This window comes from Megalops cyprinoides, chromosome 1 (assembly GCF_013368585.1).
Source record: "Megalops cyprinoides isolate fMegCyp1 chromosome 1, fMegCyp1.pri, whole genome shotgun sequence".
Classification (NCBI taxonomy): Eukaryota; Metazoa; Chordata; class Actinopteri; order Elopiformes; family Megalopidae; genus Megalops; species Megalops cyprinoides.
This window is the reverse complement of record NC_050583.1, coordinates 71,419,464-71,563,642: the sequence shown is the minus strand read 5'-3', so window position 1 is coordinate 71,563,642 and position 144,179 is coordinate 71,419,464. Positions and strand designations below refer to the sequence as shown.

Sequence of the window (144,179 nt, the reverse complement as noted above, 5' to 3'; positions counted from 1 at the left end):
CTCAAACCCAGGTCTACGGGGTACCAACCATGCAACTTTGACCGCGACGCCAAAGAGCCAGGCTCGTTGGTATGGCAGTCAGAGTGCATACTCAACCGTAGTGACGACACTCCATCACACAGTCTATATGCAGATGACCTATTACTATATACACAAAATCCTCTAACATCACTTCTTGCTATTTTCAATCTGATTGGGAAATTTTCCACCATCTCAGAATATTCAATCAACTGGTCAAAATCCATTATTCTCACCAGGTAACCAGGACCAGTGGAATGCTGTGTCCCCCAATTTCTCACTTAACATCCCTACAAGTAACATTCGATATCTCGGCATTGATATTTCCTCCAACCTTTCAGAGTTGTTTGAACTGAACTTAATGCAAATTCATGTCAATTCTTAAAACCGATGGAATAACTTGCCACTCTCACTTGCTGGTTGCATAGCTGCAGTGAAAATGGCAGTCCTACCAAGAATCTTTTTTCAATGACTCCCTTCTTTCCAACATCCAGTTGGTTTTCTACTCTAAACTCAATAATCACAAAATTTTACTGGAAAAATAAACAAGAATTAAATTCTCAATACTTCAGGAAAGCAAGCTGCTTGGTGGCTTAAATGCCCCCAAACTTTTTTTCATTCCTGCTTATCTTATCAGTTACAGTACATAATGAAATGGATATATTCAGACATGCTACAAGATCCTTGGCGTGAAATAGAACAGTCAATACGTGAAGAACTCTCCATTCAAGACATACCATTCTTGTCCCAATCAATCAAAAATATGATTGTTATAAGACCATCACCATTTCAACAACTCTGGAAGCTTGGTAGGAAATCAATAAGATCACCAACCACCCACTTAATCCCTGTAAACTCACACCAATTTGGAACAAATTGGATTTCTTAATCAATAAGACCACCTTCATATTTAACTCATGGAAAAGTAAAGGAATCACTCACATACACCACTTATTTGAAAATGATAAATTCTTAACCATCCATGAACTAACACAGAAATATGACATCACCCAAGAAAACTTTTTACAATAAAATACAATTATCCAACAATAATTTGCAACCACAGCCATTAATAGATAACATTGCATCCATTTCAACATCTAAGAAACCTTTACCTAAACTATATAAACTCATATCATCACCAAAAGAAAAAACACTATCCATCCCAATCACGGACTGGGAAAAACATTTAACAATCAAGACTGATCTCAATTTCTGGAAACAAATATGTAGCAACATCTACTCCATGTCTAACAACTCCCGACTACAGCTAATCCAGTATAAGATTATGCACAGAACACACATCACAAATCGCAGAATGCACCTCATGGGCTTCACCGATACAGATATCTGTCCACAATGCACGCTCAACACAATAGATTGTTATCACCACTCTTTTTGGCAATGCACACCAACCCAAAATTTCTGGCAAACTGTAACAGTTGAACTCTTCAAATTTCTGCTGCACAGCATTCCACTGTCCCCATCTCTTTGCATTCTAGGAGATCTCACACCCATCAGTCATTTTCACAAATATCACAAAACCATACTTATCATGTTGACCATAGCCAAAAAAACAATACTCCTTAACTGGAAATACAGGCACAAACTCTCAATGTCGCAAAGGCTTAATATGTTAATAGAATATCTCTCAATGAAACGAATCACAGCAAAAACAATAAACAATCCAAACAATTCAGTGATACCTGGGAACCCATCCTTGTAAGTCTCAACTTGCAGACAAGTTGACCCCCCCAGAATTCCTTTCTTTCCTTCCTTATTTATCTCTATCTGCCCAGTGCCGGCCAGAAGCAGATGGACCCCCCCTCTGAGCCCGGTTCTGCTCAAGGTTTCTTCCTGACAGGGAGTTTTTCCTTGCCACTGTTGCCTTAGGCTTGCTCTCAGGGGGTCTCAGGCCTGGGAACAATGTAAAGCTGCTTTGTGACAACTTGTGTTGTAAAAAGCGCTATACAAATAAAAATAAATTGAACTGAATTGAATTTATTTATTTATTTTTGTTATCCATTACCATTATTCATCTGCTGTCGTTATTATTATTATTATTATTGTTATTGATATTTCTGTTATTATTAGTATTGTTATTACGGTTATCACTTATTCACAATCAGTATTATTATTCTTGATGTTGATAAAAATAACAATGATGATTATTATTATTATTACTCTTACTGTTATTATTGTTATTAGTCATGCTATTATTACTGTCATCACGTATGAACCATTGTAATTGTAGAAAAGGGCCACATGTTTCTGTTTCTGTCTTTGTTTTTGTCCTTGTTTGCGCACCACCCCCACCTCTCACAGGCACTTGTTTACAACTCAGTTGAAACCTGGCGAAACCGGTTCTGCTGCTCCCCTTATCAGCAGGACCCCCACAGGGAACTCGAGGCACAGGCGCACCCCCGAGGACGGCCCCCAGGTCACCATTTGCCCTCGGACCTGCCCGTATCCTTTGGTCACCAATCAGGGCCTCAATAGGGCCAGGGATATGGGACAATATAAAGGTGGTGGTGACCTCCCCCACCTCAGTACTGCAATAATACCTGGGAGGTGAAGAACTGGGGAGACCAAGCCTTTGGGGACCAAACATTGTGCTGTTGTTGTGTGCGTCTGTGCCAAAGTAAGTAGTATGCCTAAATTCAACTGGTTGTAATACAATTGCCTGTAGAGAGAGAGGGGTGTGCATGTTAATTAAGATAGTGTGTCCTTGACGTATAAATGTTTCCATAGCCACTCATGCAGTCAAAGCCTGTATGTCCCATGCCTGTTATCCTGATGCAATGTACTGATTCATTCTCCCTGCTTACTCCTTGCAGGAAACCACACGCACATACAACACAAACCCTCGCATCCATCCATTCAAATCCCCAATAAACAACTGAACCCGGAACCTGACTCCTGTGTCCTAACCGACACCCTACTGTGACAGCAAATTAGCCTGAACCTAGTTACGGGTGAAACTGCCCCCTCAGTTTCAGTAATTATTATTATTATTTATCATTATTATCATGATTTATGATTGACGAGTATTAGACTCAGTGATGTTTTGTGTTGTATGTTACTTGCTTTAGCTCATGAAGGACATTTAGGAATCGTGGGAATCAAGCCACACCCCCAGTCCAAAGTGTGGTGGCCCACATACAAGACACTCTAAGGTATGCCATGATTGCCAGATTATGGCAAGATCCAACGTACCCAAACCACTAACATCTACAATACTACCAGACAGTTCCTGGCAGGATATATCCAGAGATCCCCTGCCGTCCAACCATTCCATACTTGTGGTAGTTGAGAACTGTAGTCCTTACTATGAATATGATGTACTGACATCCACAACCACGTTCAAGGTGACTGACAGTCTTGAATCAGTATTCAGCCATCATGGACTGCCGGTCACTATCATATTAGACAATGGGCCCCAGTTTAGATCTGAGGAGTTACATGAGTGTGAAACAAATTATGAAGTTATGAAACAAATGGCATAAAACATCTATAAACAACTCCAAAATGGGCTCAGAAATGGAGAAGCTGAGTGCCAGAATAGGTCACTGATGGAAATAGTCTGGATTGCTCTGTCAGAAGGACTTAACTGGAAACATGATCTGAGAAAATATGTGACTGTCTACCTATGAACTGACCTACTACCTACTTGAAAGAGTCCTGCAGAATTGTTCTTTTGCTGAATTTGCCTGACATAATTTGTCAGCACTGACCTGGTGGTGTGCAATACTTTAGGAATACACTTTTGTGAAGAAATGCATAAACATAGCAGGTGAGACACCTGCTGAAAAGGAGATACCCAGGGATGCTGAGGACAGCACACCAAACATTCAGACAGAACTATTGCTCAAGCCCCAGAGCAAAGCGTCACCACACCTGCAACAACCATGACTATGAAGCTTCATAGACTGAAAAGAATCCCACAATTTTCCAACTTTCCCAACAATTCAGCTATACCATGTGGTACATGTGTTGTGCTGTGTTGTGGTCAAAAGGTGAAAATGTGGAAAGTATGCCAACATTGGTATTTTGGCATATTTTGGGCTGTTTCATGATTCAAGATATCAGTATTACATTAAGCCAATACTAGTATTAAAACACAAATAAGAGCTAAGTATGAGAAGTGTTTTATTTGAATACATTACTGTTTTAATGAATTCATCGAAAGGAATGTATGAAAAGAGATCTAAAAAACAGTTCACGGTAACACATTTAAATTTTTGAGGATTTGAGTTAATTAAGGATATCTTTTACATTATTCTGCTGTCTCTCTGATGCACCACAGAATATACACCTCTGTGTCCCACTCTCACCAAAAATTGTACACAAATTGCTTCACAAAGTTGATATTTATGGTAGGGTTTGCAATTCTTCTGTGGACTTCTGAGCAGTGGAAGAAAGTAATATGGCATGAGTTGTTTAGTCCAGCGTTTCCTAAACCTCTCCTGGAGGACCCCTTGTCCTGCATGTTTTAGATCTCTCCCTGCTCCAACACAGCTGATTTAAATGGTCAGTTTGTTATTAAGCAGCTTCAGGAGTTCATAACGAGTTGATCATTTGAATAAGCTGTGTTGGAGTGGGGAGATTTAAAACATGGAGGACAAGGGGTCCTCCAGGAGCGGTTTGGGAAACGCTGGTTTAGTCGTATAGATTTTCCTACACCTGGATAAGTAATGTTATTAACAATAACCGTTTTTTTTTTTTTTTTTTTACAAGTAGCTAACATTGAGCGAGTGTTATGTTATGTGGATAACAGAGTCACTAGAATCAACTACGTTGCTGGGGTTTATTACCGTAAGATTTCTTGGGTTCGCAAGACGAGATATTCTATTCTTGCAGTAGCCAAAAATTATTGCTGGGACTGCGGATACTGAAGACACACTTTGTGGTGGGTGGAGTGGATTTTAAAGCTATTATTATTATTTTTTTACCGGGGAGCTCAGTCAGACCCATTGCGTGTTGTCAGTGATATTTGAAAGCAGGAAAGCGCCTCTGCAGTTTGGATGTAATGCATCACGTCTGTAGTCCAAGTCGAAGTCTCTCCCAAAATGTGTTTAAATGAGCTATAAAACAAATGTCGGGTAGCGTTCGTTGCCCTTCCTGTAAGTGCGTAGGGAGCCGGATAAAATCTCATCCACCCAGGACTAAGTGATTTAAAATCCTCCTTGGAGCCTTGGTTTTGCAGAGACGGTTTCCGCATGGATTATGACTGTTTTAGTGTTTGTATGTGTATCGGGTGGGGTCTTGTGTTTAATTTGATGTTACGCGGATCAGCGAACAAGCGCGTTTCGAACCGACGTTCTCACTGCTTACTGCCAACCCCTTACAGCCAGCGTCGTTACCAGTTGAGCTAAAGGCAAATTGCCCTTAGCCTGTCGGTAATAACGCTATTTAACCAGGTCTTGGGGAGTGACGTAACCGCTGCAACCGCTCGGCTACCTGCTACCCGCTACCTAAGGCTTTACGCAGGGCTCACACGGGCTAATCACACAGCTCTGCTACATATGGGCTATTAAAAACGCTGGGACCAACGTCTTTCCGTGCAGCACCTTCGCTACGATGAAACAGAGGACCGTGGAGCGTAGTTTATCTAATCCTCCACCTAATACCCAATACTATTATTCGTCTCCTTAGTAGTAGTAGTAGAAAACCCCTCATCCGATAAAATGCACCCATTTCAGTGCAAGAATGTGTTTTAAAATGGAAAAACTCAACGCTATACGGTGCTAATTTTTATCTTGTAGGTACGCCTTTGTTTTAAAATGGAAAAATTCAACTCTGTATAGTACTATTTTTTCGGGTTGGTACACTTAGAAACGAAACTCTTCATCCAATTTCTGAAGACCGAAAATGAAGAGCCTAACCACTTCAAGATCTCTTATACAAGAGAGTTTCCTGTTGAATGTGAGTCTGGTATTCTGCGCAGGCACACAGATTTTGAGTACTTAGGAAATGACTCACACAAGATGAACTTTACGCGTGGGTGTGGGCGATTTTAAAACAAGGCAGATATTATTCTGGATGACTCATTCAAATGGTAGCGCTGTAAACGTGAGCATAGCCCTGCTTTGTCACAGGCAAACTCGGGAATACTCTTCGGGATTTTACAGGACAAGATGATTTCAAACACCATTTTTCCTGTGCTGTACGGGATTATCCTTGTGACGGGAGGGAAACTCTGTGGAACGAACGCACATGAAAGTAAGAGTTTAGAGGTCTGCGTTTAAGTCTGTTTTTCTATATAATATTGTCAAAATACTGTTTAGAAGACGCAGAGTAAGAATAGCAGATGTCACGAACATTTTTATTTCACTTCTTGTCGTTAAAGTTAAGATGCGACTTTGGTCTGAAAGAGTAAATGGTTACTTTCAGAAATCCGTGATCAGATGCAGTTCTATCAAGCGGTTCCGCATTCCCATTCCTTTATTTCACTATGAAATGCGTTGGTGCAGATGTTGAGGATTTGTGTGCCAGGGCTAGTAGGCGTTATCATCACCATTGTCATTCAGACACCTCGAGTCTTCGTAACCTCTGTGTGAAATGAGCTTCCCAGTCAGAGCAACGTTTCACCACTATATCCCTGGAGGTATACTGTTGTATAGTGTGTTTTGTTAAAAAACTTTCGATTTATTTGGGGTTGACTGGCTTTGAATCCTGGTCTGGGTTTGACATTACCTCTTAGTTAATTTTCATAGTTAACTTTCATAAGTAATTCAATAATGTGGGTGATGCTCGTTGATACCGTTTAATTGTTAATTCGTTGTTAATTACATTACATTCATAAAATATTGACAATTTGTAATGTCATTAGTTTTATTTTATTGTTTTGTAGAGTCACTACTGAAGTATACACTTCTTACTTTTTCCAGCACCCATCTTGTCATTTATAAAATGTGAGTCATGGACAGGCATTGAAATAAGGATTAATAATGTTTAAAATGCCTTTCTCTGAGTGGATAGAGATGTGGAATATGAATATCCTTCAAGTGTTGTGATTCATTTTTTGTATTGTGTTTTTCTTCATTGACCTCCTCATGAACACTTTTGACTATTGACTGTAAGACATCTTAGTCTGAAAATACAGTAACAATACTTTGTAATGATGTGTAATCCTTAAAGATGCATCTTAACAAATATGCTATCACACAACTGGTGACTGCTTGAGAACTCCTCAGCAAAAGTATGTTACAAGAAGTTTAGGAGAAAGGATGGTTTACATGTTTGCTACTCTAATCTTAATAAATATGTCATTTGTTGTTTATGCAACATAAAACTTTGAATAAGTTTGTCCTCATAAAAAAAATCTTTGTTTATATTTATCATTGGAGCCTAATGATATGTGTAGATTTAACAATTAAGTGGGAATTAATCATGCAAAAATCCCTTGCGTGCATGGTGAGAATGTCAAGATTCCTCTCAGGGGAGATTTTGTCATCTTTCAGTTGTTTCAGTTACACTTCCCTGGAAGCTTTGATTCAGTATCCTTCCCCAGGGAGTAGCTAGTGCAAAATAAATTTGATCCTCCTCTTTCCTGTAAACCTCATTGAGTGACGTTGATGTTACGTAGAACTGTTTTTCCCCAGTTTCCTGCACACTCATTTCATAACCTGTCTTTACGTCAAACTGCTCCACAGTGCGACTCACTCATTCTGTACCTGTGACCATATGTCTGACAAAAATGGAACCACTGTCAGAGGTTCTGAAACTGTTCTCAACCCATCTAATAAGCGAATTGTTTTTCTCAAACCTACCAATTATGAAAAGTAAAACATCTTAAAGTCTCTTCAAATATTAACTTAAAAATCACATGCCAAAATAATTCTAGTAATTTTAGTTTCAGCTACCAGAGGCCCTCATAATTCCTGGAGGATGAATATTAAAGACCCCTGCAAATACTATACTGTATAGTATGTGCAACTGTTTTTCATGACAACACAACCACATTTTCAGATTGGAAGGCTGTGTATCATTGATCATAATTTACTGCTACTTTAGTACTGTATATGAGTAGCTCAACCACTAATACCTAGCACATGCCATCTGTCTCACAAAAACACTAACTCTTTCATAATATGTACTCACCTGCACACACTTGTGCTTTTAAACTGTACCACTAGTGGGTTACATGAAATGAACTAGCTTGATTCACACCCTGGGAAGTGCATCAGCACCTAACCCCAATGGAATTTCCCGACTCACTTCTGAAGAACTAGAAACCCACAAAGCCTCCCCAGACGATTACCACTGGGATTAACTTAGCCTGACCTTTGCTCAAGGAAGTCAGACTTGTCATAATTTAAAAATTACACTTTATTAACAAGGTGACATATCCAGTACATTTTCATTAAAATGTCTGTTTAAATTAGAATGTAATGCTTGTGAGAAAAGTCTGTATATTTCCTTGAATGCGAGGCTTCTCTCCAATAATCTATGATCTCTAAAGATGTTAAAGCTTCAGACGTACTGCTGTCCTAATTTTCTTTACTTTCAACCAGATTGTCTTAAACTATGACCCACCAAATGGTTTACACCAGTGAAAAAAACAGTGTTTCTTTGGGGGTCTCCCAGATTTTAAATAACGTGCATGCATACACACAAACACCAGCACATATGTTTCTCTCACAACTATATGGCTACAATTAAATAAATTACCATTTTTTTCTTGACATTTAACAGGTTTGTTAGTCATGCAGATAGGTTTACACATTTGATGCAAACAGCTAGTTCTCTGAACACAATAATAGGTTAATAAGAGACTTGCAGAGCATCACCTACATTACATAATTTGTATAGGAAAAATGCCAGGAGCATTTTACGTTACATAGATAGGTGCCTGGACATCTCTCGCATCACACACAAAAACTGATAACAGTTCATTTCCACTAAGTAATTGAGTCTGACGAATGGTATTACAATACTAGAACATCAGAACTTCTCAGAGTCCTTCAGAGTTTGAGAATGGAGCAATTTATCTGGAATCTATTGAAGTAAAAAGCTTCAGGCTATTATGCAGATGTAGATGTAAAAATTAAGTTGCATGTATGCAAGTTATTATAGAAGACAGATTTTATGCCATTTTAATAAAACCAAAAACATTGTAACTAAAGATTCAAATGACTGAAGTCTGTAACAAGAATCACTGTGGGAGTAATCAATAAAGTAATAATACAGGAGAGGGTGTGAGGTCATGAGGTACGTCAGTGTAATGGGTGTGGGTCAGCGAGCAAGCGAATTTCGAACCAGGATTCTCACTGCTCGCTGCCAACCCCTCACGCCCAGCGTCGTTGCCAGTTGAGCTAAAGGCAAATTTCCCCTAGCCTGTCAGCAACAACGCTATTTAACCAGGTCTCAGGGAGTGATGTAACCGCTGCAACCGTTCGGCTACCTGCTACCCGCTACCTAAGGCTTTTACGCAGGGCTCACATGAGCTACACACTAAAGTTCTGCCACATCAGCATCACCAAGTGCCAATAATCATAATAATGGACACCCTCGAGTATAATATTGGTTTTATAAGACTGATCCACATGCTTTTTCTTCTTCAAATACTTGTAAATAGAGGCAGAATTCACTGTAAGTTTCATAGTATTATACATTACACTTCTTTACACCAATGAAATTATAATGATCAATTACCTTACAACACTACCTAGTTAATTAAAATCCAAGAAAGTACAGTACAAAGGTTAAATTTGTTTCAAGCTGTATCTGTTCTATTGTGAACAATTTTAAAAGACTGGATATGTCAAAATTAGGTTACCAAAGTACACTATATAGCCAAAAATATGTGGACACCCCTCCTAATTATTGAGTTCAGGTGTTTCAGCCACACCGAATGTTAACAGGTGCATGAAATCAAGCACATAGCCATTCAATCTTCATAGACAAACCTTGGAAGTAGAATGGGTGATACTGGAGAGCTCAGTGGCTTTAAATGTGGCACCGTCATAGGATGCCATCTTTGCCACAAGTCACTTCACGAAATTTCTGCCCTGCAAGATCTGCCCCGGTCAACTGTAAGTGTTATTATTGTCAAGTGGAAGCATCTAGGAGCAACCACAGCTCAGCCATGAAGCGGTAAACTTACAGAGCGGGGCTGCCGAGTGCTGAAGCACATAACATGTAAAAACCACCTATCCTCTGTTGATCAAGCATGTAGCACTTAAAAACCACCTATCCTCTGTTGAATCACTCACTACAGAGTTCCAAGCTGTCTCTGGCTGCAACATCTGCACAAGAACTGTGTGTCGGGAGTTTCATGAAATGGATTTCCATATCTGAGCAGCTGCACACAAGCCCAACATTACTATGTGCAATGCCAAGCAATGGCTTGAGTGGTGCAAAGCACACCACCACTGGACTCTGGAGCAGTGGAAACACGTTCTCTGGAGTGATCAATCACGCTTCACTATCTGGTAGACTGATGGACGAATCTGGGTTTGGCAGATGCCAGGACAGGGCTACCTACCGGAATGCACAGTGCCTCCTGTAAAGTTTGTTGGAGGAGGGATAATGGTCTGGGGCTGTTTTTCAAGGTTTGAGTTAGGCCCCTTAGTTCCAGTGAAGGGTAACATTAATGCTACAGCATACAAAGACATTTTAGACAACTGAATGATGGTCCCAGTTTCCCCCAGACACCCATCATTTCAAACATTGGTTTTCACCAAGAACAACACTATATAACAGGCTATATCACTCTATCACTCTGAATTTTGTGAGAAAGCACTTATAAAGGCCTGAAAGTGTTATATTCATTGGCCTTCAGGTCTTCCAGTGTCAGGGTTGTTTTTTTTTTTACCAGATTAGGCAGATAAAATTGACATTCAAATTACATGTACTTTCAACATTTTTTTTTGCCTCTTTCCTCTTCTACTTGTACTGAGGAATGAAATCATGAATACTACTGGATAGTGTACATATTGTGTACATTATTAAGATTATAAAAGTAATTGCAAAAAATGCAAATACCTGTCTAAGTAATCATAGGAAATTTTGTTGGACATAGGCTGTTTTCTACATTTTCAACATAACTGAAAAGCCCCTCCCTGGGAAATCCATGATCTGGAGAGGTTACCATTAATTTGAGAGGGTTTATCATTAAGACATATAGAGGATATCCTCCCTCTAAAAAAAGAAAAGGATAATCAAGACTTTTCCAAATGTTCTTGCCTTTATGCTTCTTGTTTCAAAAAAGGAGGTGATAGAAGCAACACACTGAGGGAAAGGATGTGGTTTTATAATTAAAAGCAAAAACCACATATGAATGCACTTGCTCACTTGCTAGCATAGCATCTAATATTGTTGACTCTGCATATGGCTTTTTGCTTGTGTTGTACTCACTTGTAAGTCACTTGAGATAAAAGCATCTGCCAAATGAACAAATGCAAATGTAAATGCTAGCACATACAGTCATAGTAACATGCACACAATCTCAAAAGATCACTGCAGCATTGTGATGTCAGATGCACATGTTAGAATATTTAGACTATGAATGTTCTATCCATGGTGCATGCTTTGCTCACAACCAAATGCAACAAAAAGAATGTTGCCTTTCATTTTAACAGAACGCTGTGTCAACAACACTCTGGGGACTGGAAAGGATAATACTAATATACAGAGTCTTTTTGGGGGGTTTTGATGATCACGCACAGACAGCTGTTTTCTTGTCATTTCCTAGTCTGCTAATCTGCCATCGGAGATGTTGGCTATTCTTGAAGCTATTCCTCACAACAATGGGAAAATATTCTACAACAGACAATATAGTTAAATTCTAATATTTGAATTAGTGGAAAATCATCCTTTTGGAAGAAGATATTTGACAGTGGTATAGCATTTCTCAACAACATTGTGAATGAAGAAGTATGTTATGACTCATAAACAACTTCATAATCATAAACAACAATCAAAGTGTATGGCAAAATCTGCTCTGGATTCAAATTTAACCAACTGCCTGCTGCCCTGCCACCAAAATGGAAACAAAAATTAATAATACTAAGGTATTAATCTGTCAGCCAAGTATTAAGAACTTAAAGTGTCTGGGAAAGCTTAAGATAAACTAATATATAAATCATGCTTAACATCTAAATCATGAATAAAAACTCCAAGTGGAATCTTGGAAAATGTGTCAGACTGCAGATTGGTAAAGTTTTGAATCTTATAAATCCATGATTGACTCTTCTTTAAAATATTTTAAGATAAGACACAAATTAATGCAAAGTTTTAGCAATACAACAAATGCTTAAAGTCTGGGGTAGTGAACTGTCGATTTACTGCAGAGTCTGTCAAGGAGAAATTGAAACAATTGCTCATTTATTCTGGAATAGTCCATTTGTAGCCCTTTTCTGGGTTCAAGCTCAGAGGCTTGTCACTAGTAGAAATAAGCACTTAACATGAGATTTATTTATATGATTGTCAGGAAATCTCAGGGAAGGTAATAAATCAATAAATAATTTAGTTATTCTGGGAAAATATTTGTCATTAAAGCAACATTAGGACTGTAATTACACTTGAATAGATTTCTTAAACACCAGTTTATTTTAGAAGGTGATTTTGCACTTGGACACCACTTCATTTTATAGGGATATATTGCAAACAACTTGGACAATGGGACACAATCAGTCTAGGACAGGGTTGGGAACTGCTGGAAATATTTACATAAAACCTTCATATGTATGTGTATTATGGGTGCGTGTATGAATCAAAGAAACTATATGACAGTGTACATGTTTGTTTATATGTAACAATGTACATGTTAATGGTAGTTTGAATTGAGTGGCCATAATAATATGAAATTAAGGTGACGAGAATGTCAGTTTATAGTGTTATTACCTTATTACCTGTTAATTAGAGTTGATATCCATTCCTTATTCCTAGAGTATATTAATCTAGTTTTGTTTTGTTTTCTGTTTTGTTTATTTGTTTTGTTTTCCTTGAGTGTTTTCTGTTTGATTCTGTTGTACTTGTAATCTATATCTTTCTTTTTCACAATAATATTAATAATAAAAAAATTACAGTACATCATGACAATGCCCTATGATGTCCATGCAGTGTAACCTAGCACACCAGCAGTACAGTGTTGGCTTGTTCAGTTATTGCTACCGATAAAGTAACAAAGTAGCTCACCAACTCCTGTCAATCAAATTTTCACTGACTATGAAAGAATGGGTTATATGCACAAGCTGGTGGGTGAATGGCCAACATTTGGTTTTCTAGGTAACATTAGCAAGCCATTGATAGATGGTCGAATTGGGAATCCAGTAGTATCAGCAGTCAGAAACCACCTGAGTGTTTCTTGCTAGAGGGATGTCTCTGCTAACATCAGGATTTATCGTAGCAGTGTCAGTTTCCCCTCATAAATATTATGAACAAAATTTACTGTTTGTGCCCCCCCTCCCCCTCCAAGTTCAAGTGACACCTACATCTATGACTGATCTGTGCATTATTTAGATGGTCACAAAGTGGATACAGATACTACACAGAAACATTGAACAAAATTCATTTTGCATAGTTTTGGATAGTTGTGAGTTGGAATAATACAGCTGAGACACATATATATGGAGAGTATGAGATTTGTGATTGTGAGTATCTTGTCAAGTTTGTACACTGAAAGCATTTGTGTTAGATTACATTCATTTAGCAGACACTCTTATGTAGAGCAACGTCCAGCACAAAAGAGTAACAGGTCAGACCAGGCTAACAACACTCCAACTCCTAGCTGGCAACGGGGGTGCTTGCATCAAAATGCAGTTAAAGTCCGTTACAGTGCGCATGGGCATGAACATAACATCAGCTCTGACAGAGGCAGCGGGAATTGATTAAACTAGTAGTATTAGCTAGCCAGCCCATTAACATAATATTGTGTTTTTGTATGATTACCATTGACATAATATATCACAATAAATAAACATTTCAAGCTCTCTTTGGGGCCCTCTGGTGGCCACGGGGGCCCCATGCAGGCGCTTAGTTTGCTTATGCGTCGGGCTGGCCCTGTTGCAAACAAACACATAGCTATCTAGCTACAATGAAAACAACGTAGAAAGCTAGATAGCTTGCTAGCTAATTTGGCTTTCATGCACTTTGCTCAGCTGTCATGTTACTAAGAGCTAGCAAGCTATCAAACTAATAAAGCCTCATCACGTCTCTTCTGACCAAATAGTAAATAACAAAAACAAAAAACATCAGTATCGGCTATCGGCCAAATTGTTATTTTAAACATTGGTATCGGTATCGGCCCAGAATTTCACAATCGGTGCATCCCTAGTATGAAGGGGCTGTCCCATTCATTGTCTTATTGTCAGGACTCAGGCACGGACTCAGACGCGGACCACGAGTGCTCCAATTCCAGGCGTTTATTAGCAGAATCGTCAAACAAGCAGGCAGTCCAAAACAGGCAGGGTCAAAATACCAGGTAGGCAGTCCAAGGGCAAAACAAGGATCAAAACAGAAACAGGCAGGGTCAAACCTTGAAGGCAGGCAGATCAGGCAATCAGGACAGAAGGGCAGGCAAAAAAACGATGTTGAGGAACAGGCAAGGCAAAAACCAGCGAAATCCAAACAGGGAAACAGGCGGGAAACGAGACAGGCAGAAACACTGAAACGATCTGGCAAACAACACAGAGACAAGCAGGGTAGATATAGGGCTGGGCTGATAAGGTGATGGGAAGCAGGTGTGCAGGCAGGCAGGTGGAGACAATCAGGTGGGCGGAGACAGGGCGGAGAGCGGGGCAGGGCTAGAACACAAGGAAAAACAAAAAGCACATGGACAGGGAAAAACAAACAACAGCTAGGGGGCGGGGGCCCTGACACTTATATGCCAGCACTAAGGTTTTGAACTTGATGCCAGCAATAACAGGAAGCCAATGCAGTCAGGTGAGGAGGGGTGTAATGACTACATGTAGGGAGATGGTAGACAAGTCATAGATATTGTCATTCTGGTTTAGTTGTAGGGGTTTGATGGCACAGGCAGGAAGACAAGTAAACAGGAAGTTATAGCAGTCCAGGCGAGAGAGAGGACCAGGGTCTGAACTAGGAGTCTTTGGATGTTGTACAAAAAGAATCTGCATGCCCGACTCACTGCTGCAACTTGAGAGAAGTACAGTTGGCTATGAAGTATTATGACAAGGCTTTTGACAGTGCTATTGGTGAATTGGCTTGCATAATCTAGAGTGAGGGTGACGTCTTGAAACAAGGAGGACTTGGATGGGATGTAAAGCATCTCAGTCTTAGCCAGGTTAAGCTTTAGGTGGTGGTTCACCATCCATCCACCAAATGTCCTTCAGGCAAGCTGAGTTGCGCGTAGAGATCTGTGTGTCAGATGGCGCAAAAGTAAGGAAAAGATGCATGTCATCAGGTTAAGTGGTATGTAAAGCCATGGGAGGAGATGACAGAGCCAAGAGATTGCATGTAAAGAGAGAAGAGGAAGGGGCTAAGTACAGAGCCTTGAGGGGCTCCTGTAGGCAGGCTGTTGGGTTTAGACAACCCACCATTCCAGGACATCCTGAAAGAGCGTCCAGAGAGGTAGGATTGGATCCAAAGAAAGGCGATGTCAGCGATCCCCAAAGTAGCTAGGGTAGACAGAAGAGTGTGGTCCACTGTATCAAAGGCTCCAGAAAGGTCCAGATAAATCAAGGCTGAGGACAGGGAGGATGCTGTAATAGATATTACACACTTGATTAAAAGGTCATAACTTTTTCTGGAAGGGATATGATGGCTAAGGCGTGTTTGTTCAATTTAGTGCTGTGAACACTGAAACCATCTCAATTCAATCAAAAGAAATGGAAATGCATGTTAGTGATATTAACAGTTGTACCTAAGCTAGTGGTGTTTACAGATGTAGCACAAGTGAAACAAGTGTTATTGCTTTTTAATTAATATTTTAATTGTCTAATCTTCAGACACAGTTGCTATATACATGTGTATGTCATGTTGAAGGTATATTTGATCTTATTTCTTTTGTAGCTTTATTTCTTTTTGTATTGGTATTTTGGATGCCCAATGATTTTTCTTCCAATTTGTTATGCCCAATTAGGTCATTATTCTGCTGCCCATTCCTCCAACCACCATTAACAGTCAGGGAAAGTGCAGGCAAACATATGCTCTCTCCTGACATACATGAAATCAGCCACAGCTTCTCTTCACATCACAGTCCAGCAGTTGAGCTAGCACAGACATGAGTCAGAGGAAGACACTTCATGTGCACATTCAGGCAAGCAGACTGTGGCTCCCCAGTGTAATACTACATGTATTAGGTGTATTAGGGTATATAACTGTGAATTAACTTATAACTGTGAATTGACATTTTAAAGTGTTATAATATGTTCTCCCACAGTCTTTGAATAGAAGAGGCCAGTATTTGCCACAAAAAAAGACTGCATTAGTTGCCTGCGAACTGATGTGATTGGTTAGGGGTACTTAAATGCATAAGTGATGCTCATTCTTCGTAGAAGGCATTTTAAGACATCTTTATGCTGTTCGTTAGTCAGCCTTCATAAAGGTTGGTGCTGTATTTCTCTATAATGATTTTAGAATACATTTATTTTTGTTTGCATTGGGGTAGCAGTGGACCGTAGTGGTAAGGAGCAGGGCTCATAACAGAAAGGTTGCTGGTTCGTTCACTGTGACGCTGCTGCTGTACCCTTGGGCAAGGTACTTAACCCAGAATTACCTCAGTAAATATTCAGCTATATGAATGGATGACCTGTAAAACTGTAATCTTTGTATGCTACTCTAGATAAGAGCATCTGCTAAAATTCCAGTAATGTAATGCCATATATGAGGTCTGTCTAAATTTTACATCTGATTTTCTTCCCTCCCTACAGGTCAATGCAACAAAGCTGAGTTTTGGAATTCTGATGTTGACCAGTGTGTGCCCTGCACTACATGCATAAAATACCCCAAAACCCCATCATGTGAAACATGTAAGTATGAATAAATGTTCTATAGAAAATATCCTGAGGTTTGTGGCATCCATGTAGTTGTACCATTCTCTAACTTACATTGCTTGACAGCAGAGCCATTACGGAATTCACGTTATATACTTATTCTCAACCCTAAAACACAGTCCTGGGTTTAAAAAAAGACCCACAACAATTTGATGAAAAATAAATTTACAGATTTATTATAGAATATATATTGTATATAAGAAGAGAATTGCAGTACATTGCAGTGCCCACAGAGCAATGGTGGAAAACATATTGCAAGACTTGTGAAAAGTATAATCATAATCTTACAATATCCTAATACATTGTTCACATACACCCTAATAGATATATTACAATTTAAAAAAGGTTTTGTATATTTTGCTGATAAAGGAAGTGGACAATCAGGCATCTTACATTACATTACATGCATTTATCAGACGCTCTTAACCAGAGTGACTTCCAGCACAATAGAACATGAGTGCATCCATTCAATTTAAATGAGTAACAGTGACAGATCAGGTTCAACAACACTCCCAGACCAGTGAGTGTGAGCATAACACTATTTGAGCCCTACCACAAGTTAGCGGAAGCCAAGTATACTATGATACAACAGTGCCTAAAATAGAATCCAAAATACATTACAATACTACACATAAAATAAGTATCAAATACTAGAGGTATCACGTGTTAGGGGCAGGGACTGAAGTGGAACCCAGATACAGTCTGAAGAGGTGGATCTTCAGTCTGCTTCAGAAGAAGGCCAGTGATTCCACTGTCCTAACCTCCGTGGGGAGTTCATTCCACCACTGTGGGACTAGTACAGGCAGGGATAGTGTCTGAGAAGAGCGACCCTCTCAAGTCAGGGCAGTTAGTTGCCTGTAGATGCAGAGCGCGACGATCTTGAGGGAACATAGAGTCTGGAGAGTGGTCATAGGTATGATAGGGCTTTCCCATTCACTGTCCTGTATGCCAGCACCAAGGTTTTGAACTTGATGCGAGCCGAGCGATAACAGGAAGCCAATGAAGTGAGGTGAGGAGGGGAGTAACTTGTTTATGTTTAGGGAAATTATTCACAAGTCATGCAGCAGCAAATCTGGATTAATGGTAGAGCACAGCAAGGCAGGCAAGCAAAGAGGTAGTTACAGTAGATCAGGCATGAGAGGGCCAGGGCTTGAACTAGGAGCCATGTTGAATACAAAGTGAGATAGGGGCGGATCCTTGGTATGTTGTACAAGAAGAATCTGCAAGCCTGACTCACCCCTGTCATCTGAGAGGAGATGGACAGTTGGCTATCAAGCATTACACTGAAGCATTTGACAGTGCTATTGGTGGTAAGGCTTGTAGAGTCGAGGCTGAGGGAGAGGTCTTGAAACAGGGAGGACATGGATGAGAAGAAAAGCGTCTCAGTTTTAGCCAGGTTAAGCTTTAGGTGGTGGTCCATCATCCACTGTAAAATGTCTTTCAGGCAAGCTCTGAGAGAGTAAGGCAGTCTCTGTGGAATGAACAGCCCTGAAGCCAGACTGAAAAGGGTCAAGAAGGTTGTTCTGGAAGAGAAAGGAGGATAACTGGTTAGCCACAGCTTGTTCCAGTGTTTGAAACAGAAACGGAAGAAGACCGGCCAATAGTTCTGGACAGCAAATGGGTCCGGAGTCCTTTTCTTCTGCAGGGCCTGCACTAGTCATAGTTTGCCACCTCCCCGAGGGGGGTGTCAGGGAATTATTTAATGTTAGTGTATTCGCCCACACTGTGTGATGAGGTGAACTCATTGTATTTAGTTTGCTAACCAGCTAAGCTAACTTGCTAACCTGGCCAGCTAGCTACCTTATAGCTCAGTTCAGGAGTGGTTGATGTTTAAGAAACACATGTATATTGATGAGGTCATTTATAGTCAAACGACATCTCCCACAAGGAAGACCACTGCACCACTGCACATGTAACAAATGCAAAAGGGATCCGCAACTCTGTACGCAGGGTTGGGGAGTAATGGAATGTATGTAACAGCGTTACGTATTTAAAATACAAAATATGAGTAACTGTATACCATAACAGTTACCATTTAAATTGATGGTAATCAAATTAGTTACAATTTAAAAATATTTAGATTACTGAAGGGGTTACATTGGATTTTTTTCATTTGTTTTTTTCATTTAATGTTTATTCAGTTGGAAAATCTATCCAATGATAGGCAACTCCGGGGTGTATCTCCCATATGCCCCTCACGAAAAAAAAAAGAAGAAAAAAGCGTGCAGCCTGCCTTACACACAAGACAGTAGAATGGAGAGTGAGACAGAAAGCATCCAGCGCAACGCGTTTATGTCATGGAAATACCGGGACCATTTTACTTTCAAATTTGGCAAAGGTTGCTACATAACAGTACAATGCAAGCTGTGTTTGTCAGCAACCAAACCGCTATCCGTTTCAAAAGAGTCAACCTCTAACCTGAAGAAGCATCTAGAAGTAAGTTCTCTTTTTCATTATTTAAGCTAATATTGATCGCTAGCTAGCTGATCTTACATAGTTTGGCTGCACTGGATTAGCTATTCAGCTAGCTAGTAGGCTAGTAGGTATAGTATTAAAGCTAACTAGCTAACGAGTAGATACAGTGAAAAAACAAGTGAAATTTCACATTCAAAACTGCGATTACTCCAACAATTTTACACTATGCATGTTATACATTAAATTGTTAAACTACTCCTTTCTCACTCACAATGTATTTAGGGTGGCTCGTGCCTTTTCTAACTCATGTTTTCATGTGATGTACAGTTTTTGAATTAACATTTACAGTTCTGAAGAAACTGCGATGAAATGCCCATAGACTTAACATGGGGTTGCCAAAATGTTAGCCACAATAATGCTAAGTGAACATTCTGAAAATAACCGCTCAGAACCGGATGAACATTTTTTAAAAAACTGTTAAGAAAAGTAATCCAAAGTATTTAGATTACGTTACTTACCTTGAGTAATCTAACAAAATATGTTACAAATTACATTTTAGGGCAAGTATTCTGTAATTTGTTGTGGAATACATATTAAAAGTAACCCTCCCAACCCTGTCTGTAAGTGAGCTCTGAACCCCTGGTCTTGTTACTAAACTCTAATCACCAACATCATTACTAGTTGAGCTGAATTTAGTTTGGCTTTAGCTTCATAGGCAATGACACTAACTAGCCAACTAAGTCTCAAGTCACTGAAAGTGCTCTGCTACTTGCCCCCTTACTGCAAGCCAAGTAAGTCATCTGCAGTGACACAAGTGAAGATTAGCTAGGCTCGGGTGTTGTCAAAGTTGGACTGGGCCCTATTGTACGATGATGGAGGTGATGACAAGGGCAAGCCTTGGGCCCTGGCACTGTAACGGTAACTGCAGCTGGATGGCTGGGGCAGCAGCAACAGCAGTAGCAAGATTAAAGGCTGAACCTGTGGGCAGGTGCTGTGGGTGGCAAGCTGGGCTCTGGGACAGCAGTAGGAAAAGGTCTGGACCCAGAGTCAGGCACTGCTGGAGGTGGCAAGCTGGGACCTGAGAGAGCAGCCAGTTTGGGGGGTGAAGTCATTATGTACAGCAGATGGTGGCAGAAGCATAGGGCTAGCAGCAGGCAGTGGGGCAGACCTCAGGTGAGGACCAAACCTATTGACATAAGACAGCAGAGGAGGACAGGGATGAGATTCCATTCTGCCTAGCTGATCCCTGGTAAGGGGCCAGCTGGTCACAATGCAGGACTACCACTGGTTGTCTGAGCTGGAGCCAGACCTCTTAACACCATGATGTGGTGCAGCACTGTGCAAGGGCACTCCTAGTTGTAGTCCAGCTTTGGAGAGTTGCCCTTCCAACACCAATGGTGAAAGGCCAAAACCTTCTCCCCAGTCTGAAACACACAACCGGACGAGTTCAGAATCAGAATCAGATTTTATACCATTCATATAAAGAATTTGACTGGTTCATGGTTACCCCAGTGTTTGCTAGTGCATCCAGCCCCAGGATGCAGGAGTTGCATTTGCATTTAAGACCAAAAAATGACTATGAGACCAAAGTAGAGACTAGCTTTTAGCTTTGATTTCATGCTATTTATATGCACATGTTTTTATCATTTTATAGAAAGAGCCATTTTAATGTTGAGTCCATTAACAGATGAATTTCAAAACAAATCAAAGTGATAAGGTCTAATATTTGGTTGCATAGCCCTTTGATGCAATGACTGCATCAAGTCCATGACCCATTGACACCAAACATTGGGAATCTTCTTTGGAAATGCTTTTCCAGGCTTTCACTGCAGCTGCTTTCAGTTGATGTTTGTTACGGGGGCTCTCTGTCTTCTATCTCCTTTTCAGCAAGTAAAATGCATTCTCAATTGGATTTAGATCTGGTGACTGACTGATCTGCAGGGTGAAGTGCTGGCCAATGAGATTGGAGGAATTGCTTTGTACATAGCTAGACAACATCCATCTGTACACTTCTGAATTCATCCTGCTCCTGCCATCTGTTACATCATCAATAAATATGAGTGAGCCAGTTCCAGAAGCAGCCATACATGCCCAGACCATGACATTGCCTCCTCCATGTTTCACAGATGAGGTGGAACGGTTTGGATCATGGGCAGTTCCTATCTTTCTCCACACTTTTGGCTTTCCATCACTTTGGTGAAGGTTTATTTTGGTCTCATCTGTCCATAAAACTTTGTTCCAGAACTCTTCTGGCTCGTCTAATCTAATCTATTCTAATCTAACCTTTCCATTCTTGCTGCTGATAAGAGGTTTGTATCTTGCAGTGTACCCTGTATAATTCTGCTGTTGAAGTCTTCTGTGAACAGTGGATTGTGATACTTTCACACCTGCACTTTGTAGACAGGCAGTGATGTCACTGTCCGTTGTTTTAGGGTTTTTCTGTCATCAGCTGCAGTTGTATTCCGTAGGCGACCTCTCTCTCTCTGTTTATTTTGAAGTCCACTAGTGGTTTATTTCAGAACTTTCCAAACTGCTGTACTTGATATAGCCATTTCCTGTGCTATGGTTCTTAATGACTTTTTTTGTTCTCTCTTCTTACAGATTAGCTGTTAGTTTTTCTGCCATTGTTAGTTCTCTGGTTTTCATGCTGGTGTATGCCTTCTTGCTCTAAATGCAATCTCCACAGATGAAAAGATGAAATCAAAGCTGAAATCAAGGCTAGAGAGACGCTGCCCTTTTATGTGTGAACAATCCATGCAAAAGGAAACACCTGAGCAACAAATTACACCTGTCAGTCATCTGTTAACTTAGTCTTGCATACCTGAAAATGGGGACACTCAACACAAAACACCCATTTCTCTAAAATGGTAAAATGTATGTGCATGTGAAGACCATTAAATAAAAGTTGATAGTTTTTACTTTTATTACCAATTCATCTTTTCATTTAAAATCCAAACACCTTAAATTAATGGAAAAAATTACACATTCCATTCTACCATTAACATACTTTTGGAGGGCACTGTAGTTAAATCCCACCTGGAAGCAGTGGCAAAGGATTTTTTATGAAAGACATATTCATATCCAAATTTGCATACACATGAATAACGTTACATAACTCACACGTTTGAACATTTCTTTTATAAACCAATGGTTGTAATTTTGTGCGTACATAAACAACCTTTACAACTACATGGGTAAAAATGCAATGATAAGGACCCTTTCCGACAGTGAGGACAAGGTGCTGTGGACTGAGGTGCATGCAAGATAAAATACATTGTTGAGTAGACTATGTATATGTTATTCTATTGCAATAAAAATAAAATATATGAAAACTCTACCATATCACACTGTCTATCAAACTGTATTGTGCTATCTCTATGGTTTCTATAATTAACTAAGGAGCCACCCGTTTCTCATAGCCCCTGCCTCTAGATGATGACCCACAATACGTGCATATGCAAAACTTGGATAATATGTATGGTGACAGTTTAAGTTTGTGCTGTCAAATAAGCTGAAGGTCACAATTTTGTGGCAGTATAAGCTTGGTGGATCAAACAGGTGATTGTAGTATATATTTGTATTGCTTATGATAGCACGTATTGTGGTAATATTTCCCACAGTGGTGCTACATTACAGTTATGGCAAGTATAATGAATTCAGCATCTGCATGACAGCATGCCTGTCAGTATTGAATACAGTTTTTTGTAGGTTGCTCAAGGTAAGAGCATCTGCCACATGAATACATTTAAATTAGGACCGTCAACATTAATGCATTAACTCTTTCAGAGGGGCCTACAACTTCATGTAAAGGACTCTGCCTAGACTCTACCCTCTATAAGGAGCTCAGCCAAGAACCCTTGTATTTAATGTTTCTGCTTAGAACCCTCTTATCTTCTAAGGATTCAGCTGAAAATCATTTTACATTCTAAAGGTTAGACACAGTACCTTCTTTAATTCCAGTTATTCTGTGTGATGATTATGAAAGTTTTTTTAACTTATTCTATGTTAATACCATGACTGAAAACATGGGACAACTTCTGCAACATGGCGCAGCTGACTGTACTGTCCCAATAAGGTTGTTTCTCTCAAACAAAATCCCTGTCTGTACTGGTCCCTCAGTGGTGGAATGAACTCCCCCCGGGGGTCAGGACAACAGAATCACTGGCCCTCTTCCAACACAGACTGAAGACTCACATCTTCAGACTGCATCTTGGTTCCACCTTAATCCCTGCTCCCTAAAACCTGTTACTTGTAGTACTTGCTGTTTATTTTCCGTGTAGTATTGCTATATCTTTTGGATTCTGTGATCTAGTGACTGATGTATGGTAGTATACTTGGGTTCCCTTGTCTAGTCAGGTTGCACAAGCTGTAGGGCTTGAACAGTGTTATGCTCATACTCCCTGGTCTGGGAGTGTTGTTAGCCCTGTCTGATACTGTTACTTATTCAACTTGAATAGATACACTTATGTTCTACTGTGAAGTCACTAAAGTATGTAATGTAATGTATTGTTACAATGATGATGAAGTGGTTGCTAGGGTGTTGCTACGTGGTAGTTAGGCTGTTGCTAGTTGGTTGCCAGGGTGTTACTAGGTGGTTGCTAGGCTGTTGCTAGGTGGTTGCTAAAGTATATAAGATGGTTGCTAGGGTGTTGCTAGGTGGTTGCTAGGGCGTTGCTAGATGGTTAGTAAGGTATATGAGGTGGTTGCTAGGGCGTTTGTTGGGTGGTTGCCAGAGTGTTGCTAAGTGGTTGCTAGGTGGTTCCTAGGGTGTTGCCAGTGGTTGCTAGGGACAACCTAGCAGCATATCAGGTCCTGTGGCTATTGGTCAAATGGTGACCAACTCAAGTGAATGGGAAGATGGAGGGATGAATAAACGAGTAAAAGATGAGTGCGGGTCAGTATGGCTTTCAGTAAGTGCTGGGTGGCATGACCTGAGCCAGCATATGAGGTACTGTGACCGTAGGCCGAGCAGTAAGACTTGAAGTCAATGGGACAGTCTTGGATGAGTGTTGGGTGATTTGTCCTGAGGCAACATGTGAGGTATGGTGGCTATGGGGTGAAAAGTAACCAAGATAACAATAGTATGATTGCTTTGCAAACACACCATTGTTCGCAATAGTGTGTTTGCAAAGCAATCACACTAATAAAACCCAGATAACACTAATTAATGCTTCTATAGCCAGAATTCATGGAGATATGGCTGTGGAAAAAACTTACTGTTCAAAGCCGGGAGTAAAATATCTTTCACATTCTTTATCAGCAGCTATGCACACCTGTGCCTGATTGGTTGCTTGGAAACATTCCAAAACAAACTGTCATTTGACACCAGTTGTCTCTAACTGGCTCCGTTGCAGCAGTTTAAATATCAAATGTTAATCTGGTCAGAGTGAAAGGATACCAAAGACTGAAAAAAAGCTCATAATTCAAAAACCACTCATCACAGCGCTGAACTGAAGACATTGTGAGAATCTGCACAAGGTACTGCTGTTTTGATGGATAATTCATGCATGTAGAGCCAGAATTCGCAGAGATACAACAGTTCAAAAAGTTTGTAACAGAAGAATGTACTCTAAAATCGTTTATTAATCGGTAAAATTAGAGCGTTTTTTTTAAACATCGTTACAACTATACATTTAAAAACGTCACACCAATGGTGAATGAGCCGATCGATTTGTCCTTGGTTTGGTGTCTGCAGAGTGAACGGTTTAGGCTGCATTAAAGGCAGAAGAAGAATAAATAATAATTATAATTATAATAATAAGCTACATAAGAACCGTAGTCCGAATAAAAACTAGATTTGTGTCCATTTCCTGAAGAAATTGTGATGTGTGGTTGCCTGCTTGCATTATTGACCCGTACCCGCGAATCTGTGTACATTGGAGTTTTTTTTTTTTTTTGTTTTTTTTTTGCATATAACGTAGTTCTTTGTTTCGTGCATTGGAGTTGCCGTCTCCCTGCCCCCTCCCTCTGTGTCCGGCACTGGAGCCTGAGATAGAGCAGTAATTTCACACCAGCTGTCTCTGATTGGCTCCTTTGAAGATATGTAAATGTCAAGCACGAATGTGGACACATGACTTACAGCGGCATCTGAACTCAGCGACAATTTTGGCTCGTAGCTCAAAAACCGGTTTAGGTGCAGTTAGAGCTAGAAGAAGAATAAATAATAATAAGCCACACAAAAACAGTGGTGTGTTTGCCCTTCAGGCAGCCACACTAGTACATAGAATTAATTAAATTGTTTACCTTTACCAAAAAAAAAATCCTTAGCTGGACTCAAGATCTAGTCTAGTCTAATACACATCCAAGAAACATCAACATTTCCAAATCCGCACATGCCTCATTGAGCCTCATCTGAGCCTCTCCTGAATTTGAGAGAAAATATTGGCTTGCTGAAGTATGATGTTATGTTTGATTTAGCTTATCTTGTTTCTCTGTCTCTTCCTCTTATTTTCAATCCAGCCTCTTGTATTAATCCCCTCAAGTGATCACACTCAGTGTTCCAGTTTTTTGTGTTAAGCCTTGACTGCTCCCTTATCCTATTCTCCACCCTCAATGAAGGGCATATGGTGGAAGCTCTCTCCCATCAATTTCATCAAGGGTAGATTATTGTAAAAAAGTGACACAGCAGTAATCACTGTTGATATGCCACACCTGCTAGATGGATGAGGAAGTGTGCTGACTTGAAATTACTCTCAGAAATGCTGTCTGTTGGGGTGTATTGTTAGTGTAGCAGTAAAAACGTGCACCTCCTGACCACCATACTTCCCCTGTGATGGGACTCATTGCTTCAGATCCCACAAAAACTGTATATTCTGATCCCTCTTCTCTGTCACCCTGCTCCCTTTCTGGCACAATACTCTATCCCACATGAAAGAAAAGACTGTTCTCTGTACATGTCTTACATAGGACAGAATGATTTATAAAGGATTGCCTTTTGAACATACAGTTCTAATACAAACTGTGAAACCTATGGTATAGACACAGATTGAATGGCTCATAGTCTGAGTCTTATCGTATAAATTTCCATAGATATTTCAAGGCGTACTTGGTGCAGACAGAGGTGCACTTTGGTATAATGCCAGGCTCAAATCCCAGATGATAGGGTGAAATCATTATGAGAAGCTTTTTTCCCTGATCATATATGAAACATCATTTCACATTGTACTGTGAAATTGTTAGTTTTGTTTAGCATATGTGTTTATGTCTCACAAATCATACAAATGCCCCAATGTTTTTGTTTACCATTTTAGTGTTTAAAAGATTGTGGTAAATGGTATAATAAATGTCTTTTCTCAATAGATCACACAGATTTAGGCTAACACTTTTGCAAAGTAACCTTTTACTCAAGGGTATGGGGAGGTGTGCCACTTTTTACCCAGCTGGGTAATTTGTGGGAAAACATCTGTAGCAATACCCATTGTCAGTTGAGCATATATACAGTTGTGATTAAAATCAGAAAAGGTTCCCTTCCAAGTGTGTTACATTGCTTTGTAACCACAACTGGTAGAGTGGAATGAAGCAGCTTCTGAGGTATTGATGTAGATGTGTGACAGGGAAGAGATCGACAAAGTTGGATCAATGGAAATTTGTGATTCGGAGAAGGGGTACAAAAAATATTTTGCCTCACAAGCAATCTCCTCCAGATAATGAAGTTGCAATAGTCAAATCAAATACTGAAAACCATGGCTGAGTTTGGTAAGAGCATAGTGGTAGCATTACAAAGGTTGGAGGTTCACTACCCCCAGTGATCTCATAAAATGTACATATTGTTAGCGCCGTTGATCGGGACACAAACGCGGACCGCAGGATGTTCCGGTTCCAGGCGATTATTTGAAAGGGACAGGCAGTTCGTAAATCCAGGGACAGGCAGGGTTCGAAACACAGAGAAGCAATCCAGGGGCAAATCCAAAATCGGGAGTCAGGGAGAACAGGGTCAGGAATCAGGCAGGTGAGAGGCAGCGATCAGATCCAAAACGGCAGGCAGGAATCGTGGTCAGGAAACAGGCAGGATCGGCAATGTAGCAGTAAATCACAAAAAACAAAGTGCAGGGACGAGACAGGTGAAACACACTGAAACAAACTAGCAACAAGACAGAGACACACAGGGAAGATATAGGGCTGGGGTAGCGAGGAGATGGGAAGCAGGTGAGCAGGCAGGCAGGTGCAGGCAGTGAGGAAATCAGGTGGGCGGGGACCTGGCGGAGAGCAGGGCGGGGCAGGAACACAAGGAAAACACAAGCACAAGGACAGGGAAAACAAAAACACCGCGCCTTAAGGGGGCGGAGCCCTGACACATATGGACTGTACTTACACCAGATAAAAAGTGTCAACTAAGTGTGATATATTATGAAAAAGTTTACAAATATTTATTATTATGAAAAATGTTACAAAAATTAAGATTTATACAACTAGAAAGGTAGGTTTAAGGACAAACTTGAAGTTAGCTTGAAAATGCCTAGCATGGTAGTAGGTAGTAGCTAGTCAAGCTTTGCTCAAGATGGTGTGTGTCGGTGGCCACTGTAGCATACCTTATTGTGACAACAGCTACACGTGATAGAATGTTCAGATTATAAACTCTCCATTCTTGTTAATCAATGGGACGTTTTTTATGTAAAATCATAAATGTCTCAAAATATGCATTACATTACCTTATATTACACAAATGTATTGACACAAAAGCACAAGCAATGCAATCACAACCTAGCTGAAGGTATAATGTTTTGATGTTGTGTGACCTGCAATGTCTTTTGGGATTGGCTGCTGTTGGGCATTTATTGTATTTAGATTCTGTATGTTTAAATAAGGTTAAATGGCACTGATGTTATTGGCTGTAATGAGTCAGTCCTCAGTTTCATTGTGGTTATTTCTGATCTTTCTATTCCTTTTCCAACTTGGAAGATGATATACCTGCTGTCCAAAAATTGTTTATTTATGCTGGCAAATGCAGAGTACTGGTACGCATCTAGTGTCTATTTGCTAAACTTTCGACAACCTGTCATGACAGAATGCAATTTCATGCAAATGTTCTGCTCTTCTGTGACACTTGTGGCCCATCTGGTTAGTTGGCAGTGTAGTTTGCTACATCAAAACATGAAATAAAGTGTTACAATTTAGCTACTCCTGCCTCAAACAAACAATGAATATGTCAGTACTCCGGCCCCCTAGCTGTTGTGTTTATGTTCTCTCCTGCTGTCATGTTGGTCCATGTGCTTTTGTTTTTCCTTGCACTCCCTCAGCCCTGCCTTGTTCTCCACCCTGTCTCTGCCCACCTGATCATCTCCACCTGCCTGCCTGCACACCTGCTTCCCATCACCTCATCAGCCCAGCCCTATATCAACCCTGCTTGTCTCTGTCTTGTTTGCCAGATAATTACAGTGTTTCTGCCTGTCTTGGTCCTGCCTGTGCTTCCCTGTCACAGTTTGACCCTGCCTGTTCCTGTTTTGATCCTTGTTTTGCCCTTGGACTGCCTGCCTGGTTATTTGACCCTGCCTATTTATGACTGTGTGCTTGTCTGAAAACTCTGTTAATAAACGCCTGGAATCAGAGCACTCGTGGTCTGCATTTGAGTCCGTGCCTGAGCCCTGACAGAATAAATGGCTATAAAGGGAAATAGCTATTGTAATAATTGAGTGTTGTGTGAATGTATAAAAAACCAAACAATCCAAAATGGCATGAGGCAGACCTCCCAAACCAGTAAAGCACAGGTGAACTCACCAAGTCTGAGGATCTCCTCTTCAGCCAGATCTGTTTTCAGGGCTCCCACAGCCGCTGGAGCCACAGTTATGGGTCATTTGACATTTGGTTGATTATACAATGTTGGAGGTAGCAGACCAGCATACTGGTGTCTCCAAAATGCAGTCTTGTGAGCCCCAGCAAAATGAAACAGCATAACTAAATGACCTAGCACTCATAATCATTGTAGGCCCCAAAAAGCACTGTTTACGAGGCATCCAGGAAAAATCAGATATCATTAACCAAATAACTAAAATCGTTGTAAACCCCAAAACCAGACATTGTATACTGGTCTCCCATCCAAATTATATCAGTGCTTTATTCCCCAGTCTTCGTGTGAACTCAAAAGTTTGCCTCCACCCAGTTTCTATATGCACTTCTTCCAGTTAGCAGTTCATCTTTTCATGCTAACGTGGAAGGGAAGTTGCCTCCAGCTGAGTGGAGACATCAGCAAGTGGCACTTCAAAGAAACTGTAAAATTGATAACTGTAGAAATTAGCAATACAATTTATAATTTGTTTATATTTATTTAGTCTAACGGTATAAATTAGATGTCAACATATTCCAATGAATATAAATCAGTACAAGAACATCCCTGTGTGCTGCTTGCAAGAAGGTGAGTTGCTAGTAGCAGCGTGCTTTAAGAGTACTTTAAGGCAGCGTAGCTACTGCTTTGCTGGTGAAAATGCAGCTAAACAGGAGTTTGTCAATCAGAACTACAGAGGAATTCCCACTGATACTAATTTCATGCAGGTAGATGGCTATTTGTTTATTTTGATATTTTGTGGAGGGGTGAAATGATCAAAAATAATTTCCAGTATTTTTTCAGGTGCAGTACAGGAGGAAGCCTCAGATGTCTGGAAACTGGTTGCCATTACTAGTTTCTCTGTGCTGATAGTCCTACTCGTTTCTGGGGTATTAGTAGTAGGGGTACTGGTACACCACTACCGGTCTAGGAGAAGAAGTACCTTGCGTGGTAAGAAGCGCTTGAGTTGTTTGTTTCATCTTTTTCTGTCTGTTTTACAGAATCCAGGTCATCTGTTCTTACTATAACTAATTCACCATGAATTTTTACAACAGTAAAGTTATTGACAACATATGGACCAACATTTCACATTGCCCTCAGCAGGTTGTATCATATGGTACAGTATATCACATTATTTAACTGCAGAAAATGGACAAATGGACCAATTCCAACAGGAATCTCTAAGCAAAAGGACCTTGTGAAACAGACGCACACTGCCACTGTTCAGGCATAATTACATAATTGTAAAGAGAAGCATTATATATTACTCATAGCCAAAGAACAGAATCTATGATTATTGGTATGAAATTTTCATTTTCAGTTTGTTTGATTAATTTAATAACACACATGTTACCTAGTTGGTTACACTTCACATTCTGTGGTAGCTGTCATTTTGATTTTTGTATCAGCAATACAGCTGAGCCAAAATGGCTGTCATGAATGTAGCAATACTTGTAATGAAACAGTTAATGTGGAAAACATTTGACTATTTTACCTCACTTCATAGAGCCTATTGAAGAGACCACAGGACCTCTTTATCAAGTATAAGCATTTCTGCAGGTATGTATGTATCAGTATGTTCTGGTAACACTTTGTATATGTTTATAGCATGCATTTATTCATCAAAATCCATGTAAATGGATTTTCTTTTACACATGGTAGTATGACAAGTAGTTATGTGTACTGTGAGCTAGCAGTTAACATAAGTATGCCATATCCTGAACATAATAGGGCTGAAATAGATAAAGTAAATAATGGAAAGGTGAAATTTTGAAACTTGAGAACAGAAAGTGTTATTATGGGGAAAGTGTACATATTGGAGCATTTTTCCTGCATTTTTCTTATGCTTGATATAATGAAAGGTACTGTTTTTGTAAATATCCAATCAAAAATCCAATATGTACATTTTCCCCTGTACAACATATTTTTCATGAGGTATGAATAAATGTAGAGGGCAATGCTTACTCAGATCATTCTCCTGTAATACAGATGAATTGAAGTCCCATAACTTATTTGTTTGCAAAATAAGTTATTTTATGCAAACCTGGTTTATCATTTGTTTGACCCTTCTCTCCCTTAGAGTCTGAGTTGTCTGGGACTCAAGTAGATGGAAACCGAAGCTGAAATGTCACATCAGTTGACTCAAGACTGGGGTTCAGATATTATTTTTACTTGGAGGGGTGCAATCATGACCGATGAGAATTCTCTGGACTCATTCACATTATTATTTATTATAAAATTATTACAATCTTAAACATTTTCACATTTCCTATAGATTCCATCTTTTGACAGGGCTTTTTTGAACACAGTGCTGTCATGTTGATGATACTTCCTTCCCAGAGGAACTCTAAGACAGTGAAGAGAGACTCCTCTTTCTGTGCAACACTTATCCTCATGAGGACTTCATTTGTGGTTGCATCAAAACTCAGCTGGCTGGTTGGGTCTATGAATCCAATCTGAACAAAACTGCTTTAACCATTATTTCTTTTTTCCTGCTATGAGCGGAAAAGGGCTGTGGATGGACTTTCTTGCCAGTGTTAATATTCTCCTTATTTGCTTGTTTCCTTGTTAATTTTGTACACCTCATGTACAACCAGTAATTTGAATGAATTTTTATCTGTGAAGTCCTCACGCTAACTGTACCAAACTCCGCTAACCCCAGATCTGTTTTATGAAAAAAGATCAGCATATATACTTGTATGAGTCCTCTGCTGAGTGGTATACATTTTGGTAATATATTTTTAATTTTTATTTATTTTGTTGCATTGTCAGTTGTACATCAGCACACACTATCAAGAAAACTGCTCACACTGGATGCGTTAGCACTCTAGTACTTAGACATTTCATCATGATCATCAGTCAAGCTGGTTACATATGAAAAGGCTCAGATCAAATGAGTATTGATGGAAAAGTTGGATGTATGAATGGAATGGAAATGAAGTGCCTTGCCTTATAATCTGTGCTTGTATGTGTGATGATAAAAAGCAATAATGTAAGTACTCAATATTTAGCTCTATGTCATTTACTTTCAGTACCCATGCAGCCCATATACACTAAGCACACACATGGATAGGTGGGTTATACAATTATGATTAAACAATATTGATTTCTTAGCTTCATGCAACATACACAAAATGTTTTCCAACATTTAACTAGTGATAAGGTCGCCAGCAAAAGATACAATACATGAAAATCAAAGGGCAGGTTAAGCTCAGTGATGGCTTGATAAAAAAAGGTGTTGAAAACCAAACTTGTATTTTTCACTGAAATTCACTCCTATTCCTCTTTCAAGATGATGTCACTCCATCCACATCCTCAATTTAAAAATGCTATTGTTCTTATTTAAAGCCCATGACATCTGTTATATACTACAGGTTCACAAAATAATTCTAATTTGTACTTCAACAGTAATAGTAAGTAAAAAGTAAAGGAATTTGTGGATGCAAGATATTGTGACAGGCCAAAGAAATTATACAGATAATCATTTATAATTGCACAACTAAAGATGTTGTGCATTTTGCTATAGGTGTTTTTGCCAATATTGAACCAACCAATGGTTTGTTTAGTTATTTATTTACAGGCAAAACAAAAAGTCTGCCAAGCAAATAATTAATGTGCCATTATACATAGAGAATCTGGAGAGAATCTCAACTGGATTAAGGAGATTATATCTAACACTGTTTTGTCATTAAAGTTCTACATATATGCAAGTTTATGGCTTTTTATTCCTTTCTGGCTGCATTTTTTTTATTTCAGCATCTGCTGAAGTAATAATAAATTGTGTAATAACATGAAAAATATATGCTAATAAGATACATTCACCAATAATACCTACACTGAAATTGTGGCATACTGGTGGCATTTTTCTCTTTCCAGTACAGCTAAATGTGTTTGATCTGCATTAGACATTCAGAATGTGATGTCTCAAACACTCTCTACCACCAGCTTTTTCCTCAATTGAAGGTTATGAATGCCCCCATTGAGAAACCCATCTAATCAGCAACCAACCAACCACTCCGCCCTCAGTATTTCTACTTCCTGTTCATTTTATTTTGGACATATCTACTACCTGTTCACTAGCACCATCTAGTGGTTAACATAATTATCATTCATTAGGATACTATAGCAGTAAACCTTGCTGCATGCTGCTGTCAGTACTCCGCCTCCCTAGCTGTGGTGTTGTTTACATTTACATTTATTCATTTAGCAGACGCTTTTATCCAAAGCGACTTACAAAGGTTACAGTTCTTTACAATGTTATCCATTTATACAGCTGGATATTTTTACTGAGGCAATTGTGGGTTAAGTACCTTGCCCAAGGGTACAGCAGCAGTGTCCCAGCGGGGATCGAACCGGCAACCTTTCGGTTACGAGTCCTGCTCCTTAACCACTATGCTACACTGCCACCACTGTTTCCCCCCCCCCCCTTGCTTTTGTTTGTTTCTTCTTGTGTTCCAGCCCTGCCCCGCTCTCCGCCCTGTCTCCGCCCTCCTGATCAGTTCCACCTGCCTGCCCGCACACCTGTTTCCAGTCCCCTCATCAGCCCAGCCATATTTCTACCCTGCTTGTTTCTGTCTTATTTGCTAGTTCGTCTTAGTGTGTTTCTCGCCTGTTTCGTCCCCGCCGTTTTCTCGCTGTTCTGATAGACCCTGCCTGCGCCTCGACTTCGTTTTTGCCTGCGGCTTTGTCCTGTTGCCTGATCGCCTGGTTCCTGACCCTGCCTGTTCCTGTTTTCTGCCCCTGATTCTGCCCTCGGACTGCCTTCCTGGTATCGACCCTGCCCGTTTTTGATTTCGCTTGTCTTGCGTTTCAGTAAACCCGCCTGGAACCTGAAGCTCCCGTGGTCCTTGTCTGAGTCCGTACAGCTGCTTAGCGCACCAGCTAAAGCTGTGGTGTTGACTTTATGTATTAAACCAATGAACATGAAGCACTACAACAATATAGATGTACCAATTTTATTTGTAATGTTTCATGAGGGCGACACAATTGTGCTACGCAGCATTAAAATTTGCCTCTGTGGTAACAATATGGTAATGATTTTTCCATGTGTGCTGTAGAAGATTTGTACCTTTCTCGTTGTACAAATTGACCACCAGGCTGCATCTGTAAACACATTGACTACTGTAACACAGTGCTCACAGTTTGAAACACACACATCTAAATGAAATCCTTACTGGCTACGTTGCAAAATTAATTGGATACATATGCGAGGACTTACATCTTAAAAATACTCAAATCATACTGTGGTGCTACTGATAGATAGCATACCAGATATGAAAGATAATGGGGAAAAAAAGCAACTGGGGTGGATTTCTGCAATAGTGTACAACATGTTGATAGTTCATGTAGGTAGTTTATATGTCTCCAAAAACCAAATCAGGCTGTTTTGGGAATCACATGCTGTGACTAAGTTTTGTTTTTAAACTCAAAGGCAAGACTTGGGTAGGAAGTGCAGGCATCAAAACCATCATGGACACTCAACTCTGTTAATACTGTCAGCTACTTTGGTTAGCCAAATATCCTTATTACTGTAAAAAAAAAAGTGTATTTTCTCTGATCAATAACTATTTATACAGTTGTTAGTGTTTATTATGCTAGATAGCAAGCATTAATTGTACATGCAGGCATTATTGTAGCCTACTATTGACATTTACTTTGTAGTAAAAAACCTGTTATCAATCCAATTGCTTTTGCTATGATTAGCTCTGTTTAGAAAAATAATTAGAATGATAACTGTGATGTTCACAGTGCAATTTTGGTAGTATGGAGCTTGGGCCCTCAACATATCCATGAAACCCACACTATTATTCTGTTAGATGCAAAATATTCAGGAAATGAATTATCTATCCATTAGGGATTCTCTCATATGTTGTTTCATTCACCTTTTGAGATATGAATAAACCTCTGCGCATGGGTTTTCATGTTTTTCATTGTTTTCTGCTAAAAACCGAATCAGCAGTTTAAGTGTCATTAGCTGACAATTTTATTAGGCACTACTAGACACACAAACAAAAATCAGGTCACAAACTAAGTTGCCCATCTCAGCAATAAATCACCATAACTAGGTAGCTGAAAAAGACATACCAGTAATAGTGGTCCTTATAAGAGTGGTCTTATTTGTGCTTTATTGTGATTTTTACATAGCAGATTATAGACGGCACACCCACATCAATGCCTAATCTAGGTACAATCATTTCCCACCTATCATTGCATTTACATTTACATTTACATTTATTTATTTAGCAGACGCTTTTATCCAAAGCGACTTACAAAAGTGCATACAGCAAGTATAGCGACAGTACGGGGACAGGATGTGTACAGTTCCATAATGAGACAGTTCTCAGCTGAGAGCAACGTCTGTTTGAGGACACAGTACTATTAGATTTGTACAATTACAGCCTATAGGGCAACTAATACGATACACTTTCAAACGGCGGACTTCGACAACTTCAAACGGCGCAATGAGCGTCAGGGTAAAGGCGGCAACAAGAAACAATTTAAAAGCACAATTTAAAAAGCACAGCAATTTACGACAGCACTGATGGGCGGGGGGGCAGCAATTGTGTGCTGGGTCAGTCCAGGTAGAGTCTGAAGAGGTGCGTCTTCAGGCCCCGTCTGAAGGACTGGGGTGAAGAAGCTGTCCATAGCGAGACCGGGAGTTCGTTCCACCACTGGGGAGCGATGTAGGTGAAACGCCGATGTCTGGCAGAACGAGCACCTCCTGCCTTGACCATGCAGGGAGCAAGGCGTCCAGTTGCTGCTGAGCGCAGGGGTCGGGCTGGTGTGTAGGGCTGGATGAGTTCTTGGAGGTAGGCAGGGGCTGTCCTGTTGATTGCAGAGAAGGCGAGGGTCAGGGTCTTGAATCTGATCCTGGCAGCGACAGGAAGCCAGTGGAGGGATTTCAGCAGGGGAGTAACATGGGAGAATTTGGAGAGGTTGAAGATCAGTCGGGCAGCTGCATTCTGGATGAGCTGGAGAGGCTGGGTGGTGCATGCTGGGAGGCCTGTGAGGAGAGCGTTGCAGTAGTCCAGTCGAGGGAGAACTGTGGCCTGGATAAGGAGCTGCATCGCGTATGTTGTCAGGAACGGACGAATCCTCCTGATGTTGTGGAGGAGGAATCGGCAGGCCCGTGACGTGCGAGCAATGTACTCCTTGAAGTCCAGGTTACTGTCGAGGATGACGCCCAAGCTCTTTGCTGACTCAGAGGATGGTATTGTGGTGCCATCGACGGTGATGGAGAGGTCATGCAGGGGGGAAGGGCCGGCTGGGATGAAGAGCAGTTCCGTTTTACTGAGGTTCAGCTTCAGGTGGTGGGATGTCATCCATTTGGAGATGTCAGCCAGGCATGCAGAGATTCTTTCGTTGACCTGGGAGGTAGAGGGAGGGAAAGAGAAAAAGAGTTGGATGTCATCAGCATAGCAGTGATAGGAGAAGCCATGTGATTTGATAACTGAGCCAAGAGAGTTGATATAAATTGAGAAGAGTAGGGGTCCCAGTACTGAACCCTGTGGAACTCCTGTAGTGAGGGGGGTGGGTGCAGAGGTGGAGCCTTTCCAGTAGATCTGGGAGGATCTACCAGTCAGGTAGGATGTGAACCAGGAGAGGGCGGTTCCAGAGATGCCCATCTCAGACAGCTTTGATAATAGTGTCTGGTGGTTGACTGTGTCGAAAGCAGCAGAGAGGTCGAGGAGGATGAGGACAGATGACAAGCCGGAGGCTCTAGCAGTGTGGAGAGCCTCTGTCACGGCCAGGAGTGCAGTTTCTGTTGAGTGTCCAGCTCTGAAACCTGACTGATGGGGGTCCAAGAGGTTGTTCCTGAGAAGAAAAGGGGAGAGTTGGTTAAGTACTGGATGTTCCAAGGTTTTAGATAGAAATGAGAGAAGAGATACTGGTCGGTAGTTTGTAACATCGGATGGGTCGGTGGATGGTTTCTTGAGGAGTGGTGTGACCAGAGCTTTCTTGAAGCTTCTTGGGGACAGTGCCAGAGGTTAGTGAGGAGTTGATAAATGAGGAAAGAAATGGGGCGATCTCACCAGATATGGATTGGAACAGGGTAGAGGGGATGGGGTCCAGAGGGCAGGTTGTGGCATGGTGGTCTGTGATGAGTTGGAGCACTTCCAAGTCTTTGAGCGGCATGAAGGAAGACAGCTGGTTGATGCAGTTGCCCGTGGTGGTCAAGAGTGTTGTTGAGGGAGAGAAGGAGTCCTGGATGCTGGTCACCTTTTCCTCGAAGTAAACCCTGAAATCATTGGCAGAGAGGAGGGAGGGGGAGGGAGGAGGAGGGGGGGTGAGGAGGGTGGAGAAGGTGGAGAAAAGTTTTCGTGGGTTAGTTATATTGGCATTAATTTTGGATTGGAAGAAAGAGGACTTAGCTGATGTTGTTGCGGTTGTAAATGCTGTTAGCAGAGAGTGATAGGCAGCCAGGTCCACTGGAGGATCTGGATTTCCTCCACTTCCTCTCAGCAGCTCGCAGCGCAGTCCTGTCGGAGCGGAGGGAGTCAGTCAGCCATGGGCATGAGGGTGATGGTCGCGATGGCCTGGAGACAGTAGGGCAGAGAGCATCTAAAGATTGAGACAGACATGTGTTGAGGACTGATGTAGCAGATTCAGCAGGTATGATGGAGAAGGAGGGAAGGGGAGGGAGGGAAGAGAGAACAGTAGAGGAGAATGCAGAGTGTGAGAGGTTGTGGAAGTTTCTTCTGAAAGTGAAGGTGGGGGGATCAGTAGGGGGGTTGAGGGTGGAGGGGATAGTGAGGGAGAATGATATGAAGTAGTGGTCTGATACGTGGAGGGGAGTCACCGTGAGGTGGGTTGTGGCGCAGCTCCTGGTGAACACAAGGTCGAGCTGGTTGCCGGCCTTGTGGGGCGCAGGTGATGGTGAGAGGTTGAGGGCGAAGGACTGGAGGAGGGAGATTATGCTGGCCATCGCAGAGGTTGCAGATGGAATATTGAAGTCTCCCAGTAGAGTCAGTGGGGTGTCATCAGGGAGGGAGCTCAGAAGAGTGTCGAGCTCATCAATGAAGAAGCCGAGGGGACCTGGGGGGCGATAAACAACAACAATCGTGAGGTTTAGAGGATGAGACACAGATATGGCATGGAATTCAAATGAGTTAATAGAGAGAGTATGGAGGGGCAGAGGAGAGGATCTCCAGGATGGGGAGATAAGCAACCCTGTGCCACCTCCTCTGCCTGAGGCCCGTGGAGTGTGAGTGAAGGACGTGTGATGTGATGAGGACGATAGGGCAGCGGGGGTGGCGGTGTTGTCCGGGGAAATCCAGGTCTCGGTGAGTGCCAGGAATTGGAGCGACATGGTCTCAGCGTAGGCTGTGATGAATTCAGCCTTCTGAACCGATGACCGGCAGTTCCATAGTCCACCCACCACTGAGAGCACCTCGGAGGAGGACAGAGGGGGATAAACCAGGTTAGTCAGGTTGCGTTTGCGGAAGTTGTATCTCCTGGAATCTCCTGGAATGAGAGGAAGAGTGGATGAGGATAGGAAGGCGGCACACGATGACTGAGGGGTCTGGTGATGGAGAGGAGAGGAGATCAGAAAAAACGCTGGAAGAACTGCTGGCAAAATTGGTGAGGAAATGGCAACGAGGCTGCAACCTAATATAGGAAATTCCCTGTTTGGGACATGGCAAATTTGCATGGGATACAATGCTTAAAATGGAAAGACTTAGGTGCTTTAGTGCTTTGTTCAATCATTCGAACCTTTGCTTTGTAACAGTGCTACTTTGAAATACTTACACTGACATTGATTCAAGCCTTAAGGTCAACTAGCTACTGTAGCACTCCACAATTATAGTGGATCTAGATAACAACAGAATCTGGAACAATGTCAGATTTGACTTTTGCATAGCTAGTTAAATCTCCTGTGTGAAACATCTGAAATATAATCTGTTTAAATAAACAATATGATTAATTAGTCCACTTTGTGTAGTGCGGAAGCCAAAGCATCATTTCTTCATTGATATATTTTTGTATGTATGTTGACTGTGTGTGTGGACTGCTTCCAAGCTAGCTATGTATTCTATCCTGTACAGTGTTGCAAGAGGCAGTCTTACTCCACTGGCAAGGGGTATGGGCCCTGGGGGTATCTTCACTGTATGCTGACTGCCATGTAGCTAGCATGTGGCTTAGTCAAAGGGGTGCATAGTGTGGGTTTGTGTGTGGTGTGAGAACATGCTTACCTGCAAGGAGCACTCCATTTCCAGGTTAGACCATCTGAAGCAGAGGGAGGAGGCAGTGCGTGAGAAGCTAAGGTAAAAGCTGCAGAAACAAATGGCCACCTTGAGCAAGACACTGATTGAGGAGCTGAGGTAGCAGGTGTCACAATAGCCCAATGGGGAGTACCTGGTGTGTGGATGAATGAGGGAACACCACTAACGCTGCGTTCAAGACGACGGTAAACTCGGAAAACCCAACTTGGGATCTTCCGACTTCCGAAAAACGTGCGTTCAAATGATCAACTCGGAAAACAATATGGATGCCCACAGTAACATCTTCTTACTTTGTTGTTGTGTTTACAAAGAACACATAAATTATTGCAGCTGCTCGCCGTGGTCGAGCAAGACGGGAAATATCTAAGGTGAGTGTATTTCCATTTGTAGCCTTGATTCACAGTGACAAATAGTCCTATTCGAGTCGTATTTGTAACGGGAGTGAGTTTATCGCCTCTGCGTTGTGTTGTCGGCGTCAACCTGGTTCTGGCCGTGTATTGTTGACAACTAAAAATAAAAACTCACTTCTCTGAACTTGTCTTACTGGCGTGGTTATTACACTGTCTTACCAATCACCACCGAGGACGCCATGATTGTAGTTGTTACGACGTCAACTCGGGAAAATCGGAGTACTGAATTTCCGCACGAGTTTCCGAGCAAATAATCCGACCCGACCATGCGTTCAAATCACATTCTCCGAGTCGGATCTTGTAATTTCCCAATTTCCGACATGTCATGAACGCAGCATATGTGCCCACCTTGGGGGGGGGGGGGGGTGTTGACCAACTTCAATCTAGTGGTATCCCCAGTGACAGTGGGAAGGCAGACCATAGTCAACAGCAGCATCAGAGTCAGAGGCACCATTAGATGTGAATCGCCCTGCCATGGTAGGACACCCAACAGGGGTAAAGCAGAGAAGTTGAGAAAGTCAGTACTGCAGATTAAGGTGAAGGTGAGTGGGGTGCTTGTGCCATGCATCCTTGATTAGTCACAAGTAACCTTGTTCAGCCGTGATTTTTTTTTTTCCAGCAATCTGAGGGCGAACAGGTATGGGACACAGGTACCTTGGACTGGCTCACTGTCAGGGTGGTGAATGGACTAAAGATCCTGTTTGCCTGATATACTGCCGTGGGTTTTATATTGGGTGGAGTCCAGGTGCCACACAACGGGATGATCCCTGCCCATGATGACTGTCTGTATCTGGAGGACAGGGTTATTGGCATGAATGTCATCACAAAGTGCTGGGAGGTATTGTGGGGGGTCAAGATGGGTGCACTGATCTTTAACATCCATCAGGTTGGGAATGCCCGGCATGCCCAGGAGAAGGCATTTGCAATGTGCCAGCACATCCAGGCACAGTGTGAATCCCCAATCTAGGTGCAGCATGCCCACTTTGTAATAAGTTCCACTACCATAACGATGATTCTTAGTTTGCAATGAATTTCTTTAAGCCCTGAAGATGCAATGTTGAGGGCAGTCATGAGTCCCCAGATGCAGCATACCGGCCCCACTCCCAGTTCAGGCTGTTATCACGCATATTCACAACATGACAGCCTTCAAGTTCACTTTTGCATTCCATCAGGTTCAGAATTTGATGTTAATTAAATCTACATGTTAGGACTGTACTTTCTGTGGGGAAGGCTTTTGCATATTTAGTGGCATAACCTTTAAGAATAAGAATGTTAAATGTGTTTTTTGTATCAAGCTCAATAGTAAGGAAATCTATACAGATTAACCCTAGTGGTTCAGAGGCGTTTATATTAACTAGCTTTTCTGCCATCAATCCATATGGCCAGTTTATGATTAGAGACTTATCTGTATTTCACACCATTAATCACCGTAGGTTTTGATTATTCTTTCAAGTACAAGCTGATTTTGGGTGCCTCTCCTTTCAGTTCAGTTGGGACTGGTATTGTACCACTCTTCAGGAATTGATCCTGACCAAGCGCATGTCTTGTTTGCTTGCCTTCCTGCTTGTGCAATCAAACCTCTACAACTATCCGCTGAATGCATGTAATGTAATTGGATTTGGTACTTTCTTTACTCCGGAAATGTCCAGTCAGTGCTGCATAGAGCATTATTATATATAAGATTATGCCATTTGAGGCTGACAATGACCAGAGACCACAGCAGCAGAAGAAATATTCGGTCTTGGCCCCACAACTGTGATGCCCCCCAAACACACTGATTTTCATAATTTCTTCCCCTTTCTTTTGAACCACATGAATCTTGCACACACACCCCTCCCCCCATTTCTTTCATTGATCATTTGATTCTTGCCTCTCTTCTGTTGAATCATTCTTACATGTATTCATACATGCTGCTGACTCCATACTCCCTTCCTCCTTTTCACACATCCTAGATTCTCTTTACATTTTCATTTACATGCCTCCCTATATAGTTTAATTAAAGATAATTCTGTGGCATCCAAATTCTTTATCAGTCAGACATAACAGAGTACCTAAGAAGATACAGAAATGGTCTGAAAATGTGACATCAAGAGCTGATGAGATATCAAGGCGTATCCCCGATAAAATCACTGAATCAACTGAATGGCTACAGTTGTGGGTAGGCTCCATAACTCGTTGAATAAAAACAAAACTGTTTGCAAGATTCATGAATTCTGTGGCCTTGGAATCTTGTCCTAATGATGAGAAAATTGTGATAACAAAAAGAAACTGTTTACAGGCTAATAATGCTGATGCTGACTCCCTGACAGTCCTACTCACAAATCAGACATTGACATGGTCATCTAAACCAGAAAACAAAGACTGGTGTAGTTACTGACTAGACACAGAGGAATGATCCTCTTGCAATTTGAAACAAAGTGGTCAGTCACATATGTACAATCTACTCTGGGCACTAACTAGGTAAGCAGTATGCAGCCAATTAAATCACACAACATGTGGTAGAGGTCAATAACATGGTCAATGTCATCAGCAATTGTGTACATGAAAAATTTTACTAGATCCCTTTAAGTTTTTATTAAATATAGTCAGATGATTTTATTTTTATATATTTTAACATTTAGAAATATTCAATTTTACATCAAAATATTTCTGGGGGTGTTAAGGGGTATCAAAGCCTTTTTTAGTGTAGCGCCCCCATTGTCATGGACAAATCAATAGATGGGAAAGACCATTATGTTTTATATATTTTATTTGTTATGCAAGCAAAATCCATCACTCACAATCTGAAAGTCATTTGTGCCTACACAGTGTACCTTGGCTGCAGACAGCATCAAGAAATGCTTAGGCTACTAGATTTCAAGGTCAATTTTAATATTGTGTCTGCATTTGTGTCCAACAATGCCACCCATATGTTAAAGGCATGTAATGACACCTCCTGAGTCTTGCTGGCAACTCTCCCCTACATAACATTTCACACAAGTTCACATTGTCTGTGATTCTAAATAATCAGACTGAATGCAACACGTAACAGTGTCCAACAGTGTTGGATCAAAAATAACTGTCATTTGTCAATTAGGGGTAATTAATTCATCAATGAAGTGCAACAAACAAATACAAATCTTACTAATAATTTATTTTTTCATTGGATTCTTTTCAAATTTTTGCTTTTAGCATAGTATGGAAAAAGGACTCTGGACTAGTAATTTCATCTAGGAAATTATAAATTTCATGCTTTTAGCAAGGCCACCCGGTGCCAAAAATCTTCACCACTATATTTAAAATGTCCATCACTATATTTTCATAGAAATAGTTGGTGATTTGTCATAACCTTCTGGGGCACTTAAGCTTTAAGTATCCTCCTTCATCAACTACATAGTTCATAAGGTATTGACCATTAATACTGAATGATTTTCCAGTAAGCTATAATACAAATTTTGAGGTTCCTATGGGGGAAGAAACCTCCCACAGTAATGTTTGAGATATAGTATTGACCCTACAAAGATGGGGGGACTAGGACTTTTTGATAGAGCCATCCATCTCCAACAACACTTGCAATTAACAGTGTGGTCCTTAGCAAAAAAAAAAAAAAAGTTCCTTTTGTATATTCTGCCCTTTGGAGCCTTATATGAAGTGAGAGCATTAGGGAATGGATGAGACTAGAGGGAGATGTAAAGCACAGTTTTGAGTCCAATGTATTGATTTTCCCCAACATTAACTATATCATACCATATTAACTCATATTTGGCAAATTGGATGTGCTATTAGGGCTGTTGAGACAACCAGCACACTTTGTATTTATCTCAAAAGTCAAATATGTTTAAAAAGCATACAACAAGCGCCACATGTAGACTGACTTTTTGGATACTGAAAACGATAAACTGCATGCAGCATCTTCTGGGAGTCATAAACTGGGGACTCAGGAACAGAGGTTACATTTATTCAGTAATTACAGGCAGTCCTGCACAAACAGGTGAACATATTATTTTTATAATATCTTTAATGTATATATGTGTGTGTGTTTTAACAGATCTCCAATTCATCTTCAAAAAACAAAACACAGTAAATAATATGATGCTATACTTGATTGTTTGCAGAGGTATTAAATTGAGTTACTTGCCATGTTACTTTCAAAGATTTATGCTAACAGGTCAAAAAAATAATAAATAAAATAATATACATAGATAAATATAGATAACTCTTAGAACTACCCATGATCTTTAAAATGTATTGTTTAAATTTTTAATCATGATTTCAGAGGTCTGATGCATTTTAGTCTAATTATACAATGTTTCAAGATTAACAATCAAATGTAAAGCTATCTATTACAATGCCTATCTGTTACAATTTGTTGCAAGCAGCAGCAGACAGAGTAATGACAGCTTAACCAGCATCATATATTTATTCTTCTGGGGGAAAAATTATATACATATGTATGTATATGTATATGTATATATATATATATATATATATATATATATATATACACACACAAACACAAAATAACTGCTAGATAAGACAGGACATTTACCTACAAATCATTTGCTTTCCAACATAAACACAAAAACATCCTTGATGGACCTAGTGTATTGTACAGAGACCATCACATGCTTACAAAATGAGACTATCCTTTTAATAGGCTAGTAAACTTTGTGTAGAACTTTCAAAATATCATCATTCAGTTGATAAAGAACAATTCTGCAAATGTCACAGGAAAATAAACGCTATGTGACCAGGGCTGGCATGCAATTCTTCAACTATAACAGGCTCCAACAACAACTGAAAGCCAGTATGCATTAAAGGCCCTCTCCCTTGTCAATGTACACAGTGGCTGGCAGGGTCTGGAAAGCTGACAGAGACACTGATACTGGGACAGCCAGAGAGATGGCACTTGGATCTGTAGTGGACGATGGAACATTTGTAGGAGGCTCAGAAGGGAGGGGTTGGGTGTTAGTGATTTGGGGGTGAGGTGATGGGGAAGAGGGTAGGGGCTCGCGATGGATACGTAAGTGCTTTCGGAGATATGCAGCAAACAAGAAAGCCTTTCCACAAAATGGGCAGGCATGGGGCCGTGTAGGTGAATGGATGCGCTGGTGCTTGCGCAGACCAGCCTGGTTAAAAAATCCCTTTCCACAGCATTCACAGACATGGGGTCGTGGCTTGGGGTGGGTCTTCTCATGGGCACGCAATTCAGAGAGCTGCACAAACTCTGCTTGGCATGAGGTACAATTGTGCAGACCTTGGGGTTGACGCACAGCAGGAGCTGGTGGAGGAGGTATGCTGTGGAGACTTTCATGGGTCTGGACCTCTTCCCATGTGCCAAATGTTACATCACAATGGCTGCATGAAAACTGGGGGAGGGTAGTGGGAGCTGAGAGGGGCACTGAAAAAGGCTGTGAAGAGTCAGACACTAGCTCCTGCTGCAGTGGTCGCTCAGCGAGATGTGTACGTTCGTGCTTTCGCAGGCTGGAGGAGACAACAAAGGCTTTGAAGCACAGGCTGCACTTGAATGGACGCTCTCCAGAGTGTACCCTACAGTGCTTGTTGAGGCTGGAACGCTCAGCAAAGGCCTTGCCACACTCTGAACAAGAAAAGGGCCGAAGCCCAGTGTGCACCAGCATGTGGCGCCGTAGGTCCCAGGATGCCACAAAGGCCTTGTCACAGCTCTGGCATTTGTATGGCCGCTGGCCCGAATGTACCCGTAGATGAACCGCCAAATCTGCAGGCTGCCGGAACCGCTTGGCACACTTATCGCAAGGGTATGGCTTGAAGCCAGAGTGTGCCCTCTGATGTCGACGGAAGCTGGAGGGATCAGAAAACATCTTGCCGCACTGTGGGCAGAGGAAAGGCTTCTCCCCTGAGTGTGTGCGCAGGTGAGACTGGTAAGACGACAACTGTGTGAAGCCCTTCCCACATTGCTCGCACTGGTAAGGCTTACTCTGTGAGTGGATCCGCAAGTGACAAGCTAGTGAGGATGAGCGGGAAAAGGCCTTTCCACAGTCTGAACAGAGATAGGGCTTTTCCCCAGTATGTGAGCGTTCATGGTTCTTCAGATCTTTCAGCTCTGTGTAAGTCTTGTTACACAGACCACAACAGTAGGGGCGGTGGCCCTGGTGGTTGCGTTTGTGCTTGCGGTACACAGATGGGTCAGCAAAGCTCTTCCCACACTCCACACAGAAATAGGGTTTCTCTCCTGTGTGTGAACGCTGGTGTACTTTAAGCTTGGAGAGTGTTGGATAGCTTTTGGAGCAATGTGGGCAGGAGTGTGGACGTTCACCACTGTGTTGTGTCATGTGAATGCGCAGACAGATGGCCTGCATAAAGGCCTTGCCGCACTCTGAGCAGACAAAAGGCTTTTCCCCTGTGTGGGAGCGGGTATGGTTGCGCAACTCAGTGGGTGTCTTGTATGCCTTATGGCACTGTAGACATTGAAAGGGACGCAGGGCAGAGTGGGAGCGCTGGTGCTTACACAGCTGGGCCCGGCTGGGGAATGATTTCTCACACTGATTACAGGTATGGAGTTGCCAGTCCTTGTCATGCACAGATGACTTGTGACTGTGCAGACTGGAAGGGCTGGGCAAGTCCTCCTTGCAGGAGGTACATTTGTAAGCACGTAGGGCCTTTAGTTGCTTCCCCTTGCCTCTGCTTCTTTTAGGTTGCTCCTTTACCTCTTCTCTCTCTTTCTTTACTTTGGTGGTAACCTCATTTTCTCCTGTTGGAGAGGCATTTTGTTCTGCCACCTGTGAATTTTCTGGCTGGGGAGAAGTCATTTTCACTGAATAATTCTCTTGTGCTGTTGAAAAATATAAAATAGTCATAAATCAATAATAGTGCATATCTGTGCAAAGCTGTGCTCTGCCCCTAGTTAGGCTACATGTACAACTGTTAACTTGCAAGCAAATCAATGCAGTGAAAAAAACTAAAGAACATGAATCTGAGTCTGTATTCTAAAAATGTATGTTGAAAACTGGAAAAAAAAAACAAGCAATCCCAATACTCAAGCATATACCTCTCTCTTCACAATTTTAATTAAGACAGAGTTTGCATTTGCACAGCTCAAACTTCCAGGAACAACTAGCATGGCGTGGGAACATCACAGAGCATGCTTCAGCAGTGCATACTAACAGTGGGTGTATGTACTGATAAATATTTTGTAATGCAGCGCACTATGCACGAAATACAAAATGGCCGGCGTTAGGACCTTAGGGACGATTAATGCGCCGGAGACTGAGGGAAGTTAAAATGTAGAAGAAGCTCGCAATTTAAAATACAATTCTCCATATAATTATTTTAGATATTTCAGATTTTCCCTAGGTTTACTGTACCTAGAACACAGCATTTTACAAAATCCGGCTTTATGGCTAATGATCAACTTTTAAAACGACAACTGACAACCTAAGCGAGCAATTTTCACACAAAATGGCTGGCTTTAGGACCGGCAAAACAATCTTCTAGCACACGACCGCCACCGCTCGAAACGTTTAACTAGCTACATTTGATGTACCCGGTCGCGGGTGTGTCCTGTGTGTAAGATACTAGTTTGCTAAAATGAACTTACCTTACACTCCTCCCGTTTTATTTGTAAACTTGCCAATGACTTCAATGGGAACATTGGTGTTTGTGTAATCAATGGGGAAGAACTTCATCGAGAGAACGCGAGGTAGTGGGGAGGGCTTTAGGACCATGACGGTGAGGGCAAGGGGAGGAGAAAGTTTTTGTTCATGTGGCTAGCATGGCTAGCTAATAATTTAAATGCGAACAGTTAAGGTGCTCAATCTAGTATCACAAAACTGGTTGTTTTCGCAATTTACAGAACCACAGTTTATTCCATTTTAGTGGAACAAAGGTACTCTGAGACGAACTAATCTAGTTACCCTTACAATATGGTTAGCTAGCGAGCTGGCAAAGAAAGGTGACATGCTGCCTGTACAGTACCATGCTAGCTTTTTAGATAGTTTGTTTTGGATAGGCAGCATATGAACTTTATTAACTTAAGTGGTATTAACTTACTTGATGTGTCGACCATGTCAGTAAGCTAAGCTTGATATCGACCGAACCTTAGCAAGCCAGAGGATCCAAAACTATTTCTGGCATGCTAAATATCTAGCCAAGAGTAAAGTTAAATGATATAGACTGGTCTGTTAAGATAGATCCGACTGAAAAAATGCATTCGTTATCTTAATAATAAACATTACATTATGCGGAATAGTGGCTTGTAACAGTTAATATGGTAGTGTATAACTCAGCTCCTGACGTAAAAATGGAATGTGAAATGAATAGCGTGAAAATTACGCTGGAAATGTACCACTGTGTAATGAAATGTGTAAAGGGTTACAGTAAACCTATATGATTATATAAACACTATAGTCATAAATATTAAACTGTAACTGTATGAAACTGGTATAACTCTTAAATATCCTTACATCTATGAAGCATGGCTTGAGAGTATCGCAGTTTTAGCTAAAACTGTTGGCCTATTCCGCGTATTTATGCACAGTGTAAAAAAATGCTTGTTTCTCACAATTCAATTATTATTTATAAAGTGTTGCAGCCTCATGGTTTTATATTGCTTACACCATATGAACCCCACTGAAATAGATTTTGCATTGAGTAAAACTGGGGACATATTTCAGCGATACACAGTTCGACATTTCCTGTTTCCTAGCAACAACAGCAGGAAGTATGTGGAATTGAAAAAGAGTCGGAGAGAAAGACAAGCAGACCCTCAAGTCAGTTCGTTTTCCTGAAATAATGTAAGTACTCTGAGCAACAACAACAAAAAAAAACACTGTACAAATGATCTGAATTTTGAATTTAGATACACGAAAGACAGAACATCATGGCCCATAGTCGTTGCGAATAATGGATACAAAGGGGGTAAGTCGGCATTTACGGCGTTAACCCAGTGATTTCCTTTAGCTAATGTTAGCTTGCTGCGTTATACAACTCCATGTTATGTTAATTTAGTTATCATTAGGATCTTAGCAAAGCAGTGTTTCGAGAAAAACAGACCTCTGTGAAAGCTTTAACAAAATAGCCCTAAACAGCACCATCTGAAAAGCTAGTCACTACTTAATTCAGTACAAACAGGCTAGTTTGCTAGCATCAAGACATGGTTTGAAATAAGGGCGATGGCATTTAGAAAGATTTCAAGCTATTTGCTAACCATATTCCGTTTATACCCTTCGCGGCATTAGGTGGCATCTGCCTAGACTAGCTACCTAACTTAACAGCCACATCAGAAAATGAAATAATACTGTCTAGCCAGGGTAAATTACGCGTTTTCACAACAGAGTTAGCTTAGCTACCTAGCTTGTTAGCTACCTACCACATGAACGGTCACTGATTTTGTAAACTGATTTTACCTTGCTAATGAAAGAAGTGAAGGCGGAGTGCCTAGTTAATGTATGCTCACATGGAAGGTAGCTGGCGGGCTATTACTGCAGAATAGTAGTTGGCTATCTGGCCAAACGTCTTAATTTCAGAATTTAAAAGGACGAGATTCAGTTTAAACTGTCAATAAATATTACATATAAAATATAAATACGTAAAATTATTCATATTAAGAAATTTTACGAGACTGTATTCCAAGTAGTTTTGAAATATGTTTTGTAATTCAGTTCAGATTGTCACTATTTCCATGAATCCAGTTTAAAAAATCTCGTATAATAACGTACAACAATGAGGACATTTTTCAACTCGAGACAGAGCACATGTGGGTGTATCACCTGAGTCTTAAAACTTTCACAGTTTAATTTTCACAATTCATATGTGGATACATTTTACCAGTATTTAAGAATAGTGAAAGTGTAAAACCTTGTTTTTTTGTATTTGTGAAGTATGATGTAGTTCACACTTTCTACAACAGCAGGTTCAAGTTCATCGATAGGTGATTCCATAATCACTATCTGATGTGTAGACCCTGTATCTCATATAACCCTATGAGACTGACTCTATGTGTGCGTGGTAAAGGTGGCACATTTTCTCACTGGGTCTCCAGATCATGTTGCTGGGTGAACTTTTTGATGTCTTCTGTGAAGTCCAGCTTCACATCCAGGTTGCCCCAGATGAGCTTTGCGTGCAAAGGACTTTGAATCACTTGCCACCACCTGTGCCTGCTTGCTGAGCACAGCTGTGCTGACAGACCTCTTGACTGTTTCTCTCACTCCATCCACTGTTCCCTTTCCATAGCTTGTTGCGAAGAATTGCCACTTTACCTCCAGATCAGGGAAGATTTGCTTGAAGGTAGTGGAAAGGAATGACCACAAAAAACTTGTTCTTGAATTGTGATGCTTCCCCTTCACTGAAGATGTGCAGGTCTTTCAGCTTGGAGTGTTTGTCTTTGATGTCTGACTACTTTTGAACTTTTTTTCATCCTCCTGTCATTGACCACCTATCTGAATAAGTGTGAATCACTGCCCTCTTCACAGGCATTCAGCCTGCATTTGGAACTCTGAGGACTGCAGACCAGTACCTCAATTTAGCTTATGTTCTTGAATACCTGCTATGGAATGAGCCAGTGGCTCAGTGATTCCGTCAAGAAGCAGTTTAGTATTTGCAGAGACACACAGTCCATCACAGTATGCTGTTGTGAGCGCTTGTGTTGGATGCAGCTCCACAAGCTTAGACCTTAGACTTTAGACCACTATCATCTCTGGATGTTCTACCTTGAAACAGCAGTTAGCTTCTAGTACAGATATGATGAGGTGGGGTTTTTGCATCTTCCCTTTGAGCCCTCCCTCTGTCACACTTTATCTTTTTTTCCTTGGTGCTTGTCAAGGTTGATTCCCTCTGAGAGTGCACATTTTTTGTTGTCCTTGTCATGGTAGACGTTCGTGGCAATTGACAGCTTTCGCACCACTTTCTTTGGAGTCGTCAGTTTTGTATTTAGAGCACGTGTCAATGCCTACCCTAGTGACTGCTTGGATTTGAAGGCTGATGAGGTGGAAGTTGGTGATGGGCTTCTCAGTGGCTCTGCAAGTTTAAGATGCAGATGTCTTTGCTTGTGCCCTCACAGCCTCTTGATCTGTTTGCTTTAGTTAATTGTTGAACCTTTAAGTCATCTTTCATTTTCTCTCTTTCTCTTTGAAAGTCTCAGCATCTTTTTTCCTCTCCCTTAAAAGCCTTTTCCACTCAGCACCTGTTTTTGCTATTGGCTGTAAATGAAATGAAATAAAACATGTAATTACTGTCTGCTCATGTTTACTAGCAAACATTATTTGAAAGCATAGTCCGTTTCATTTTATATTCATTGAAGTATTGATAAACCTTTTCAATTAGAGTGTAAATTGATTAAATGGATACATTAAAGGGACATTCCACAAAAACATACAAATGACTGAGAACACTCATTACATTTACATTTAGATTTATTCATTTGGTAGACGCTTTTACCCAAAGCAACTTACAAGTGGGGTACAATTGTAAGTAGTAAATCTGTTCAGGTAGTTTTGCTATTAATATTTTTCTTATTTACCTTTCATTGTGAGCCATGAGCATGCAGATGTCAGATATAATGGAAGTCAGCTGTAACTCACACACAGAAAAAGATGGTAGAATCACCCCAAAATATCTTTGCTTCATGTCATTTGGTTTTTTAATTCTTGTAAATGTATGAGTCAATGACAGAAATAACAATATTTTAGCTCATGTTTTTATGTATGTAGGTAAAGCAGCAAAGTGTTAGCAGCAAAACTATCTGGATGTATTGTCAACACCAAAAGTTAATAGTAAATTGTGAAATTTTGGGGTGAATATCCCTTCAAATGGATTACATGCTATGGCAGTAAGAGTAAAACCCAAACCTCAAATTGTTCACAAGCTGAAAAATTGTTTAGAAATTTAGAAATTTTGATGAACTATATACTTTTAAATAGTATTTTGCCATACATTGATTGTTGAAATTAGCCATACAATTAGTAAATAAAATTGGGGTGGTGCAGTTGTACCGAGAAGATACCTATCTCCCCAGGGTCCTGTCAGTTGACTGACTGGTCGGTAATGGTTATCTTCACAGAAGGATGCCTGATTAACAAATGCAATTCAGAGAACTCTGTAAGAATCATTTCACACGGATCACTATAAGGGGACTGTTTTACTCTGCCAAACATACGTACGGTAACCCTTTTTTATAAAAGCAGCATCCCAATAGACAGTGTTCCTGCCATAAAGCACACTTTAGCAACAGGTGAATTTGACTTCATTCAGTGTTTCCCCATTTACAATAAGCTGCCTTTTTATATTACTGTAAGTATTACACAAGAGAAAAATCCCAGACCGACTGGGGAAAAAATGGAAAGCTGTTCCCTAACCCTGGAAAAGACTCCTGGAAAACAGTGGAAGTGTTTACACAGGGACATCACACATAAAAGGAATCGGTTCATTGCAGTCGTTCAGTTCTATAGCCAGTGAGGTGGACGGGATGATATGGTGGCAGGCAGGCTATAAATGGGGATCCTCCATCTAGCAATAGATAGTGAAGGCCAGGCATCTTGTTTTCAGCCGGTAGCCGGTAACGGTGCTGCAGAAGCAATCTGATAGGATGGATCTGAACCATGAGAGAGACTGTCCACTTAGACAAGATTTTCAGATCTATTTATGAGGATAGGATGATCAACACTGTCAGAAGGCTGTACTTATTTCAGATAGCACAAATATAGAGACATGACCATTGCCAGTAGAGAAGAGTAAGTTGTTAAGCAACTTTTGACTAGAGCTGTTTCAGTATTGTGATAAGGTCCAAATCCTGATTCTAAAACTTCTAAATCTAAGGGCATATATGACAGTTGGTCAGAAATCATTAGCAGCTGACAATCACCTGTAGTAACTGTGGTATGTTTTGCACTTAGTCTGTAGTTGTCTGTTGTTGATGGCGGTCCATCCTGATTCAGCATGTAGAATCCACTCACAAGAGCCCTTGTCCGAGACAATGGAAATGAGCAATAAGGGGCGAGGGGGCTCGCCACTCAAAATGAAACTTTTTAACTGCTGTTGTGATGGTTATTGGAAGAGTCAAGAACAAGGACAAATTCATCTGCTTAGTTTAAGAGACCAGCACTGTGCCAGAAGAGAGAAAGTAATGCCTATGGCATCAAACCTATGTAATCCAATATCTGGTGAGAGATTGGGAACCATCTAGCTTGCATTGTGTACCAAACTATTTTTCCCACATTGGCTAGCCAGTTATGTTATTTAGCTAAACAGTGAATGGAAAGAGATAATGCTATTGGTTCTGACGAAGAGGGTAGCTAGTATAGGCTGTTAAGTAGCTAGCTGATAAGAGAGGTGTCAGGACTCAGGCAGGGACTCAGGCGCAGACAGAGGTGGAGGATGCTGAAGTAATTTATTACAGTCCAGAGGGGTAGTCCAGAAAACAAGGTCAAAACAGGCGATGTCCAAATCCAGAAAAGCACGGCAAACGGTACAAAGTCGGATCTGAAAATCGAGGTTGGGTAACAGGCAAGATCGATAAACAGGCTGGCAGAATGATCACAAGGGGTAATAGCTGGTAGCGAAACAGGAAAACTGTGACGAACTGTCAATGAGCTGGGAAACATGGGGTATAAATGCACGTGATAACAAGCAAACGAGACACGGGTGAACAACTGGGCAGGTGAAACAGGTGAGCGATCAAGCCGCAGGTGGAGAAACAAGGGGCGGGGCAGGCAAACGAGAGCAATGAAAACAAAAGCACATGGCCAGGGAAAACAAAAACAAACCAGCCATGATGCCGCAGTACTGACAAGAGGTTAGCTACAACTGCAGACACTGCTTGCCCCTGGTCTTCAGTTTTATTTAAGTATGTTGAATAAAAGAAAAATTCAGCCTCTGTGAGGGACGTTTCCTTATCATACTTGTAGTGTGCGAGTTCCCTTTACTAGCTATGCACCTTCATCTAACTGAGTGATTATGGACAGAGTCAAGGCACCACAGTCATATCCAATAAGCTGTCAGCCATAGTTTGGGTTGTGTGTTCCAGCATACCTTTATCAAAGATTATTGGCTGATACGTATTGACTCCGATATACCATCGGAGCATGTTGACTGACCATCTTGTGTGTGTGTGTGTGTGTGTGTCCATTCATGTCCACAATTTATTAGGGGTGCAACGGATCACAAAACTCACGGTTCGGATCGGATTACGGTTTTGAGTCACGGATTGGAATATTTTTCCAAAAAAAAAATATTCCAATTTTTTCCAGCAAAAAAAAAACAAATGTAACTTTGTTTTCCATTTATTTCTTAAAGAACGCTTAAAGCAAGGAACTTTTGCCCATGGTCATAAATGAAAACAACATTCAAGATGTCCAATGTTTAAATAAAATCTTAAAATAAAATATTCAGTACTCAATTGTTAAATTAAAGTGCAATATTAGCGCTTGTTCTGCTGTTCTTTGGCCACGTCCGAAATTGCTCCCTATTCACTATATAGTGCATATATATTAGGGATGTGCATCTCCATCACTGAGGCCAATGCGATACACATCTCGATGCATTGCCAACGATATGATAGCCTACATTAAAGATACATATGAAGCAGCTACTAATGGGATACGATATGATTCACCCCTATTGCGATGCAGTGCAATTCCACACAGTTTGATTCAACACAAAAGAATATGATGCTATGCAATTCAATATGGTACAGATAGTTTGATTTTATTTCTTTGCGGACAGCAAATCACAAAACCTCTTTTGTGCAAGAAGTTTTTTGGAAAATTTTCCATATGATTCCCTCCGCTAATGTGTCTCCATTATTTCGCCACCACTTTGTATGCATAGGTTTCTGATTTACGTTGGTTACGCGCAGTGTTCAAGTTACGTGGGCGCCAGTGGGAGCTGAGCTCCCACAGAGTGAGGACTGGCTCCCATGAAAGCAGTAAAGTCAAATATCTGTGGGGGTCTCTGAATATACAGCAGCATTATATTTTAATCACAAATGAAGCTCATTTTCCTTCCATATATGGAGTAATTTTTATGTTAAAGATAGATAAATATCCTTGACAAGTAATAAGAGTAAACATGTAGAATAAAGAATCATGAATGCAGCATGGCTGCACTTCACCACCACGCCCCACGCCACTATGCGTGCAAACTATCAATTTGTGAGCTCACAAACGTTAATCCGAAGAAGACACTTGACCTTGCTTCCATTCCTTGGATACGTTTTCAAGACAATCTATATATAATATATATATATATAATCTTAAGATATATATATCTTAAAACTTCTGGTTACATGAGCCTAAGCTCTTTTCAATCAAATCCATGCAAAAGTTAATTTCAGATAATTTTAGAATACAGTATAGGATGTACTGACAAATAGAATACCACATCTATGTCATATGACCAAAAATAAAAAGCTTTTTTGCATAGTTGTGTTCGACACATGAAAACTGACAAGGTATCCTTGGTCTGACAAGGTAACACGATGTAACCTTGCTCTCACTTGAAATGTATCTGGACATAGGAGATGCACATGTGGGGCAGAGTTTACCCAACATGGGTGTGTCACCCAACATTAGGATGTGTTTCATTCGGCTTATATATGAGAAGATATATCTCCTCATGGAGATGAAAAGTGTATGACACTAATCCACGTAACCAAATGTCACACTTCGATGTAATGAATGGTGCATGCCATCCAATCACAACAGAAGACTGCCAAATATGGACTACACACAGCAGACAGGTTTTCCCTCACTGTGTAGCCAGGGAAAACCAGTGTAACGTTGATTAAAATCTGTGATCTTGAACAACAGGAAAGCATGGAAGTACAGTACATACTGTGTGTACGTTTTTTGTTTAACTTAAAACATTTATTCGTCTTAGGTTTCTAAAACTTAAAATGTTGACTGAATACTGTGGTGAAGTTTTGGTCACATAATTCTCCTACCGGTAGCTAGCTAGCTGATACGAATTTTACCTCAGCAATAGGCCTATGCCAGTGAGAAAACAGCTGGCTAGCTAACGTTAGCTTGTTCATTAACGATCAGTGAAATAAGTAACATGCTAACGTTATATATGAAATTTTATGACATACTCAATAGTGCTGACCGATAAATCATATTTTCATCGTCGTCGCAATATGAACATGTGCGATAAACACATCACAAAAGTCTGCCTGGAGCACGATGAATAAAAAAAAAATATATATATTTACACGCACCATGCATTCACACTCAGCATGCGAACATTTGACCTATGCGCTCCCACCGCCACGTTCTAAAGAAGCGTGTCTTTGTGATAAACTACTGCCTATTTCTACGCAGGAATGAGTGTTGAAATTGATGGCTAAAATGCACGTTTTATTTTGTTTAGTTTGACCCGATCTCAGTAAGGAAACCAGACTATTGCCATTTGTCATACAAGTCAGTGCGAAATCACTATTTCCGACCAATAATCTGTTGTTGGTGTTATTAGTTGGCTAACGTTACGATAAAACGAAATTACCAAATCATTCCGAGTGACCCTGTGAATGAGAAGCTAATTTTCATTAATACGTTTTGATATTGTGGCTCATTAGCTACCATATGGGGGCATTTTGTGATGATGTGTAACTTAAACGTTGCTCAGTGTAAATGTAATATCCAATATTGATTTGTTATTCAGTGTTGTCACTATGATGTTTGTATTTTTGTCAACTTTTCAAGCTGAAGTCAAATTTCCACTCGATTACAAATGTGGACAATACAGCTGTTTTCAACTTAATTTTCTAAAGCACCTTGAGTTGCATGCACTTTCTGTCAGAAAGGTCTTTCCTTTTAAATATGTTTATGCTCCCAAAAAAAGGCATATGGATGTTCTATGTTTTGACAATCATCTCTGCAAATGAGTAAAATTACTGTTAAGCAGATTAAAGAGTAGTGTTTTTATTATTTTGTAATTTTATTTTAGATTTAGAATGTTAATTTTCTGTAAAATATAATACATTTTAATGTAATGTAATTTCACATAACATCAACATTTATTTTTAGCCCGTGGCCCTCCATCTAGATTAATTTTTGGCTCTTCATAGGAAAGATTTTGGGCACCTTTGGTTTAGAAGAAAATATTTTAAAGGGAGCAGGGGAAATTAAACTTTCATTTCTTATAGTTATAATGTCTTATTTAAATTAATGTTCTGTTTAATTGGTTGGGTATTCATGTGCAATATGGTCAATAAAAACATGTTAATAATTTATTTCATTAATTTATTTCATTAATTTATTTCATTTCTTTATTCAGTGGGCGTAGGCTATTCAATGTTTGGGGTCTATGTTTGCAGTGTACCTATTAAAGCAGAAAGACAGGGACTGTATAGCTAATATGCACACTTCAGTATTTGTTTATTTATCGCAAGTCATGTCGTCATTGCAATATTGAACAATGTTATCGCACATTGCAGATTTTCCTCATATTGTGCAGGCCTAATACTCAAGCAGAATACTGTTCAGTAGTTGGCTATAGAGAATTTGATACCGTGCAGTGAGTAGCCAAGAATACTTCCTACGTCTTTGATTTACAAAGGCAGGTACCTCGTGAACTCAATGTTTTTAGCCCAGTGCTTTTTAAACGACTGTTGTAGCTAGCTGTGTCATCCCAGTTAATCTTCTGTGTCAACGAGCGGGAGCCCTGAGTTATTTTCAGAAATAAAAACCTGTTTAATGGGTTCACTGTGCTTGCAGTCATCATTTAACATGAATTGAACGTATCCTGAAATCAAATTTTTTTTAACGTACAGTAGTTTCAACAGTACAGAAACTAGCTAGCTAATAGCCTAGGCTACAGTCGCTGTTGCCAAATTATTCAAAAGATGACTAACGTGAAACTGGTCGCTAAATAAATCCACATATTCCTGTCATCATCTACCATACTTAGTCTTGATGCCAAAAAGCGATCTAATGTAGGTTTTTTTTCCTTTTCCCAGGGAGTGGCTGCATCTTTTAAGGCTTAGGTACAAGTTGATTATGCTGGTGTGTTTTTTGATAATCAGGGAGAATGATATTCTGTTTTCAAATTAAACTTTTATTCTAAATTTGCCTGTTGTTGTGACACAACTACAAATAATGTTTTTACTCATTTAGAGAAATTAATTTATTGGGGAACTAGTTGGGGGGGAGACAAAAATAGCCCACACAAATAATGGGGGGGGACATGTCCCCCCTGGTTCCTATGCCCCTGTTTACAGCACTGGAATTGGAAGTTAGACACTTTGAATTGGAATTAAGTTAGAATTGTAAAAATATTTCAGTGTCTAGAACTGGAATAGACCCTTTGCCAAGTCACAACACCTGAACAGTACTTGTCAAATCCTGTTCGCTACGGTTACTCCACTGCATTTTTTGGACAAAAACTATAGATATTTCAGGGCTCAACTGGACTGTGGTTGCCCAGCTGCACAACAGAATAGAACTTTCTTGCTAACGAGCACACAACTGGCATAGCTAGCTACCTTGCTCGAATTAGGTCACAGCTAACACATTAGCAGGCTGAAGTGTAAACTGGCTTGAAGTAGCTAACTACTTACAGGCGAAATAGAATTACTTTGCTGGCTGATAAGGTAATGACTTTGGTAGCCTGAGAGTTGTCTAACTACTCAGCATGCTAGTTAGCTAGCTAACAAGTTGATAGTTCATTTTGAGCCAAACTTGTCAATGTGTCCATGAAAAGTACATGCTTGTCAGCATGAGATGATCTGAAATTGAAAAGCCATCTCCAGGCAGCTGACCAAATCTAGAAACTTCTAGCTACCTTGCCAAGCATTTTCATGCCAACTTAAAGTGTGTCCTCAAACTTTCTGTTGACATTCTTTGTTGCAATATATTTGTCTAATCTTTTGGTTATTTTCTTTGGGTTAATAACATTTTAGAAGCTATGAAATAGTAGTATCTACCTGTGTCGGGACTATTAAGTGGGAAAAATGGAGACTTATAGATTTGTCTCAGGTTCAAATCAAGGGAATGCTGTGTATAATAAAGTATTAATTTTAGTTGGTATACAGAACATTTGTTTTGATAATTTCACATCACAGATGTAAACCTCCATAGCATTCTGCAGGCCTTTTTGTCATCAATTATAAGAAATAAAAATTTGTTTTTTCAAAAGATATTTAATATTTCCTGAGGAACTTTGCTCAGGGAAATGGGTATTCTTTCTTTCTTGCTGCAGTGCACATTGCCTGTGTTATGATAGTTTGTCCTACTTAGCAAGAGTAACTAAGGCAGGTGAAGCTTAGCAAAGGTTTTACTAATTAGAATTTAGACATTTAAAACTTGAATTAAAACTGTGCATATTGCATACTTTGGAATTGGAATTTTCTAGTTAATGGAATTAATGTACTTTGTACTTAAGATTGACTGCAATTTTTAAGTCACACCTGGGCTTCCTGAAGTGGCATTGCACAGTATACAGTAGTACAGTAGTCAAACGAAATTACTTAGTAGTAGTGGTTTCATTCACAATTCGCTTCCAAATGTGTCTTTGGCTATTTGTTAACACCTTAATGCATGTATATGCATTTCAGTTAATTAGTCTCATACTTGGTTTTATTTATTACTATTATTTATTATTTTTACAAACAAAATTCTGTCTACAAAATTCTTTTACAAACAAAATCACAAAGCACTGAATATATTGCATTATGTATTTTGTAGAGGGAAACAAACAGAACACCTTGGACCTAGGACCAATTGGGTAAAATTGGAAAGTTATGCCTTGAGGCCTGGAAAGGGTGGTGGGGAGACTCTAAAGAAATGGTGTAACTTTTAACATTGGGATAACATGAAAAAGGCATCAGTTTTTTTCGCTCTAGTGTTGTACATGAACTGTATAGATATGGATGATGCCTATGAGGTGTGTGTGAGTGAATTTTTTTTAAGGCTGTGATCTGCCTGACATTCAAAGAGTGAATTTTCCCCAATTATGAGTGGTTGAAGTTTTGAAATGAGCAGTTCATAATGAATGATATTTTAATAAATAAAACGCAATTAGCAAGTGAAATGCATCAAGTTCTGCTGAAGTATTGAGAGGATGAGTCGCCAAGGAAGTCCAGCACAATCACATCAATCACAGTCATTTCCCTGAGCCAGCAGTGATGGCACACAGGTACAGTGATGGAAGGAGTATTCATGAATGGCCTAGGTGAGTTATGTATAGGTATAAAGGCAAAGTTGGAAGCTGGAAAGCAGAGCTTACTTTAGGTTAGTATTTGGGTGCAGTCTTTAACAAGCCACCTAAATAATTGATTTGTGATTAGCCGCTCTGTAATTGCTTTGTCAGGTGTAAAATGTAGGAGAGGAAAGGTATGAACATTTCCATGAAAGAGAAAATATAGGTGTATTTAAACTCAGTTTTTTTTAACCCTGCACAGGTACTTGTGTGCCCCTTGTACAAGCAGAGAGACTGTTCAGTGCTGCATCTCATGTGATAGATGACAAGAGGAACACTAACAAAGCAGAGAGGTTTCTTTTCTTGTTCTTATATGCATATAAGTAATGCTGGACCTAAAAGGCTAGGTCTTTGGCTTATGAGGGAGTTTAATCCTTTGTTGTTGATTTGTTATAATAATGTTAAAAACGATAAACTTATCATTTTTGTCTAAACTGATAGAGTAAGCAGTGTTCACACTAATTTGCTTACTTGTCAGCTTGGTGGTTTTGTAAAAAAGCAAGGCTAAAGCATATTGGCTTCAGTTCAGCTTATCCCTGTATACTGTCTTTTAACTGTCATTGTTTGTTTTGGAAATAATGTCCTCTGGAAATTATGACTGTTCAATAGAAGGCTAATAAAAGACAAGTTTTTCCATCACTTTGTAGTTGTGTTATTAAATGGGAGTTCACTGAAAAGCATTCAAAAGCAAAATTGATGTATTTATGCAAGGGTACAAATTGGAAAATACGGATAGTTTTTATTCATCAGCCAAGAATTAGCTAGCTAGTGTACTTTTTATTTTTATTAAACTTCAGGCTAAGTCAATGGCAGGACCCCTCTTTCATTTTCCAGTTGTGGTCATCTCCATACAGTCTCTTGTTGTCTGATCATTAGCTATGTATGACAGCTAGGTAAGCGAATCTTTAATAGATAGGCCAATGTCTGACTGGTGCACTGCTACTTAAGTAGCTAGAAGTAGCAAAAACTACTGTGTTTTAGCTGTCACCTTTAGCTGGAACATCATCTTTCTGGCTGGCTCAGTAGCTAGCTAGACTCTCTTAGCTATGACTCTTAAAATATGATGTTGGTAATATCATACAGATGTGTGCTCTGTAATTTTTCTCCTGATGAATTAATTTCAAGTGGTTAATTAGAAGAAGCTTCAGGAATTTTAGATTCCTGACAACTTGTCATGAGTGTCACTGGTTTAAGGCATGTCACCTTTATTTTCCTTAATGAACAAACTTCATTCCGTTTATTAAGGAAAATAAATGTCAGTTGTAATGCAAAAATCTCATGAGGAGTTGATCCGCAATAATACCCTGACTTGTTCACACATCTGTTTCTTTAAACAGATGTGTTTAAAGATGTGTTTTATCGATTATTGAAATGAATAATCGGCTATTCAGATTATGAATCACACAGTTACTCAATGGCTGTTATTTAGCTTTCAGCTTTTAAATTTAGCTTGAGGTTGTTTTAGGCATGTGCTAACAAAGACAATAAAGAATACTTCATTCAAAAATATGTCTTTTAATGAACTTTCCTGCTGATACAAAAGATAAATAAAAATTCCAATATCCATTTTTTCTGTCAAAATTTAAAACCAAGGATTGGTTTTGTATTGTAATGGAGGAAAGTCAGCATCTCCACATGGTCTCGTGAGAGGCTTGCACTCTTCTGAGAGCAGATATTCCCCACTGCAGAGAAGGTGTGCCATGACGGGGTGGGTGTTGGAGGAATGCACAGAAAAGATCTGGCCAGCTTTGATAGTGTGGGAAACTGCCCCTCATTTTCCCTCCACCATCTGAGAGGATCTTCCTTTTTGGGTATTGCTGGCTCTGCGAAGTACATCTGAACTTCATTTCTCACCATTTGGATCTTTTTGTCCTCCTGGGATTCCTCTTCCTCACTGTGACTGTCTGTGTCAGACTGAAGGAGGTTGTACAGTGTTGATTTTTCCCCTCTGCCTGGAACATTGACCCTCTGTTGTTGCTCGTACCCATGTATTCCAGTCTGCTTTGCTTCTTTGATAGCAAGGACCTCAACTGTCCCTTGCACCCTTGTGCCATCTTCAGCTGCCATAAACTTCAGCTTTCTGAATCTTGGGTCAAAGGCAGCTGTAAGAACAATTGGGTTGTGTCTCTCTACTGAGATGGTGTTCAGACTCCCCTATCTCTCGGTTATCCCCTTTTCTGCACTGGCCAAAAATGCTCTTCCTGGTCACGTCTCAAAACGAAGGGTTTGCTGTATGGACTGTTGCAGCCCTTTGACCAGCTGTGGAAGATATGAAACGGTTGTGTACTTCTGTCCACTAAGGTAAAGGGTAACATATTCAAAAGGCTGTAACCCTTGTGTTAGCTCTTCAAGCAGCACCCATTGATCTGGCTTCAAGTCAAAGTAGTGTTTGCCCCTTGGAGTTACCTCAAGATCGGATAGAGTGGCAGTAACTGGCCAGCGCTGTTCCAGGAGTCTCTCTATGATGTAGTATGTACTGTTCCATCTTGTACTGACATCCTGGATCAGCTTATGCTGTGGTGTGCTCATTTGCTGTGGTTTTACCTTCAGTTTTGTATTGGCCAGCTCACTTCTCCTGAAGTGTTCTACTAAGTTTCTTGCAGCCCTGTTGATGCTAGGCTCTTTGAGAGTGTTGTTAACTATGAGCTGGAGTGTGTGCCCAGTGCAGCGGACAGAGGCCCAACCGTGTTTTTCTTCCAGCATTCACATTGCTGCCACCATATTGGGCCTTTTGTCATGAACTACTGCTTTTTATTTTGGTAGGCAAGATGTCAAATTTTGCTACCACCTCTTCCAGCCATGTTGTTATGTTTACACCAGTATGCCTCTCCTCAAGAGCCATGGTCGCAAGGTGGAAAGTCTTCATTTGCCAATCTTCACTGATGAAATGTTAGGACACACCAAGGTATGCCTCTGTTGCATGACTAGTCCAGACATCAGCTGTCAGTATGAGGGAGGTTTTGACTTCTTTAATGGTCTTCTTTACCTTTAAAGACATCAAAGGTGATTTTAGTTAACATTTTGAAGTGTAAAGACCCATACAGTGTATACAGTAAACATTCAACATAATATCAGTTTTAGATTTTTATTTACATTATTGCAGCCATGTTATGCTGTAATCAAGATTAAATTATTGATCAGCGATCTTATTATTTCTTCATGAATTCTGTCATTTCAAATACAAATTACTATGCTGTATGTGTATGTGTGTGTTTGTGTGCATGTGTGTGAGTGAGTGTGTGTGAGAAAGTTAAACACTTGTACCTTCAGAAAGGTTGTTTCATATTTCTTTTCCATTAAGTGAGTGAAATGAGTTCTGGATGGAAGAGTGTATTCAGGGTTGAACTGCCTAATCATTTCTTGAAACCCTTCACCATCAACCATGGACAGTGGTCTCATATCCTTGACCGGCATATAAAAAGACATATTTGTCAGGCAAAAGAGTAACCTTACTTTTTTAAACTCCAATACTCCATTTAAAAAATCTACAATTCAAGCCATAAAGCCAAATCAAGCCATATTTTTTGTTCTTGATTCTAGAATCCTGTGTAGATATTGAAATGCACTTTGAAATACGTTCTAAATAAATATTGCCCTTCTATATGTCCAGTTTCATGATAATTGGAGATGTAAGTTAGTAGGGCTGTCACTTTTTTTTCCAAAAGTCGAGTTCGAATGAGATCAAACAAACCCATAAATCGTTTGAATTAATTTGAATGCAGCCCACATTGGGCACGCATGCAGGAGTTGAATTTTTTTTATTTAGAAAGTATCAAATTCTCTGGTGTTCTCTAAACTTGTTCACTCGGCAGCAACACATTCTCCATCTGTAAACGTCGCCATAACAACGATGCAACGTTTAAGATTGTAGTTAGGGCACATTTGGAATGTGAACAGAATCATTGTGAATAATAGGTTATTATTTGCTACTCTGTATGTTCAACGCCATTAAGAATTCATTGATCAAGAGAAAATGTATTTCAAAATAGAAAACGTTACAGCTCATAACGTGAAGTAACATGGCTTTTAACTAGTGATGTAATGGACTGTAGTTGATCAGTGATCCATACGGACCCCCCCCCCCCCCCCCACACGGTTCAGCACGCATGTGAACCGTGGATTAATAGCAAAGTTTAACCATAATAGTGTGAAATACAGTTCTACTGCTGCTGTTACTTTTTAAAGTAATAATTCCCTAAATCTCGATGCAGAGTTGTAGTTTAAAGATACAAGCACCACTTTAAAAACCAGCAACCTTACTTAGCAGAAGCGTTGCGAAGACGAAGGCTGCGTCCAAAATCACTCACTCATTCACTCACTCACTATTCAGTCATACAATAAATTAATAATTTTCTGGATATAGTTTTATGTTTGCAAGTTTATTCGAACATTTGTATGTGTCTAACTGTGCCAGCTAGCTAGCTAAGTGACTAGCTAGATAGGTAGCGGTAGCTATCTAGCTATTAATGAAAGAACTAGCACCCAGCTTCCTCTGTTCAAATTTGATGTAACTAACATCTGCTAGCCAACTGGCAGTTAAGTCCAACTATCAAGTGTAAAATATATATATGCACTATATAGTGAATAGGGAGCGATTTCGGACACAATGATCCGATCCCTGATTCACAAACCATGATACGATCCAAACCATGAGTTTTGTGATCCGTTGCACCCTTACTTTTAACATTAACATTAGCTAGCTAGCTAGGTAACTAGTTAACCAACTTACCCAGATGAGTGTTCATCATCCAGAGAGCCAACGTGCCTCCTCTTCAGATGCTTCAGCATAGTGGATGTGCTCCCATGCCGGGCAAGGTCAGATTTGCAGATGTTTAAAGTTAAAAGTGTTAAAAGTTAAAAGTGAAATGGACCCACACTTTGGAGGTTTTTGATCGTGAAGTTCTTGCCATCGCGCTATTGTTCACTTCACTCTGGTACTCTGGTAAGCAGTAATGCCTACGCATCAGAGCATTAAGTCAGTGTGAGAAACAAACGCAATGACGTCACTGTAGCGAAGGGCGAGAGCAGTCACCCCACCCGGCCTTGAACCCGGGTCTACGGGGTACCAACCATGCAACTTTGACCGCGACGCCAAAGAGTCAGGCAGTCAGAGCGCATACTCAACCGTAGTGACGGCACTCCGTCACAGTCACCAACGGATTGACAATTAAATTCGTTGGCAACTAATTTGGTCATCGATTTTAGTCAACTACGTCGATTATTCGTTGCACCCCTAGTTGTTGTGGAACATACTTTAGGTGGGTCAGGGTATAAAGTCCATAAACATTTTTAATGCCTTTTCCACTTTACATAATCCTTTTTTTGTCATTGCCAGTTTCAGGAATGCTACTTGGTGGTGGAGCTGGGTGCAACCTGGTAAATTCTCAGGTCTGCTTCTGTGTAAAAGGGGATGCCAGGATTCATTATTTGTATCCAGTGTATCCCTATCGTTGATTGCCCGTGCTTTCACAATTCCTGTCATGAAGAGCATCAGGAAAGCTCTCCTGTGGATTGTCGCTGTCAAGTTCCTCTCTTAGGAATCTCTCACGATTCCATTAAATCAAGTAAACCCATGCTTCTCAAAGTAGGGGTAGTAAGACTGCAGGAAATGGTATTCAGGTTAGTATCATACTGACATAGAGAATAAAATAACATGGCTGAGCTGTGTCTGAAAAAATACATTTTTCTGTCTTACAGCTACACATTTTACATGGTAGAATTATACAGCATATCAGTATAACTCTGAGCACTATATGTCACCTTAGCAGTGTTTGCTATAATAACTTAATGTTCAGTAAGTCCTGAGAGCACAAACATTGAAATTATTAAGCTAGCTAGCAATCTGCCTAGCAATGTAAGGTAGCTGGCAAGTTTTTGAATAGTTTGCTAAATGGGTAAATGTATCCACATGGAAAGAAAAAGGATGATGAGTAGGACGAGCAGCAGGTGGGTTCTTTGACAAAGGTGTGCTGTGTTTGTGTGTCCTCCCTAAAATTACTTAACTGACTTGTGGTAGTTCCATTATCTCAAATATCTTCAGACTTTTCATTCAAAAATCTCAGTGCCGGAGAAAGGGCTTGAAGGCTGAGAGACAGAGTGGCAGTAAATGCTCTGTTTAATGCATTGCCAACAAATGTGTGGTTGCAGAATTTTTTCGTCTATTATGTTACAGCTTAAGCAGATTTCTGACTCACTTGCCTAGACAGTTGAGAGGAATCCGTAATCACTTCTGTATGCCCCCCTGGGGTTATGATGCCAGCAGGACCAAAAGTATGACTCTGCACATTTTAATTTATTAAAAATCTAATTTTTAGTTCTTAAATTCTACCTGAAATTCCACCATTCTTGGCTTGTAATGGTTTGACCTTCACAGCTAAATCAGTTTCAGCTTCCCATAACCCTAACCCACAGATTCTGATTCTGCATTCTTCACACATACACAAACACCTAAGGGTTTATTGCAGCCCCACTGAGCACCCACAGAGGCATGTCTGTAGCCAAACTACAGAAAACCCACTGCAGTTAGAATACTTTTAAATGTAATATACATTATTAGTCTAACTTGACCTGGTTCTGTAGCATTCCAGTGTAGTAGTCCGGTTATATGTGCATTTGTTTACAAACTCCTTGTCACCACACATCCCAATTTCCACAAATGTTTCTGCACTCAAAACTTGGACAGGGGTCCAGTAAGATGTTTGACAGATCAAAACTGAAAAAATACCCCAGAACCTGTTTTTTGGTTTTCACTTGAAAACAAGCAAGTAAGGAATGATGCCATTTATGAGTTTAGAGCAAATAATTTGTATATAAAGCTCTGTACAAAGGCAAAGACACATAATGGAGTTTCCAGGGCTTGGGGAGGCTGTCTTCTTTGAGCCAATCCTTCATTGGTCAGTGTTGGCCAAGTGACGCTGACAGTGTTATGTTTGCCAAACATTTATTCTGCTGAATGAGAGGAGGAGTGGGGGATTTAAGTCAGGAACCACTTTCTGTATGCATTTGAAATGTTCGTAATAATTGTATATATGTAACAGATTTTTTAAAAAATATGATAATGCTTATGATGATAAGTGTTTTTATGCCTCATTTTGGTAGTAATTATACATATTATTTAAAAAATGAAATATGTTGTCTTTATTTTAATGGACCAGCCTCCTTCCAGTTGCTGTAGATGGATTAAAGAATTACAGTGGATATACAAAATCTACACATCCTTATGAAATTGCAGGTTTTTGAAATGTAAAGACAGAAATAACGACAATGTAAATGTCAGACTTTCTCCATCTCCACTTTCTCCATGTGATCTTCCAACAAACAAAAATCCAGAGAAAAAACAAATAGTTAATTATTAGGAACATTTTAAATAAAGACTACAACACCCTGATTGCATAAGTCTGCACACTCTTTCATAATCGGGGCTCTAGCTGAGTTTAAAGTTCACCATTCACATTCAAAATCATGCCTGTAGGTAAACGGCATACACCTGGCATCAATGAAAGTGATTCTGATTAGCCTAAACCCAGATTAAAGTCAGCTGTTGCTGTAGGATTTGCTTGAATGTTTGGGGTTGCATCCTACTGGGAGAGCCATGGTCTGCAAAGTTGCCAAAGAAACTGCAAGAGCTAATTGTTGAAAAGTACCAATCAGGAGAGGAATATACAAGAATATCGAAGGGACTGGATGTACCATGGAGCACTGTCAAAACCATCATCAATGAGTTGAGAAAATGACCCTCCAAAGTTGATGAGAGAATGAGGAGAAAACTTATCAGGGAGGCAACCAAGAGGCCAACAGCAACACTGAAGGAGCTACAGGAATTTCTGGCAGGTACCGGTCACTCCTTGCATGTGACCACCATCTCTCGTATTCTGCATGTCTGGAAGACGGAAACCCTTTCTTACAAAAAGGAACATCCAAGCCCGTCTAAATTATGCCAAAAGATTCATTCAGCCACCCCAAACCATGTGGGAAAATGTGCTATGGTCTGACAAGACAAAGGTTGAACTTTTCGGCCTAAATTCTAAAAGATATATTTTGTGCAAAGCCAATAAAGCTCATCATCCAAGAAACACCATACCAACTTTGAAGCATGGTGGTGGTAGCATCATGCTTTGGGGCTGCTTCTCTTCAGCTGGGTCAGGGGCTCGTGTCAAGATAGATGGGATAATGAATAGCTCCAAATATCAAGATATTTTGGCACAAAACCTGCTGGCCCCTCAGAAAGATGAAGATAAAGAGGAATTTCACATTCTAACATTACAATGACCCAAAGCACACACCCAAGTCAACCAAGGCATGGCTTCAGAAAAGGAAAATCAAAGTCTTGGAATGGCCCAGTCAGAGCCCAGACCTCAATCCCATTGAAAACCTGTGGGATGACCTAAAGAGAGTTGTACACAGGAGATCCCCTTGCAATTTGAAGGAACTTTTTTGCAAAGAAAAGTGGGATAAAATTCCAAAGTCTAGATGTGCAAAGTTAATAGAGACTTATTCACAAAGACTTGCTGCTGTAATAAAAGCAAAAGGTGCTTCCACAAAGTATTAGTTGGGCTGGGTATGCAGGCGTATGCAATCAGGGTGATATACCTTTTTCTTAATTTAAAATGTTCCTAATGATTAACTGTTTGATTTTTCTCTGAATTTTTGTTTGTTGGAAGATCACACTGCAGATGGAAAAAAGTCTGACATTTACATTGTTGTTATTTCTAGCTTTATATTTCAAAAACCTGAAATTTCATAAGGGTGTGTAGACTTTTTATATCCATTGTATGTGGCAAAAAGTATTTCCTAGCTACTCTGAAACAATAAATAATCAGACATTTTAAGACATGTTTTCTTTTTTTCAAGAGTATGAATGCCAGGACATGTCTAAAATTAGTTTAACTGTATGGCCATAAAGGGGGTAGGGTGTCAGTGACACCAGGATTTGAACCATGTCTCTACAGTATATGAAGTAACAGACTTTAACAGGAGTAAAACATAGTTTTGTGTGTTTAGTGTTGAGTGCTGTGTAGAACTAGTGGGTATTGAATATCACTGTTTTAAACAATCACTATATTAAAGAAGTGTTTTTTTTCTGTTTTGCACATTGGACATAAGAAACTATTCTGGAGAACATGGAAAATGGAAATGCATGGAGATGTGTAGAAAAGAAACAACAGTTAACAAGTGATTATTTCCATTATCAGCTGAAAGTGGGCTAAAAGGATTGATTTTTGCCTTGCAATTCTGTTTTGAATTATGAGTTAATTGCCTGGTTTGGTGACTGCACAGTCTCTCCACTATAAATTATCAGTCACAATTGTGAATGAATACCCATATGCTGTTCCTAATACTGCTCATTTTTCACTCTGATAATGCCCTTTCTTGTCTTCACAGGTTTCACGCAGAGCCTGCTTCCTTTTCAGCCTTTATATATATTTTTTTCCCAGGAAGTGGAAGTGAATGGCTGAATTGATGACAGATCACTGTTTTACATTTTTACCACCAAGGATGAAGACTTATTGACACTATGAGGACCGAGCTGAAATGTAGCTCATGTTTCTTTTGATTTCATTTGTTTGATTACTTTTGGCACAGTTTTCTTAGTCATCCTTTCTTGACTATGGCCACTCATGAGCCAGGTCGGACCAAAGGCTTCTCATGTAAGCATTGTGACACAGTATGGCCCAGTATGCCCAGGCTTTTGGAGCACATGGAGACTCACTACCAGAAAGAAGAAGAACGCAAGTTCAAGTGTGATCAATGTGGACGTGGCTACAGGCACCCTGGCAGCTTGACTAATCACAAGAAGACACATGATGTGGGCTCTTTCCAGTGCCAAGTATGTTCTAGGAAGCTGTCTAACCTCTTGGCATTGAAAAACCATCTACGCCTCCACACACGTGGCAAGAATTTCTGCTGCTCACAGTGTAGGAAGGTGTTTCGATTAGCCAGCCAACTTGCTGCCCACCAGAAGGTCCACAGTACTCAGGAATCCTCAGGGAAATCTGGGACGAATGAGTTCCAGCTGAAAACTGTGGGAAATCCAAAGGAGGGAGCAGCTATTGATGGGAATGAAGAGGGCGCACATCACAATGAGCAGGCTATTAGTTTACCAACAGCTTTGTCGGATTCAGTGCTTGATATTGTACCTGGAAATAGTCTGAATGGCAGAAGGATACCTGACATCAACCCTAACTCCTCAGCTGAGAATGACAGACCCATCTCTGAGGACAACAGGGACCGTCCTTTCAAGTGTGACCAATGCAAGAGGACGTACCGGCACCACGGAAGCCTGATCAACCACAAAAAATCTCACCAGCTTGGAGTGTTTGACTGTCCTGTCTGCTTCAAACAGTTCAGTAACCTAGCTGCCCTCAAGAGTCACCAACGTATTCACATGAAGTCCAAGTCCAGGTCTGACTCAATTGCCCTTGGAATTTCTGAGTCTCCAGATCTGTCTGAGTCAATTCCTCAAAATGGAGACATGGCTGTGCATTTCTGCCATCTGTGTGAAGTAGGCTTCCCCAATGACAGTGATTTTCAGGATCACATCCTGTTGCATAACACAGCCTCTCTGTCCCTTGGGCTCCCTGCAGGTTTTTCAGAGGACATGTCTTATGACTACAGCATTATCCAGTCCCCTGATGCTAACCTTTACCCACCCTCTCTCAATGATTCTCCTCATTTGCCTCCACTGCTTGACAGACAAGAGAACTTTAATCAGATGCTGCAATCAGCTGCCAATGGTCATACGTACACCTGTGCCTATTGTGGACAGGGACACACGGACTTGGACAGCTTTAAACTTCATTACTTGACCCATGACCCACCATTGCCCTATAATACTCAGGTGAAGACAACAATGTTGGATTCTGAGAAAACTGGCTCTGATTCTCAGCTGGTGTGTCCAACATCAACTAATAAAGTGAAAGCACAAGAATTATCAGTTGTAGATAATAGTGAACGGCGGTTCAAGTGCCAGATTTGTAGCAAGAGTTACCGCCATGCAGGGAGCCTTATTAACCACAAGCACTCTCATCAGACTGGCATCTACCAGTGCTCCATCTGCCGCAAGCACTACCCTCACTTGGCTGCTTTGCGCAGCCATCTTCGCATTCACAAGGCTCGGCCTGCTACCGTGTCACTCAGCTCAGACGGGGATTGGCTCTCTCCTGAGCCTCTGACACTTGAGGGCCAGCACAGTGACTTGCACACTCATGACATTGAGGGTGATGAAGCCAATATGCTCAGCCTTACCCATGATTCTGTGGAAGCTGCACACATGAATCTTGACAGCAGCAAAAGCAGTGGGCTGGAAGGGTTGGAGCTCCATGAGCCTTTTGACACTGCCCTACTTCAGGACAGGCCAAAGCACTTACCTCTACTTCAGAGTGAACCCCCAGTAGAGAGGCACATGTGTGCAGACTGCGGGGAGACATATGCAGATATTGCAGGGATTAAATCACATATGTGCTCACATTGGCGCAAGCAGCACGAGGCTATGAGTAATGGTTTCTTGGAAAATCTGGAGGTCCAGGACCCAGGGGAGAAGTCTGTGTTGAAAAATGTTGAGAATAAGACACACATCTATAATCAAGCCCATAAGTGTTTTAGAGAGTCTGACATCCAAGAAAGCAATTATGGTGAAAAATTAAATGGTGAGGATGAAGATGGTGAAGAGGATGACGAAGAGGTGTATCAGTGCTCAGTGTGCAGGAACCACTACACCAGCATGAGGGCCCTAAGGAGCCACCTCCGTGGTCATACCCACTCCCATAGTACATCAACCAGCACTGGCCCTTCCTCCTTGTCCTCCCTTGAGAAAGAAGTGGTGGAGCCAGGTGAAAGCCAGGAAGAGCAAAGCAGCCTAATTATTTGCAGCACCTGTGGGGAGAGCTTCTCCAGGGAACAGGACCTGCAAACACACCAACTCATGCATAATCAGGGCACAGAGGGCAAGGATGTACAGAGCAAGGGGGGCAACAACCACTGCACCAGTATCAAAAAAGATGAGAGGATGATTTGTGGTGTTTGTGGTGTGGCCTGCAGAGACTACCTCCAGCTAGAGACACACCTCTGCACAGGTCAGGAAAGAGGAGGAAAAAAGAACAAAGAAAAAGAAGCAGCCGCAGTAATTGTAAGCAGAGTTTCAGGAGACCACCAAAAGAGGTCTGACTCAGGGGATCGTCCACATAAATGTGACCAGTGTGGCCGGGCCTACAGACATGCTGGCTCTTTGCTCAACCACAAGAAGTCACACAAAACTGGGGTCTTCCGCTGCTTTGTTTGCCAGAAGCGCTTCTACAATCTTCTAGCCCTCAAGAATCACCAGAGGACCCACTTTGATGTCAAGAGGCAAGTTTCCTTCCTGAGGAAGTTTTGTTTTACATTTTAGCATATAGCTAAAATTATTCTATCCTGTCCTTCATTTTACATTCAGTTTTAACTATTTTATTTATTTGATCTGTTTTTTGACATCTGTCATTATAAACTTCTAACTTACATTAGTCACTTTAGGGAGGTCACATACATACCCCAAAAGAGGATGCAGTAGTCTTTAAGGTAACCATAATGAGAAAGTTGTGTGACTAAGCTTAAACCATAGGAAAAGGGGTGCACAGTGTGAGAAGGCAACTTCTACAGAAACTTTGATTTCTAATCATTTTTAGCCCCTGCATGAGGGGGCTAAACTACTTCTACTACTAACTCCCTCTCAACCTCTAAGAAGAGGGAGTTAGTAGTAGAAGGGGATTGAATTGGAATTAGAGCTGAATTAGAGATTTAAATAACCAGAATACTTTTCCATACGTGTGAGGGAGTCCCAAACAGTAGGTTGCCTGCTTGCTGCCCAGGCATGAAACTTCCCAGACTGTGTGGACAGCTTCCAGGCCAGGGCAGGGGTGGGTACAGTGATCATGGTTCACAATAGAACTAATTAATGTTACATAGGTATGGGCAGATGTGTGTTTCTGCAGGAGAAATTTCTTGATGTAGCAGGAAGGATTAGGACCAGAACTTGGTTTTCTGCTCGCACCATGTACTAGCACACGGAATCAAAAATGTTTATTTAAGATTTAATGCTTGGTTACAAAATAGGTGTAAGAAAGTTTCCGCTTTATGGAGTACTGGGTCACTGTCCAAACACAATGGGTTATGCTTGAAGCAGGAAAGAATCATACCACAGAATTAGGAATTAAACCTTTCTCTTTAATTGCATTACCGTCTGTGCATTTGTTTCTGCATAAACCATATTTGAAACATTTTTTGACAGTGACAACCAGTTCGGCAGCTTGCCCATATACTACTCACAAGCACAGTACATGCCTTGAATTTGGCAACAAGTCATAGAATGTCATTATGTGCCTTTAACATATAGGTCATATTGTCTGACACAAATACAGTGACATTAAAATCAACCTTTCTTGATGCCATCTGCAGTCGACGTGTAATACAATAGCGTATGGCAGTAGCGTACACTGTGTCAGCAAGGATGACTGTCAAATTGTGTGTGATGGATTTCCCTTGCAAAAAGAATAAAATATGTCAAACATAATTGTCTTTCCTATGTGTTTACATACAGTGCCCTAATTTTGCTACTTTAGGCATTTGCATTTGAGATCAAAAAATGACTATGAGACCAAAATAGAGACTAGCTTTTACTTTTAATCTCATGATATTTACATGCACATATGCTTTTATCATTTTATAGAAAGAGTCATTTTAATTTTGAGTCCCCTTTTTTCAGATGTGCAAAAGTAAAGCCGTTTTCACACATGAACTCCGGACAAATGTCTGGAGAATCGGGTCCGGAAATTGGCTGGAATTGCCCTTTCACACATTCATTCACACATTCATTTCATAGCAGACAACAGGAGATTGTCCATGACAGATGCGTTCTCACATACTGGAAATATTCCGGTTGGTTTAGGCAAGGGGTGGTGCCTGAGTAGAGTGTGCAGGAGACAGGACATGCCAGAAAAAGTACGCTGCAGAAATTGCAGTGGCTGTCTGCAAAACCGCCTACTGCATACTGTGTACTGCGTACTACACAAGTATATACTGTATACTGCATGCTATTTTTCAGTGTAGTACCCAGTATGCGACCATTAATGATTACATTTGTAGTATGTTACATTGTCGCGTGAAATCCTTGCAAGTTTAGAAACGTCCAGATTTAGATTTCCTCGTGGTATTTTCCAGTTAGATGCCACTTGCATTCTCACGAGTGAAAAGTATTGACGAGTTCACAAAAAGTATTCTAGAGTTGAAGTATTTTCATAGTTGGTAGGAAAAGTCAAGACTGAGGAAGAGCAGGAGGGGATGGTCAGGACTGTTGGCTGGGTGGTCCACATGACTGGGCACAGTGAGGCAGAAAGAACAGGTGAGGCATCTGGAGCTGGACCAGGAGAGCTGAGGTGGGCTGCACAACCATTACTTGCATCTGGAGTTCTAATAGGTGCACTTCAGCAGGAACAAGAGAGGAGAGCATTAGCAAATTGATGGTCAGAAATGTGTGTCCTTTACATGCTACACATGAATGTCATTACATTTAATCATTTTTTAAATTCATTTAATTCATTTAATTACATTCTCTTCTTTCATGGAATGATGATATTGTGTAAAAAAAATATATATGAAGACAAATTTCTCACAGCATAAACAGTTGACTGACAACTGACAAGCAGTACTCCATGTTAGAATGATTTTTTCCACATTGATTCCACATCTAAACTGCAGATTTGTTGAAGGGTACAAATTCAACTGGTTGACTGAAACACATTTTCTTCAGCTCACCCACATCAATCTCATACTTTTATTTTTGTGTGTTTTTGTGATTTCTATAAAATAAATCATCTTAGTGTAGCACGTAGATATTCTTGCACACAACATTGTGTGTCAATGATTCATTTCCTCCTCCCTTACCCATAACTGTATTTTTGTTTTATACCAGTGAAGTCCTAATTGTCACAATTATATTACTGATAATTGTAGTTATATATGTGTGCTGTATGCAGAGATTGGAGTGTCTACAAGGAAACCTGGATGGTAATGATTGAAATATAGATTGAATGTCCCACAGGTCACTTGCCAGAGCAAAACTCCAGGGCCTACCTATGACCCAATGTGCTGCTGTCTTGAGTCCTTTGTTTTGAGTTTTAGCCCAGTTCATAAGGGTTACTTGTCCAAATTCTGTGAGTGTGAAATAGTGTCCAATTGCATTTCATCACATTTGATTGCCGCACACAATCTTAAGATTTAATGTCTTTAAATATGATATCATGATCTCGCAGAGGTCTGCAACGTGTGGGCACAGACAGAGGATGAAATGCACTATCTTACATTTTCAATCACATAAAAACATCTTCAGGATGACACATGGCTGAGGAGTGAGGAGAGGCTGTACCCTTCCATGAATACAGCCAGCTAATTCCTATAATTGTAAGATGGATAGAAAACTGTCTAGGCTACATTGAATAAATGTGAAAGACCCTTGCACAACACTAATACATCATAACAGGGACATTGCATTAATGCTGCTGCAAGTTTGAAAAGAATTACAGACTATTCAGTGGTCAAAACAAGTAATTTGTTTGGACCTCGCAGCACCACTGTCCAAGATGCTTCACCACTTACTGTGTGGGATACTGTGGAACACAGATGCCTTCATAAAATTCCTGCATACTTAAATTTATCAATTGTTTCATATAAAGAGAATTCTATTGAAACTCCCTCCAGCTACCAGAATATAAAAAGAATTATACAGTATGTTCAAATATCATAATACATATGACTGAAATTGATGGGTACTTGACCTGTTGCAACATAGGACTTTACTACAGACTTAGCCATTGATTCTCACAGCTTGAGTCAAGACTAGTAAGGACTTGCTTAGGACTCACTCTTGACTTCAGTCTCTCGTATGCTGTAGAGCAGTTTCATTCATGCATTTCTTCTCTTGTCTTCTTCACTGTAGGCACAAGTGTGATGAATGTGGCAAAGCCTTCAAAATCCAGAAACAACTCATGAACCATCTGAGAATCCATCAAGAACATTGGGTGAAAACCCAGGAGCTCAATAAGCAGTTCAAACCTCCCGTGCAGATAAATGGGACTGAGTCAGAAGGAGGAACTGGCATTCATAGTACAAATGATAATATGGATGACAAGTCCACCTCTAGAAGCAAAAACTCCAAGTCTAAGAACCACCGAGCTACTGTTCTTTGTGACAGATGTGGAGAAACCCACAGCTGCAAAAAGATGTGCTCTGAAAGGGATAATGAGGTGGAAATGAAATCTGGGGTCAAGTTGGAGGAAGGAGAAACTATTGACCTTCGCCCCTATGCTTGTGACCAGTGTGGACGGACCTATCGGCATGCAGGGAGCCTAGTCAACCACAAAAACTCCCACAAGACAGGCGAGTACTACTGTGCTGTCTGCAATAACACATATTCCAATCAATTGGCTATGAAAAACCACCTGCGCATCCACTTTGCAGTCAAGAAGCATACGTGCCAAGACTGTGGGAAGGCCTTCCGGGGACAGAAGCAGTTGTCTAGCCATGTCCGCTCACACAGCAGGAAGAAAGCACCCAGTGTAGGGGCTAAGGGAGTGGGTGACAGGAGTGCAAAGGAGGGCAACTATTCAAAATGTAAGGAGTGCCCAAAGGTGTTTACTTCAACTGACCAGCTTTCAGCACATGCCTGTGGGATACAGCCATCATCCACCTCAGCAACCACACAGAGTCAAATTAATGGTATGAGCAATGATAAGAAAGCTGGTGCCAGGGCACACCAAGAAAAAGAGGATCGTCCCTTTGGCTGCAATATCTGTGGTCGTACCTACCGCCATGCTGGCAGCCTTCTGAACCATAAGAACACACATAAGATGGGCCATTTCAAGTGCTCTTTTTGTGCTAAACCCTTTTCAAATCCCATGGCACTTCGCAACCATGCACGCATCCATACACAAAAGAAGAAGCATGTCTGTGCCAGCTGTGGAAAGGCCTTCCGTCTTGCCAGTGTACTCCACAACCACCAAAAGATCCACATTCAGGGAAAAATGCACTTCAGCTGTTCTGAATGTAGCAAAAGCTTCCGCGATAAGTCTGGGTTGAAGAGGCATCACTGCCAGAAGAACCAGGAGAGTAATGTGACCAGGGCAGAGGGTGGAGAGAGATGCTTTACGTAAGTCTTTTCCTGGTCATGGCCCTTACTGTAAGTGTTATTCGTTATGTTCCTTATCCTACCCAATAATCAATTTTGTGTATTTGTACACAGAAAAATCATCAGCTCAATACTAAAGATTTCTCTGGGCAGACGTCCGTTTTTATTTGTGAACTGCTTTCTTGAATTATGTATTATTATTATGTTTATATATTCAAAATGAATGACATGAAGATGGAGGTAAATCATTGTGGATAGATATTACGTTACATTACATTACATTCAGTAGATGCTCTTATCCAGAGTGACTTCCAGCCAACAGAACAAAAGTGTACCCACTCAAGTTGCATGCTTAACTGTCAGACCAGTCTAACAACACTCCCAGACCAGTGAGTGTGAGAACAACATTATTCAAGGGCTACCACAAATTAACTTGTGCTAACCTGAAACTGGACGGGCTAGAAACTAAGGAAATCCAAGAACACACACTACCATACATCATGGTCACTAGCTCACAGTATCCTTTACACATTGTGATATTAAGTAATACAAGTAGAAGGTGTTTGGGAGTGGGGACTGAGGTAGAACTGAGAGGTGGGTCTTCAGTCTGCGTCAGAAGATGACCAGTGATTCTACTGTCCTGACTCTCATTCCACCACTGGGGGGACCAGTACTGAGAGGAGTGCCCCATGGTTGCAGAGTATAGTAATCTGGGCAGTACATATGGTTTGAAGACTTACTGTTGGTATGAGCGGGCTGTCCCATACACTGTCCTGTATGCCAGCACCAAAGTTTTGAGCTTGATGCAAGTTGTAACAGGAAGCCATTGAAGGGAGGTGAGTAGGGGTGTGACTTGGCTACATTTAGGGAGGTTGTAGACAAGTCGTACAGCAGCATTCTTGATTAGCAGCAGGGATTTGATGGCACAGGCGGGAAGACAAGCAAAGAGGGAGTTACTGTAGTCCAGGCATGAGAAGACCAGGGCCTGAAGTACAAGCAGTACGATAGTGAGGTAGGGGTAGGTTCTTTGGATGTTGTACAAAAAGAATCTGCACATTTGACCCACTGCAAGAGAAGGACAGTTGTCAAGCATTACCCCAAGGCAGTAGCAGTGCTACTGGTGAAATAGCTTGTAGAATCTAGGCTGAGGGTGAGGTGTTGAGAGGATATAAAGCATCTCAGTCTTAGCCAGGATAAGCTTTCGGTGGCAGTCCACCATCTGCTGTGAAATGTCCTTCAGGCAAACTAAGGTGTGCACAGAGCGAGAAGTGACAGAGGTAGGTAGGTAAAGAGGAGGAGGTAGAGAAAAGGAGACAATGTAGTGGTCAGAGAGGTGGACTTTCAGGTCTGAGGTGGAGCAGTCCTTCAGGAAGACCTGGGTCAGCTGTTTTCCTGCCTTGTGTGTCTGAGAAGACAACATTAGGGTGAAGTCAAAGGAGTGGAGCAGATGGATGAATCCAGAAGCTTGAGTCTCTAGATGAATGTTGAAGTCCCTCAGCAGGTTCAGGGGAGTTCCATACTCTGGAAAAGAGCTGAGGAGAACATCCAGTTCCTCAAGAAAGTCTCCTAGGGGGAGACCGCTGGGACACTGCTGCTGTACCCTTGGGCAAGGTACTTAACCCACAATTGCCTCAGTAATAACCAGCTGTATAAATGGATAACATTGTAAAGAACTGTAACCTATGTAAGTCGCTTTGGATAAAAGTGTCTGCTAAATGAATAAATGTAAATGTAAATGTTGCAGTGTTGTGAGGGCAAGGAACTAGAGATATATAAGGGATATATAGTGTGTGCAGAATTATTAGGTACACGTGTTTTGGGAGGTTTAACCGTGCTTTAATTGCTCACTCAAGCCTGTTTGATCATCTAAATTGTTCACAGCTGTGACTGTGAACATATAGGGTGCAAGTCCTCTTTGTCAGACAACCAGAAGGTGAAGTAAGAAAGAAGTTGCCTCCATTGCCTGTGCAGAATTATTAGGTACTTTTCAAGTAGGTACCATGATGGGGCAGAAAAAAGACTTAACACCTGATGAAAAGAATAAAATAGTGAAATTGCTAGCTGAGGGATCAAGCATAAGAGAAATAGCAAAAGTTTTGAATAGAAACTGGAGAACTGTGAGGTGTTTCGTGAACAATTCTCAAGAAGGGCGGAAGAGGAGAGTGGAGAAGAAAAGAAGAAAGCTGAATCAGAGGGCTCTATGAAGAATAAAGAGAGAGGTAAAGAAAAACCCTCTACAAACCAGTTCAGCCATATTCACAAGCTGTGGCTTGCCAAATGTACCTCGTAGTACCAGATGTAGTGTACTTCGTGAAGTTTGTGAGGTGAAAAAGGCACAAACCCGGCCTCCTTTGAGAAAGGAACAGAAAGAAAAATGTCTTGAATGGGCAAAGAAGTACATGAAGATGGATTTTGCCAAAGTATTATGGACGGATGAGATGAGGGTGACTTTAGATGGTCCTGATGGATGGGCTTGAGGCTGGATAGCTCATGGACAGGAAGCTCCGACCAGATTTCGAAGGCAGCAAGGTGGTGGAGGAATTATGGTATGGGCAGGAATAATCAACAATGAGGTTGTGGGCCCTTTTAGAGTAGAGCAGGGTGTAAAAATCTACTTCGACAAGTTCGACTGATTCTGTGGATAGAAGATTGACGGCATTGGTAGAAAGAAAAGGAGGCTATGTGAACAAGTGAAGGGACTAAGACTGAACTTTAACATGTTTTTTGCTGCTTTTGTGGTTAGTAATGTTTAAAGACATTGTTCATTTACAGTTTTCATTTCATTTTCTAATTTCCATTTGGTTCTGCCTAAAATTTTGTTGTAATAGTTGTGCTATTATCTCTGTACCTAATAATTCTGCACACCTCTTTCTGAGGAATTGTGCATTTTTTGTTATATAAAAGCAAAGGAATCTTAAACACTGTCAATATAGAAACAAAAATAAAACTGAATTGTGCTCTAAGGAAAGTACTTGCTTCATTAAAACTATTTTTTTTAATTAAAAGATCAATGTACCTAATAATTCTGCACACACTGTATAAGGTTGGAAATGGAGCAAGACCATGAAAAACAGCAAGTGTACCCTGCAGGAGATGCTGACAGGAATTGGGAGACACATATTGTGATGCAGAAGATAATACAAGTATTAACTTCAAATCATGTTGCTAACAATTAATATTAATAATAATTAGTTAATGATTTGCTATTAACAGTGAACCTTAACTGATCTAATAGGGAAAAAAGGCTTCTAAAAGGATTCTTTAAATCCATGCAGCCCTGATGTTTCTTAGGGAACCAAACTTTTCATTAAAATGTCATGATATGTAATGTCATATTACTTGTTGGAGTTCATGATTCCTATATCTTTAAAAAGGGTTCTAGGATGCACAGATGTCAAACAAAACTGACTGACTGAGGGTTTTTCCTCAATAGACTTCACCTTTTTATGCCAATCATAATGCAGATGAGCATCTCGAAAAAGATCAATTTACTTTTAATTACCTCTGACCAGATGACATGCCCTCAATTGTCATTCAGATGTAGTCAGAATCAGGGTGCCAGTTTTGCTGTCAGAACAGGCTTCTTAATTGCAACCTAGTTTTTAAAGGGGACATATGAAAATCTGCCTTTTTCTGTGTTTAAGTGCTATAATCGGGTCCCCGGTGCATCTACCAACCCTGAAAACGTGAAAAACGACAACCCAGTAACTTTATTTTGGTCAGCCTTTCTCTGCAAGCATGTGAAAAAACGAGCCGCTCAGATTTCGCTCCCGTAGTGACGTAGGAGGGGGATCTTATTATAATATTACCGCCCCTTAATCTGCACGTTTCCACCCACGGCGCCGCCATTTTGTTTTCGCAAGCGACAACGGTGTACTTTCCCTTGGCCTCCACACGCTCTGTTACTTTATGCTGCTAGTGCAAACAAAAGTTGTGTTTGACAGAAATGCATCCGTGTTACTTATGACTCACCCACAAAACAGCTTAGACTACTAATATGATATAAGCATTGTAGTTCATTTGCTGATTGCTAGCTTTTTATATACCCTTATATGATGTCTGATAAAGATCTGGCTAGCAGCCAAGATACAGTGCTACGTTATCTTGGATAGCCTGCAAGTTGACCCTGGCAAGCTCGATTGCTAAAAAATGAGCGTTTCTGTCCGAGCGATATTTTGGAAAAAAAATATTAGATCATTCACAGCATTTGATAGCAATCATAAACGCTCCGTCTTCTCCAGCAGCCATCTCTTGCTCAAAGTTTCTAGAACGCTCCGCTTTATGCTCTTGCTCAGGAGTCACGCTCAACGGTCGCCATGGTAGCTTGGAAAAGTACCGACGTGGGTACACCACGCTGAAGTTGGGGGTGTGGTTATCAGGGGCTCATTATCATAATACGGAAGTAGCGCTCAAAAGCTGCCATTGTAGACAGTGCTGTTTTTGCAAGGTGAAGATAGTGCCGTAGTGCTTTATCCTTGTGGTATTTTGACCAAAAAATGCCACAGCTCTCTTATAAAAACCTCAGGGAACTGTGTCAACTTGTGTAAAAGTAGGTAAAAATGTCACCTTTAATATTATTCATACAATGACATTTAATTTAATTTTCTTCATATTGAACACAACAGTGGAAAGTAGTGTATTCAGCTTCTTGTGAATTCTTTCATAGCAATCTATGATATTCATTTTTTAAGAAATTGAATAATATTTAGTGTTCATACTTTGCTCTGTGCAGTGCTCTTAATATTATGGCATAACATGTTAGAAAAAGTAAGCAGAATAGTAACAACTGTATTTATGGAAAACGCTCACTATTTTATTTATGTAAAATAAATATTTATATTTTAAGTATCTATACAGAGCTCTCCAATAATGGACATTAAAAAGGAATGTTAAAAAAACAAATACACATAAAATAAAAAGCAGCTGCAATGACCGGGTGCCTACAACAGCCGAACAGATTGGTGTCTAATCATGATCACAAACCCGAGGATGGAGTGACGTAAATGTATGTAAAGAATCCAAACATGGTTTAGAAATACTCCTCTAATATTTTCATTTTATTTCCATAATTATGTATCACAAATCAATTAATCAGATCAAAATGTATGCTTTAGGGGGTGGGTAGCTCATCTCCTCCTTCTCACCCTGTGATTTGTTTCGGTTTATCACGTATACTTCAGTGAGCACCAATTCCACTGTAGTGTGCTGTGTGACTTGCAGTACGAAAACAGCTGTTAGTTTCATGTGGGTGTATTGAAGGACTGCATTCATTTTGATCAGATCTCTTTTTACAAAATCTCTCTCTCAAATTACAAAATAGGGTTGCGTGAAGGGGAAAAGGATTTTAAAATGCTTGAAAATGGGTTTTCAATAGCTACTTAAAAGTAGAAATTGTCCGTGCAGCCCTGATGTTCTCCGAGCAAAGAGTTCCATAGCCCAGAGAGAAAGTTTTAATCTAATGGCTGGTGAACCGCTGGAGATATCACTCCTCTCCAATTGGATTATTGGGTGACTACAGTTTTTGCAGATAAAATTGAAATAAAAGTGAAAAGTTATATTTAACTAGGAAGCTATCTACTGTTCATTTCAAACCCTGAACAAGCTACCTAAAAACTCAGATACAGAAAAAACAAATGGTTTCTTTACAACTAACTTCAGCTAGCTAGCTCATACAATTTAATGTGGACATTTCATCTTGACATTTTATTTACTACTTGGCTACTTGTACAGACCTTCTTAAGAACTAAATAAGCATAATTGCTTTCTCCTGAGTCCACAGTGTATTTTTCCCCTCCACGTGTCAACAGTTAAATGTGAATTATTTCTACATACTTAAATCTCTATAAAAGACCTAGCAATTAGTGGAATGTCAGAGCTTTGCCAGTGAAAGGCAAACAATATCTGCATGTTGATTGACTGTTGTATGAAACTAGTTGCAGTCTGTATAGGGTGTTATCACCTTGGAATATGGGAACATCTTGAGGAAACAATGTTTGCACCATAGAGTGCACCTGGTCACCTAAAATGGCTTTGGATTCTGTGGGCATAATTCTAATATGCTGTGCATTGACCTTGGTTACAAGTGGTTTCAGAATGGCAGTCCTGCCATAAACATCAGCTTTATAAAAAAAAATCAAGTGAAGCTCATGATGCAGGGTTTTTTAATGCAGTTCTCCCTTGTTTGGGTTACAAGACAGCTTTATTGTCATTTTTCAGGACAACGAAATTGCAGTTGCTACGCCGTGTCAGTGCTATGACAACATATAACAAGAATTTAAATACAACAATAATAAATATGTGTGATATATAGAATATGAGGAGTAGTATGGAACATAAGTAAAAAATAATAGTAAAGTGTCTGTGCATTGGCAGGAAAGGAGTTCCTGTCGTCTGTATCGTAGTAAATTTGCCTCCCTTTCGTGGAAAAGTAAACTAGCAATAACAGCAATAGACGGTACTTACACGGGGAGCTTGAAGCCACTGCGTCTGTGCGTGCCACCATCTTGAGCATTGAAGGCCATCAAGATTTTCTACACTATTCCCCCTGAATTAAATAATTTGCCATTTTTGTGACTGACGTACCTGAAGTGGGGGCACCAACTATTTGACCTCTCTCATGGCTCTCTAGAAACTCACATATTAAAGTGTTAATTTCAAAATGTCCTTCATAGCACAAACATAATGGAAAATAGTTCTGACATTAATATGAAATGTGTAGTCTCCATTTTAATTGATTTAGTTACTTGAAAATATAAGACATTTTCATTTGCTCACATTATTTTGTCTACTCCCTGTATTTTTGTTCCTACTTAATCGGGATTAATTGTCAATAATGAAATCAATCAATCAATCAATCAATCAATTGAAATTTGTTTATTGTAGGGCATTTTTACAATTGATGTTGTCACAAAATGCTCAACATGTCGCCTCATGCATTTTCCAGAGAGAATTCCAGAGAGAAAAAAAAAACAGCAAACCCAGGGCCAGCTGGGGAAGAATGGATTAAAAACTATTCCTTGACCACATGAAAGGCTATCGAGAGACTCTTGGAAAATAGTGGGACTGTTAACATAACTGATAACATGTAAAAAGCACTAATTCATTGCAACAGATTCATTCTGTAGCCAGTGTGGTCGAAGGGGAATGCCATGGTGCCACATCTTTGGATACACACCTGTCACCCAGCCAGTGATTTAGACACATGAGTCTGCTGTACATCTCTGGCTCTGAAAGATAAATGGGTCTGGTCCCACACCAAAGATACCAACACATGAACCTTATCTTTCAGTGTTCATTTAGTAAGAGTTTCCTTTGACAAAAATGCTTTCAATGTAGTTTTTTAAAAGTAAAGAACAAATATATATGTTCTATAAATGTGATTATATTGACAAGGCTGTAAGACATGGGCTGTCCTGCAACATTCTTTGACAACAGAAATATTGAATCCAATGGTGGATCAAAGTTAATCTCATTTTATATTATTGTGTAACTTCAGATATTGTACTTGTTACTCTGTTTAGTCTTTGTTGTTACAAATTATGCAAATTATTTGAATTAATTTGTGAGCAGAGAAATCAAACCTTCAGTGTTCCTTCAATGAAGCAAAAATGAACAATAAGGAATGATTTAGATATGGTTTTGAAAAGTATCTGTTGGTCTCCTCTCTTGTACAGGTGTGAAGAATGTGGGCGTTCATACCGCCATGCTGGATCCCTGCTTAATCACAAAAAGACTCACACCACTGGCATCTACCACTGTACCATATGCCTAAAGACCTTCTCCAACCTGTTGGCACTCAAGAATCATAGGCGCATTCACTCTGAGGTGCGAAGGTACTGCTGCCCAGACTGTGGTAAGACTTTCCGTGTGTTTTCACACCTACAAAGTCACTGCCGTGTGCACAACAAAGAGCAGTCTCTCTCCTGTGCTCCCAGCTCAGCCAGCTTTCTGCAGCACCGGGAATTGTACCACCAGACCCAGATGCAGCCACCACAGCAGGAAGTGGTAAGAAAAGGTGAGATGGGGACAAATTTTGGCTGGGGGTCAGGACTGGACCTTACCCTGATGCAGGCCCAAGTACTGGATCCAAATGGCCTACCACAGCTGGCACCGGCTTCTCCCTACCAGCACTGTGTTTGGTCAGACATGTCAGGGCAGCAAGACAGCCCTGGTTTCAAGGCAAAAGGAGAGAAGGTGCACACCTGTGAACATTGTGGTCGTACCTACCGCCATGCTGGCTCCCTGCTTAACCACAAGAACAGTCACAAGACAGGATCTTTCTTCTGCTCTGCGTGCCAGAAGGAGTTCTCCAACCTAATGGCACTGAAGAACCACCGGCGTATCCATATTGAGCCCAAGCGCTATCAGTGCCCAGACTGTGGTAAGGCCTTCCGAGTGTCCACTCAACTAATATGCCACCGCCGCATCCATACTAAAGAGAAGCCCTTCTCCTGTTCACAATGCAACAAGTGTTTCTCCAGCAAGTCCAATCTGCACCATCACCAGAGGGTGCATCAGACCCAGGGAAATTTTGAGGCCTCTCTGAACAAGGGTGCAAATGCCCTCTTGGGTTTAGGAATAAGCCCTTTGTTGTGAGGGTGGTTTTAGAGTGTATATGGGGAGGATCTCCAGCCACCTCAAGGCGTCTCAAGGGAAGAAGAGTTATGAAGCAGTATGACTTCATTTGGAAGCTTCCACCACCTAATGGCAACAGTTTCAGTGTATTGTGTCTGTTGGACAGTTTTCAGTGGGAGTGATACCTTTGGATGACAGAAAGAAGAAAAAAAAAGAAAAAAAAAAAACAAAACACTGCACTCTGCCTCTTTTGGACTATGACACTGGTATGACTGGTGGTAAAGCTAAAATCTCCAAATAAAATTCCAAAGACATTCCCCGCCTACCAATAAATTTCATTCACATGTAAATGTATTCATCAGGTGATGCTATCCATGAGCAACAGAGAACCAGAAACCTAGAAAATGCAGTTCCCTTAAACAATCTGACCTTTTTTGATGATATTCTTGGCTTCAGTGAACAGGTAATCAAATGGCACACATTTTAAATGGTTTTCATGCTCATTGTAAGACCCACGTTCACTCTTGGAGATGATTTGAGTTGACAATGGAAAGAGTAAAACTTTCATTTCTAACTTTCTAAACATGCATGAAAAGCCTGTGATGGAATAGGCTGGACCCTGCAGCTCTCAGTGCCTAAGGCTTTTCACTGATTGAAGGTAGATCTTGTACCTCTTCACTGTGTGAAATTTATCTTACTTTCTGAAGGTTGCTCCTTTCTTCCCACTCTCACCCCCTCACACCTCACTATCATCATTTTCTAAATTACTTCTATAGAATACCCTCATAGGTGGAAATTGAAACTCTTTCCCCAGGTGCTCCTCCTTGCCAGTTGTTTCATATATGTAAAAAACTAAAATAGTATATTTATATGTTTGGTTTGTATTTATTTTTCAGCAAAAGGAGAGTCAATTGTGATCTGTCTGCCAGTAGTACTTTAACTGGCACTGCAGTAGTTTGATCCATATCTGAATTTACTGCTAACATCGCTCAGCTATATGAAGTAATATGACATTATGTAAAACTCTAAAAATATTCTACTATTTGTCAAGTGGGTTCTGTAATCAGGATTATTTTGCATTGCTAGAGTAACAAGGCAGCTCCTTCATAACACTAATTTGAGTCAATGACAAGCAAGCAATCTTACAAGGCTGCATCGTAAAAAATAATTATTTATAATGGGGAAACAGATATCACTGTTCAACATAATATAATCGTTCTGAAGTGTAGAAATTAACATTATAACCAGATAGCTGAACTGCAGTATAGTGGCTTATGTGGGTGAATGTAAAATCTGACAGAATGATTCTGCTATCTATTTGACCCATGGGCATGTTGGTGAATTATGTAGCAAGTGTTATACAGAGAAGCCGTTCCCACCAAAAGTGAACTCAACATGTACTTGCGCTTGGCATACCACAATGATGTTTAATTAACATAGCTTTCAGAAAGCCCTGTTGTGGCTGTGAATGTGAACAACTCAGTATAAGCTTGAAGGCGCCAAAGCTTCAGGCAGAACCAAGGTTTTAATGCTTGTAGCATTAAATAAGCTACACTCATTGCTTTATGATCATGACATTGAAGATGTTGAGCAAAACCTTGGTTGGTTGCCTTATTTGGATGTTCTTTAATTAAGAGTGTTGGCAAAAAAAATCCTCAATTTGTCCAGCAAAGGTCAGGGTTATTGAGAATGATTTTTATAGGGTCATATGCTTCCTTTGGGGAAAAAAGTCATGTAACACATTATTACTGATACTTAATCTAAAACTGTAAATATGTATTTCTTCATTTCTGTTATTAGTAAAAGACCTCGGCTGAGATGAGGGATGTACTTTAATCATATTTATACATCACTGTATATACTGTTGCTAAGAGAGGTAGATTTTTTTCTGCTATTTCGGTAGGTAGTCCCATAGAATTTTAAATCTTTTTGACAAAAGTGACTTGGAAAAATGTATAGATTACTACAAAATGCATAAACCTTGACATTTTTGCTGTCCATGTCAGCATGCTGTGTTGCCTGGTAGTGGGTTTACAAGACTTTCATCAGCTGCATTTTCCATTGTAGCAGTCAGTTAGGGGTCATGCTGACATACATATGTATGTTCTCTGTAACTACATTCATGAAAGATCCACATTCAACATTTCTATTTTAAACTGTCACCAATTGAATTAAAGGAGGATTGCCAAACTATGCGTCTGTTGGCATAAATCCTGTGAACCTGAAAAAAAGGAAATCTACATGTCTGTCAAAACAAAACTGTATTCCTGTTTCAGCCTGTTGGTTAAATAGCCTACAGACTTTGTGTTTCTAAGTAAAGATAAAAGATTGAAATATTTTGGCCTACTGTCTTCATCATGATATCATGCTATATTATGTCAGCAGCTTTTAAATCCAAAAAACATCATTACAGGTTTACAATTGAATTTGTTTTAATTGAAAATCAGTAGTAAAGATTAATTGCCAGGAAGTGCCCCAAGTAACAAGTTTCACTGATGAATGACAAAATATCTGAATCTTTCTAGGCTCGTCTTACTTAGAAACATTGAATTTGGGTAATGAATGTAATAACTGAAATTATTTTGACTAGCACACTTGTTTTACACCTGTAGGCCAAAATAAGTATGCAATCCACTTTTATTAAAATGACCCATCAGTTGATTGACATTTTTCTGTACACTGGCAAATCACTATGTAGGCATATGCTGTTCTAAACTGGTACTGATACTGTACATTGCTTAACAGTGATGTCATCTTTAGCAGGCTTGACCATAGACCTAGTGTAAAGATCATTGTTGCTTTATTCATGCTTGTTTCGGTTATACACTGGTTTAGTTTTACAATAAACTAATCTTTGGGTATAAAAAAGGAGGTGTTTCTTCTATGACCACTGGTATTAAAAGGCAGTGAACACCTTTTTAGTATTGCCATTTAATGATATTTATTACATCACTCTGGTGTATTGTTCTGAAAAGATGGTTGAGAGGTTATCAGAATCAGAATCAGACTTTACTGGCCAAGTATGCTTTTACACATACAAGGAATTTGACTCTGATTCCAATGTCTCTCATAGTGCTTTCATACAACGGAAAGGTGACAACAACAAATACCAAACAACAGTAGTGATACAACAAACTACAGTAGTGCAGGACACATACATGGAATGGAGTAAGGATGGAATGAATGAGGTATATAAAAATAAATATGAACAGCTACTGTACAATAAGTTGTGTACATGTCTGTACACATAAAGTGTACATGACTGCAGGCTGTGGGTCTGTACAGCAATTAGTTATATACAGCTATTGCACAATGAGCATGAGATAAAATGTACCTGAGTGCAGTCTACACACTACAGTTGTACAACTTTTGCACTGTGAGCATGCAGAAGAGATATGGTTGAAACGTTGCTGTTTTAACAGTTCAAGAGTGTAATGGTGTGTGGGAAGAAGCTATTCTGGTGTATGAATAGCTTCCATTCTGTATGCAGACTTATCATCGTCTCGGATGAGACCGCTGACTGTGGTGCCGCACGCAAACTTCAAGAGTCTGACCAAGGGGTCCTCGGAGGTGCAGTCATTGGTGTAAAGAGAGAAGAGCAGTGGGGACAGCACTCAACTCTGTGGGGTGCCAGTACTGATTGTCTGGGAAGTGGATGTGAATTTCCCCAGCCTCACTTGCTGCTTACTGTCTGTGAGGAAGATGGTCATCCACTGAAAGGTGGGGGGCAGGCACAGATTTTGGAAAGTTAGGAGTGGAGTAGTTCTGGTCTGATGGTGATTTACGCTGAGCTGAAGTCGACAAACAAGATCCTTGCATAGGTCCCTGGGTAGTTAAGGTCTTGGAGAATGTAGTGTAAACCCATGTTGACTGCATCATCTACAAACCTGTTGGCCCAGTAGGCAAATTGTAGGGGGTCCAGCAAGGGGTCTGTCATCTCTTTCAAGTGGGCCAGCACCAACGTCTCTGAAGTCCTGTAGTCAAGGACTTCATGACAACAGAGGTGAGTGCAACAGGCCTGTACTTGTTAAGTCTTGTGATACAGGGTCCTTTGGGGACTGGTATAATTGTGGAGCATTTTAAGCAGGAGGGAACTTCACATAGCTCTAATAACCTGTTGAAGATCTTTGCGAAGACAGGAGCCAGTAGGTCAGCACAGACTTTCACACAGAAGGGTGAAACTCCATCTGGGCATGGTGCTTTCCTGATCTTTTGTTGCTGAAAGAGTCTGCAAACTCCCTTTTCACAGATTTTGATTGTAGCCTGAGGGCAGGGGGTGGGGGGTATTGTTGTATGGGCAGGGCAAGAATTGGTACAGGAGTGGTGGATACATTCCTACATCGGTGATGTTTTTTCTTGCAGTATAGAAAAAATTAAGCTGTGCAGAAAATTGCAAATGTGGTGAGTATTTTGGAGGTTTAAACAATGAGATTTTTAATACTTTAAAAAGAGAATATCAGTTTACAAAATGAAAATGCTGAAATGAACAAAATGAATGTGTTTCCTTTTGCTGTCACAATCTTAATGTACTAGTCAAACCTGAAAAGTAATGATGGTGGGTATGACGACTAGCATAAATATGGATATGCTAAACATTTATGGTTGTTAAGCCAGGTTTTCTAATTAATATTCATATAATAACATGAAATTCTCCACAAATGTAAGTCCCCTAAGACTGTCTTCAAGGTCTATACACTGCCTAGTGAACTATAAAACATGCTAATTTGCGCACCACGTCTTGTTGGTCATAGGTGTTCTGAAATACCTGTGCTCTTGTTTTGTCTTATCTTGTTTTGCTCTTAAACTTTTCCTTACGCCAAATTTTATTTGCTTTTAACTTTTAACATTTCCTGTTATTGTGGGGTTTTTCTTCATAATCTTAAGTAATCTCCAGCATATTCCGCCACAGATGGTCATTCACTTTAATATTTAAGCAAACATTTTTTTCATTGCAAGAAATAGGCAAATACATCAGTGCTTATGCATATCCTCTTTGCAGTGCTGTCATGAGGCAGCACAGTTTACTACATTTAGGTGACAATCAGTGAAACCTAGAATTAATGTTCTTAATGACGCTGATCTAAACAAATCAGAGAAAAGTCTTTTGATTGTTTCCTCCATATTTGACAGCACATGGTCAAGCTCTCTCCAGTATAGCTTTCATGAAGACTATCCCATCACTGCAGGTTTGAAAACAGGATAACCCAGATAAAAGATGTGCTCCAGTCTGTCTATGCTAGGCAATTCTCTACAGTTGTTTTATTTTTTTAATATTTTTTTTACTGATACTAGTTCTGCAGAAATCTGAAGATTCATAAGGACCACAAATTGAGTGTTGAAGAATATTTCACAAATGAAAACACTGTATATAAAAAGCACAAAGAATTTCTCACAGTACTACTTTGTTGTTGATGTTTCTACCATATGTGGCAGTCGTTTCTGCTCAAAACAGGATTTCAGCCTTTTTACTACTCTGAGATATGATCATATGAGAATTAGCTCAGTGGGTGCAATGCATACAGAACAATGGGGTCAGTATAACTTTTAGTGTTTTACCTGCACTAAGTGTTGTTAAAAAAATTTCCCTCAGCATACTACTGTATCTCCCGTAAGATATTTGATACATTTTTACTGTAAGCTATTGTGTATATATTTAAGAAACAAAAACCGTCTGTACATATAATAGCTACTTATCAAAAAACAATTGATGACAGATGATCATGTCTTTACTAACCTTGGTGAATTAATAGTAATATTGTTATCATCACAACACTAGCGATTAAGAGTAGTAATTAGTAATGGCTGCTGGAACAATAACTGTTTTTGTATCGTTTTGTTCTACAATTTTAGTATAGCATCTGGTAGTTGTAGCGTGATGTCCGTCATATGCTTTACCCTTGCTTCACCTGGCTTCACCTTTCACCTTGTCGGAGCGTCTGGTTGGTAGAGCGAGGTTTGCTTTCATCAGCTTTGAACTTGGGGTCAGTAACAACTTGACTTTGGATGAAGTAACTTAGGCTGCATCCAAATACTCAGTATGCACTAACTTCGGTTAAGAACGTACTACCGGACCGTTAATGTAGTACGTACTATTGAGTATGCGAGCGAGTAGCAAGGACACAATTCGGATGTACTCCGCCACCATCTTACCTGTCCTTTGACCCAGATGTTTACATGCTTTAAAAATCAGTCTGCTTTACTTAGCTGACTGTCAGCCTGAGGTGAAACGAAAAGCTAATGTTATGTAACAAGCCAAATGATTTGTTAGCTTAACCAAGTTGACTACACCACCATCTTCTTTCTTTTTTCCCCAGGGAATTCTTCTTCGGTTATTCGGGCTCCAGCTGACTTATGGGATAGCATAGCGTGGTACATTTGCATGCTTCAAAATTTCAACGGAAGTAGTAGGTCATCCAGGTACCGTTCGACTACTATTAAATAGCTACTAAGTATTCGGACACCCTACGGATTGTGACGTACTGCTTTTTGCGTACTATATAGTATGGAAGTATGAGTATTCGGATGCAGCCTTAGTCTCTCAGTCATGCGGGTAAAAATAGCTAACTTTATTAAATTAAACGATGGATACGATTAAATCAACAAATGACTTCTGAATGGCACGTTTGATGATTTGCGACTGGCTGAGATTTACATGAGCTAGTACGCTAGGTAGCCATAGCTAGCTAACGAACTAGTAACGTTGCCCTAACGTTAGCCTATGGCCAAACTGGCTGGCTTGCTAGCTGGATATGAGAGCACAACGAGTAGCAACGATGGCTAATTATAGCTATGAAAACGGCTTATGTGTAACGTCTCGTTACAGTTACGTACTAGGAGGGTTTGGGTTAGCTAACGTTAATGCTATGCTCAAGTTGAAAAAAGCATTCTGGTAACGTTAGTCTCTCTGTCTAACGTTAGTCTTGTAGCAGTCCTGTAACGTTAGAACTTTCTTGGTTTTAACAGCGTAAATTGTTTTGTCATCTCATTTCAGCATAATGCCACCAAAAATTAAAACCATCATCACAGGACATAACGTTACTGAGTTTTTTTAAAAAGAGTAACATTAGTGTAACTATACAACAGATTTTACAAGCAAGGACAAGACAACATCGTAACTGATCATTTACCAAGCCTAGTATTACATTATTTTAAATATCATGTATCATCTTATCAGGAGAATGCTGGTACAAACAGGGAAGAGGCAGGTGAAGGAGTGACAGGTGGAGGGAGTAAGGTAAGGTCTTAAATGGATTATTGATGAAAATGTGAAAGTTTGTGCCTTTTATCAAGCATTTTGCACATACAGAAGAGCTCAAAATTAACATAACTGATCACCTACCAAGTCCAGTATTACTTTGTTTGAAATATCATATACATATATATTTTATCAGGAGAACCCTGATGCAACCATGGAAGAGACAGGAGGAGAGGCAGGTGGAGCTGCAGGGTGTGAGGTGTGGTTTTAAAATGATTCATGATTGTAATGGATTAAACCCAGAAAGGAGAACAGGCAAGGATGGAGGATGAGTTGCTGCCTGTCCAATGCCAGTTTCTCAGATCAATAAACAGAAATAATACAATAATACAAAAATATACAATAATAATACAATACAATAATACAATAGTTTCTCATAAGCCTCTTGAGTCCCCTTCAGAATTGTTTTCAAGCAGCTATTCAGCTCTGTGACTTCAATGGCAGGGACCCATTTCTCTGACTTCCAACTGACTAAATGTGAACATACATTTATTGCTGATGGACTCATTGGTGCCCACTGCACTCATCAGCTGCACCAGGACACCCCACCACCATCCTGCACATCACATGCTGGAATGCTGCTCCACAGTGACAAATAAGTGGATTTTCATGCCTGTTTTAAAATGGGCTACCTTGATGTTCAGGAGCTTTACCTTAGGACATGTATCACTGCAGCCATATTATATTTTTAGGAGCAGGAAGCAGTATGGAGACAAGAGGAGAAGATGATACAGGGCCTGAGATGAGGTCTTACAAAAGACTCAGAGCGTTTTCATATTAGGTACAATTCCCCCCCCCCCACCGCTCAGCTTTCACATTAGTAATGTTGTTCCGTACCAGAATACACTTGCATATCTACACACTCCGATACAGTAGGTGGCAGTATGCACCTAGTTCGTTTGCGATCCGACAATAAACACAAAGAATAAGAAGAAGAAAAGCGCGCCAATCGCAAGATCTGAATAGTTATGACATCACATTCTAAATAACAGTCCACTTCCGTATTTTGGTGTGGTAGCTTTCACAACTGATGCGAACCGTACCCAAGTACACATGAACCGTACTCGAGACCACCATTTCAAGTGGACCCGGGCACGGATCAACACGGTACACAGTGTTCACACTAATTAAATGAACTGGACTTTGGGGTCAAGTGTACTCAGATCTGGGCCCAGGTCCCTGATGTGAAAGCATCCTTTGTGATAACATTTTTCTTCTGCTGTAAACGTAGAGATGTCAATGTATGAGCATTTGTACATCTGAAAATCAGTGGTTTGAAAGCTTAAAAATTAAAGGTTTAGTCTGTGACAAAAATTAATTAAATATGTAGCCTTTGTAATGGTACGTACATCAGAGCAGAGATTTCACAAACATTTTGGTATTGCTTGCTTGTAGTAAGTGTAGTCTCATGGCTTTAAGGGGTTCAGAGCATATATGACCGAAGCAGAAGCAGAAACAGGGACAGAGAGTTGGGTGTTGAGCATGACTTGGGAAGGACTCAGCCAGAGTCCGTTTAATTAGGCATTAATTTGGTCGGTCGATTTAATTAAAGGCATTCATTTTTAAGGATTCTGTTATTCTACAGTATTGTTGTTTGTATTGTTATTTGTTAATAATAATAAAAAAAACATTTTCCAAAAGGTTTGGTGTGTTTTATGCATGAATGTAATCCTGAGGGGTTTGGTTGAACAAGGTCCTATCTATGCACTTTTTGTGACATAATAACAGCTTGTGACAATTTTTCTTATCATGGAAAAATTATAGACCTACATAAATGCTCATAATAATAGGCTTTGAATCCGAGACAATGCCTGACAAAGCACTGTGAAACAGAAGCTCAGAAACAGCATTCTAGCTCCAACAAATTTAAGATTTGAGATTTATATTTATAAGATTTACATTTATTTATAATTTCTTTATTGTCATTTCTCAGTACTCACATACATTGAAACAAAACCTTTTCCTCTGCATTTAACCCATCCTATACACTCATTGCCGTCACTGCTTATGGATCTGCAGTATTTAAAAATGGTCTCACGCCCCGCTGGAAGCAGAGAGAAGCATGGCATCGCTGCAGCTAGCATCCTCACAGGGTGACAAAGTTAGCTCGGGGTCAGTCAAAACCATTTTAGGAAGTAGGCCAGGGGTGGCCAAACCTCTCCTGGAGAGCCACTTGTCCTGCATGTTTTAGATCTCTCCCTGCTCCAACACAGCTCATTCAAATGATCAGTTTGTTATTCAGCAGCTTCAGGAGTTCATTAACGAGTTGATCATTTCAATCACCAACAGTACTTTTACTTGAGTTACTATGGTGAAATTGTCCTAAGGTAAAAGTAAAATTACTTGTGTAAAAATCCACTCAAATAAAAGTAAAAAGTAACTTATTTAAAATTTACTTTAAGTTACGTAGTTACTTTTTTTTTTAACTGTGTGGTTGGTGAGGTGCAGATAGATTGTCCTCTAAAGTAAGCATGATATAAAATAAAGTATACTGACAAATTACAATGAATTGCCTCCTCAAGAACATTAATTCTTGTAATTGGATTTAAAACACGTATGGCGACAGACTTAATGAGACCAGTCACTGAAGTTTCTAAAAGCCTGAGCGGTCAGGATGAGAGGGGTCAGAGGGACGGTGTTGGATTTCAGATAGGAGAGGATAATGCGCTCAAATGACTTCATGACCACAGATGTAAGGGCAATTGGTCTGAAATTGTTGAGGCAGGAGATCTTAGTTGATTTTGGCACAGGGATTATGGTTGAGTCCTTGAAGCACTGTGGAACTGTACACTGGCAGAGGGAGGTGTTGAAAATGTTAGTAAACATTGGGGCCAGTTGAGCTACACAGTGGTTGAGTACAGCTGGATTGATCCTGTCCGGCCCTGCTGCTTTCCTCTTGTTCATTTTACTGTTCAAACCTCCCGTAAAACTAATTGAGTTTGTCTGGGAGGTTACTATCGATATCAGGTGTTGGGGAGGGACTTTTTTTTGTAATTGGTCATTTCCTTTAGTTTTTTCCAGATAGTTCTTGTGTCATTTGATGCAATCTGTTGTTCCAATTTTATGGCATAGTTTGACTTGGCTTTCCTGATTGCAGACCTTAGCTCATATTTAGCAATACTGTATTGTTCCCTGTCTCCGCTGATGAAAGCAGAGTTCTTTTTCTTGTGCAGAAGATGGATGTCTTTGGTGAACCAGGGTTTATTATTGCTGTGGGGTTTCACTGTTTTGGTGGGGATGCACAGGTCCACACTAAAATTGATGTATGACATCACAGTGCCTGTGAGTTTGTGGAGGCTGTCAGCACCTGCACTGAATATGTGAGTGCACTCGAAACAGCCTCTCAGAGTTTCAATGGCTTCAGAAGTCCAGGACTTGACGGATTTGAATGTTGAATTGGTGGACTTAAGTCTCTGTCTGTACTTTGGAATGAGGAGCAGCATGGCATGGTCGGACTTTCCTAGCGGAGCCCTCAGGAGCAAATGATATGCTTCCCTAATTGTAACGCAGTGGTCGAGTGTGTTAGATCCTCTGCTGGGGCATGACACCTGTTGTTTATAGTTGGGGAGTTCAGAAGACAGATTGGTGTGATTAAAGTCGCCAAGCACAATGACTGCCGCATCGGGGTGTGAGTTTTCCACAGAGGAGATGTAGGTGGCTAATTCCATGATTTAGCCGTTGGAGGGATGTAAACACTGACCATAACAACCGAGGCGAACTCTTTGGGAAGGTAAGATGGTCTGCATTTAACACTGATGTATTCTAGGTGGGGGGAGCAGGAGTTATTTAGCATTGTAGTATTGGTACACCAGCGCTGATTAACCATGAAACAGATACCACCGCCTTTGGTTTTCATGGATAGCTTCACTGACCTGTCAGCACGGTGGAGTAAAAATCCAGGTAGGGTTACCGCTTGATCTGGCACAGTGTGGTCCAACCAAGTCTTGGTCAGGCAGATGGCTGAGCAGTCCTTGTAGTCCTTGTTGGTTTGGATTAAAAAGAGGAGTTTGTCTATTTTATTTCTGAGGGATCTGACATTAGACAGCAGCAGTGCCGGTAGTGGCGGCCGGTACGGGTGCCTCCTGGACCTGGAGAGAACACCGGCACGCTGCCTTCTCCTACCCAGTTTATGCCTCCAGGAGGTCGGGTAGCCAGGTGTGTTGTTTATGGCCAGTATTTCCGCAGGTAACGTTGATAAAGTATATGATTCCAAGACTGAGTTCGAATTGTCTCTGAGGGATAGTAGCTCCCATCGGGTATACGTGAATAGACATGATGACTTTTTAACACATAACGTAGACAGAGGTGCAAAACACAGAAGCAGAGCTTGTACCGGGGCAAGCTGCGCAGCTGCCATTACGATTAAATTGACTTCGATTAGCTTGACCCGTCCCACCGTGTTGCAGACACCTGAGTAATTTGCAGGGTCTGATTGCTTTTCTCCAATGTTTATTGTCTCATAGACTGCCCTGTAAGCATCCCTCCATTTAGAAGACACAGAAAACCAATTATATGTCTACCTCACAAGGTACTCCACACTTCTTGGTATAGTGTCATGTGATGCATGGCTGACAGCTAGCTGGAGAGAATGGCACACACATCTAATGAGCACAAGATTGGACAGGCCGCACTCATCCCAAAGGACTTTGTAAACACCATTATTTATGCAAGTCATTACAGAGACATTGTCTGTCCCAATGCCAATCAGATGTTTCTTTTTTAAACCACATTTGACCAGAAAATCCATTAGTTCAGTCGCAGTAGCCCTAGCATCACCACCCATTAGCTCAACCAAATCAAGATATGTGGAGTTGACCTGATTTTTATTCTCACTTAAGTCAGTAAGTGCTGCTTTGCAAACTTCCCCCAAATGATCTATGGTTAGCAACGAGCAGGGGCACCTGCAGGATTTCTTCTTAGGGTACACACCTGACCACGCACATGCACGTACACGCACGCACGCACACACACATCGAGAGAGAGCTGGGAGAGAGAAACACCACTGACTGATTAATGAATAATGAAATCTGGCCTACCTATTTGAAGTTTACCCTCCTTCTCCCGGTCACATTGAATTGTTTGCACACTTTCTCACTGTCTATTTTCATTTCAGGATGAATGTTCATAAGGGCAAGCCCAGTGAGTCTGCCGTCTGTCATCGTGGTAGCGGTGACAACAGACCAGACATTGATCACGTAGTCTAATTGAAGAGCGTTTAGCTGGAGAATATATGAAGTGGACTTGCACATGATATGTGAATATCAGTAAACACTCAGAGGTGGTCACCATGTCATGCCCAGTACTTAATAAAGTCGGTGTATCACAGTTTGTTGTTTGTTTTATAGCTACTTTTCTCAGTGTGCCGAGAGCTAGCTGCAGGTGACTAGCAAGCTACCTTTAGCTTGCAAGCTAGCTATCTAATTGATACATCTAGTTAGCAAGCTAATCTCTGCTCGATAGAAATTGAAAAAAGCACAATAAATGCCAAATGTTAATAAATGCTCATGCTATTATGATCATACAATCCAAAAATGATCTATACTTTAATTCTGTCAGACACAATTGTGTCGTCTTTTACATGTAATATTTAGCATAAAAGCTGGCGCAATAATGTGCCAATCTCCATCAGAGACATTTATAGGACATTAGTTTCTGTTTTGGCATAGGAGATCACGTCATTTCCTGGCGCATAGTTCATTGAGTCTTTTTTTTTTTTACTCTGTAACGGAGGCAAATTGTAGCGAAGTAAAATACCTCAACATAAACATACTTAAGTAAAAGTAAAATTACAGTTTTTAAAAAAATCAACTTTGTTACAGTAACGAGAGTAATTGTAATTCATTACTTCCATCCCTGGTTGTATATAACCCAGACATTGCACTGATCATTTCATTTCCAAGTTTTCTGGCAACAGAGATTAGTACCATGTACCATGTAGTACCACATTTAATTTGCAAATTGACCTTTTAATGTACTTGCCTAATAATAAACAAGTACAGATGTTGATGCATTTTTTTTTATTTATTTGCAGTTTATTGTGATTCCACAAATGTTGTTCCATGCCACTATACATACAGTAGGCCTATGTTACTGCCATAGCTACAGTGGAATCAGCCTATAGCTAGCTAATATTTTAGGGGATGGGGTGGGCTTTGATTCATAGTAGCAAATGTGTCCCCCCCAATGTCAAACTCACTCCTATGCCCTTGAAGACACTCACCATAAGCAAGCATGCTTATGAAGGTGTTTCACAATGATGCTGAGCAAAGAGCCTTTTGCATGCATTTTCATCTATACAAATATCTCTTGTATGTCTATCCTGTCAATACTGTAATGTGGTTAATCTTGAAAGACATTTGCACTTAACACCTTATTCTAACATGGCACTTTTATGTCATGGTGGAGTGATCAGGTCATTAAAGAGTATGTTTTTATGGAGGGGGAGGGATGAACAGAATATGGAGGTGGAAGACCAGGTGTTTGAGGTCTATGATGGAAACAGGGGGACAGGGACGTTGTCCAGGCAGTGCTCCAGGCATCTGGGCATCTGGGGTGAGAGCAGGCAGGTGAGGAGATGTGCCTATCCTTTGTCAGCCCTCACTCAACTATGCTGCACTGGGATTTTCAGTGTGAAAACTGTGAGTATATGAGTGAATCTGAGAATTGCACTGTCACTTCAGTTTTCCTGCATAAACATAGAGGGTGCCATCTCATCTCTGAGTCATTTAGGTTCCAAAAGTATATTTGATCCATGACTGTCATCCATGAAGTAGTATCAGACAATTTTGAGGTTTTCTATCCTGAACACAGTGCCTGGTTTCATTGAAATGGAAAGATGCAGGTTATCCATGAAACAGTGAAAATGCATGCTGTGCCTGCAAACAAAAAAATTCTCTGAGAGGAATATAGAAGGAAAACAGCAGAAGGCTGAGAATGTCTATAATTTTTAAGACTTTATAATTGGCCTAATTGTTGCAACAGTACAGATAACACTAAGAAACATTTAAGTACATTCCAGACTTGGCTAAGTATGTGTTCTAGTCCATGTTGGATGATAGCAAGCACCAGTGGTCTTTAAGGCTGTGCCAAAGTCCAGGAGGATCTGTGGATGTAAGTGTGTCTTTACACACTTCAGGGTAGTCTCTGATATGGCTAAAATGAAAGCCTTAGATTTTATATGTAATACCGTTGGAACACAGAGAGTTGGCTATTAGTTTTTTACATCATTAGTGTGGACATTACTTTTTAGGCAGGAGCTTTGTAACAGCTTTTTAAAGCAGCTGGAGTAGCGCCTGATAGAAGGGATGCATTGACATTTTTGAGGTAATGAGATCTAGTAAGTGGTGGAATTTGATGATAATTCATTTCAATATGTTGAATCAGTTCATTTTTGAGAGAATCTAGGAAGTATTCAGATTGGCTCAATTAAATCACTCCTAAGTCTCCCCTCGCTTAGTCTAAATAGGTTAAGTAACTTGAGTCTTTCTTCGTAGCTTTTACATTTCATGCCAGGAACTAATTTTGTTGCCCTTCTTTGAACCTTTTCAAGAACTTTGATATCTTTCTTATAATGCGGTGTCCAGAACTGCACACAGTATTCCAAGTGAGGTCTGACTAAGGCATAATATAATTTCAATATAACCTCTTTAGATTTATACTCAATACTTTTGGCTATATATCCCAGTATCCTGTTGGCCTTTTTTACTGCTACAGCACACTGCCTAGATTCTGTTAAGCTTGGGTCAACTATTACTCCCAAGTCATTTTCAAATTGAGCACATTCTAGTTTTTTCCCACCCATGAAGTAGTCTTGTTTAAGGTTCTTATTTCCCTCATGCAAGACTTTACATTCATCTAAATTGAATGTCATCTGCCAGGTATCTTCCCACTTTTGGATGCTGTTTAGGTCTTCCTGTATTACCTTAGTTGATTCTATACTGTTGGCTAGACCCCTTAGTTTTGTATCATCTGCAAATTTTAGTATTTTACTACTAACTTCTGCATCAAGATCATTTATGTATGTAAGAAATAGCAAAGGTCCCAACACCGATCTCTGCGGGACTCCACTCCGTACAGCACCCTGCTCAGATACAATTCCTTCCACAGTTACAGTCTGCTTTCTATCAGACAACCAACTTCAAACCCACTCAGTGATAGCTCCTATAATTCCTGCAGATTTCATTTTCAATATGAGCCTCTTGTGCGGAATTTTGTCAAATGCCTTTTGAAAGTCCAAATAGATAATATCATAAGCTTGGTTTGAGTCCAGACATGCTGTAGCTTCCTCAAAGAAGTCCAGGAGGTTTGTTAAGCACGACCTCCCTCTGCGAGTACTGTATTGGCTATCATTTAAGATACCATTTTGTTCCAGGAATAATTCCAAATTATCCCTAATGATGGATTCCAGTATTTTGCATGCGATACAAGTTAAGCTGACAGGCCTATAATTTCCTGGTTCAGTCCGGTCTCCTTTCTTGTAGATAGGTACTACACTGTCATGTTCTTTGAGAACTCTTGGATATATTCCATCAGGGCCTGCTGCCTTATTTATTTTAAGTTTTTGAAGTTTATCTAGTACTTCTGCATCATTTAAATCAATTTCCTCCGTAAGTCTCTGAGAACTGACTGCACCTGAAGGCATATGCGAAAACACTTCACTAGTAAATCTCTCCACAAAGTAACTGTTTAGTGTATCAGCAATAGCTTTGTTATCATAAGCTATAACTCCATCCTTATTTTTTATACCTCTTATTTCATCCTTAACTATCCTTTTACAACCGTAATATTGAAAAAAGCAATTAGAGTTCATCTAGTGCAATCTGTCTTTCAAAACACCTTTTAGCTTTTTTGCTTTATCTTATTACTATCTGAGCTCTCCAACTTGTACTTTCTAAATAATTTACTTTTTTGTTTCAACCTGTCCCATAGCAACTTATTCATCCACTGTGGATGCTTCTATTTCAGCTTCCCTTTTCTCACTTGCGGAATGAATTTATGCTGTACAATCCAGAATAATCGTTTTAAATATGCACCACATTTCTTTCACAGTTTTACCATCTAGAAGAGGTACCCAGTTTATATTCCTTGTATAATCATGCATCTTAATAAAGTCAGCTTGTCTAAAGTTGAATACTCTAGCATTGGAGAATGCAGACTTAACTTGCCAAAAAACTTCAAATGTAATTGAACTATGGTCACTTGTTCCGAGTGGTTCCCCTACCTCAATACTGCCGATTCTATCAGGATTATTACACAGAACCAGATTTAGGATTGTGTTCTCTCTCGTGGGTTGAGTAACAGACTGTATCAAAAAACAGTCATTTACAACATCCAAAGAACTCTTCCTCACATTAACCTTGACCTGACACAGCTTCCCAATTAATTGAAGGGTAATTGAAGTCCCCCATTACTATTGTCTCACCCAGCCTGTCTGAGGCTGGTGGCCTATAGCATACTCCAACATTCAGACACTTTACATTTTCCCCAAATATTTTCATCCATATGTCTTCACTAACACCAAGGGGCTCCATTCCTGGTATTTCCTGAATATTAAATAGTTTAAATAAACCCTCTGCTACCCTAAGCATACGCTGGCCCAGTGCAGCTGTACCCCTCCGGTTCAGGTGCAACCTGTCCCGCTTGTCATCCCTGTTCCAAAAGGAGTCCCAGTGCCCCATAAACCTGTACCCCTCTTTCCTATACCAGGTTTGTAGCCACATGTTAAACCTCCATATAAAGGCTTGCTTCCCTTTGCTTGCACGTGGTATTGGTAAAATATCAGAGAAGACTACCGTGGAGGTTCTGCTCCTAATCTTCCCCGCTAGCTCAATAAATTTTTCTTGCAGAAACCCTAACCTACCCTTTCCTATGTCATTGGCTCCAACATGGACCATGACCACTGGATCCTCCCCCGCTCTGGCCAGGAGCTTGTCCTCGCTCTCCAGGAGGTCTCCAACCTGGGCACCAGGCAGGCAACACACCATGCGAGACTCCTTGTCACGCGAACACACTATGCTATCTACCCCTCTAATGATTGAGTCCCCCACTGTCACTAACTCCCTTTTCTTGGAGGATGAGGCTGCCTGGGTGCCCTGGGGCTCTTCAGTCCTCCCACTCTCAGGATCATGGGCCAACTCGTCCTGCAGTGGCACGAAACAGTTGGTCACCGCAATCTCTGGAGATGCCACCCCTCTTGGAATTGTGTGCCCCTTTCTACGCCTACGCCCTACTGTAACCCAGCTCTCTCGCCCTATTTGGTCTCTATCCTCCCCCTACCCAGCTTTGGTGAGCACACTATCTCCCTACAGGGCGTACTAATCAGTTCCTGGAACTCTAACAATTCAGGATTACTGTGGAGTCCAGCTAGTTGGGCCTTGAGATCAAGAATCTTGTTCTCCAAGTGCTCAACAAGTCAGCAATGATCGTAGATGAACTCATCCTGGAGGTCTCCCTCCAAAAATCTGATCATCCTACAACTCTTGCACAGTTTTGGCCACATTTTTTTCCCCTAACTGAAATGCTTTCCCTAAATAAAGATTTACTGCCAAGACAGAATTACCAGCTAAAAAAAGTGCTAAAAGCACCGAGGTGGCTCAGAACAGTCAAAGGCAGAAATCAAGCACAAGAAATGCCACTTAGCCTAAATACAATAAAACTACATTTACAGTTCAGCAGACGCGCTAACACAAACAGAATCAGAATATCCTAAAATCTGATGCTGAAGAATAGTAGAAAAAAATGAAACAAGCGAACCAGCTAGCTAGCTAAATTACCCAACTAGCTAGCTGAAGTGTGCTGTTTAAAGATTTAAAGATTTGCTCCTGAGAAGGCGAAAAACCACAAAAAAAACTCTCGTCGGCTACAGCCGAATTAGCTGCATTTGCCAACGAGCTAACTCATTGGATAATGCTTCGACAGAGGAAAAAAGTGGAAAATTCAAGTTTAGGATCAGACCTACTTTATTTAATAGCTAGGTAAATAGCCCCAAATTTTATTTTGATGCTACTGAATGTAATAGTACAGAGACCACTCCACAAACACAGCAGGAACTCATCCAGGCTAGAGCAATTGAGCAAGAGCAATATTGTCAGTTTTATTATTGAAGAACTTCATGGCCATCAAGCATAGGGACAAACATGCAATTTTTTTGCTCAGCTATAATGTTAAAAGGATGTCTTACATTTCAGTAACATTTTACTTGAATGATAGGTTATAACGCCTGCATAACACTGTCATGGATGACATAAAACAATACACAGCATGTCATGACAACTTCATGTCAGTTGATATATCTGCAGTATCGGACATAAATCTGTCACAGAAGTCGACATTGGAAAATGTTATGTCACGTCACATGTCGTTATGTCAGTCTTATATCAGTGTCATTCCAGGTTGCTATTTCCTTATATCACCTGTCATGACAGGTCATCTTGTGTCACTGTTGTCACCTTTAATGTCATAGGTCATATAAAAGATACTATGACAGAACTGTCTAAATGATTTTTCAGATGACATTACTTACATTTCCTTATGATGCATGCGATGACAACATATCTCATCATTATTGTTACCACCTTTGTTTATTGCTCATTTTACCCATTGTGGCACATGCATGACAGTGACATGCAGCTTTTCAAGTATTACAGTTCAAATTAAGGTCCTTATCACCTGTCACAGCTCATGCAATACAGTGTCACATACCTTTCTTCAAGTCAAGAGATTCAAATTTTATTTGTCTTGGTATTCTCTTCCCTGTTCTATATGTACCATGTGCATATTTCCTAGGAACAATTCAGTAAATCAACAGAGCCTACACAACACCAGAATCTGAAAAAAAACTCTTGAAATACTCTTGCTTAATTCATGACTAATAAAAATGAAAATCTCCACTTTTATTTTGAAATACTTCCACAAATGTACCGTTGAGACATTACAAACAAAAACAAACTCATTTGAGACATTCTAATAAAATGTCAAAAGTGTTTTCTGAAACATTCTGCTTCAGTTGCACGTGTACTATCCCATCAATAAGCTCTACAGTGTCATCACTTGTGCCCTTCTGTTGCTGCTGTCATTAAAAGTCAAAAATATATGCCAAGTTTGGTAACCACTACAAGTAATTATGAATTACCCAGCCCCTTTGGAGGTGGTGCAACTGTCTTAAATACCTGCAATGTTAGCAATTACATATTGAAAGAAATTTCAAAAATATTATATTACACATTAATGTTCTAAATTCATCTTTTGTTGCAGTTTCTTTTGGACAGCTCACACCTTGTATCTGAAAGTTTAAATTATAATATAATTTAAATTTAATAATTTATTTAATAATAAATTAAAAATAATCCCATGCACTCACACTGGTCCTCTGTCATAAAACTTCAACAATACATACGTAATAACTATATTATTCCCTGTCAAAACATATTGTTTGCTTATAGCAAATTTAACACTGTCCTTACACTATCCTAAGCAGAATTTATCACAGTAAAGAAGCTGTCAACACAGGCAAGATGTGAATTTCATTTGGAGAAAGGTATTTTCAAATTACTTGCTCCCACTAAAACTGCTGGTTAAAGGTACGAAGCAAAGGGCTCCATTGGTCATCAAGTTTGACTTGGCTAGTTAGCTAGCAAAGTCTTGGTAAACACACCTGACTAGATCTAACTAGCATGTAAGCTCATATTTGATCCATCAACTCCATTGCCAGGAGTTCCCTAAATATACTTTAATTAATAGAGCACAACAATTTTCCCATGGTTCACTTACTTTCCCTGGTGTGTTGTTACTTTTCTTAATCCTCTGCAGTTTCTTTTCTTTGAGTGTCCATACAAAGCTAGGCAGTGGTAGCTAGCTATTTTAGATACACAGAAATGGATGAATAACAACGAATATTAACGACACAAGTTCACTTCAACGCACAAGAATATTAACAATCTGAAAACGAATATTGTGTAAGACTTTAGTATTTCAACTCGGTGTATAAATGTATAAAACTTACACAATTCACAACACAACTATACTTTTTGCTGTTGGCGTTTTTTCTTCAGAGCTACGGCAAACAGCTAAGGGTAGCAACTGTATCCGGCAGCCAGGTTGACTGAAAACCAGACAGCAACTGATACCATAACTCACAGTAATACTAACATCTATGGGATCAAGGTGCAAGCAAAGCACAGGAATCTCTATTTTTGGCACACAGCACTGTGATTGCCATGCTTAAAGAATGAGCATCAGAAAGAAATTGTTGTACTACTTTACTTGATGAAAGCCATAGGAGAGACTGGCTGGAATGCGCTATTATAAGTGATGCTGACGTTGTCCTATGTCTGGTGTTGACATATTTATGTCTGAGACCACAGATATTATGTCAGCATATGTAAGCTGTCATGACATGCTATGTCTTGTCATTCTTATGATAGTGTTATACAGGCATTATGATGCACCATTCAAATAGAGTGTTACCTAATTTTCATTACGTGTAATTTAGATTGCATGTATGTCTACATCCAGGATTCTTGGTGTGAATGCACAGCTATGGCCACCAGAGGCAAAAGTGCATTGGAAAGATGACTAACAAAAATTGATTATGCATATGGTAGTTACTTTTATTTGTTAACACGATACAGTTTCAACCATTGTTTGTGCATTAGTTCTGAAGCCAACAATAACATTTATTAAAGTACAATACAATCAGCAGTCAAATTACATCATGTTTACAAGCACAAGTTACTGATTCAAAGAAGGAAAAAATTGTGTGGTACAGATAATTAGAATTTTTAATGGTTTGACTGGCTAGTATTATGTGACATCTGAAAGAGGAAACTAAGCAGTCTGTTCTCAGATAAACCATCCCAGAATCCATCCAAGAATCTGCATATATATAGAGAGGAGTAGAGGTCCCAAAACTAAACCTTGTGGGAAACCATATTTAAGTTTCAATTGGTAAGATGGTTCTGCTTCTAAGGGACTGATGTAAGGGTGCTACCCCATTCTTTTGCTCACCCTCACTTATGCATTTTCACGTTACAATGAAAGTATTTGAAGTACTTTCAGTTCAAGAAAACGGAAAAACAAACGTCCACTTCAAGTTCCACTTGAAATACACAGTCATTATGAATGTCCTTTTGAAATTAAATTATTTCAACCTTTAGTTTTCTTGTTTGCAATATGTACGAAAGTCACAGTTTGAACCAAATAGCTCAGTCCTTTGCAGTTCAATATGGTATTTAACATCAAATTTTAAAGTTTTGTTGGATCCAACAACAAGAAACGAATTTACTCTGAGATCTCAGGTACTACAAGTACAAATAACACTAAATGGTCCTGGTAAACATCTGCAATTTATGCATGAAAAAAAATTATTCAGGGTCACACCAGCATTGAAATGTGATGTAATGTAGTAAAACAATTACATTTTGCATTTCCTTGTTTGCCTGAAGGGAAATCCTATGTTGTGATGCCAACAATGTCATAAACTACACTGTAAAGATTTTTAAAAAGAAGCAAGCGCAAAGATGCTTGCACTAAAGGGCGTTACTCCTGTTCCATAATGAGACAACGGACACATGAGTAGGAAAGTGTTGCTGAAACACTGAACAATTTACTACCCAGCAACACAAAATACTCCCAATGCTTTGGGGGACTAGGGACTTAGGAAATATCAGTAGCTGGAACTATGCAGCCAGGTTCAAAAGTAACAGATATTTTTAGCATAACCGAGATTGCAGTGAGGATTTATTCAGCTTCCAGGTTTTTGAAGAACAGCCATAAAACGCCTTTGTCCAACTGAAAGCGCTAGACACACTGTCTGTCAACACCACACCATCTAAACGAGGCTGGAGGTTAATTTTTCTCGCTTTAATTTTCTGTGAGCTGTACCTCGAGGGGATGTGACATTCTTGTCTCTGGATCGCTGGCTAGCTAGGTGTTTGGCAAAGTAGTCAAAGACACTTTAAAGGATTAGGGAATATCACTGTCAGAGACAGCTGAATCGTCACATTGCATTACATCATATTCATTTAGCAGACATTCTCATCCAGTGTGACTTTCAGCACAAAAGAACAGAATCATTATGCCAGTCTTCTCATTCAAATGACAGCTTTAACCTCTTGTATCCTAGTGGTGGTGCTGGCAACAACATAACTCCACATTTTAATTTATTGAAAAGTCAAATTTGAAATTCCACCTCTGTTTATAATGGTTTGTAATGGTTTCTCTCTCAAGACTTAAGCCTGCTAGTCCCTCTTACCACCCCTTCTCAAAGTATTTACTACTAATCCCTACTACTAATGAAGCGTCTGCTGATACTGTAATATCTCTGTTATCTGTCTGTTGGAAGTTGGTTGAACAAAAATTTCCCAAAGGGTGTGATGAAGGTGGTGTACTTTGCTGTCTCTGGTGTTAGGGGAATTTGCCAGAACCCTGTGATTGCACTGAGCTTGCTGAAAATCTTGGCTCCTGCCAGCATGCCATGAGTCTGTTCCACTGACAGCAGTATGTATTTCTCTCTACACACAGTTTTTTATCAGCTTTGTCAGGTCAATGCACAGACGAACATCTCTGTTTTTCTTTGGCACCACCACCATGCCCGAGCACCAATCAGTCGGTTCCTCCACTCTGCTTATGATGCCGATGCTCTCCATGTGCTGCAGTTCTTCCTTAACTATGCATGTGAGAGGCAGAGGAATCTGCCTCGGAGCCTTGAGAGAGGAGGGCACTGCATCTGGTCTCAGTTTGATGCCATAGAGCTGTTGGATGACCCCTAGACCACTGCACAGCTTTGGGTATGTCTTTTTCAGGGTCGCTATGTTGATGCTGTCCAGTCGTGCTACCAATCCTAGATTTGTGATTGCTGGGGTACCAAGTAAGGTTGTTTGCAGATTTTTGATGACATAAACATCTTATGTCACCTTTTACTCTCCCTTTTGCAGCAACAGGCTGGTCACCCCCAGTACCTCAAGCGACCTGTCTGCCAGGCCCTAGGAGAGGGCTTGACACAGGTTTCAGTGTTGGCTTTGGAGTGTGTGAGAAAATGTCCTTAAGCGTCTGATCTGAGATAGCAGTCACATCTGCACCAGTGTCAAGTTTAAATCTCACTTTTGTGAGCACCAATATATCAGTCATCCATGGGTCTTCACTGCCTGACATAGAACCAGGGAATATGCTGCTTGCCTCAGTTACCACTGCCCTTGCTGAGGTTCACACATGCTGAAAATGTCCCTTTTTTCCCACACAGGCAACAGTTCACGTCATTTGCTGGCCATTGGTGTTTAGGATGTGAGGGAGATTTTCCACACTTACAACATGAGCCATTCTCTGGCTTTGCTTTGTTCAGTCTATGATTTGGGGGCTTCCCTTTTCTGTGTGGCACGGGCTCCTCTCGCTACCACATTTGAGTCACAGAACAAGCTACTCTGTTGCTGTTTCACTTCTTCAGACTGCCTAGCCATGCTAATCGCTTTTTCCAGCGTCAAGTCTTTGTTAAGCTGCATGTGTTCTGATAGGCCCATATCAGCTAGTCCTACCACTAGCCTGTCTCTTATGAGCTCATCGTGCAGAGATCCGTAGTTGCAGTGCTCAGCTAACACATACAGTGCAGTCACAAACGATTCTACAGTTTCATTTCCCCCTTACTTACGCATGTTAAATTTGGCCTGTTCATAAATCACGTTCTTCCCAACAAAGTGAGAGTCAAAGGCATCTCTTACACTCTTGTACACATTCCTCTGTTGCCCGGTGAGATTCAATTCCCTCAAGATGTCGTCTGCCTCGTCTCCCATGTAGGGCTGTGCGATATGACGATATATATCGTGTGACGATAGAAAAACGTCTATCGTTTCATATTATGCTCTATCGTTTATTTCGTTGTGTCGCAAATCACACACTTTACGGCAATATTTTTCATCATTTGGATGACGGTTCACATTCTTCCACACGGCAGGGATGCGGGCAGGGAATTTGCATGAAGGCAACACAAACAAACATGCAGGGGCGGAGCTATAGGCGGGGCAGGCGGGGCAGTTGCCCCTGGGCCCGGGCCCCTCCTGAGTTGTGGGGGGCCCTTCATGGCCCCGATGTGGGCCCCCTTTAATGCACATTCCAGGCTGCGTCCTTACAATCAGTGCTCTTTCTTCTCCCACTGACAAATCAATAAGCCAAGCCAGCTCAACTAGGTGCCGGTCCCAAGCCTGGATTAATGGGGAGGGTTGGCATTAGGAATTATAGCCTAAACTATAATGAGAATGGATGATTAACTGTTTAATATTGGCCTATGGTTTTGCACTCCACTCTTGTCACTGGCATAGGCGGGGTTGGGGCCGGGGGGCCCTTGACCAATTTCTGCCCCAGGGCCCTTTGTAAAGTTGTTCCGCCACTGCAAACATGGAGGAGAGTGAATGTGACAGAACTATAGTTGAAAAGCGTTTTCTCTTTACCTTTTTATATTTTATATTTTGTTACGTGTTTAACCCTTTCGCACGTAACTTATGATATGTAGTGCGTGTTATTACATGGTTCGTTATGTTTTCATTAGCGTTATTAAGCTAATAGTTTTCAGTTAGCACTTGCTATATTTTAACGTTAAATTGGTGTTTCCTCAAAGCTAAAATTTGCAAGAATTTTTCCAGTTTAGTGTTTTAATCGCACCAGTTTTAGCATACGCTCTTAAATGGCAAATCACACCAATGCGACCATACGCACAAAAGGGTTGCGCGTAGTTTCCATCCAGTTTTGTTTGGTGTCCGTAATTCAGTATAATATATGCAATATTCCCTCTGGTGTTCAACGCAAGGAAAAGGAGATGGATCAAAACATAACTCTCACTCGTGTCGGTGTCATCATGGAATGAATGCAACGGTGAAGCATCCTCTATTTATATGTCAAAATGAGTGGCAATATAATGGAGGGAAATCATAGTGGTAGAATGGGAGGGAGATAAAGTTCAAAGTTTTATTTAACTTCGATCACTAGTCAAGCAACTGAACTGAAGGAAATAGGCCGTTAGCTAATTCGTTTTTCCAATGCCATTAACTTCCTGGCATGCAGTCTCTGAAATCCACTGCAAAAGTTAACTTTTTCAAAGCACTTGAAGGCAAATTCTGGACCTTAAAAAACGGAAGGAGGAGTTTCGCAAACACATCTGAGATCACGGAGGTTCCCATAGGAATGAATAGACTTCCGGTTGACTAAATTGAAAATTTGCACAAAGGTTCTAAATAAAAGGAGAAAAATAATCAAATGTGAGTAAGTACCTTTTATTTGTCGAGTATATAATTCAAAATGTAATAAATAGGCCTTTCCATGTGGTCATTTTATATAAACAATTTATTCATTGAATTTACAGAAAATATGCTATATCGTGATATGTATCGTTATCAGGATATGAGATTTTGGTCATATCGCACAACCCTACTCCCATGCAATAGACGAGTGTTCACTTGGTTGTCCTATGTTGATGAATGCAGGTTGCTAGCTTGACGAAATCGATCAAAACGTCAGCTCCATCTTGACCATTCATGGGGCTTGGAAAAATCAAACAGCTCCGGTGGCTGGATGCTAAATGTGGCGCTTGGTCTTGAAGTTTGACCCGAAGCACTCACGTTGCTTAGCAGCTCCTGTCTGGGTGCATTGTCCTCCAAAGCTAACGCTAACAACCAGGCTAGTCTTTAGCTAGCTAGTTTAGCACACAGTTGCTTTTAACTTCACGCTCGCGTCCTACCCTAAACTGTAATTTCCCTCTACTAGACTCTGTGCGAGTGAATCAATGCTGCTAACAGTGCACTTCTGACACCATGTTGTGTTATCTCACATGATAAATTTAGATTCCACACTGATGAGTAGCTCTGATTTATTATTTCCAGCTGCATAACATCTAGGCAGGTACTCAACAGACCATCGCACTATTACCCGACATCCTTTGCTGTACACTGTAACACATGTAAGAACACGTAGAGATGTATAACTCTGATAACCCCGCACTCCTCAGCTCCTTCCCAGAGGATGGAACCCCCTGATGCTGGGGGACTTCAACATTCACCTAGAGACCCCTTCAGTTTCTGGATTCCTCCCCCTGTTCCACTCCTTTGACTTGACCCTAATGCAGTCTCCTCAAGGTAGGCAAACAGCTGGACCTGGTCTTCCTGAGGGACTGCTCCACCACTGTGGGTGGTGTACTGTACTGTAGGGTGCTAGACTTCCTCACATGGACCACCAATTATGTAGGTGTAACGGGTGTGGGTCAGCGAGTGAGTGAGTTTCGGGCCAATGTTCTCACTGCTCACTGCCAAACCTCTTACAGCCAGCGTCGTTGCCAGTTGAGCTAAAGGCAAATTGCCGTTAGGCTGTCAGCAACAACGCTACTTAACCAGGTCTCGGGGAGTGATGTAGCCGCTGAAACCGCTCGCCTACCTGCTATTCGCTACCTAAGGCTTTTTACGCAGGACTCACATGAGCTAATCACTTCAGCTCTGCTACATAGGGAATATCTGTACCCCCATAGAGGCACCAGTAATTTGGCAAGGCTAGTTAATATTCTTCAACAAATATAAAAATGAATAAAATGAGGTCTTTTAAGGCTATTAGAGTCCAGGTTGTCAATACAAAATATAGACAAGGTGACAATGTAACATGTTTAAACTAGAATATTTGAACAAACAAACAATAATGAACAAGAAATGAATTAATTAATAAATGACGGAAAAGGTTATTGCCGGACAAAGCAACACAAAAAGCAGAATATAAAGGTAAATGCTAAGTGTGTGTCAAATTGGGTTTTCAGCAGCTGAGTCAAACTACAGGAGATCATGGAGTGATAACCATAGTTTAACAGGAGAAAAATTATCGCTGTACAAATCAAGGATGTGTCTAAACACATCTTGTACAAGATCAAGTCAGCTAGACTACTCATGATCCAGTATTAAACAATAATACTCATTGAGTTATTCAGGAGGGCTAATACATTAGATCTGAGGGAATGGCAGTAGGACTACTGGGAGGCCACAGTTCGTTTTCCACCAGAGGCTTCTGGGCTTGTCTCCTAAGACAGAGAAACATGCAGGGGAGATCTGTTGCCCAACCATTGTTGGTGAAACAAACACAGCATCCAGGCCAGTCACTGGAGGTCTACATCTTTTGACTTCCTTGCCAGGCACACATTGTCAACATGGGGAATGTCAAAGAGATCCAGTCCTTTTCGCATTGTCTTAAATCAAAAGCAATGTAACAAAGTCCATTTACAAATGGCTAGTGGTTGTTTTACAACCTGATAAAGGTGAGGGGTCATGCAGAGGCCAATCCTCTCTTTGCCAGATGACCAGGGCCATAAACATTTTGAAGATGCTGAGAGTAAGCATTGTAATAACTTGTTTTCATTGCAAATAGGTGTCCACTACACCACAGACCTGAAAGTGACCCCCCTCCACCTTTCTGACCACTACTTTGTCTCCTACTACTTTTCTCTACCTCCTCCTCCATGACTCACCCCTGTGCCTACCTCTGTCACTTCTTGTCGTAACATACGCAACCTCTCACCTTCAGCTTTCTCTTCTGCAGTTCTTGCCTCTCACCTATAGTTCATGAAATCCTTGCCACTATGGATGGTTAGATAAGGCACATTCATTAAATTTACAACAGTATTAAAGAGGAAACTAAGATTGTTTTCATTTTCCTCAATTAAGTTTGAGAAGTATAACAATCATGCTGAAAAAAAGTGTACATTTGTGGTATAAGGCGACTGTCCTTCCATGCAAGAAAGAATATGTATAGGGTTGTTGAGCACCATTTCCATTCCATTTTTTTGTGAAACTTGTTTAAGGGCACATGTGTGATTAGTATATCAAGGGGCCAGCTTTTTCTGACTATCGTTTTTTCTCTAAGGGGCTGCAACATAGTAGAGGGTTCAATGTGAGGTATTGCTGAAAACACCCAAAAAGTCATCTGGACTTGAGGCAAGACTCAAGGTTTAGAGGTCTCCTTGATGCCGTCTGCTTTGGAAGGAAATTTGGAAGCTCTGTGTTGTAAAATTGGAGTCGTCAGGTAATTTAATGCTTGGCCATATGATATTTTCAGCTGTGCATTTTGGGGACAAGCAAAGAGAATTTCAGATGTTCATTCCCAGGGTGATTACAAGGTCTGACCTGTGTTTTCGATAATGTGTCAGCTCTGCTACTTGCTGGATAAAACCAATGGAGTCAAGAATGGACATGAAAGCCATGAAAGCCACTAATCACTGTTTTCTGTTTGATTCTTGTCCCTGCTCTGAGCTCCTCCCTGGAGCTGTAGCTCAAGCACCACATCCCGATTTCCAGTTCAGGTACCTTGTTGCCCTACCTATCAAGCCAACTGTGTGCCAAAAACTGGACATTCTAGGATTACATTTTATAATTACTCTTGTTAATTACTACTGTCTATCTAATTCAAATGTCTTAAGTACATTATACAACTTTAAGTATTCTCTGTAATTCTATGCCCAGTGCCAGCCAGAAGCAGATGGGCTCCCCCTCTGAGCTGGGTTCTTCCTGTTAATTAGGGAGTTTTTCCTTGCCACTGTTGCCTTAGGCTTGCTCTCAGGGGGTCTCAGGCCTGGGGCCTCATTTATAAAACGTTCCTATGCACAGATTTGATCTTAGAATGTGCGTACCCTCAAATCCACGCCAAAGTTCAGATTCATAAAAAACTTTATAAAATCTTTGACATGGAAAAGTACTTAGCTCCACGTCAGGTTCCAACTTGGCATACACACGTTTCCTTGTGGCAATGTTGGAGTACTGCAGGTATTCGGAAATCTAAGAGCGCCAACCAGGGCTTCCACTAGGATTTTTTCTAATTACCAGCTAATGGAAACCCTGGCACCAACATGTCGTCTGCTGCCTAATTGTTTCCTCGTTATTATTATTATTATTATTATCAGTAGTAGTAGTAGTAGATGCTGTTGTAGTTCTATTGCCAGATTGAACACATTGCTTTAGACTATACATAATGGTTTGCACAATAAAGTTATTAATAAATTAAAACAACATAAGCTAGGCTACTTGTGGAAAACAAAAACAAAACACACATTGGTTTTCCAAAATTACCCCTATTAGCTTAATTGACACATCCTTGAAGGAAATTTATTTAATATACATATTATGGTTCCACAAGTGTAAAACATTTCAGCCAATCTATAGGCTATAAAATGTCCAATAATGCAGTGGTTTGCAAGAGGAAGAATGGCAGCATTGGCACTTCTCGAAGATATTGCCAACCGCGCAATAAGAAGGGAACGAGTTTTTACAGATCGGGCAGACGTCTTTGCGCATGATGACGAGTGGCTGATAAGCAGGTATCATTTGCTGAGAGCTACGCTATTAGAGCTTTGTGCCCAGATGGCACGTACTTGGTTTTAGTGGTAATGGCACTGGAAAGGCTCCCAAACAGATTTTGGCCTCGCTAATTTTTTTTTTCTTGCAGCTCACCATTATCAACTAAAGGATTTGGGTTTTGAATCAAGCTCTTTTATATGCTAATGAAATTAATTAGGGGGCGTTTACAAGGCGGAGATCTAAAACCATTCAGCTATGCACAATTCCAAGATCATTTGTGATTTATAGATTTCACATCTGGGAGAGTGGAAGAGTATGTCTGGGAGAGTATGTTTTTTTGTGCATACGTTCATTTTCTCTGAATCACACGTACGCACATTTCAGAAATCAGATCCTAGATCAAATGTAGGTGTGTGTCGCAACTTTTTTTATAAATGAGGCCCCTAGAAGTAATGTAAAGCTGCTTTGTGACAACTTGTGTTGTAAACAGCATGATACAAGCCAGTGATTTAGAGACAGAAGCCTGCTGTAGGACATGTGGCCCCTGAAAGTTGGAGTGGGACCAGGGAAAACTGACTGACTGACTTAACTTTTTGGCAGTCTTACACACTGAAACATTATTTTTAGGACTTGTGTTTGCACTAGTTGGACATTATTTATGCCATCATGAATAACAATTTTTGAATATTTATATTTATCTTTAGCCAACATCTTTAGATTTATGTTGATATTGGTCAGTCTGGCACCTGAAATGCAACTGACTGGTGATTCTATTTTCACATGTCTAACCATGGAGTCGCCAATCACGAGCACTTTCTCAGTAGGCGAGGGAAAATCTATTTGAAAGTCAGACAGAATGCCAGTGTTGCATCAGGTTTGGAGATAAGCTTTGTTTTAGTTTGAAAGAAGCATAACTGATCAAGCACTGCTGAGGCAGTAGGGACTGGCTACCTGACGTACACTATATGGACAAAAGTATTCGGACGCCTGACCATTACACCAACAGAGACCGTAATGACATTGTATTCAAATACATATACTTTAATATGGAGTTGGTCCCCCTTTTGCAGCTATAACAGCTTCCACTCTTCTTGGAAGGCTTTCCACAAGATTTTGGAGCGTTTCTGTGGGAATTTGTGCCCATTCATTCTGTAGAGCATTTATGAGGTCAGGCGCTGATGTTGGACGAGAAGGCCTGGCTCGCAATCTCCATTCCAGTTCATCCCAAAGGTGCTCGATGGGGTTGAGGTCAGGGCTCTGTGCAGGCCAGTCATGTTCTTCCACACCAAACTCATCAAACCATGTCTTTATATTTCTTGCTTTATGCACTGGGGCACAGTCATGTTGGAATAGAAAAGGGCCTTCGCCCAAACTGTTGCCACAAAGTTGGAAGCATAGCATTGTCCAAAATGTTTTTGTATGCTGAAGCATTAAGATTGCCCTTCACTGGAGATAAGGGGCCTAGCCCAAACCCTGAAAAACAGCCCCATACCATTATCCCTCCTCCACCAAACTTCACAGTTGGCACAATGCAGTCAGGCAGGTAACGTTCTCCTGGCATCCGCCAAACCCAGACTCGCCCATCTGACTGCCAAACAGAGAAGTGTGATTCATCACTCCACAGAACACGTTTCCACTGCTCCACAGTCCAGTGTTGGTGTGCTTTACACTACTCCATCCGACGCTTGGCATTGGACTTGGTGATGTGAGGCTTGCATACAGCTGCTCGGCCATGGAAACCAATTCCATGAAGCGCCCGCCGCACAGTTTTTGTGCTTACATTAATGCCAGGGGAAGTTCGGAACTCTTCAGCTATGGAATCAGCAGAGCGTTGGCGACTTTTACGCACCATGCGCCTTAGCAGTCGTTGACCCCACTCTGTGATTTTATGTGGTCTTCCGCTTCGTGGCTGAGTTGCTGTTGTTCCTCAATGCTTCCACTTTCTAATAATATCACTTACAGTTGACCGTGGAATATCCAGCAGGGATGAAATTTCACGAACCGTCTTATTGCAAAGGTGGCATCCTATCACAGTACCACGCCTGAAGTCACTGAGCTCTTCAGAACGACCCATTTTGTATCACAAATGTTTGCAAATGGAGACTGCATGGCTAGGTGCTTGATTTTATACATCTGTTGCAACAGGTCTGATTGAAACACCTGAATTCAATAATTAACAGGTGTGGCCAAATACTTTTGTCCATATAGTGTACCTGACACAACTAAGAGAGAATCTATGAAAGCTTCGCTATCTTTCATTTTGTATAACTGCTGGATACAACTCTCTAATTCGGCAACTTTCTCTGCCAATACAGTGTTAAGACTACACTTACTACAGATGAACCAATCCATGTAAGTAGTATTGGTGGAGTTAAATGTAAACATGTTGCCCTGCGAGCAAACAAGAGTGGACTCGGAAGTCATCAATCACTGTTTTCTTGGAGCGTGAAATACAGGTGATTACAGATGTCCAATGCCAGGAAATGTCCACAGGATGTCATGAAAATCAATGTCTTGTGTGTTGATTTGTAAAAATCGTTTTCTAGATCCTGGAATTCAAGAATGAATCAAAGAAAAGTGGCAAACACAGCTGTTACAGTGTCTTTATACTTCATAGGAGTTCATACAGAGAACCTCCTGGGGACATATAAATGGGCCTTCCCAAAACACCATGCTCCATTATCTGTAAGCGATTTTAAACTGAAAGAAAATTTATATTGACTTGGGATATATCATATGGCAACATTCTTTACCCTAGCCTCAGTAAAATGTTCTCCATGTTTTCTTTGTTTCTGACTGCCTTTTGAAAATTCTCTGCTTTTACACATGAATCCTCAAGATAATTTATTTTAATGGTCTCTGCATGATTCCAGTTTGAGAACTAAACACTGATTAACATTCCTCGCTTTACAATACAGTCCACTGAAAATGTAATACAGTGTTTACAAACACAGTTTTCAGCCAATGATAAGTGCACAAACTACCTGCTTGTCTCTCTCTATGCATACATTCAGTTCACCTATAGAAGTGTGAACCAGAGGTCTCCCTTTATTCCCTGATCTTCCCCTGCACTCCCACCTAATTTATCTTACCAAATGAGGGTTCCAGGCAATTATAGCCTTGGAGGTTTATGTTTTAGTCTGATCCCTGAGGGGGGCTATATATTTATTTATGTTATTTTTTATAAGGAAATAATTAAGGTAAGGTTAAAATAAGGTAAAATAGTTTGGGGGTGTCAGGGGGGTGTCAGCTCTCACAGGTGAGGCTGTAGTGAGGAAGTAGCCTGCAACCTTGATGGCCCCTTATTTCATTGTAACCTAAAGCAATGGAATAATCAAAAGAAAGTTGTCTAAATATTTGAATTGTGTGCTATAAATCAGCCATCCCACATTCAAATATCAAAGGAACATTTTGGAAAGCACTCAGCACTTCTTCCCCTCAAAAGCCCCTTTCACACATGCACTGGATGCCGGAACATATCCGGCCCTTACCCGAAGGAGCTGTATGTGAGAACGCAAATGTCCAAATCAGTCGGACTGGACATGTGACGTACTTCGTTCTGCCAGCTCTCTAGTACAAAGTCCAGCTCATGTCGGAGTGAGCCCATGTGTAAATAGAGCAGGTAACGTTCCGGAGAATCCACCGCGAGCGAGTGGGTGTGTTGAGGAAGTTTCTATCTTTCCATCATGCGACTGGCGCGAAACTGGAAGAATACAAACATCTGCCTCGTACTCTTTTCTGCGTGCCTGTATACTTGTGTAGTATGCAGTACACAGTATGCAGTAGGCAGTTTCGAATACAGCCACTACGATTTCTGCAGCATACCTTTTGCGTCATGTCCTGCCTCCTGCATGCTCTACCCAGGCGTCACCCCTCACCTAAACCAAACCGGAGTATTTCCTGTAGGTGAGAACACTTCTGTCACGGACAATCTCCTGTTGTGTGCTACATGCGTGAAAGCGCAATTCCAGCCAATTTCTGGACCTGATTCTCCGCACTTTGTCTGGAGTTCATATGTGGAAACGGCTATATTATGACAGGACAGAATGTAGCACACTAAAAAACTGCAAACACTTAACTGGTTGCCTTTTTTAAGTTATTGTTGTGGAAATATGTAGTCTCGTGTTTCCTTTTCCAAGTCTTTCAGCATAAGCAAGAAGCAGTTGCCGTTTCATGACTTCTAGCTGGTAGACTAAAGCATAAAAATTAGATGTTGCAAACTTCCTCAAAGGCCTAGGCCTAGGTTTTGGAAGCCTAATAAATTGTGAAGATACCACATCCCCCTTTGTTTTAGGCTTAACCAACTGTCATCCCACAGAACAGCTACAATATATAATGTTACTGAAGCACAGGAGAAACCAAACAGATGGTGCTTCAGGTAAGTTTTATTTCAGTTGAATCTGCTTTCACTTTCCCCATCTCCTCCTTAAAGATCTGGATTGCCCATTCTGCCAGTCTGTTCAAGGCAGGATGAAAGGGCGGTAATGTTACATTGCAAATTCCATTCTGCTTCATGAGCGTCTCAAATTCTGCACTCGTGAAATGTTCCATTGTCTGACACTAACATCTGGGGCAAGCCATATACACACCTCTGTTTTAGCTTTTTGATAAGATTGTATGTCACTGTGTTCATGGGTTAAATATTCATCCACTTGGAATTTACATCCATGATTACTAAAAACATCTTTCTGAGGAATAGTCCTGGTTAATCCACATAAAATCCATGGTGCCTGGTGGTTTAAACGTGTGTTCTGTTTTTCTGGCATTCCTTATATAATCACACTGCCCTTCCCACATCCTGATCTATGCACAACAACCAAATGTAATATCTGGCTAGACCTTTCATTCTTGACACGCCAAGGATGTATCTTGTATGGCAACTCGTGTAACGTGCTGCATATTGATGGAAAGATAAAAACCTCCCGCAGCATGCATCTGTTTCTCATCGGTAGTCCAGCATGAACTGAGGATCTATCACCTCAGGCCAACCCTGAAGCATGGACTTGTGAACTTACAACAAAATCACATGACCCACTGATTGATTTGCGCTGTGTGTACAGGCCAAGAGATCCAGCATCAGAACTTGACCTCCTGTATTGCCATCCTCAATTATTTCCTATACAGTCAACCTGCTCAACACATCAGCATTTGCGTGGGATATTCCAGGCTGGTAGATGGTTCTACATTCATGGGCTCAAGAGAACCACGTCTGGACTCATGATGAACTCCGTTATGGCCAATATCCTCCAGAGTTACAGTAATCAGAGAAGTACCCAACAGCCAAAACATAAGAAAATGCCATGCCACAAATCAATGCAAGAAAGTGTTCTATAAAAACTGATCAAAAATACACAAGACATCCAGGGTCAGTGCAGCTACACAGAAAGTATATCTCTCTGTCCACACCTATGTAAACAAATCTTCTGGTTTAATGTTCTTACCTATCAGGTAACCAATGAGCCTCTGGGGGATAAGCTTCTATACTATGTCAATCCTAACTGTTAAGAGGAAGGACTTTGGATTTAAACCCCCCACCCTGCCCTGCAAAGGAATACAAAATATTTTTAAACCAAAAATAATATAAAGACACAAAGTTTTCTAAGATAATAGTACAACCAACAACTAAGTAAGAGTTAAGAATCAATCAAAAACAAAAAAGGACTAGCAGTGCCACTGATGGTTGAGAGAGACACTTCACACTTCAGACAACTCTTCCTATGATCATGACCCATGAGAACAGATACTGACACTGCAGAAAAATAAAACAGATAAGCAAAAAGAACAGGAGTGCAGACCAAACCCATTTGGGGTACTAGCTTTCAGCAGTTACAAAGAATTAAACAGTTTATGATCTTTATATATTGTGAAGAGATGCCTATAAACATACTTGTGAAATTTGTCCAGCTGTGAGTAACCCAATGGCTATCATTTTAATCTCCATGGGATGTAACCTGTGTGCATCTACCTTGTGTCCTAAATACTGCACTTCCACTTTCAAGAATGTACATTTGCTCCTCTTTAGAGGATGCTAGATTAACTCTAACATTTCATCCAGATTTGCCAGGTGCTCCTTCTTAGTTACCCCTGTTACTAGTATGCCATAAAGATACACAGTGATTCTTTGTATCCCCTTTAACAGACCCTCCACTGTTCTTTCATATATGTCATGTGCAGAACATATACCAAAGAGAAGCCCATTGTACATTCTCTTGTTTGTGTTCATGGTCAGGAAGTTCGTCTCGTTATCCATAATGATTTGATGCCCTTCCGCTAATACAACAAAGATAGACCCTCCAGTCACAGGGGTACTATTAAATAGAAGAAACTTCATATTGAATTTGTAGTCACTGCATAATGTAATAAAGCCACCGTTCACCTGTGTGGTTCTTGATTTTGAATTGTGTTTGTTTGAAATTAAGGCTATTAGTGGCTTTACATATTCCTTTGAAACTTTTCTCATAATGGTGACACAGCACTATGTATCTCAAGTCCACTTGTTTTCCATTTATTTCCTTCATTTCACTGTAGAAATGCACTTTCCCCAAGTTTGTCTCTGTCATGTAACACATTGCAGATGCTTCCTTTGAGTTGTACCTTACTTCATCTTTCTCCTTCACTTTGTGCAAGTGCTAATTTCATGAAACATGCCCCAATCAGCTTTGCATTCATCACTCTTATTGTCTGTATTTTGCTTTTTGTTATTTCCAGAATTTCTCACAATATGACCTACTTTTCCACAAACATGGTGCTTCCTGCTTCAGTTTGTATTCTGATGCTTTGGGCTTTGTTTCCTTGCTTCAGTAATATTATTTATTGTTGGGCCCACTGGGCCTTTCCCTCCTGTGAGACATTAGCACATGTGAGCTCTGTCCTTTCACCCTGTTGCACATCAAAACTGCAGGTTATGCATGCAGATTCTGCACTTTTTATGAGCTGCTTCTACTGCTAATGCAATGTTCAATCCATCTTCAAATGTCAAAATTGTTTCCAATGATAAACATCTCTGTATCTGGTCATCACTTATTCAGAAATGACAGTCAAACTTTTAATGCTGTAGAATCTCACTTGGTTTAGGATTAAAGTGGTCTTTAAGATACCAACTGTTGGTATGATCTGGTGCTCAGTTTACTCTAACAAGGACAATCTCAAGTTTGATTTCCATATGGGTTTCTGTGCACTGATAGTAACTGTTTGGATAATAGACATCAGATTTTTAAACTTCTCCTTCCTGTTGCATCAGATGTTTGCGTATCTCACCTCTAACCCTTTCTCTGCCTCTCACTCCTCACCTCCTACCTGCAGGTCTCTGTCCCAGGCAGTATGCTAGGGTGTTCTGCCTGATTTTGACCCTCTCCTTGTCTGAATCCAGACATGAATGAATACAATGTATTTGCCAGAGCCAGTTTATTATTAGACTATTATTGGAATTAAAGCCTTTATTTAAACAAATCTAATCATAATTTTGGTGAGCTGTAGATGAAATACCATGAAAACGCATGAAATCCAATCTGGGAAAACTGGAAAATTCTTCTCTGTGTTTAATGGTTTTCTAAGGGTTTAGGTCAGGGGACTGAGATGGCTATGGCAGAAACTAGATTTTGTGTTCAGTAAACCATTTTTGTGGATGTTTTGGATCATTGTCCTGCAGGAAGATCCAACAAGGACCCATTTTTAGTTTCTTGGCAGAGGCAGCCAGATTTTGATTTAAAATGTCCTGTTATTTCATGGAGTCCATGATGCAATGTACCCTAACGAGGTTCCCAGGGCCTTTGGAGGAAAAACAGCCCCACAACCTCACAGACCCTCCACCATACTTAACAGTGGGGATCAGGTTCTTTTCAGTATAGGCATCCTCCACCCTGAGTAATAGGCCTGAAAATAGTGAGTCAAGCCTATTTTCAGGACTTTTACCACTGGATTGCACATATTTTAACTTGCAGAGGACAACTGGATGAGGAGGAGGAGTAACTACTGCTTTTAAGAAAAGTTTTAATTGTTGGTAACTGTCATCGGTCTTCTACTCCAGCTTTGAACTGAATATGTTCGATTTGGATCGATCTCACCCGGTACTGTGTGCTGTGATATATCAACCACCTAAATATAACAATAACTTTATAAATGACTTTTCTAATTTCTTGACTGGAATTATGCCAAAATATGATAGGGTTCTAATCGTCAGAGATTTTAATATTCATGTCTGCTGTCCTACTAAGCCATTGGTTAAAGACTTTCTAAATCTTATTGACTGTTTCAATCTTGTACAGTTTGTGACAGGTCCTATACATAAGCATGGACATACATTAGATCTTGTTGTATCATGTGGTCTACCTGTTTTTAACATTGAAGTATGCGATGCAGTTTTCTCTGATCACATACCCGTGATATCCAGTCAGATGAGAATGCAGGAGAGCTGGATGGAAGTGGAAAAAAGTTGCAGGTGTCTTTTGACATGTTAAAGGACAACTGGTGCAAATATCAAAAATTGTTAACACTTAAAAGACAAAATATTTTTCTGATATTGTTTAAAAAAACCATCATAAACCTTGTTTTCTCTTTAGTACCATTAACGCTGTTCTTAATACCCCCAGTCTGCTTATCTTGATGTTTCCTCAAATACCTGTGAAAAATTCCTTCACTTTTTTGTTGACAAGATTACGAGCATTAGAGCTCTCATCTCACCCCCCTCTTATGACCCACCCATCATTGTCACTTGCCCTGCCGTTTTTAGCCAGTTTGAACCTGTGTCCCTTTCTCTCCTAAAGGAAACTATTGGTCATATGAAATTATCAGCTGGTCCCACAGATGTTGTTCCCCCTCGCCTTTTTAAAGAGTTTTGAGACTATTGGACCAAACATCCAAGTAATCAGTAACAGTAGCTTCGCCTCAAGTATTGTACCAGCAAACTTTAAGCATGCAATACTGCAACCACTGATTAAAAAAACTAATCTGGACACCTCAGTCCTCTCTAATTTTAGACCAATTTCCAAACTCCCGTTTCTCTCAAAAATTTTGGAGAAAGTTGTACTTATATAATTGCAATCTTTTTTAGATATACATGGCATTCTTGAGCCGCTCCAGTCTGATTTTAAAGCCCTTCACAGCACCGAATCTGCACTGTTAAAAGTTTTTAACAATCTGTTATTAGCTACTGACTCCAGGGATTCTGCCATTCTTATTCTTTTAGATCTCACAGCTGCATCCAACACAGTAGACTATAGTATCCTTATTTCTCGCCTTAAGCATTGCGTCGGCATTAAAGGTACTGCTCTGGAGTGGTTTAGATCTTACCTGTCTGACAGAAGTTCTTCTGTCTGCCTTGGTGTCCATGTGTCCTCCACAGTGTCTCTCTCTTGTGGAGTACCCCAGGGTTCTATTCTCGGGCCAATCCTTTTCCTTTTATATGCTCCCCTCAGGGTCCATTCTAAAAAAATATGGCATCTCTTTCCACTGTTATGCAGATGACACCCAAATTTACCTGCCTTTGAAACAGAAAGACACCTACTTGTTAAAACTACTGTTGGAGTGTCAACAGTACAACAGTTGAGGACATCAAAGCTTGAATGGCCTTAAATTTGTTGAATTTTAATGAGAATAAAACTGAAGTCCTGGTATTTGGACCCAGTGGTGCCTGTGATGCCCCTCATATGGACCAATGCTCCCTGGAACCATATGTAAAACCCACAGTAAAAAATCCTAATATTTATAATTACGTATTTTATGTTGATAACTAATACACACTATGATATAATTATTGGCACAAATTATTGACTCATCAGTTCATTACAAAGTAAAACTATTTTCATTGGATAAAATGACATCTTTTGTTGCTGATGCATTTCTGTCGACAAAAGTCGCCCTTGGCACTCTAGAACATTCATTGTTTGGGCGACTTTAGTCGACAACGGCAGTGAGTGGGTTAAATTGGTAGTAAAAAATAACTTAATTTAAAATTGTTATCCTTACAGCATTTGAGCAGGTAAAGTGTTGGCAGGCAATGACACATTGGTATATCTTAACTTGCTTTAGTGTTACAGGGACTGATGAGGACACATGGACCCTTAAGTGGAGAATGAAAAATGAAAGCCTGCTTACAGGGAAGAGAAACACCGCCATAAAAGGATTTGAGTATGTAGAGATACTAATAAGTTGAATTAATTTTGACATGAAAGGATATTTAGATTTACTACCGTGTTATTATGCTGTGAAATGTGTGTCTCGCATGTCTAATAACATAGTTTGTGTATTTTTCCCCACTTGTTTTGCTGAAGAGCATTTGTGGTGGAGTGTGCCCTACAAGGAAAGGTGACAGCAATGTATGTGAAAAAAGTGGGAAAAATTGAAGCAAAAGTACAAAATAAGTTATGTGCATTTAGAGCGGTGAAACAGCCGTTAGAACCTTGTCAATTATTTGAATCAAATAATATTTTCCTAATGTTTTGTAGGAACTCCACAGTCCTCAGTCAGGTGTCAGCACAGACGGTGGCGAGGTAACAGCAGCATCCTGGAAATGGTATGCTGCCATGGATGAGGCAATAGGGGGGAGACCATCGGTAAGCCCTCCTACCCTCATTGCCTCATCCGGCCAGGGTGCTGCTGTTACCTCACCACCCTCAGCCAGCTGAAGCCAGATCTTCTCTAGGAAAAGGAAGAGCACGGCTCTTCCTGACCTAGTAGAGGTAATCAGGGAGATGGAGAGAGAGAGGAGAGGCATTGGAGGGGGGTTGAGGAGAGAGGGAGAAGCGAGAAGCAGAGGAGAGGGAGGAGAGGAGAGAAAGAGACGAGGGAGAGGAGAGATTCCTCTTCCTCTTGGAAAAATTAATACATTTTTGTAACCACATTGCCTCATGCTCATTATTAAGGCTTTCACAAAAGTTATTAGATGTGTATCTGATTTAGAAAATAGTATGAGTGCCTCCACCCAGCAACTAACATACCTTTTCTTATTTAAGAATAAGAATAAGAAATACTTTATTAATCCCGAAGGAAGTTTGAGTGTCACAACTGCACCGTCCGGCACAAAAACAAAAAAGAATAAATTGAATAAAATAAATAAAGAGGTATAAAATACAACAGATGGAAAGAAGTTTGTGCAATTATGCGTTGAGAAGTTATCGTGCATGTGCTTGATTATATACATAGTATAAAATGAATTATGAAGCAAGAATAAACAAGGGTAAGGTTATTGCTATTATACAGTATGAAGTGCAGTAGAAAAACAGTTATTGTTGTACAATATGCAAAACAATGACAACTGTATAGTGCAAATCCTGACCAGATGGCTAGAGAACAGTTATTGTCCCATGTGCAACGATTATGTGTGTGTGTGTGGGGGGGGAGACAGCACAGGGCATCAGGTGCCAGTCAATCCCATGTTGCAGCGGAGAGGGGAGGAGTTGTATAGTTTGAAAAAGGGTGTCAGGCTTTCAGGTAGAAGGAGCCAGGCGCAGACCGGGATGACAAACCAGGCGTTTATTGAAGGATATCCAAAATCGTAGTACAGAACAGTCCGAGTCAAAACCAGAGAATCCATGAGCAGAAAATCCAAAACACTAGGCAAGGGACAAAATCCAACGAGACAGGCAGAGAGTCAAAAAAAGAAAACCCCAGAGCAAACAAACAGGCAGGAACGAACGAAGACGAGACTGAAACACTGTGACGAACTGGCAAAGGAACAGAGCAGATAGAGGGGTATAAATACACAGGCTGATGATGAGACAGTAGGGACCACGTGTGCAGGATGGGCTTCAGGTGGTGGGTGTGGCAGCAGGGCAGATAGGCGGGACAGGAGGTGGGGCGATGGCTGAAAACAAAAACAAAAGCACATGCACGCAAGAAAAAAAAAAAACAAATGACACACCCACACTGACAGACCGGAAGACAAAAATGACACAAGCAGGACATCGCGTGGAAGGACTGACAAAGGGGCGAGATGGTATAAGATATAGGAAGACATTGTATAGCCTTAATGTCAATGTCAAATGACAAACACATACAAATAAAAAAGGTGTTAAATCAATGCGTACCACGATATATCAGAGAGCTAAACAGAGCAAAACAGATTATTTGGTTGAGAAAGCAAGACCTTTGGGAATGACAAACATAACCAAATGAAATACAGACAGTGAATTCTAGATTTAATGTCTGTGTAATTACATCATCACGGAAGGGATACTGCAAAACACGATTAAAAGGGAATGTCACCATGCTAAAGGAACACAAAGTTTATTATGCAAGCTTATTATACAAAGGCAAATTTGGAATATATATAGGAAACTATAACACTTGACTAATAATCTGAACTGATTGGCACATGCTTATGTGATTAAATATTTAGAACTGATTTATAAATGTTGTGAATAAATAATTATTTACAGGTAATCATGCTCGTGAAGCACTGGCAGTCTGGAGCAGAAACGGCTGCAGCCAGATTGTCCCGCACATTCTCGACAGGCCTTGTCTCCACATCCCTCATGTCTGCAGGACCATCGTCGTCATCTCCATTGTCGAGCCGGAGGCAATGTTCGCAATGCAGAAGTTGTGGACGATGGCGCAACATGCCACAACATCTGGCACAAAAGCAGGGCAGACCTCCAATGCTTTAAAGGAAATGGATCGCCACTTTGCCTTCAGCATGCCAAATGCCCTCTCAATTATGTTCCTGGCCAGAGAGTGCCTGCTGTTGTAGCGGGCCTGTACAGGGTTCTGATCTGGTTCCCTGTATGGGGTCATGATGTGAATTGGTTCGCTCAGGCACGGATACCCACCATCCCCAAGGATGCACTAGCCCGCAGGTGGGTACAGGCCACCTGTGTAAACAGGACTGTTTTTCAACGCTCTCGCATCATGTACTGAGCCAGGGTGCCCAACAAAAACATCAATAAATTTGGCCTGGTGGTCACAGATGGCCTGCATCTGCACTGAATAAAACAATTTTCTGTTGAAATAGCAGGCTGCATTAGTCGCTGGTGGCTTTATGCGGCTGTGGCAGCCATCTACTGCCACACTAAACGCTGGGGACCCAGCCAGTTGAGCAAAACCAGCACCCACCACTTCCAGGTCCTCATGAACAGGAAGTGAAGTCACCCTCTGGAGAATGACCAGGACAGCCTTGCAGATCCGGTGGATGATGTCATGAACAGTAGACTTAGGCATATCAAAAGCCCTGGACACCACAGGGTAAGATGCTGCATGGGCAAGCCAATACAGAAAGACGAGCACCTCAATGTGTCTCTGCCATCAGTGGTAAGAGTCAGACCTCAGTGCCACAGTGAGGGCAGTGATGGTCTGCCATGACAGGCGGAGATCCGGTTTCAGGTCTCCATCACTGAAGTACAGCCGCAGGATGGGAACTGCTGTATTCAGGCAGCAGTAGGATGTTGGATTTTTAGTCTGTAAATGAATGTATGTATATAGTTTGAGGAGTTTCATTTAGGTAATTTTTTTTGTAGTGTAAGATTTCTCATGTAAAAAGGACAACTGAATAACTACACTGAAACTGATTGACTGAGGTCAGGCGCTGATATTGGACGAGAAGGCCTGGCTCGCAATCTCCGTTCCAGTTCATCCCAGAGGTGCTCGATGGGGTTGAGGTCAGGGCTCTGTGCAGGCCAGTCAAGTTCTTCCACACCGAACTCATCAAACCATGTCATTGTGGTCCTTGCTTTGTGCACTGGAGCACAGTCATGTTGGAATAGAAAAGGGCCTTCCCCAAACTGTTGTCACAAAGTTGGAAGCATAGCATTGTCCAAAATGTCTTGGTATGCTGAAGCATTAAGATTGCCCTTCACTGGAGATAAGGGGCCTACCCCAAACCCTGAAAATCAGGTGTGGCCAAATACTTTTGTCCATATAGTGTACAACGATGCCTTTCACCACTTAATTTTGTGGTATTAAAGATCGCTACTCTGAGGTAAATTCTCCGAGGTGACTTTTTAATTTTTTGTGCATGCGGGTATACATCATCTGTAAACATCCGGGTCAAAGGACAGGTAAGATGGCAGCAGAGTACATCCAAATTGTGTCCTTACTACTCGCTCGCGTACTCAGTAGTACATACTACAGTAATGGTCAGGTAGAACGTTCTTAACCGAAGTTAGTGCGTACTGAGTATTCGGATGCAGCCTAAGGGAATTTGGCCTCTGTGTCACCTCATATTTATACCCCAGTGGAACAGAAAGTAATGGATTACTGCTTGAAAGTTCCAAAACACTCTGATCAACTTAAAAAAAGTAAAATATAACTGGAATAAATGCTTCAGTTACATTTTGTTTATAAGAATTTCTAGGGGTGCCAATAATTGTGGCACATGTGATTTTGTTAAAAATAATTATTTCTTGATGAGGTATTTTTTTTTCTATGAATAAATTTACTTCAGTTAAAGGTTGGATTTTTCTCATTTTTTCAGTGTGAGACTAAGCTAATTCACCAAAAGGTGAATTTCTTATAACCATAAGAGGGGACTGTAAATCAGATAAATGTATTAAATAAGTGTATTTTATGTAAAGAATTTAGATTTGTGATGTCATTTCTTGTAATGATGTAAAAGTAATTTCTAAAGATGGTAAGATATGATGAACCATAAAATAATCATTACAACAAACAACTAAAAAGAATCATTATCAATCAAGCAGCAACATGAAGAAAAAGCCATGAAGAAGTAAATCAATGATGAGTGAACATGATGTGTGTGCAAAAGGAACATGTGGTAAAATAAAGAAAAATCCTTGTAACACTTTCATTTCGTTGGATTCATTCTTTCTAGTGAAGCTCTGATGGGATGCCTGAACCCCCCACCCCACACCTTCTGTTTTGTTTTGTTTTTTTGTTTTGTTTTTTTTTGCTGCAGCATATATACTGTGTGTGAACAATTCTTCTATCTGCACAATGGCACCTATGGAGAGTTAGTTGAAGTCCAGCAACATCCTGCATGCAATTTTGTAAAACAAAATTGACTTCAAATTCAAATCCCTGTGAAGACATTGGACCCCCTTTCGTGAATACTTTCTCCCGTTTTTTCGCTACAACCCAATATGAATGTTTCATAAATGAGTACTTCTATTTTGACGTATGTTGCTAAAAGTACTTGCTGTCTTGAAGCTTCTGATGCCCAGGGTGAATATTATACTTTCAACGGGTCTGTGAAGCTAGCACTGTGTTTCCCACACATAGACTTTACTTTGGCGGGCAGCCCAGATATATTAACGGCTGCCAAAGTATAGTTTTGGCATTTTTATTTATTTTTTTTTTTTATCCGTCCGAGAGAACAACGCCACCTGCGATCGATTAACTAGTGGACAATCTCCCCTCGCTCTACCCCTCCCTGCAGAGAGACGGTCTCTAGTATTGCGTTAGAAGACGCGGACACAGTGGATATTTTACAAGCACGGACCAGATAAAGCAACTCCTTTTCTCCTTGTTGTGTAATTGTTCTCTGACTTTGGTAGTAGCTGCGAATTTTATGAAAGAAAGCAGCAACTATGCTGCGTTGACAGCTACAAGACTCAAGAGCGTATTCAGCACACGTAACTTGACCATTGCGCAACATTTAGCAAAGTTGTCCTGGCTAAATATAAGATTATAATTTGTTTTCTCTTCGGGCTATGGCAGTTTTAATCAGATGACTATCAGTAATATAGACACCCCAGTAGCTTACAAACAGTATGGTTTTGGAATAGTGTATTGAAAGTGTACGCAAGTGATGTCACTTCCATGTTCACAGTGAGTCCAAACACATCCAATACAAACCACTGTCAAAAAGAAAGAAAAAATAATAAGTAGTCTCATCTTTGGTGATTAGTATAAATGTAATATGGCCTGTTAATGGGTACAGTAAAAAATAATACATTTCATTGCTCTTTATTTTACTGTAGATTAAGAATGCTGAAACACTGGGTGAAACACTGGGTAAAACACTGGAGGGGGCAGTGTACATTGTCCACAGGAGTGAGGACAGTTGTTGACACATTTTTACATTTACATTTACATTTATTCATTTAGCAGACGCTTTTATCCAAAGCGACTTACATAGGTTACAGTTCTTTACAATGTTATCCATTTATACAGCTGGATATTTACTGAGGCAACTGTGGGTTAAGTACCTTGCCCAAGGGTACAGCAGCAGTGTCCCAGCGGGAATCGAACCGGCAACCTTTTTAGGTTACGAGTCCTGCTCCTTAACCACTATGCTACACTGCCGCCACACTTACCAACCACATTTGTGTTAAGAACATTTAAGTGTATGTTCTTAAATATTTATATACTACTAATTAAAGGAGTTGAAATGAAGTGTCACGTCATTTCTTGCTCTTGAAATAGAAAATCGATATGTCTTCCAGTTGTTGTGCACAAGGCTCCCATGTTGTGAACATTTTGACTTGGGATTTACAGCTACTGTCAATTGGTATGTTTTGTAGGTTCAAGGAGGGTCTAGCAACACTGGATTTTGTCAACGCCTTGGAACAACATCCTTCACTGTTTTTCCCATACATGTGCTATTCTAAGACCTAGCTGACAGCGGATGCTCTAGAGGCCATCTTCCACGTGCAGATGAATCCACCTGGTAGCACCAACCGTCAGGAGGAGGTCAGTGTACTGGGCTACTGGCCAGATTATCTGCTCTACATGGAAGGTATCATCTGTGGTTATAATTAAAAGAAATGTGTACACCTTGGCATATAAAATAATGCCATTTCAAGGAATTTCAATTTAGAACATGACTCTCCAATTACTGTTGTATAAAATGGGATAAATCCACAATGGCATATTGTCCTTAAGATTTAAATGCCTACACTAGAAGTAGCCACAAGAAACAAATTTTAATTTGTAAGTGCTATGTTTTATTTAAAAAACAAAATGTCTAAAATGTCTGTCTCTCCCCCTTATTCCACAAAAGGAGTCTAGGCTTTCTTTGGAGGATGTCCTTATGTTTGCAACTGGATTGAAAAATGTTCCTCCTGCAGCAATACATCCACAGCCACAACTGATTTTTCAGAAGAACTCACGTTTTCCTGTGGCAAATGTATGCTCAAATACAATTAAGATTCCAATCTTACCCAGTTTAGAGGAGTTTGAAGAGGCCATGGATTATGGCATACAGAACTCTCCTGGGTTTTGGCTTCCTTGAAGTCAAACTTTTGTTTTAGTTCAGAGTTTACTGTTTTATCCAAATGCTACAAATGTGTTTTTACCATTGTAGAAATACAGCTATGTTTGTTTAAATTCAAAGTTTTAACCTGCACATATAAACATTTCAAGTCCCTCAGACAATTGTAGTGGTGACTGGTCTTTATAACAGTTTTAATTTTAAACAAATGTTTGTTTTCAGCTCAGAAATGAAGGGTATATTCACAAACATAAAATTTGCACTTTGTGTAAATAACTAACTTTTGAGTTTGCATTACACTGAAATGTTTTTACAATATCACTTGTTCAGAAAAACACTGTTGTAAACAAATCCAAGGAACAAATTAAGTTGTTACTAGAAATGTATGAAGCTGTTGGCCTATTACTGAATACACTGTTAAATAAATACATAAAAAATAGACAACTGACCCACTCAACAGTTACTAGTAAAATTGTACTGTCTAAATCGGTCTCTGTACTTTAACTTTCTTGGCAGGGGGTAACACATACATGTCTACCTGACAAATCAGGAACTAATTCTAAAGTCCAGCCATGTGTTTAAGTGTTATGTAGTTCTCAACAGCAGTTGTCCAGTCGACTGGTGGAGCCAGCTGACTCTGTCTCCCCAAGTTAGCAAAATACATTTGGAGATTGTCATCACCACACAGACTGTGCATAGCTGGCAGAATGTGTTCAAACTGCTGCAGGACTTGGGAATCCGCACTCCCTTCCATCAAACCTAAGACCAGACAGAAGACAAACAACAGTCAACTCATTACAAATATTATCATTTAAACCCCAAAAGCTAGGGCTAAAATGCCAATGGAGTAAAAGTGAAATCAAGCCAATTCTTCAGCTGTAATTATAACACAACATCTCCAGATTTAAATAGTTTTGAATTTATTATAGCAGAAATCAGCCAAATGTTGACTGAGGGGACCTCTCTGTTGACAACAGCTATTTCAGTTGACAATATTATTTACTTCTACTCATGGCACTTTGTGGAATTGAATCCGATAAATCCACCTTTTTGTTATACATTGTAAGTTTATTTTTTAAGACTTTTTAATGATATAGTGTTCTAGTTCAAAGTAATGCAAAGATTGTCAATTGAAGGACATATTTGGACACTATACCAATAATGATAGCAAAGTTACAGTGAGGGACATGTACCATTCCAAAATACACTTACGTACCTGCTTTAGCCAGTCAATCATGTTGCCTTTGATGACCAATAATTAAACATACACAAGTAAAAATGCAATACAACATTTACTGAACATGATCAGACACTGCAGATGTTAAATACAAACCTGTGAGGCAGGTGATACATGGCTTCTGGTTTCCTAGATGGAGAGAGAGACTGACAGACAGGCCTGATGGCGTGGCTGTTCCAAAGTTGTCGGTACTCATCAAGCTCTTTCTGCAAGATGCCTAGAAGACATACTGTATAAAGCACTTATGCTCATGGGTGCTGTTGAAGAGGTGCCTCTCTCTCAGATCACTGAAGAGATCAATCCAGAACTGTGTCCTAATGATGGAATGAGAGTATACACAATGATTTACCTCAGTGTTGAATAAATGTTTCTACAACTAATACTTTCTAAATTTAATTATGTAAAGAACTAGTCTACGTGTAAACCATTATTTCTGCACTGTATTCACCAGCAGAATCTTGAACTGTCAGCACTTGGTTTCCCCTGTTCATACAATCTGAAACTACCATGCATACAGGTGTGTGTGTGTGAAATATTATGTCATGGCATACTGTGGAGCTACAAATAAGTCACTTTCTCCACAATCTGTATACTGTGGGATGGTTGGAGAGGAGCAAATATACACCTGGCCACAGATTCTTTTATGGGCCTAATCCTTAATAAAAGAATACGTTCATGACTTCTTTAGTCACTCACGTTAACTCTGAAACAGGTTTTGCTTGTCGTAATCATTCCACAAAATCTACAGTCCTAATTCATGTAAGACATTCATATAAATACATTTCCAAAGGCAATATGATAATACGAAGAATAATTGCCAATTCAATGGCCTAAAGTACAAGGAGATGAGTTATAGAGCTTTGAGTGATTATGCAGAAAGTTTGAAGTCAATAATTTTGTGGTATTTCTGTTTCTGGAAATTACAAGTTGCAAGTCAGCATTGTCTCAGAAAATAGACAACATCTAGATGTTGTTGAACATTTCAATTCAGCAGCAAAAAATCATGGCAATTTTGACCAAAAAACACTTAATTTTGAGAATACATACTTGATATATATTTTTTCAATGATGAAACTTAACATTAGAATGAAATAAACTTTGGATTATTTTTGAACTGAACAAGACCTCTGTTACCCACCCAGAAGCATAATATCAAGAGGTCTCTTTCTACCAAGTTTGAACGGGAGAAAAGATTACAGAAATATCTAACTGTATCGAGAAAAATATACATTTTCGTTACAGTATGTTTTAATCTAGTGTTAGTGTTATTCTTCTTCTATTGACACCCTCTATTATGTGATGACACCAAACACATTTTGGAATTGATCTTAAAAGGTACTCTGCTTTCTTTCCATTCGTTGGTTTGCAGTTGAGGTGCCATACATGTGACTGAGAGGTCCAGCAAATTCATCTGTATGGTGTGCTCTTAATTCACAGTGGATGGCTACCATGTCGCCATTTTCCGGTCCACAGTCTGTGCGTAAGAATGCTGGAAGTCCACACTCCGAAACACATTGCAGATAATAGTGAGCAATGACCACTGGATTGTTATTGGAGCTGCCACTGCCGAGCCACATAACTCTCCTTGAAAACCCATCAATACAGCCACTGATGGCGACACCAAAGGGTTTGAGCTTGTCATATCCATCCACATGCCACACTTGATTTGGTCCTGCTGCTCTAAGTATGCTCTTATTGACAAACCTGTGCCTATGGCAAAGATTTTTTGCAATGTCTGCCACATAGCTCTATAACCCAAAAGTTGACCTGAGCCTCTCAGTTCATGTCTAATGGCAGCATGCACTGTGTCAACTGGAGTATAATTTGTCCTCCTAGTTAGGCCTGCATGTTTCAGCCTTCTTTTTAAGGTGCTCAGACTCAGTACAATGTCATGCTTTTCTTCAAGAAAATGATGATTTCATATGAGTGGCCCTCTGAGAAATATTTATGAAAGAGGTCATCCTCTGTGGCTTCATCTGACTCTGGTCTGGTCTCTTGTGAAGAGAACAGAGGAGAGAACATGGTCAGTAGGAATACAGGAATCAACAAATTCAGATATCATAAAACATAAAAGTGTATCTGTGATAACATAAAGGGGAAAGACAGGTGAACTGTTTGATGCTGTTCAAAAAGTATATTTTATCTAATCTGCCAAATATGTGTACAAATTCAGGCACAAAAAACATAAAAAACCTTTGTTGCAATGCATAATGTAAGGATCCCACTGCTGCTTTGTATTCAGTAATAATTAATTAATCATGTCATGTTGTTTTTTCACTTTACTTAAAACAAATTCCAATCCACAGTCCATAAAAGTCCAAGTCTTTTGTATTACAATTGTACCTTTTGTGCATGCAGCAAATTACTCAAGAGCTTTTTCATGAACAGAGCAATATACATACATGCTTTTGTCTGTACTGTATTCAATTTGTGTATATGCACTTATAGGAATTAAGGTGGAAATTAGTCTGCTCCAACCAGTGCAACAAAGCTAACAAAAGAGTCAATGAGATGTCAAGCACAGCCTATACAAACCCCACAGTCCTAAGAAGTAGTTTAATTAGCCAAAATACCTATGTGGATTTACCATGATGTGGAGAGTCTTTAACATAGAAACAGTCTGGAAAATGAAAACATACCCTCCCTCTCTGATATCAGTAAGTGTGCCCTTCAGCATGTGAGGGAGGAGCATTTACACAAACTACTGTCATGCTGAATTGGAAAGAAAACTATCTATAACGGTTCACAATTTCCCATTTAAATCAAATTTTTACTTGTAGGCATTTTGTTAAAGTCAATACAACTGGCAATTGTTGAAAATATATATATATATATATATCATTAATTAACACACGGAATCATGCACAAATAAGATATTTGATTGAAGCACTCTCTTCAGATCTTACCATTCTGTAGAAAAGGTACCAAATTATGAATGTTATTGCCACAGGATCCACAAAAACATCCAATATGGCCAGTCAATTGGACTCCACAATACGGACAATACATGACCTACAGAAGAGGAACAATGTGATTGCTGTTGCAAAAAGATATTAACATGTAACTAAACAGACGAATGCCTATAACTTGGCTAGAAAACGCAAGTTTAAGAGAAGCCACACGTTGTTTAACTTGCTTGTGTTCTGTTAACTCGCAGTTCTGAAAGTAACTATTACCGTTACTGCCAGCTAACAAAGTTAGCACAACGTTTCACAATCATTTGAATTTGCTAATAAGCTAAGGCACAATGCGACCAGGATGTTAAAATAAAACAAAACCACTTACGTATCACAGCATATCCAAACCCAAAAAAAAAAGCCAGAGCATATCCAAACCAAAAGCTACACTATATGGACAAAAGTATTTGACCACACCTGTTTCTCAGGGTTTGGGCTAGGCCCCTTATCTCCAGTGAAGGGCAATCTTAATGCTTCAGCATACCAAGACATTTTGGATAATGCTATGCTTCCAACTTTGTGGCAACAGTTTGGGGAAGGCCCTTTTCTATTCCAACATGACTGTGCCGCAGTGCACCAAGCAAGGACTATAAAGACATGGTTTGATGAGTTTGGTGTGGAAGAACTTGACTGGCCCGCACAGAGCCCTGACCTCAACCCCATCGAGCACCTTTGGGATGAACTGGAACGGAGATTGCGAGCCAGGCCTTCTCGTCCAACATTCATTTAAATGCTCTACAGAATGAATGGGCACAAATTCCCACAGAAACACTCCAAAATCTTGTGGAAGGCCTTCCAAGAAGAGTGGAAGCTGTTATAGCTGCAAAAGGGGGACCAACTCCATATTAAAGTATATGTATTTGAATTACAATGTAATGGTCAGGCGTCCGAATACTTTTGTTCATATAGTGTACTTGCAGCCAGGTCCGTCTCCGTCTATGGTCCCCCTGGAAACATTTCCGTTGTTGTTTTCTTATTTGCAGCATGTTTCATTATTTGCTCGTGTTGTGAGTATTTGCAGTGCATGTGTTGTCAAATTGATGAAGATGTTTTTTAATTTGCTGTTGTTGTGTTGATTTGCATGTATTTTCTGAAGCTGCAGTGCATAGAGCCATCTTGGCCACCGTAGAAAACTCACTGTGGCAGCTGCAATGGACAATACTCTCCTGACCGTAGTAAATGCTGTGTATTCAAAAAACAATGCAATAATTGTGGCAAACTTAATCATTTTGCTAAATGCTGCAGATCCACACCAGCACAGGCCACAGCTAGTGCCAAAGCCCCCAGTCAATACAGAAAAAGACAGCCAGATAGAGTGAACGAATTGAATAGGCACCCAGACAGTGCTTTGGATGATACTTTTTATTGTGACCCAGTTGATTTACCCACTCAGAAGGGAGAAACCTTTGCAATGCTGAAACTGTAAAATGGAAAGGGGCAACTGACAGTAAATATGGACACTGGTTCCAAGTGCAATGTAGTGTCCAAGTGCATGTTGCATGCAGTTGACCACACAATCCCTGTGAATTCAGATAAAAGAGTCAATCTAGTGGCCTATGGGGCTGAGAAAATTGACACAGAGGGCATGGCAATATTACACTGTCTGCGGGGGCAATTCAAATTTCATGTGGTCAACAGGGATGTGAAACCATTGCTGGGACTACAAGACAGTGTTGCCATGGGACTCATACGCCTTACATCCACACCTTACAAGAAGCACCAGAAGTACGGGAATACAAGGACCTCTTTGATAGCAATACTATAGGCAAATTGCCAGTCATATACCTCATGAGGCTAGATGACACTGTTGCCCCTACAATATGTGCTCCCCGCCAGGTTCCAATAGCCATGAAAGAAAAGGTTAAGGAAGAGCTTGGTCGAATGACTGCACTTGGTGTCATAACACCAGAAAATAAAGCCACAGAATGGGTGTCCACAATGGTTGCAGCCAAAAAAAGATGGAACTGTGCGAATTTGCATCGACCCAGTGCACCTGAACATGGCCCTTCTCAGACCACGTCACCTGCTGAAATCTATCAAACAAATCATTGCAGACATGCCTGGTGCTAATGTTTTCAGTATTCTGGATGCCAAGTGCGGCTTTTGGCAGATCCCCCTTGATGATGCTTCCTCAAAGCTTACAACGTTCATATCACCCTATGGCCGCTATAGGTTCCTCAGAATGCCATATGGCATCTGCACAGGCAGTGAGGTGTTCCAAAATGTGATGGAGCAACTGTTCACTGGACAACCCTGCGAGATTGTAGTAAATGATATTTTAATGTGGGGACGTACACAAGCAAGAACATAATGATTGTCTGAGATGGGTATTGAACAGAATTCGTACGATCAACTTGAAGCTCAATCCCAATAAATGCAAATTCAGAGTTAGCTGTGTCCACTATGTCGGCCACCTGCTAACTGCTGATAGTTTTAAGCCAGACCCTGAAAAAACGACAGCAGTTTGTGACATGGCAAAACCACAGGACAAACATGCTCTGCAGCAGTTCTTAGGCATGACAAACTACCAGTCAAAGTTTATCTCTCAGTACAGTGAGGTTACTGGCCCCCTGAGACAAATGATACACTAAGATGTGGAGTGGACTTGGCATGAAGCCTGCGATGCAGCATTCAACAAGTTCAAACAAGCAGTAACAAATCCCCCAGTTCTACAGTTCTTTGACATATTGAAGCCAGTGGTCATGTCAGCAGATGCCTCACAACATGATCTAGATGCAGTGTGTCTCCAGCAAGGGAGGGCTGTGACATTCACATCACGTGCCCTCACACCCACTGAATCAAGGTACGCACAGATTAAAAAAGAAATGTTGGCACTGGCCTTTGCAACCAAGACGTTGGCCCCCCGCCCCGCCTGCAGGGTCTGATGTTGAAATTACATCACTACAACCTGGATGTGATTTACAAACGCGGTAAGGAACTTTTTGTTGCTGATGCTATATCACGTGCACACCTACCGCTGACTGAGCCCCTGCTTACTGACGACCTCTGGGAAGTCATGACTGTCCAAGTGCTCTCCTCATGTTGCACAGATGAACTGAGAAATGCTGTGGAGAGGGATGTCATGTGCCAACAGCTCTCTGACGTTATTCTGCATGGTTGGCCAAACACCTCAAGGGAATTGCCCCATGCTCTGTGTCCCTTCTTTTCAATGAGGGAAGAGCTGACTGTCGAGGATGGACTCCTGCTCCTAATAATAGGCTAATAACACCCTCCTCAATGCAAAAGTTCTATGTTGGCCAGCTACACCAGGGCCACCCTGGTATCAAGGCCACTAAACGCAGGGCTAGGGAGACCAAGTACTGGCCCTCAATGTACACAGATATTGAGAGGAAGGTGTCTTGCTGTGCTGCCCGCGGTAATAAAGCAACAAATTACAGCGATTTAGCGGTTTCAGGGGTCTGTGCCATTCAAGTTATGTAATGTAGCTGTTGCTTGTGTTGCTGTAATTTAAATGTGTGTCACATCTAGAGGAGGGGGGATGTAGAGTTGTGGTGCTGTCACTTTAAATTACAGAAGATGATGTATGACGTGCTCAGGTTGCCACCTCAGTTGTTTTTAGAGTGTCAAGCACTGGAGGGTGAATAAAAGCAGTTTGCGCGTGTATACTTCGACAGGTCTGCTGTCAAGTTTATAGAGCCACCCTACACCCAGTTTGTTTATTTTGACACTAAGTAAAAGTGTGCATCCATTTCAAGTAAGTAACTTAATATGGTAAAGACCATATTTTGTTTCTTCTCAGTGTAGCGAATTGTTTTGTTTGTTAATATTTTGTATAGGATGTTAATGCTAGTTTACTATTAGATCCGTACAGATATGCACGATCAGCTGACTAGCGTCATTTCATCTTGTAACGATCACGGGCGCCTGCAGCTGTACGGCTGTACCAGTGTGTACCATGAGATTCCCGATTTGTGAGCGCTCCAGGAGAGAGAAAGAGAGATGTGTATGTATATTTTTCATGCTCTTTGGAATTGAAATTTGAAATTATGAATTGAGAGAGAGAGAGAGAGAGAGAGCGAGATTACAAAGGAGTAGACAGACCACTCATTGAAATATGAATGGCATTGGCCGTAACGCTCAATGTGGCGGTTGCATTAAGGGAAGTCCCGCTTTTACACCAAATGGCCAATCGCTTTCTTGGTAAAGGCGTAACCTGGAAAAGGCAGGCCTATCGTATTCTTACCGTACGTTCACACCGGGAGCGGCGGGAGCGTCAAAGCGAGCGGAAGTCATTCATTTTCTATGTGAGTCAGCGTCTCTCGGCGGCGCGTCTTGGGCGGTGTGGGCGTCAGAATAAAGTTGAATCAGCTGTGTTGGAGCAGGGAGAGATCTAAAACAAGCAGGGCAGGGGGTCCTCCAGGAACGGGTTGAGAAACACTGGCGTAAACTTTTAAACTTAACACTACAGAGCTGCAGAAGGCTGATGGTCGAGACACATTGGTTTAACTAAATTCAGATCCTTTTGTTTGTAATGCAAAGATTAAAAATGATTTCTTCACTGGGGTAAAAATTAGTCTATTTTCTGAAGAGGCAGACGTTACTGCGACCTATTTTTGGGCACATTAGTCCACACTTTCTTGCACCTGCGTGAAGTTGGCACCCCAAGTATTTAAAAAGTTCGAAATGGTATTACTGTTCGTTTGTGCTACGTTTGTGCCGTAAAAATTTTCGTTTGTGCTGCTATGGTTTTTTAGATATAACAAATTATATTGTATGTGCTGTGACGTCACCCAGCACCCCAAGCTTCTCCGAATTGCTCCAAAATGGTCTCGTTCGTTTGTGCCGTAAAAAATTTCGTTTGTGCTGTTATGGTTTTTTAGATATAAACATGGTAGATATCACCATAACCACTGGTACATTGTATTATTAGCGTACGTCGTCTGGGTAGTGAAAGTGTTACTGTCATGGAGCTCGTTGTTATTACTATATCAGTCTATAGCAGAATCGTTAAAATGTTACCGATATGCGTATGGTAGCTTGTTAGCCACTAGCTTGCCATTTACGTTGTCAAACCTGGGATCAAAACGAGTAGGAGTGAGTCAGATGTAACGTTTGCCTGGCTCCACAGATACCAATTCAATGTCAATAATCCAGTAACAGGCTGTTTTTATGTTACTTACAAGGCCTGAGTTGCATTTGCTAAAAACATAGCAGCACGAACAAATATGTTTAGCCTACGGCACAAACGTCGGGGTACTGGTGACATCACAGACCATAAAATATAATGTTTAGCCTATGTCTTTAAAAAAATGAAAACATAGCAGCGTAAACAAAATATACAAACGTATAGTTGGTTAGCTAGCTATCTATTTTGGACAATTTGTGAATCATTATACACCTACCCTTACGTTTTACAACATAATTAGCTCTCTCTGAGCCGATTAGGCCTACAACTTTGTCCAGGTTCTAGTGCTGCACGAGCTGCGCTATTCGCGTCAAATCTGAGCTACTGACTAGATGTAAGTAACTTAAAAGTAGGACAAATATCAGACACACACCTTTAAGTTATATATAAAGCGCATTTATTTTTGTGTGTTTTATTGCCAGCGTTAATGTATTATTTTTACCTAACGTTAATGACACAACGTTAATTACCTTGACGGCTACTATGTAACTAACGCTAACCAGCTAATTAGCAAATGCAACTCGGGCCTTGTAAGTAATTAGCTGGCTTAAAAAACAGCTACAAGTGCTTGTCATTTTTAAGTGTTGGATATTTCCAAATAGTGCTGCAACGTAAGTTTACTGGGATCCCATGTAATGTTATTGCTCTTGGCATTGAAGCGCTCTGTGTAGGTGTTATGCATATGGAGTGTGAGATGACTCCACAGGTGACATATTTTTAATAGGTGGATTCTGAAAGAATGAATGAACAAATATTTGTGGGTCGGCTGATTTTTTTTTACTTCAGTTCATGTCAACTGCCAACTGAAGAACACAGCGCGTTCCCACAGCTTAAATACCCACAGGTGAGACCGTGCATTCTATACTCAAATAGAGCAGTTAAAATACAGTACAGGAGAAAAATGAAATGGGGCGGTGTCTATAGACATTCAAAATTACCTGTATACCTGCAGGACCAGACACGTATGGCTTATGTTTATTAAACATATTAAATATTACATGACATGAAATATCCTGTATCTCACATAGGCCTATCAGGAAATAATGTAATGTAAGTTTTTTCAGGGCACCAACCAGCAAAACGTTGCACAGTAGAAGCCACTTTCTTCGTTATGGAGAAAGCAGCGTTCTGGAAGTTGTCACAGAATTTTTGCCATGAAGTACAGTGTTTATCCAAAGCATGACCGCACGAACGAAAATTATCATGGCACAAACCAGCACAAACATAGCAGAAACTAACGTGACCATTTAGGAGCAATTCGGACAAGGTTGGGGTGCTGGGTGACCTCATCGCCCAAAAATGCAATGTTTATATCTACAAATCCATAGCAGCACAAACGAAAATTTTTACGGCACAAACAAACGAGACCATTTTGGCGCAATTCGGAGAAGCTTGGGGTGCTGGGTGACGTCATCGCCAAAAGATGCTATGTTTATATCTAAAAAACCATAGCAGCACAAACGAAAATTTTTACGGCACAAACGTATCACAAACGAACGAGACCATTTTGGAGCAATTCGGAGAAGCTTGGGGTGCTGGGTGACGTCACAGCATATACAATATAATTTGTTATATCCAAAAAACCATAGCAGCACAAACGAACAGTTGAACTTTTTAAATACTTGGGGTGCCAACTTCACGCAGGTCTTTCTTGCGTCTTGTTGCTTGTTATCAGCCCATTGCTGTGCTCACTGCATAGTGATACCAAAGTGATTGCATTCAGTTGACTGAGAGCAGCTGAATTAGAAAAAAGAACGACTCCGTTGTGCTGGTGAACCGATATGAACGCCTCACAAAAAGGAGTCCTTCAAAAAGCTAATGGAAGACAGTAGCAATGACGACGACAGTTGGTAGTTAGCTAGTTAACAAACAACCGTAATTGTTATAAAATGGTTCCGTGCTTTGTCCCGGACTGCAGGCCCCGTACATATGTGAACGACCGCAAATTTTTCAGGTTTCCAAAACGCCCTATGGCATAGTTTTACATTATACAAGCCATGAAGGTTATCTCTGTAAGCACACAGAGAGACGTCTATCAAATGTAGCTGACTGAATGTGCATTTTCACTCAAGCTGAGTGCCGAAATCTACACGAGTAAGCAGAATTATCTTTTTGCATCAAGGTGTTTCTGACTCTGTGGATGTGTCTCAAAGGCTTTGAGCGTTTTTCATCATTCAAAATCGTGGGCTAACAATCAGTACATTTAGCGTATTACGTAACATTTAGCTCGAAACAATTAAAATGAACAATATAAGTCGCAAGTTGGGAAATCCAGAAATCGATGCTAAGCCTAGAAATACTTTAAAAGTGCGTTTTAAAAATGTCTAAAATGAATGGGGCATTTCACTTCTAACACCAGTGTGACGTAGCCAATTCGGTACGCTATAGCTATGCAGCACACAAACAGGGCAAATCTACACAATGAGTAATATTAGGTACCAAGCTAACGTCCTATATGTCTGATGGAGATCGGCGCATTATTGCGCCAGCTTTTCTGTTAATATTACATGTAAAATACAACACAATTGTG

The 144,179-nt window shown here is 40.5% G+C and overlaps 2 protein-coding genes across 3 annotated transcripts; one reads left to right on the top strand and one right to left on the bottom strand.

Moving 5' to 3' along the window:
• Positions 1 to 44,523: 44,523 nt before the first annotated feature.
• Positions 44,524 to 47,416, bottom strand: znf668 (zinc finger protein 668). Its single transcript, XM_036542555.1, has 2 exons — positions 47,340 to 47,416; positions 44,524 to 46,574 (listed from the first exon to the last, which is right to left on the bottom strand). Exon 2 carries the CDS (start codon positions 46,549 to 46,551, stop codon positions 44,578 to 44,580), a length of 1,974 nt encoding a protein of 657 aa, XP_036398448.1. The 5' UTR covers positions 46,552 to 46,574; positions 47,340 to 47,416; the 3' UTR covers positions 44,524 to 44,577.
• Positions 47,417 to 48,465: 1,049 nt separating this feature from the next.
• znf646 (zinc finger protein 646) lies at positions 48,466 to 88,032 on the top strand. Of its 2 annotated transcripts, none has more exons than XM_036525887.1 (4): positions 48,466 to 48,534; positions 69,311 to 72,271; positions 75,891 to 77,099; positions 84,752 to 88,032. In XM_036525887.1, the coding sequence occupies exons 2-4, from the start codon at positions 69,537 to 69,539 to the stop codon at positions 85,671 to 85,673; spliced, it is 4,866 nt and encodes a 1,621-aa protein (XP_036381780.1). In that variant the 5' UTR covers positions 48,466 to 48,534; positions 69,311 to 69,536; the 3' UTR covers positions 85,674 to 88,032. The 2 variants fall into 2 exon arrangements, with proteins under 2 accessions (XP_036381780.1, XP_036381781.1); XM_036525888.1 differs by having other exon boundaries at positions 75,891 to 77,129; positions 84,752 to 84,815.
• The last annotated feature ends 56,147 nt before the right edge of the window (positions 88,033 to 144,179 follow it).

Excerpts from the sequence above, each read along its gene's own strand:
- znf646 (XM_036525887.1), top strand. The coding sequence starts at position 69,537 with ATGGCCACTCATGAGCCAGGTCGGACCAAAGGCTTCTCATGTAAGCAT. Across the intron at positions 72,272-75,890 it reads ACCCACTTTGATGTCAAGAG|GCACAAGTGTGATGAATGTG; the intron begins GCAAGTTTCCTT and ends TCTTCACTGTAG. Across the intron at positions 77,100-84,751 it reads GGTGGAGAGAGATGCTTTAC|GTGTGAAGAATGTGGGCGTT; the intron begins GTAAGTCTTTTC and ends TCTCTTGTACAG.
- znf668 (XM_036542555.1), bottom strand. The coding sequence starts at position 46,551 with ATGACTTCTCCCCAGCCAGAAAATTCACAGGTGGCAGAACAAAATGCC.